The sequence below is a fragment of the Rhamphochromis sp. 'chilingali' genome, assembly GCF_963969265.1.
Source record: "Rhamphochromis sp. 'chilingali' genome assembly, chromosome: 2".
In the NCBI taxonomy this organism is placed as follows: Eukaryota; Metazoa; Chordata; class Actinopteri; order Cichliformes; family Cichlidae; genus Rhamphochromis; species Rhamphochromis sp. 'chilingali'.
The window spans coordinates 26,707,533-26,851,711 of NC_137930.1; the positions used below are offsets into that span (position 1 = coordinate 26,707,533).

Here is a 144,179-nt window from a genome sequence, read left to right on the forward strand (position 1 = left end):
TGCCTCAATTTTATCCCACAACTTAGACATTCACATTACTCACACTCTCATTACACATACATATAGGATCTTGGGGGTGGGCACGATACACGGAGTCCAAAGTACCATCAGGGTGTACACCCCACCCCTGGCATCGTTGCCCACCTCTCAATTTTAAATACACGTAGACATTGAGGGCTAGCAGGAGGGACCATGCGCTTACCTGCTGCTCTCTGTTAGGTATCTCCATGCCCTCCTGGGTTTTAAATGCACCTTAGAACACACATGCATCAACATTACAATGAGCGGGTGGAGGGAGGTTCGGAGTCTTCTCTCACCCCCGTTCTCTGCGACCTGCTGGAGCAGGGGGGCTAGGACTAGGAGGAGGAGTTGGCCGTCCGACTGCGGTCTGGAGTGTGGAGCCTTCCTGCTGCTGCGGAGTCGGGGCGGTCTGCCTCCCCACACCGCAGGGAAAAGGGAAACACCACCTGGGTCTGGGTGCAGTTCCCCCCTCCAGGGGCGGGGGCACCTAGACCCGGTTTGTAGAGTACGCTTGGGGAGTGTGATCGTGTGTACAACGTCTCTTTATGTCTGTCTCCACGTTGGTTGAGTTTGGAGTAAGTGCATATGAGAGCATGAGGGTGGGAATGGATGTTTGTATCTGTGTGTGCCTGTATGTCTGTGTCTATATGTCAGGTTGGGTGTCAGGCGCCACCTCTCTGGGGACATCTCAGGCCCTCCAAGGTTTGGAGGCCTATCTCCCCCTACCACCACTTCCCCTGCCAGTGGCGGACCCCCTCAGACATCGGTGCGTTGGTGGTTCTTTGTGTCCGGGGATGGGCGTCCAGGTACACACCGGCTCACTCCTTGGCGGCCGCTTATCGGGGCCTGGAGCCTGGGGCTCGCTCGGGCCACTTCGGAGGTGGGGTGCCCCCGGCCTCTCGGCCTGGGGCTCGGTCACTCAGGCGCGGCTGGCTGCCGGCGGAGCTCACGGGCGCGTCACTGCAACTCCCCCTGGCTTCTGCTCCGCGGCTGCTGAGTGACCCCTCATCTGGGACTCTCCTCAGCTCTTTCTGGGACAGTGGCGCGGCTGCCCCTCTGTTGGTCTTCCTTGGTCTCTTGTGTTCTGGGGGCCTCTGGATGTCTGGAGTTTTGATCTCCTCCACACCTGCTTCACGCCCTGGAGGACGGGGCTGTGGCCCCCCCACACCCTCTAGCAGATTATTACATGAAGGAACCTTTTAAAAAAACAAAAAACAAGCGCGTCCATGCTCACAGGTGTACACACGGGTGATCACACCCACAAACTACACCCTTTTTGGCTCCTACCTCAAAGCACACTGTGTTCTGTTGATCTTATGTGCTGCACAATAATGTTTAACATTTAGTATTTACTGTCATATTCCCATATATCATTGTGATGTTGTTTATTCTATTACTCTTGTTCTCTTCTGCTTGCTTTCTTTTTTCTTTCTCAGCAGGTGATCCAGGTGATTGATATATGCATTTTTTTTCTCTGCCCGTTCTGTTGGTTTTTGTCTTTTGCCCTTCTCCCCCGTCCCTCTTCTCAGCTGTTTCTCTTTCCCTCTTTCTTTCTCCCCTTCTTTCCCCCAGTCAAGTCTGTCCCGTATTCAGTAAGTGAAAATAAAATAAACAATAAAAGGTGAATCAAATGGACCATTACGGCAAGGCTGGGATGGTCAGTTTGGTAAAGTAAATCCGTTGGGCATCTTTCTTTGCCTTTAGACAACAATTCTGATGGCAAAAGAGCCAAACGGGACAGGCCAAAAAAAAAAAAAAAAAAAAAAAGGTGTCGCGGATAAATACAACAAAATAAAACTAGTACCGGTACCGAAAAAAAGAAGATTTATTCATAACACACGTGAAAAGACCCAGGAAAACCGAGTTAACGATAAAAACGATAAAAACGATAACAAAATAACGCTGAAAACCGATAAAAACCCTGAACACCATACATTTCACACCTGAGCCTCAACTCTCGTGGCCCGGTACCAAACGACTCACGGACCGGTACCGGTCCGAGGCCCGGGGGTGTATGTAGCCATTTGTTTTTGTTTTTTTGCAGTTACCTTCAGTGTCTATCTTAGCCACTCATGGGTAAAGCATAACAGGACCTAAACGTGTTTGGATAAAGAGGGATTAAGTAGGTTACCCCTCCACTGTACTTCACATGAAAAAAAAAGTGTATACACTGTATAATCATCTGCCCAGGAGCAAAGCTAAAGGGTGGCAGATACCATCGATGACACTCTGGCAAACCCCTCTGGTCAGCTCACAAAACAAGCAGTAAAATCCTTCAGGGCTACATGCATATTCCAGGACCATATTCCATCCATCCATCCATCCAATTCAGGGTAGCAGGTAGACAGGCAGACAATCACCCATACCCAAATTTACACCTATGGCCAACTAAGAAACAACCTAATGTGCACGTCTTTGGACTGTGGGAGGGAGATGGAGTACCCAGAGAGAACCCACACAGGTACAGGGAGAACATGCAAAACGTTCATGCTGTGAGGTGACAGTTCCAATCAGTGCACCACCGTGCCACCTCTAGCAAAACATTTTATGCTATTTCTCTGTGATTACTGTTCCCACTTGGATGTATTCTAACAGCTTAAACGCCCCAGAATTACTCTTATGAGCTTTTTAAAAATAATAACCATAAAAAATCCAACTACAAACAACTTTTGAGGATGACATCCATCCTTTTTCTTAACCAGTTGTTCCAACTTATAGGTCCCTATAGAGTCATATAATTAGAGGTTACATAAAAATGCTTATGACATGCTTATTACATGCCAAGATTGAGTGAGTACAATGTGCCGTGCAGTTTCTGTGGTGGCTAAGTGAAAGTAACCATCACACCCCAATAAAGCTGCCTGTCTCTGCCAGCAGACCTATATTGAAATGTGCAGCAGAGACCATTACAACACGCTTAAGAACATTAGCAAGATGGAGAGCAGATATCAGTTAGTGCATAACCTCCAAACCTGGGCGTCTTTTCAAGTGCCGCTCAATAATTGCACACTCCGCCCACATGATCGAGTAGCTGAAATAATTCACAGTCATCCAATAAAGTCATTCGGATTCTTTAATGTTTTTTCTACAAAAATATTTTACATTAGAAAACACAGCTTGAAATATACACAGTCCACTTGGATTGAAGTACCCATGGAACATCTCCATTGAAATATATCTGTGTCTATATTTAAACTGTAGGTAAATATACCAGCAACAATAAACCTGGTTGCTGTTTTGTGAGGTTTTTCAATGATGTCACCAGGAGGAACTTGGGATTGAAACCGTGAGCTGTAATCTGATCAAAGCAAATATGGACTCACAATCTATCCATATTAATTACAAAAAATACAACAAAGCAGAGGCAAATGCTGCCTCTGATAATGGCAGGGAATGCTTCTGGTGAAAATAACGACTTTGTGTAGATATATGAACATCATTTCCTCAAAGAGTGTGGGAGTTTAGGTAAAGGATCAAAGCAAGGATAATGGCACTAAGCAACCATGAGAGAGACTTTCTGCCATGAATAACATTCGTTTGTCTGTTTTCCAAATCCCAGAGTGCCCTTTCCTGCATGTAGCTGTAGCAGGTGGTATTCACCTGCCTGCCTGCCTGTTTACAACCTCAAATGCCACTCATCTACCTGTTGCCATCCAGCGTGCCATTTATGCCTGGCTGTCAGGATCCCACAGGGGCCATTCATCTACAAACTATCTACACCACATCCACAGGGCACTTTTTTTTTTTTGCCAGGCTGCCTCGATATGTGCCGGGGTGTCAGTCAACTGTCTAACTACAGTATTTATATCCCAGGATGTCATTCTTTACCCTGGCTTGAGCCGTTCTGTGGGGTTTTTATATCAGGTTGCGTAAAAATACTATTTTTCTCCGGGATAGGTGAATCAGAACCCTAAACTTCGCCATCATGTTAACTGCAGTCAGGCTGAAACGAAAGATAAAAAAATAGATTTGACGGACAGGGTTTTGAAAGGCATATAGTAGCCTGGTAGGAAGTTTTACTTTCCAGGCACAATTTTTTTCTTTGGCAAATATGCTTCTTTACTCTCTTGCTGATAGTTAGATGAGAAGATAGGTGTTTAAATATTTATGGCTATGCTGGAAGGTAAAAAAAAAATGTCTTGAAGCAAGTAAATGACTTGTAAATGACAAAAACAATGCTAGTTCAATGAGCTTGAGGTCAGCTAGCTATTCCCCTCTTTTCCTGGTCTTTCTAAAGCAAATGTTCTCATCAAACTCTCAGCAAGGAAGCATATTTCTCAAAAATGTCTGTCATTACCAGATTCCATGGTGTCACTTATTAAAATGTTTCTATTTTTTTTTAACCACTTCACATCAAACAAATGCCATTCATTATTGCTGTAAACTTGGTGCACATGAAAAAAACAATCTCTACTCATTTAGTCTTCTCAGCGTTAAGCCTTTTTAGCCATTCAAAAACAACAAAAACAAACCTAAAACAAAAAAGATATAACAATTTGTCAAGTACGGCACTAACATTATCATTGTGGATGCATTGATACCTGTCAGGGGTACCTTAGTTTGATAGTATGATACTGGTATGTACATCCCAAACTGCAAGGCGCTTTAGATGACCATCAAATGGCATGTGAAATAAATAACAACAAAATAATGGTAAAAACATACCAATCAATACTTATATGAGCAGAAATTTCCAGTTTGTACTTTAGTGTGTGTCCACTGGCCCTTCACTAATAATTAAACTCTTGCACCCAGCTTGAGAACTGTGTCCCATGCTTTAGCATCATAGCAGTTCGGAGCAGAGGGCCAGTGACAGCGTCCAGAGTGGCGGCAGCAGCCAGACGGGAGACGGGGATGGGCGGACGCCTAAAGGCGATGCGGTGTCCGAGGTGCAGGAGCACACCTCGTATCCGTTCTCCGCGTGATCTGGGTGATTTTGCACGTTGACTCTCGTCTCTGTGCTTTTGGGCTGTGTGTCCGGAGAGTCCGACTGCATCTCTGTGCACAGCAGCCAGTCCTTTGCGATGAGGCGGGGGTATCCTGCCTCCACCTCCATGTCACTGCCTGGCACTCGCCAGTACTCCTTCCCTTTGAAGAAATAGGACGAGCCTTAAGAGAGAGTGGGAGGGAGGGAGGGAGGGAGGGGGAGGACACAGGGTTGATACTGTTATATTTTTGGATGTGAATAAACAGAACAAGATCACATGGAGCAGAGAAACAATATAATACTAAATCGCACGTAAGGTGGAAAGTTGGCTGCAGTAACTGTATTAAAAACACAGCAAGTGAATATATGAGCAGGATTATAGAAGTTTCCGTGTGATGTCACTGGTGAAATCCAAAATGACCCACAATGACTTGGAATTTACGAGGAGACCAACAGGAAAAAAAAAACCCCGTTTTTGTGTTAAAGCCTGCACAAAAGTAATGACTGGAAAATGTTAATCATCCCAAGAAGGAAATGTGCCTGTTAGTTCATACATAATGGGCTATTAGTTCCAGTGATCTGGTCAGGGACGCGGATGTTATGAAGGCTGAGGTTCTGCACTAAAAGCTGCAGGAATTAAAAACTGGGAAGGGAGCAAACTGACTGTTTATTAAGTGCTTGCTTATAATTTTCCAGAAAAGTTAAAAAAAGATGTTCAGAGTTTTAAAAATGTGCATTTGATCAAACGTAAAGATTAAAACCAGCCTTGACAGTTTGTCAGGAGTGAAGCGCTGCCTGTGTGCACTGCTGCAATACATAATGAGTTTTAAGTTTAATGTACAAAATCAAGCATATATCAAATGTATTCTGAGCTAATGATACAAACATAGAAACCAGAATAAACTTAGGGTGGCACGGAGGTGTAGTGGTTAGCAGGCAGTGACCTCAATGCAAGAACATTAAGTTTTGATTTTGAATGTGCCCGTTGGGGAGGCCAATCCATGAGTGATACTGTTGGTATGTTTTTACCGCTCTCCCAGTACATCATTGTTATGCTGAAAAATGAAACTGGTGCCAACCAGACACTTTCCAAATGGTGGAGTACTGAGAGTACTTTTCTACATTCACAATTCCATCAATTTGACAATATTTCCAACACCAGTGGCTGAAATTCAGCCCCAAACCATGCTCTCTTGACCTCCTTCGACAACTTTTTGAGTCAGAAAGTTGGATTCGTCACTCCATAAAACCTGTTTCATCTAATTTTCAATCCACTTCTTCTGTAATTTGGCACACCTCAATTTTTCTTTCTTAAGACGGGCTTCTTGACAGCCACCAGTCCATTGAAAAGTAAACTTTTGAAGAGGTTCTGGCACTCACATACATACTGATAAACCAAAAAATTTGAACATTTGAAAATTGGAATCATCAGTTGTCACTGATTTTCAGTCCAGATGTTGTGGACTCTGCTTCACTTCCTTAAGAAGGACTTTTGGACAGCCATCCTTTCACTGAGACCATTTCTGATGAGGCCTGAGTGAACAGTAGATGGATCAAATGTCTCATATATCTCTTCCTGTTTCTTAAGGACACGACTTTGACATACTGTTCACATGCTGTAGACGGTTTTGTTCAGGACCATTTATCAGGTCACACTGTACACCACTTTAACCCCACCTGATACACACAAAAGCACAGCTTTACAGAAACCCATACTATACTTTTTGACACACTTGAGACATTTTTCTCAACCCGTGGAGCTAACGTTATGCACCGTTTAACATCTTCCCCACTAGCTGCTTCTCGCTGATATCTGTGTCATGTTAGGTGACCAGAATTACATCAAATGTGATGCACTATGCAAAAAAGAAGCACGCATTGTAAGGTGTGATGTAAGGTAACGATCAGCACAATAATTTGATAAGTTTGCCTCCCTCAGACATGCTTCTACAGTTGCTTGGGAGCATAAAATCTGAATCTACTGAGATAGACAAGCGTATAACTGATGTGGCTCCTCGTTTGCTGCTTTTGTCCCCTTCAGCATTGTTCACATCAAGTCTTTTCTCTTTTCTTCTTAGCTCTTAAAAGTGAATTCTTCCATGGCTTGTGTCTCTCCTCAACTCTATTCTCACTGCTGCTCACCATGAGTTATCTTCCCATCTTCTTCGTTTCTCTCTCCTTATCCTATTGGAAACAGCCTAAAGGCAGATAAAAAGCTTTGATGTAGCTTAAGTTTCAATGCCCAAAGGTGTATATAGAGTATACGTGACTGTCTGTGTTCTTGTTTATATAAATGCACACATTCCTATGTGCCCTAACATGAAGCTTTGATTTGCTGGGGCCTTACCTTTTGTGTGATTTGCCTATTGCTATGCACAGCACAGAGCTTGGTGTAGGACCTCTGAAGCTGGTAACAACTCAGATGCAACACAGACCTCTAAACACCTGACAGGGAAAAGAGCTTCCACACATTCAGCTGGGAGTTGCTGCAGGGGAAATCAGTAATGTTGCTCACTCCTGCTGAGAGTGGCCTGAAAAACACAACCAAGTACCTCTGGCTAATTAGCTGTTTTTGTGCCAGTTTTAACTACAACAAGTGCTTAATCAAAGCCTAATATGGACAGCCAAATGGATGACACATTCTTCAGGGGGCTTTGCTTCACAAAGGCTTCCAAAACAATGCAACTAAAAGTAAACATTTTTTTTCTCTACCAGAAAATATTACTGTTTGCTTTTGACCTTTAATAACCATTTAGGAACTTCAAGCAACCCTTTTCCTGCATCTGAGGATCATCTGTAGCTCTGAAGCGTTTGCCTAGTCAAAGCAAATGTCAGGACCTTGTTAATATAATACTTTGGTGGTGTGATTCTGGAGAACTTTACCTAAAATATTATCTCTATGATCATGCATAGCTCTTTTAAGGTCCCAGCACAGGATTTTAGGTTAAGGTGTGGACTTTGGGCCATTGCAACACCTTGATTCTTTTCTTTACAGCTAAACTTGTTGTAGATTTGCTAATGTGCTTGGGCTCTTTGTCCTGCTGCTGGTGTTAGATGTTTGTGCTCTGACGCTCTGTTTAATTTTTGCCAAATGTGGTGCTTATGACCAAACATAAAAGAAACAAAGCAACCCTTCCAAACAAATCATGCTTCAGTCTTTTTCAAATTTTACTATCATGAACTTTAACATTTAACACGATTTGTGAGACCTGTAGAGGCTGAGATGTAGCTCTTGGATTTTTTCTGCAGTTTCTGACCTCGGAGTGAGTTTCCCGGGCATTTACTCCTGGGAATATTGGAAACTGTCTTGAATATATTCCACTTCTGAATAACGGACTTCAAGCTGTTTGGAAATGGCCCTATAACCATTGCAGATTGATGAGTAATAACAGTGTCTTCTCTGAGATCATTACTGATGTCTTTCCTCCTTGGCATTGTGTTAACAGCTGAATGCTCCAGACCAGCAAACTGCTAAAATGTCGGCTTTAATTGAGGTGCTCACACTCGCTGATGATCAATTAATCAAGTGCATCTGATTAGCAGCACCTGGCAGCTACTTACCCTTTTAATCCTATGGCAGTAGTAAGGGTGTACCTAGTGCCTGTAGACTTACATAGCATAGGCTTTGTTTCAGGTTATTATTATTTTTCCATTTAATTATCAAAGCATGGATGTGGTGTCAAAATCGGCTTATTGTTAATTGTCCAACTGACAGCTGCTTTTCTGATTTCATAGTCTTTTACTCATTAAGTCTAATATTATTGTCCACGCATGCTGTTCTGTGATTAAATTCTATCATAAAACGCTTTCTAATTGTGAAAGAAATTTTAAGAGTGGCAGACAAAAACTTTACAGTTTCAATGTGAAATCAAAAACTGCTACTTTTAGAATAAACTTGTCACACTATTCAGTCTACTAGTTAATTTATTCTGTGCATACTACAAACCCCAAAGCCAAAGAAAAGCGTGCATTTCTTTATACATACCCAACACTAAGCACCAGATTTTTGAAAATGAATTCTCTATTTATTAAGATTTTTTTTGTCAGTACAAACTAATAATGCCTCATCACAATGGGTAATGCCGCGCTAATGCCAACCATAATTCTGCTGGAAGAGCAGTGAGCTCGCACAAGCTTATATTTTCACGTGTGTGGTTCTTAAAGAAGGTACTCAACATTTTTACAGGAGGTAAAAGACCAGAATGTTTTACAGGCACAGATGCACACAGTCCATAAACATTACTGACATGGCACATTCAGGCGTGACATGCTCCAGAAATGATCACATTATCCCACCTCCTCGCGTAAAGCTCGCCACTTTCAGAGAAACTAACAGCAGGAGTGTGGGCTTGGGAGGGACACACACACACACACACACACACACACACACACACACACACACACACACACACACACACACACACACACACACACACACACACACACACACACACAGTATGTATTTGAGCTGTTTTATTTGGTTTAGCAGCCGTTCATTTAAATTTCTGTGTGTAAATATTAGATCAGGCTTTCTGCGATGATTTAAAATTTATAACGACCAAAAAAATGACAAAGCTAAAAAGACGCTCGACAGCTATCCTTGCAGACAGAGGGCATTAAAAATGAATATCTTAAATGCAAAGTAATCAAACGTTTTTCTTTTTATAAATGAGAGCAGAGACTCCCCATCATTTTGACGATGGTACTGACATTTCAGGAATACTCTGTGACTGATTCTTGTACCAGATTAACCAGCTTCTGGTTAAAACTCAAAGGCAGGCAACGCACGTGTCACAAAAACATCTGACACCTGATATTTATGTCTCTTTGTGTAATACACAGCGTAGTATGAAACACTTATTTCTCATAGTGTCTAGCAAATCCCAATAGTCGCTGAAGCTTGCACTTCTCTGCAAAAACAAGCACTTCTGACTTGGTTAAACATTAAGTGGAATGATGCTTTTTGGTAATATGCTGAGCTATGTCTGGGAAAAGGTCATCGGTAACTGTTGATGACTATTTCAAATAGCTGTCAAGTGACTCTGAAGGGTTAGTGGCTAACCATATGTCATAAACACTGGGAGCTAATTTGGGGCGGTTAGCAGAAAACAATACCTCTGTTGTCTATCCAGCATGGAAATAGAAAATGTCACAGACCATAATTGCATTTTGGAACTGGACTAATTATCTACAAACAGAAGGCAGTGCCCGTGCTGCTGCAATGAAACATTTGTCATGCTCAACAACTCGGTGACAACTGTTGAGCACTTACACTCTCCAAAGATTGGAGTACTGGCTGTGGCCAATGAGAAAGCCAGTAAGTAAAAAAGAAGTGCAGGCTGCTGTCTATGTGAGGACGGCACGCACACTCAGAACAGCGCTTAAGTGGTCACTCTCCTACAAACTCTTATGCTACATTCACACTAGTGAAAATAATAGCTGGAGACCAGGGTGTGACCAAAATCCCTGCGACTGTGTGCAATGACCTTGCAGTCTCGTCCCTTCAAAGACAAGGACCAGGTGTATGACCACTCAGACTCAGCTGCTGTCCTTCAAGCGACTTCGAGTGATGATATGACAATAAACTGTGTCCCTTAAACAGTCCGCAACGACCTTCCAATCTGTCCACATTCATAAATTAGATGGAAATAATTTCCAAACATTCACTAATTGAGAGTTAGTGCAGTCAGTCTGAGTCAGTCACCTGTGAGTCAAGAAACTCACAGGTGGTGTGTTCCCATCACAAGATGAACAGTAGTTAAGAGTATTTTATCGACTGTGAGTATGTGCATTCTGGCAAAATGATAAATCACACGAATTTACCAAATGCTAAAACTGCAATAATAAATTCCTATCATAAAGAAAATAATATAAATCTGAAAGAATTAATAACACAGATGTAAATAAGGGAAAGAAACTGAGCACTCTGTTTAAGTGATGAGTGGTTATTTATGATTCTTAAATGCCAAAGATGGCTGCTGCATGACACATAGTCATCTTCTAAATTACAGCTGAACTGGGAAACATAATCCAGCCAATCGTGTTGCTAATCACACACAAGTGTGGAATAAATCACTGCTGCGAAAATAGCAAAAAAAACAAAGCATCCTCTAGGATTTTTTTCCACCAGCATATGTTACAATCCAAAGTTCACTAAGCTAATTTTGTCTGTATGCAGTGACACAGCTAACAGATTTTACACAATTGCTTCTTAATTAAGACTTAAATAAAATGTGTAGGCATACACGAGATAAGTAAAATAAATTAAGATGTTCAAATCAAAAACTAACATCAAGTAAAAAACTAAACGTGCCGTAAAAAATGCAGGATGTTACTAGTCTGAGGAGATCAGTAGAGTGCCTATTTACATGATTCCCTTAGTGCACTTCTGTGTTTATGCTGTGTATACTGGTGTTTGCATGTGAGACAGAAAGAGACCTTGTTTCAGTGATAAGAGGGCTTACCAGGGCGGCCGATGGCTGTAGAATAATAACTGATGTTGAACCGAGAGCTGATGCAATGAGGGCAGTCTGTGAAATGCATGGCTGCCCAAACGAGGTAAAATCAACAGTGCTTCCCTTGCCTTCTTTCACACTCTACCTCCTTTCAAGTATTTTAAAGAAGACGAACAGAGTGACTGCTCCAAAGATAAACTCTACTTTCATCTTGGAGCAGCAGCAGCCAGAGCGGCATCAGAACACGGATCTGCAGAAGAGGATCGACAGCATGATGGTGATTTTGCTGCGGCTAATGCAGCACGAACATTCTCAGCTGGAGCTTCTTGATTAAACCGGAGATCCTGTCATCCCTTCTTAGCCTTTTTTCAGATGGTTTGTTCCCAGCGTATCTGACCATGTCCACCGAGCTCACAGTGGCAGCACTGATTACTTGAATCTTGTGGATTCATAACAGCCAACACAACTCTACGCTGTGTTTGCAGTGTAAAGGTCAAGGCTGTTTTCGGCAAGCCGGGATGCCTGCCTCGCGAGCCGTTTCTGGTAGCCTGGTTCAGTGTCTGTAATCTAAAAAGTTTGTTGTCTGGAAACTTCAGCAAGTAACATCCAAAAGGTCCGTAGGCAAGGTAAATATATGGGTTTACATTACATTTACTATAACCCCAGCTCACCTTTTATGGGGCTCTGGCTCCTTGTTGTGGTGTATCTGTAAGTCACATTTTCGTGTACAGTTTGTATGTGAATGTGAGATTTTGTGTAGATGAATGTGCGTGTCTGTTTACTTTAATCATTAAAAACAAAAGTCTGAACATGTGAGCATGGATTTATTTTTTGAAGGGCTGATCTGCTTTATAAAACATATCACTGTATGTATTTCTCCAAATCTCCCAAACTCCACGACTCCAGAACGATGCACAGAATAATGCAAATGTTCCCTGAGTTTCAGAGCCCCTCTGGAGCCTCTAAAAGCTCTTTAAGCCTCTCTTTTAAAAAACATCTGAAAAGTATTCACAGCACTTCACTTGTTCCACATTTTTCATGTTAAAGCAAAACGGATTTAATTTGTTTTTTCACCTCAAAATTCTGCACACAATACTCCATAGTGACAAAGTGAAAAAATGTTTGCTTGATATGTTAATAATAAAACTAAAAACCAAAGATTTAAAATAGAAAACAAAATGTATAGACAGATGTGTGCATTTCCAAATCTTCAGTCAAGTTGTCGAAACATCTGATCAGCAGAAACAAGCATGCACCTGAACTCAACTTTAAGTGTCATGGCAGGCAAAGAAATCGCTTAATACTTATATATATATATATATATTATTTTTAATAAATGTGCATGAATCTGAATTTTATTAGACCTTATTAAATTAAAGATAAATGAATTCATGTTTTTATACTTAGCAAACTGGACTTCTCTGAAAACTCTAATTAATTTAATTTATATGGCACCAAATTACAATAACAGTCACCTCAAGGTGCCACAATAAAAATGACCTACAATAAGAGGGGTAATCTGATTGTTGAGGAAACACAATCAGATTACATTAATAAGCAAGCTCTTGGCGACAGTGGGAAGGAAAAACTCCCTTTTAACAGGAAGAAACTTCAGGCTGAAGGCGGGGCGTCCATCTGCAGCGATGACTGGGGGATTTTCTATTCGAGAATACAAGTCAATAACTGTAATTTGACATCTTAATATAAAAAAGCTTTTTTTTTAAAGCTTTTTTATAAAACAATTTAGTCTTAAACCTTGTGCATACTGGTGGATTAACCACTACAGTAACAGTGAGATATATATGTATATATTTTGCTGTGTCATTCAGTGATTTGTTTTATTGAAGTACTGATTATACAGGCAGCAAGCCAACTTCTGTCAATTTGATGAAAAGTCATACAAATAAACATTGGTTTTTATGTCTACTCACCATCAGACCACCTCATGGCATCATCCAGGTGTGGAGGCAGCCCCTTCCATAGTGAGCTGTCTTTAGGGTAGCCCAGGTCCATACGTCGCAAGTGGTCATCGTAGCGCCAGTAGCGGTTGTCCTTAAAAAAGTAGGTTTTGTCGTTGTGCAGCCAAACAAAGACGGCGTCCACTCCTTCCAGTGGCAAGCCAAAGTCACTGATTGGACGAGGGTAACCCTCTTCTACATTATTGTCTTTAAAAACCCAGTATTTTAAACCTGAGTGATGAACATAGAGGTTAAAATCAAACCTTTTATATGATAGGATGTATCCACACAATTACAAACTAAACTAAATGAAACAAACAAGCAAAAAAACAACTTGTGAACACACAGACTGAGTAATCGAATAAAGTTACATAGATTTACCTTTGAAAAACACGATTTTGTGGTCCCCTGGTCTCTCGTACACAGCATCCACACTGTCCAGATTAGGAGGAAGGCCCCTCCAGAAACGATGAATCTGAGCAGGACGGAGAGATACTAGGTGCTTCTCTCGAGTTAGCCGCCAAAAATACTTCCCTATGATGGACAGAAATAGCAAGTAAAGATCAATAAGAACTTCTTAACAATACTCTGCAGGATTTATTTAGAAGGAAAGCCACAGAGTGTGCTGTATCTTCAGTAGTCACATCACAAAAGCTAGCTACTCCTTCAATTTGGCTAATTAACAAACTCAGCACTTTTTACCTTCTGTTGATTCTTCTGGAACTACTTTGATAAACCAGTTAGCAGCACTGGAAATTGAAACATTTGGCTTGAGTTTAGGAGGAAAACAATTTATTATCCAGTTGAGCGTAGCCAAAAAACATCATGTATGCTTATGAAAAATGAAAGAGAAAACAAAAATCAAAAATGCTGCTCCACTGATTTTTCAATATACCATACAGACTGGTTAATGCCCCAGAAACATCACTTTTTATGCTTAGTAGATTCAGTTCATCAACCAGTTTGGGCTTCATTTTCTTTGGACTGGAGAATTTGTGATAGTGTGTAAGCCTTTTATTCAACCTCATAGAAACACACATGACTTGGCTTCCTGTTGATTGCTGGCGCCACTGCTCGGCCCCACGCCCAGCCTCACTAACTTCACCATATGTTCTTAACTCATGTTTTTCGCCACATGTTCAATGTTGCACATTGAACTGCAACAACAATCAAAACCCAGTTCATCCAGGAAAACACTTTTTCTCCATATCTGACGTTGGACAATAAAGTACACTCTCCCTTTAGAAGAACGGCAAGGCATCCTTTGATCTTTAAGTGGAATCGCCGGTGGACCATTCACTAGTTCAATTTAGATTCATGGAGTTCAGTTAATGGCTTCAGACACTCAGGCAATGGCAGGGGAATTACTGTAAGAAAATGCAAGCGAGCGAGCGAATCAGTTTGAGACTCTAAGAAAGGACTCTCCAATCAAGATGTGCGGCTGCAAAACTACAAACAGACACAGTTTGATCTTGAAGAGACACCAAAGTGAACCCAAAGAGCCCTAAAATGACAGACCTACAAGATACTCTCAGAGAGAAAAATAAGGATGACAAAGAAACACAAAACAACCGCAAAGAAATGTAAAATAAATCCAGCAACAAAGCGACTCCTCGACTGTTGGAGTGCTCAAAATGAGAGTGTTAGATTTGTGTTCTCATGAGTAAATATATGAATTTATTTTATGTTGTGAAAGACGTTTTCTGATTGTCATTTTATTTTGAAAATGATTTTATTTTGGTGATTATAGATTACTTCACTTCCTGTTCCTGTTGTTCCGAAGCGCGAACTGCTGAAGTAATGTATGGTTTTCCCTCCTGTGTTGCTAACAATTAAAGAAACGGGGAAAGTAATCAACCACCAAGTGTGTGCATTATTAAGAGAACATGACCGAAGAAGAAGAAAACTCTTCGAGCTCAACAGAGACCTTTGGGGCTTCAGACTTGCCTTCATCTACTAGGCCATTTGTCATATACCATTTCCTTTATTTATTTTTTATTTAATTTGTTTGGTCAGTATGCAAATATGCATTCCTTATGCAGAGGACTCAGTTAACTTGCAGAAGACTTCTGCACAAGACCCTCACAAATGCAAACATAATGTCTTCTCGCAACTTCAACTTGATCTGAAAATATCTTCAAGGTTTTTGCTATGTACGAATTCTAAGAGGAAACCAGCAACAGCCCTTTGGGTACTGTTACAAACCAAGGAAAACTAAGAAAAGAGCATGTTTTAAAAGCTGCTCTGTGTCCATCTTTGATAAGTGTAACTTCAGATCTCCATATTTGGCCATTTTTAAGAATAATAACAAATTAGTTTTACTGTATTAAATTATTTAACCATTTGTTGGACTGGGAAGGTTGTATCCTGCAATCATAATTACACACACACTCTGACTTTCTCCTTTCAGATTTGAATACCTTTGAAAAAGAAGGCCTCCCCTCGTATTTGGGCCACGGCATCAAAGTGACTGGTGCATCTGTCTGGAGCATCCCGTGCCAGTCTGAGTGAAAAAATAAGAAGCAGAAAAAAAGAAATGAAGACAAAAGATGGAAAAGGTTGTAGTAAAGAAGTTACTACAATTACAATCATATTCGCTACTATGCCGCATACCCACTAGACATAAAACATAAAGGAACCCAAAACGATCCAACCGAGTTGCAGCTGTTTGCATATAGAAAAATGTCACGATCGTACTCATCTAATGAGAGATGTTCTGAATGTGTGCACAAATGTGCATGTTATGTGCTTTAATTAAATGGGCTGAATATGAGGTGAAATGCTGTCACACTGAAACGGTGCGGTCTTTCAGAACATTTATCCCACAAGCTAATAAGTGATTTAAAGCACTGACGTGGTCAGCCTGCCAATTATCAAGGCAATAGCACTACAGACCTGCCACTGTGAGTGGGAGGGCGAGAGCTCTCCTGTTATCAACAAAGATCTCTATTCAGAGCTCTTTTAATGAAACTCTGCTGCCTAGTGGTCAGCATTTGTGACCCTTGGCAAGCATGATATAGCTTTTCCACGCATCATGATAACATGGAGTGGGTGAAAAGTGAGTGATGAGGACAGTGAAAGGCCAATATTACTGATGGAAAATGGGCTTCTATTCTTCCTTGGTTTTAAAATGCTTTTAAATTGTGTGTATGCATGGAGGTCAGGAAGCAGCGGGTAGCAGGCGGCTTTCAATATAGCATGAAACATAAAATCTAGCTAAAAGGGCTAACAATTAAAACATTTATTCTTTATTATGGACTATAGCATTAGTTTAAATGGTTAAATAATGTGCAATTTATTATGCAATAAGAATAATATGCAATATAATGACCACATCTGGAACATGATATGTTGTGCTGTTGAAAGCACTAAATTGGCAGGGCTGTGAGAAACAGCTTTTGGAGGTAGCAAGCGGCTGTTTTTACTTAGTTTTGCTTTTCTGGGTGAATCTATTGGGGACGTTTATTACACTTTCCACTCCAACATCTTTAGTGCAGTGAACAGAAAGACCCAAGGGGGCTTGTAAAAAGAATAAACCACAATTTTGTGTTTGTGTGTGTGTTTGAGAAGGCCAGAAAAGCAGAAAGAGAGAAGATGAAAGGTTGAAGTGTATCATTTATGTGTTAGGCTACCAGAATCATTAAATTATTTGCACTGTGCTGAAAGCACACCAGGTGTCCTACTTACAGGAGTGTGGATCTGTTTTCGGGGAGGTCCAGTAGAACAGGAGGTTCAGCTGTCTGGGAGGGGTTTCCTGGTCGATTTGTATGGGAAACTGAGTCTCTGACACCTGAGAGGGATACGTGTGATTTCATTTGAAGAGGAAAAACAAAACGTGGCAAAAAATTACACTGTTTTATTCCTTCATGTAGGAAAAAAAAAGATTACTTATATTGTCACATAAAAATCATCAATTTCCAGAAAGAATTGAACATTTTGCACATTTTTAAAAATTGCTTGCTCAGTTGTTCATCGTTTGTACGTGTTTCTTTTATTACAACCAAAAATAGCAGTCTTGTCTTAGTGTCTGTCTATCTTTAATTTAGTTCAATTCATTCTCCTCCATTCTGTCCCGTCCTTTAACATTCTTTCCTGCACTTCATTCTCAGCTCATGATCATTAGTCTCCCCTCAGCTCACTGATACTCTGTATATCAGGGAATGGTGTGATAAGGTCATATGCCATAAAGAGGTCCAATTAACTCCAGCCACGTTTTCATTAATCAATAACAGTACTCTACACAACTTGTCAATCCTTTTCTGTTTCAGTCACACGCACACACACACACCGATATGCAGAGGGAATGGAAACCTCATACCGTAGAGCTGCCAGACTCTGACTTTGTCTTCATAGGGTAGATCATATTTCAGCGGGTCTCCCACGGGACCCTGGTAGTATGGTCTCATGATAGACTCTATGGCTGATGTGTGCACCAGGCCGATGGCATGACCGAACTCATGGACTGCAACTGCAAACAGATCCATCCCATGAGATTCTAAGGCAGACACAGAAAGAGGGGAACACTCATTAGCCTTACATGCATATCTGACCTTTTTTGGTCTCATACCTGCTCAAAGTGGACAAGACTGTGTGAGACTATTAAAAACCTGCATTAGTAATGATGCACATTAGAGGTCGGTACAGGAATAAAACATAAAGACGCACTTCTGGAAACTATTCTTAATTTATTTAAGAGAGAACTGACTTCAATCAAAGAAGTAGCTGCACACAAGTATTACTGCTGCTCTTCACCACGGTAGAAAGATTAAGCCACAAGCATGACAAGAAAAGTTACCTAAGAAACACCTTCTCGTTCCTTTCTTTAAACATTTCAAAACTAACCTGCGCTCTTTTTAGGGCAGTAAGAGAAAACAGCGGTGTTATCAATGTGAAACTGTGACATAGCAGAAAACTACTATATTCTTCTCTGCAGTTTAACCATAGCTTGCCTGTATCACCTCCAGCTTTGATTGAGATCACCTAGCTGCTTACAGATTTTTGTAAAACCCATATAGCCACTGTTTGCGTGTTTATCCCTTTTATGAGTGAACTCTATAGGTTGCAAGTTAAGAAGCGTGACAGACAGCTCCTGTGGCTGTGAGTGCTGTTAGGAATGTGGTGCAGTGAGATAACTATGGTAATACTGCCTGAGCCCCTGGGCTGCCAATCAAATCCTAAGTGTGGAAAGACACCCAAAGAGGCTGCAGGCTATTAAAACACATTTCCCTGGATGTTGAGCTAAGAGGAAACGGCAACGCTTCCAAAAACTCCTTGTTTGGCTCTGCTAAGCAAGACAAAACCTGGTTTTTGAGATTTAGATTCGCAAAAATGTGAGTGCGGGCGAGTCGAGCCAAGCTAGCTTAGAGTTCCTCGGTGACTAGGATCAAATCAGCATTCTGTTAACCTTATGTTGGCCTCGACTTGGGAACGTCTTAGCGCTGTGCTCTGTCAAAAGACAAAGGACAATTGGAGAAGTGCACTTGTGCTTGCTGCACCTGGGATTTCCAGAAGCCAAATGCCAACTCTAATCTACATGAGCACAAGGTGGAGAGAGGGAGTGTGGATAAATGAAAGGATCGAGGGAGAAAACAGGGATTCAGAACAAAGTAGGCACCATGTCATCGCATTTACAACCCATCTGAGGTTGACAGACAAAAAAAATGCTCGTGCCTGCGGACAAAGAGAGATTTACGTGGATGAATAAGACTTATTGAGTTAGACTCCCATGCCTGGAAAAAAAAAACAGACAAAAAAAGAAAAGAAAGTAAGCACAATAACATCACTGACAACAATTTGTGTAATTCCAGGTTATTATAAGATAAAATATTTTTAAAAAAAAGTGCTACTACTTTAATGCACAGTAAATACAATGCAATAAGGTACAATACTCTCTTGGATATGACATGATGAGTCCAGAATGCTGCAAACATGGCCTGCAGCATTTGGTTAAAAGTTTAATAAGAATGGTGTAACATAAGGTAGACGGAAAGAAACAAGTACACAACTAGCCAAGGGCTATCCTTTTCATCTGGCGCCAATCCATGCGCTATTATGACCTTGCATTACCTTGTGCCAATCTGGAATCGGTTTATACAGTGCTTAACAAATTTATTAGATCACCACCCAGTGTAAGGTTTACGTCACAGCTGCCAACTACCAAAATCTTTCTTTATGTTTCTGTAATGGTGAATCCACCGGTATGCACCAGCTCTTTAATCAAAAAAAATTATTATTGTTGCTATCTATGTTTTTTTTTTCTAATTTACTGTAAGAAAAAAAATAGTTTCAGTGGTTGAATTTTCAGTAATCCAGTACTTTTAGTTTTAAGCAAGTGTTTTAGAGGTTTTCTTTAACAGGGTGGTCACTGTATATATTTTTGAATACAAATGTTTAAATTACACATTTGTGTTTAAACTTGGTTCATGTGGTAAATTAACGAAGGGTGATGATTCAGAAGCTCCTGAGGCCTTTTTTTCTATCAATGATTTTTATAACTGATTTCTCAAACTAAACAAATGATAAACTACATGTTTTTTCAAACTTGTAACACTCAGAAACAAAACGTCTGTCTGTAAAAGCAGTTTATTACAACCTGTAATTGCAACACCATAAAAACAGTCTGTTTAAGGAAACACAAGGCAGTGCCCACGGTTGCAAGAACTTGGGCTTTCTCACAAAAGACTATTGTTTGTTTCCTTATCCACACTCGAAATTACACCATTTAATGTAATAAGTCTATTAATATAAGCTTGACTATGAAGGCAACTCTGGCGATTTCCTAACCTAACAAAACTCCTTGCAAATCACCAAACACAGCTTAAAAATAATTATAAAGTATTCACTGGCGTGGTGCTGAGGGACGGGCAGTTAAAGATGGTTTAAGGTGAAGGACTTCCTAACATCAAGGCATTCCTATTGTAAATGTTGGAATCTATGCAGAAGTACTTGTGTATTGGATCGGAGTTTTTATACTTCATCCAAAGTCTTCTGGTAACATTCAACCCACATATTTTGCTTCTGCATCTTTCCCCGACGGACTTTCTATCTAGAACACTGGAAAGTATACTAAAGGCCTAATTTTCTGCAGTACTCCAGTGCAACCTCTCGTTGCTAAAACCCAAATAGAAAGCTGATCAAACTTGACATCAATAAATAAACTTTACTTTTTAGAACTCTGTGAAAAAGTGTCCAGAGAAGCAAACTCACATTTTTAAGTATTAATCAAAGTTTCGTGAACCCCGCTGAGCTTCCAAAGAAGGAAAACTAGACAGAAGTAAGATTCTTGTACTGTAATTTAAAAAGCATGCCCAACTTTTCATTTGGAAATCAAAATCTGTTCCGAGTGAGACGTGTGACAAAAATAAACATGTAATGGTGACACGGTTTCGAAATGACCTCAATTATATCTTTGGATTACTCCAATTTCGTGCTACTAGCCTCCAAAGATAATCAGTGTAATAATAATATTGTTCTCAATGTATCGGGTCAGGCTCTATTAATAAATGTAACTCTGCCTATCCCATAATCAGCATTTGGAGACAATACTTCTTCTGAGCTGCAAAGTGTATGCAAAGAGCTATTATATGATGTCAAAATTAACTGTGAGAAATGGAGATCTGCATCAGCTCCTTTGTGAATATTTAGTGAGCTAAATTAGGCAAGCTGGCAGCTGCGCAAAAATGATCCTTTATATTAAGCAGGCCGAAGAGCTGCTATACAAAACTGTTTAATCAATACATTTTCAGATTGTAACAAAACCCAGAAGCAGAAACATCTGGCTCGCAGACATGAGTGACTAAACACAGAGTAGAAGAACTGGAACAACATGCTGGTACCTTAAATATTCTTTTAAGGTAGTAAAATAATGACAGATTTTGAAATGAATTCCATCCATCCATCTATTTTCTTCTGCTTATCCAATTCAGGGTTGCATGTGGGCTGGAGCCTATTCCAGCTGTCTTAGTGCGAGATGATTGGTGGCAAAAAGGGATCACCCGCTACTCTATGGACCAGGTTATACAGGTTATAGAGGTAATGCAAGTTAAGAGGGTTGCAGTGAAATTTCATATACGATACACTGAGAATTTTGAATTATATGTGGAAATATAAAAAGTAGGTAAACGTTCACAAAAAGTGATATGAGATTTAAAACTCAAATGGAGGTCAAGATTCTCAGAGGTGGTCTATTAAGAGGAAAATGTAGTGACTGGCCTTCTTAGTAAATGAGCTGTGGCCGATTACCACAATGTCAGGTTTGCCAGGATTGAGATGGTGGAAAGTTAAACAAATCCACTTTGTAAAAAAACCCAAATGCAAAAAAAAGAAGCCAAACAGTCATGAGAGAGAAGTAAAGCTTCTCACATAGCAGTGGAAAGAAAGTTAAGCAGATGGCCTGATATCACTTCAAATTAAAACTGAAAAGGTCCAATGATTGACCTTTAAAGGTATCCCACCTGGGAGAGAGATGAAGCAGAAGAAGGTATCGAATCATTATCATGAATACTAAAATGTCTGTCAGTGAAATATGATAAAACTGAGTGAAGTAGCAGAAATGCCAGGTCCAGTTAAACTTTCTCTAGGTTTAGAATCGCACGATCAGTGGTGTCAAAATCAGAAGTTAGAAATGTGCTAAAAGGGGGAGGGAAAGACTTAAATAATCATGTATGCACCCAGAGGAAACTGATTGATTAATTGATAAGCCAGCGAATGCAGAGGAAATAACAGGAAGGAGACCTATTTAACAAAGAAGTATTTAACAAATCTTGTTGAAATTGTGTCTTTGGGGAAAGATGATGGGTGCACTTAAGTAATTATATCTTTGAGATCTCGTGGGAATTGGATTAAACTCAGACAACAGGACAAGGCAGGTAACTCATTCAGAGGGATGAGCTCCAAGGTGGGAATCTGCAATAAGATCTTGCCAACAGCAAAACTGAGAAAGTTGTCCCAGGCATCGTAAAGCATGACTAGCACAAGGATTCAGGACCAGCTTAATAATACACTACAGTATATTCTGATGAAGAGAAAGGCTAAAGCCACGGTTAAGCGAAAAATACAAATTTTCTCCTGAGAAAAGGACGTTTTGTCAACTGTTCCTCGTGGTCCAGTATAAAAACAAATTCAATGCTCAAAATGTAAAACTCCAAGTGCCTAAGATGAGAGAATATTTTTTAATGTTAACGGCTCACATTCCTACTGTTCCTTATCCCCCGACTCTGTAGTCCTCTGTAGCTTATCTATGTTTTTATTTTACATTTTACCTACGATCTGTTTGACTGTAATGGATCAGACTGTGTTAGTCAGTCTAACTTTGCCCTTCCAGAAAACATGGATTTAATTATTTTCTAGGCACTTAAACAACTTAGCAAAGAACTTATTTTAAATTGTATTTTTTAGACACATTGTTATTAGCAGACTGCTGCCAAAACAAAATATGTTCCCATTTCTTTAGCAGATTCCATGAAAAATGGTAAAGATTACATTAAAGGCAATTTTGCAGACATAAAATAGTATTTTTGCATCAATGGGATTCCCGAAGCACTATTATCCAAAAACTTAGCATATCCTGGCATGGTGTGCTTTGGGTTCTTTAAGATTTTGAGGAAATTGGACTAGTGGGAGACAAAAGAAAAACTGCAGGCCTAAAAACCAAAAACCTACAGCAGATGAACACTACCTCAAAGTCCTGTCCTTAAGAAATCTTCCAAAGATCTGAGCATAAGAGAGACATCGGGCCCTTCAGTTTATCTTCAGAAAAGAAATGGTCTCAAAGGTAGGGGTGCTGCCAAGAAGCCATTATTAAGGAACCAGGGAGGGAGGGCTAAGGTGTGCCACATTACACAAAGAACAGGACTAAAAATGAGTGGCAACAGGTTTGGCAACAGATAAAAATTTTGACAAAAAGACTTTAGCACAGTCTTGTACGATGTCAACATTAACTTAATAATGACTAATTAATGAAGGGACAAAGAAGGGAGATCCACACAGAAACTACTTTACCAGGGTGCAAACTGACAGAAATGCACCAGCCTTCTGCGAAGAGGGAGACCGGCATCTTGGAAAGAGACCACCTTATACAGGCATCAAAACAGGTGAAGTCTCTTCTTTAATGGATAGCAGGAGGAGGTGTTAATGAGGACCTGAACAAGAAGAAACATCAAGGCTGTATAATCCATAACCAACACCCACCCCCCCTACAAACAGGGTCTTTGGAACATGATACTCGTGAAAGTACGTCAGCCATCACATTATCTCAATCTAATGTTACATTGGCTTACAGCTAATATAAAAGGCCGAAGGAACGACAACCAAGCTACCAGTTGCTGTTTCATATGCTGTTAATGGGTGATGATCTGTATGAACAGTTACTGGCAGTGATGATCTAACACACACTTCGATGCCCAAATAAGTGCCACTGTTTCCTTCTCGACCACTGAATAGTTAAGCTGCTGCTGGCTGAATCAGCGTGAAAAGAAGCAGACGCCAAGGCCGAGGCGTCACTCTCCTTAAATCAGCTTTATTTTACAATTGTTTTAGCTTCTTGACAGTAACTACCCAGCACCGCACAGTAAACAGGCTCAAAGTTAACAACCACCTGTTGAACATAGTGGAGCATTTAGCAGTTAATGAGACAGACATTTCCCCGAGGATGCAGGAAGAGAGAATATTGGGTTTATTGTTGTCAGCAGAGTATATGATAATGTTGCTGATTTTTGTCTGACAGAAGAGCAAACAGGCCAGCTGTTACCTAAAATGTTCATAGTGATATTTCATCAATATGTTTAACAGTTAATTTAGGTTTAAGAGAAAGTAAAAAAAAAAACCCCAAAGCATAACTCAGACTGAGAAGTCAAAGCGTCGGCGTATTCAGCACGTCACTTATTACCTATAAAATGGATTTTTATTGCTGTAAAATGAGCTGAGTGTCAGACTTTAGATTACTAAAGTTTTGCAGTTAATTTAAAATGCAACAGAAAGAACAAGCACATTTGAAATTCAATAATTTCTAATCATCTTGGTCTAGAAGTGCTAAAGTGCTTCAAGGAATTTAAGTAGACAGTAAAAAAAAATAAAATAAAAGCAGCATTTACACAAACCTGAATTCTGAGCTAACTTCATTAAAACATTGTAAGCTGCAGCGAACGGGATTTTCTTTGGCACTGGTTGGCCATAAGACACTTTCCCCCCTTTATGGAGTACAGGCGAAGAAGAAGAGGCAGATGCCTGATTACCAAATGAAAGAGTCTGATGTGATTTTTTTTTGATGTACATTTCACCCTTCATCACAGGCAGTGAAACACTAGCCTTGAAGGCTGGAACATCTAACAAGGTAAGATGATTCACTGCCAGCATCTTTTCTCTCCTGCTCACAGTAAGAATCTGTGTTTTTAACACTAGTGCGGTCTTCCATCAGGCCGTCACCACCGCTGAGCAATTCGTAGCTGGAAGCACGAGTCTTTGCACAGAGAATTTTATTTGCTTAAATTACCTCTTCTAAGTCAGCGTTTGTCTGTGTAAGACAATTGTGTGGCTTGAAGAGATCAATAGAGGTCATGAAGACAAGAGCGCTCCTCTGATCCCTCTTTTCTTTAGCAACCTGCTCTCATTAATCACGACCACATTGACCCAGACGATGCTCTGAACTCCTGGAGCATCACGTCATCATGCCGTGACACTGATGCAGGCTGTTGGGAGATGTAATTGAAGCAAATTGAGTTGCGGTAACATATGTTTCCTAGTTTTAGGGCAAAAGCAAACAAAGAAATTGAACTATCACCCTGCCTGCAGACTTGGACTACGTGTCTTTATCGATTGGGTTTTTGTCTAAATTAAGTATTCAATATACTTTTATTTGACAAGGAAATTGCATTATATAACAATCACAATGGATTGTTTCAAGGAGCTATCGCACTAATACCACATCTTCAGGTGTTTCTTTTTTCAAAAGAAAGGTTTAGTATTTTGGGAAATACGATTCTGTGAGCATTATCATTTCATCTAAGGCAAGAAGGCAAATAATACTCGCAAAATGTCAGACATTAGAGTTTAAAAATAAACCACATTCAAAATGCATATACGTGTTATTGACTGTGCATGCATAAATTAGATTTAGATTCTTTTTTTTTAGCCATTTTTAGTTCAAATTTAGCTATGCTTCTTATTTTGCAAGCACATCCTGCAGTTGACTAATAAATATAAATAGTTTACAAAAAGTAAAAGTAGAAGGTATTGCCTTTCCTTATGAAATAGAGTGGAATAGAAACCTCTCAGTAGAAGTTAAAGACTATAAAAATGCACTTCCACGCAAAAGAGCATGCCCACAACCCTAGAAATCTCATCTCTGCTTCATTGCGTCGCAATTACTCTTTCATCGATTGTCATTGGTGCAGCTGTTAGCTGACATCACAAATTATAGTGGTGCTTTGTGGTCTGGTGGAGACATTTATTTCAGCTTCTGATCGGCACAAATCAAAAGGAAACATTTTGCTGTCGGCTAAAATACTTTAATCACCCTAAATATGGTGCTATTTCCCTCTGGTCTTTTAAATTTAAAGACTCAATTCTTGTAAAAAAAAAAAAAAAAAGAAGCCCCATGGCATAGTAAAATTAGATCAATAAATGTCAACAGTGAACAATAAACAGCTTGTGCTAATTGCTGAAAAAAAAACTGATTTCCTCGGTTTGGGTAGGACGTTGGAGTGGATTCTTTGTTTGTGGCGGTTGGAAGAGATGAAAGGTCTTTTATGCTTCCTAACAAGCTTGTGAAAACAGTCAATGCTGCTGTAGTCACCACACTGAAGCCACAGCATGTTATATTCATAGTTCGAACAGATAAAATATTGATAATACAATCTGGAACATGAATAAAAGGTAGGAGGCGCAGCTTGGTTCCAAAGTACAAGTACAAAGTACAGCAATCTTGTTTTGAATACAAAAACCTTGGTGAGTATGGAAGTTCAAAACTGTTCTCAAGCACTTTTCATTTTGTTAAAGTTTTGTTGACGCAGACCGTTTCAGGCTCTTTATTTCATAGTACTCTGGAAGTGTCTCACAGAAACAGATCATCCTTCAGTTTTTTATGTTCTTTTCATTCAGGCACACTCTTTAAGTAATACAACTCACCGGCCATGTTGTTGGCTTCAAGTGCTCATCAGCGTTTTATTGCAAATATCTAATCAGCCAGTCACATGGTCGAAACTCAGTGCATTTAGTCGTGTAGACATGGTCAAAAGGTTTAAATTAAGTTTCAGAATAGGGTTGAAAGGTGATATAAGAGAGTTTGAACGTAGCACGGTTGTGCTTGTAGGGTTTACAGAGAATGGTTTGAAAAAGGAGAAAATATCCAGTGAGCACCGTTCCTGTGGGTGAAAATGCCTTGTTGATGCCAGTTGTCAGAGTAGAGTGGTCAGTCTGCTTCGTGCTGTTGGGAAAGCAACAGAAACTAAAATAACTACTCCTTATGACCAAGGTATGCAGAAGAGCATCATGTTAAACACTGAAGCAGGTTGGGTACAGCAGCAGAAGGCCGCACTGGGTGCAACAGCTTGCACGGGCTCACCAAAATGGGACAACAGAAAATCTGCTGTTATCTCTGGGTGGTAGGTTCAGAATTTGGCTTAAACAACATAAAGGCTGATCATGCCTATCCCATATCTCTGAAACTGGTCATGCAACATGTAGCACCTGTATAAAAAAGGCCAAAGCAGACTGTGCTTCCTCAGGAGGCTGAGGTCTTTCAACATCTGCGGGAAGCTCCTGAGGATGTTTTACCAGTCGGTGGTTGCTGGAGTACTGTTCTATGCTGGGGGAGCAGCACGGCAAAGAAGGACTCATCCAGGCTGGAAAAACTAATCAGGAAGGCTGGCTCTATGGTCGGCATGAAGCTGGACACTCTGGTGACAGCGGCAGAGAAAAGGACACTAAAGAAACTGCTGGACATTATGGACAATGCTGGGCATCCTCTGCACACGGTCGTGAATAATCAGAGGAGCCTATTCAGTAATAGGTTGCTTCTCCCAAAGTCAAGAACCAACAGACTTAAAAACTCCTTTGTCCCACACGCCATCAAGCTGTTTAACTCCTTGTTGGAGGAGAGAGGGAGGGGAAACAGGGGGACAAAGGAGGGCGGGAACAACTGAGCTTTAGTGCTTTTTTTCACTGTGCAGTATTCGTAATATTCTTTCTTATATTCGACTGTGCAATAATCACTGTGCAATAGACTCACTCAAATGTGCAATCCACTGGTATTCCTATTTATCCCTATTATATATTCTGTATTTATATTATGTGGTATATTTATGCTTATATCCTTTCTCTCATTCCCCTTTATTGTATCTGTAACATGCAACTTCTGCTGTGCTACTGGAAACAGAATTTCCCGGAGGAACCCACCCGAGGGATTAATAACGTTTCATCTAATCTAACCTAATCTAATTAAGACTGCAGTGTGCCCATCTTCTGATGGCTACTTCCAGTAGGATAAGCCACCGTGTTACAAAGCTCAAATCATCTCAAACTGATTTCTTGAGCATGATACTGAGTTCACTGTAATTAAATGGACCCCATAGTCACCAGATCTCAATCCAAAAGAACACCTTCGGATGTGATGGAAAGAGCCAACAAACGCAGCCAACAAATCTGCAGCATCTGTGAAAGATGTAGCTAATAAAGTGTGTTCCTTACCTGGTGACCTGAAGGTCCAGGCCTCGTCATCATCAAAGTGTGTATCCCCAGCAGTAAACCTCTCTCCAGGGAAAAAGGCATGTGCCACTGTGCCACCCGGCCCATCAAAGGGGTATCCATCGTTGTGGTCAGCCTTAGTGAAGTCGATTTGAATATCTGCATCACTGCCAGCTACTTCATGAAAGTTAAGGGGCGCAATATCGCTCCAGACCTTCAGGGCGTAGTACATGAGGGCTCGAACAGTGTCCCTGCCCAGTAAAGCCGAATCCTTAGGAAAGGTCCTGACTCTGTGAGAGAAAACAGAGATCACATATATGCTGAGAAAGAATGTGAAATAGATGGATCGATCTATCCACAGTATAGATCGAGTTCTTCATTTCAAATGCCACCAAACCTTTCAAGACTTTTTTTTAGATTTCTTTTCTTTCCTCTTTTTCTTTTCTTTTCTTTTTTTTTTTTTTTACACATCATGAAGACGTTTTACAGAAATATCATTTATATCTGTCAAATACTGAAAAGTAATATAGTTTTTATGAACTCTGTTAATCAGACTAATCAGAATCTCCTTTTTGATCTTTCATGATTTACAGCAACATTTCATTACTTTTTCACTGTGGAGTCGCTGCTCTTTATAGTACTGTATAAGAAGTGCTGCATTAGAAATACTCAGTTTCTCTGCCAAGATAGGCGACTCTTTTCATCTGACTTCTGGTACAGCTTTAGTGTTATTGATTAGAACATTTTTATGGGAAAGTGAACTCTCTTCTTTGAAAGAAGAACATTTTATTCTTGTTTTTATGAAAGTATAGTACACTAAATCTAACTCGTGTGAGTGCCAAATGAAGCACTCTGCACTCCTTTTTTCCATCTTAAATTTAAGTTAATCCATATTTCATTTATTTATATACTTCAAAGGATATCGCACATTAATTTACATCAATAAAGTGAATGTATCAAATTCTGATGAAAGGATTTGGTCCTTGGCCTTTCCTGCTTCACAGAATAACAGCAGTGAAATCTCACTACATTTATTCCAGTATAGTGTTTTTTTAGCTATATTTTGGCTGCTTTCTCAGCTGATACCAACAAACATAAAGAAGCATCATGTATTAACGTAACAGTTTTTTTTCTTTTTTTATTACAAGGAGATGAAAAGATATGAGATGCTTCGACATTTTGAAAGAATAAACAGCCTCATGTGTGGGGTCTATATACAGGTAAGGTATAACGTTTCATGTTACGGTTGTGCTTAACAATTCTACGAATGGAAAAAAAGATAAATGAACAACAAAGTTATTTTTTTTTTGCTGCAGTGATTTTCAAACTTGTTTTTTTTAATGCCAGCCTTCCTCTTTTTCATTGTACTTTTGTTTTTCTGAGTTTTTTGCTAATATTCCCAGCAAAACAAAGTCATTCATGAGGCTCCATTAATATTTCTGGCAGTGCTTTTCCATTGGGTTAAACATTATTAACTCAAACATTAATGAGAATTTAGGGGCGAGTGCTTTTGCACTGGTTTAAATGAGCATATTTCTAACATAAAGTAGGCAAAATTATCCCCATCTATATTTCTCTATAGCAAGCAAACTATAAGCTAGTATTCAGTGCTTAACATGAATGCCGGATGGATGTACCGTTTCTACACACTATGGTGTGAAAGGTCTGTAGCTACCTTTACTCTTAGGAAAACAACTATGCCCTGTGACCCAGCAAGTACACTTTCAAAATGAATCAATATAGGAAACATATCCAACAAAGTTTGAAACTGTGACCTCATGAGAGCTTATTTTCACCCAACTTTAAAGCATTTGCTCTCCTCAGGACAGTGTTTTCTGATAACTTGAGTCACAAAACTTTTCAAGCTACATTCAGTCCTTTCATCCCCACATGAGCTGGAGAAGCAGCTGTTCAGACGATTCAGATCATAGCTCACGGTCACTGGACCTTTACAGTCAGGCAACCTCCTGAACACCTGCCAGAGGAGATCACAGCAATCAGAGCAGCGAGGTCTCTCTAATCCTTTAAATCACTTCTCAAGACACATGTGCAGGTTCTGTTTCAGTTTTGTTTTCATTTATCACCGCCTATCTTTTATCCAGTCTTTATTGGGACTGGTATTTTTTGTTTTGTACTATGATGGACAAGACAGTTTTAGTTCAATAAAACTATTTTGTAGCTGGCAACTCTACTGTTGAGTTTACACTCTGCTCTGATAGTGTTGTGTTTGGCCAAGGCTGTTTTCAGCAGCTGTTTTCAGCAAAGAAAGCTCTAAAAACCCACTACATAAACAGTAGCACTGAGATATTACAAACAGAGACTTCTTCTCAATAGCTGGTGGAGGACAAAACAGAGCTAAAAGTTGAGTATGTGGCTAGGAAGTGTAATAAACATGCCTCCTAATTAAGCACAATTTCAACCAAAAAATGGTAGCTGTATAAGTAACAAATGATTTCCTCATGAGGTTCTCAATCTTACAGTCATGACAGCTGCAGTATACACAGTACAAATCCACTACAGTCCTCTATAATTAGTTCTTTAACTTCTGGGAGCAGCGTGAAAAATAGCAGTCGTGCTGGTTAAGAGATGCACATGGAGACTAATCTGAAGGGGACAGCTGCCAAATTTAAGTAAAGTAAGGGAAGGGACAGTTAGGCTAAGGTATGGTAAGTTTTTTTGCATTTTAAAGTAAGCTTTCAGTACCCTGAGGTCTAAGTCATCACTGATGATGACCTCACTCCTAGCCCCCAAAACCTAACCCTATGTTTTCGAGACAAGGAAAAACTGACCTTTATGGGAAACAAAATTGATGCCTCTGCAAACCTCAAAACTATGTCTGAACATTTTGATTTCTAAAACAGTTTTAAATGCATAAATTGCAAATAAACAACACACAGTTTTGGCCCTGCGACAGGCTGGTGAATTGTCCAGGGTGTACTAAACCTCTCGCCCTGTGGTGGCTGGGATCAGCTGGCTGGCTGGATGGGAACGACCTGGCCAATCAGATAGCAGAAATTGCTCTTTGGCCTGTTGCCATAACGCTCTGCTAATTGTGACTGATTGACAGTTTCAATAATAAACCCAGTTTAATTGTATTCAAGTTTTTTATTGTACTATTGTGGATTAGTAGCACCATTTCTAACCCACAATACAGTCTAACATCATCAAGTTCAAAACTGATAGAAAATGAACTAAAAGATAAATAAATGAAAGCATTTGTGCTGTTACGCATGTTAATTTAGATGTATTTAAATTTTAGCTTAAACAAATCAAAGGTTTTGACTTTTTCCCCCATGTTGCATCACATGCTGTGATTGGGTCATCAATGACGAAGATTCGTGGTTTAAGCATGCTTTTTTGTTGGTCCCAAGTATGCATAGCGTAACACGCTGGTTTACGAACCTTCGTCTACCTTGTTGTAGCGATTCACAGCGACCAGCCGCGGAGAAGAAAGAAGTTATAAAATAGCTGAAATGAATACGAGTGATAAAAAACAATGAAAAGTGCCCAATGCAGGCAAGTCTGCGCTTCTCAAGCTGTTTAAAAAAAAATCTCAGTGAACCTTTCAACATCAGTATTTGACCTTGGTCCTCGGAGAACTGCACACAGGCACGTTTGCGTAGGCTGCATACAGTACCCATCCGCACAGCATCTGCGTAGGCAAATACCTACGCAAATGGACACAACTGCAGTACTATAAAATAGGCTTTAAGTCTCAGAGGGTTAATAGCACTGAATCTCTTTAATGATTTTTCTTTATACCCTTGTATAAACTAGACGGGCGCTCTGAAAGTGCATCCTCAGTCAACACCAATGTCTTGTCATTTAAAAAAAAAGTGATCCTGATTCATTTTCTCCCTGTTTCACATTCCCACCACGTTTCACGATATCCGGTTTTGTAGTGTTTTTGTGTGATCCTGATACTACACGCACAAAACATATGAAAACCTATATTCACCTTGGTTTGTAACTTGGCAGGGGAAAAAATATCCAGTGGAGTAATAATGAATATGGAGCATGTTTATCCCTTAAGTCTAAAACAGAAACTATCACCTATAACATCACACCTCTCTGATGAAATCCCTTCGAGGACTTGACAGCTAACATTAATAGTTTCAGCCCATATCAAGAGATATTTACTCCTGATCCTCACTGCAGCGAACACTTGAGCTGCCTGTTCTGCTGTTATCACAATGCCTTTAACACATCCAGTGATGCGAATGGGTTCATTAATTAGCAAATATGTCTATATCAACATGTTGTCGCAAAACACATGGTCGGCATTAACAATGTTTAAAGCAATAAGGAAATAGCAGCTTGAAAATGGGATTTTCCTTATTAATATGCAAATGTATGCAGCAAAGTCACCTCAAAATCTAATCGGATCATCTATTCTGTGGGGAAACTTGCAGTGTACAGTAGTGCAGAATTTTTCTTGCCTTGATTTATTTGGGAAAATGTGGCTGTGCAGTCCATTTGTTCATGCTGCCTGAGCATCTGAGCCTCACTGCTAACCACAGTTAGCCAAGGTCACTGCAAATGGCTCAGCCTCCACAGACAATTCACCTGCTTATTAGACCTAATTCAAACAGACGAGGGTGGGTGATTGTGTATGTCTGCGCGTTTGGGTGGATGTTTGTGAGAATGAAAGATGGGGAAGCGCGACGGTGTGTAAGTGTCCAAATATCCAAATGTGTGCGTAGCATCGAGCTGTAAGTGAGTGAGTGTGTATGGGTCTGTGTATATGTGCTAATTGCAGGTAAGTCCACCAAGGTCAGAGCATTCCTGCCCAGCATCTCAGATGAACTGAGGAGTCTCTGGGTGATGCTTGTGTTTACATACAGTATGGTGCAAAGGGGCATAAAAATGAGGCGGTTGTCATTTCTCTGTAGTGCATCTTGTCTGAGTAAACACCTTCATGATGTTTATTAAACACCTTGGCCTCAATAAATCCATGTCAGTGTAGGGGCTTTATGATACAGTTACAACACACCCAAGCTTAACTTTACTTTTTGGAAAATTTACCTCAAAGAGATTCACAGATTTTCCACCCAGGTAAAGTCATATCGGGTTAATGTATCACTCACTTCATTTAAATCAGAAGTGATTGGGTAGTTTGCTCAGTAGCTGTGTAAACTGACTGAGTATGTTTAGATTAACATTTGAGGGTAACTATTTTCCTTTCACAGTAGTATGCAAAATTCTTGAGCCACCCCTCATTTCTTTATATTTTGCTAGGGAAATGGGAAATATATGCAATGGTTTATTGACACATTTGCAGTATAGGTCTTGTAATTTTTTTTAAAGTAGTCTTCAAGAATACTTCTTTGTTCTCTGCCAGGATGATCCTACACTGCTTCAGTTGTTCTGTTGTGGGGAGCTGGGGAGGCCAGTCTTTGACTGATAGAGCTCCATGATGTGTTTTTCTATCCAGGTATGCTTTTCCTGCAATGACAGTGTGTTTGGGATCAATACCAATCAGATGCTTTCCAAATGGTACTGGATGGTGAATCAAAATCAGATGATACTTTTCTGTGTTCATAATTCCATCAATTTTGACAAAATCCCCAACACCACAGGATGAAATACAACCCTAAACACTGACAGCGCATCAGTCTTTTTATTTTATTTATTTATTCTTTTTACAAATATCTGCAGACCTTGCTCCTGACCTCCTCTGTACATGCTGACAATGATGAAAAAAAAAAATCAAACTGGGATTTCTCTGTTGCCACTGATTTTCAGTCCAAGTCCTCTGTAATTTAGCATACCCAAGTGTTTTCTCCATGTTTCCCTTTCTTAAGAATGGCTTCTTGAGAGACACCAATCTGCTGTAGATGGATGAAATGTTACACCAGATGCATCTCTCAGTTCCTGTGTCAGGTCTTTGCTGGATTTTGTCCTGTTTCTTAAGGATATGACTTTCAGCTACTGTTCATCTGCTACGAATTCTTTTGTCCTCCAGTTGTCTCAATATTTTTTACAGACACACTGCACACCGTGCTGAAATATGCAGACTAACATATCTTTGGGAATCACCTTGCTGGTGAAAAAATACTATTTTATGCCTGTTAAACCATCTTTGACACTTTTCATAGATTCAACTAAAAAACAAAAGGATCAACTCGTGTGTTTTTGAAACTGATAGTGACAGTACCGTAGACAAAGAGCCTGGGCATTATAGGGACCTTAGAAATGTGTAATGTATACACTTTTTAAAAGTATTTAATATATCTTCATACAAATTAAACACACATGCATGTCTCCAACACCAGATAAGCTGGGATAAAAACTCTTCATTCGCCCTCCTTTTTTCCCTTTTTTTAATTGCAGGGAGGATATTAAATTATAGAATCACACTTTGAGTCTGGCTGTTATTTGTAGCTGTGGGGTCTACAGACTTTTTTTGGCATCATATCTGCTGCCACATGGCCCCAAACACCACCTGAAAGCTATGCCAACACTCATTACTAATTCTGCCGCAGCTGCTCATTAAACCACACTTCAATTCTCACATCCACCTGTAAAGAGATCAGTCTCCCTTAGGGAGGACTTATTATCATCACTTTCCAATCCCTGCAGTGCTAAGATTAATGGCACCATCTGAGAAAAGAAAAGGTCGTAGCCTGGGTGCAATATATAGTGTTATCTATATTCACATATAACCACGATCCATTCCGCCCGAGTTGTTCAATGTGTAATGTGTTCAAAGCATCAGGTTGGGATTTTAAGGGCAGTAATGGAATCACACGTATCACTGAAGGATTTTTCAGGTCAGCATTGAAAAAATAAGCTTGTGGATGATCAAGATAACGGCCGTGTGATCGTGCCGTAAATGTCTGTTTTCTTGAAATCGTCAGACCGTGACTCACGAGCAGTTACAGAGTGATAAGCGCATGAGCCAGCAGTTTGTAAAAACAAAACAACAACAAAAAGTGCAGATGTAAGAGTTTTTGGCAGCAGCGTATAACAGTAGTCATCAGAGGCTTAGCGGCTGAAGGGCTGTTTAGCAGCAACAGAGCTCCTGAGTGTGCATCATCGACTCACAAATAAATACCTGAGAACGGAGTGTACTGTCAGACGTTTACACATCAATCAAACAGAACAGGTTTAGAAAGAACTGCTAACATCAAAGTGCACACTGAGCAGGCAGTGCTGGACAGGCTGTGGATCTTTTGCTGCGGAGCTTAAGTGGCGGGCAGAGGATAGAGTTGAAGGGAAAACAAAGAGAGGGGAGCGAATGATGGAGAAACGAGTGTAAGCAAGCGAAGAAATCATATATGCAAGTAGCCGAGCTTATCTTCAGGCATTCAGTCATTAGATTTATAGATGTGATCATGTTTAAATCATAAAAGCACACAGAATATTACTGCTTAAAAAACAGCTTTTCAAACACCAATCCGGCACTCAAGTATTCTCACTCGAGATTTATTTCCCCATCTAACAAGAACATTTTCAACTTACCAAGTTGTAAGAAAAGGAAAGTCATTATATATATATATATATATATATATATATATATATATATATATATATATATATTAGGGGTGCAACGATATTCGTATCGATATTGAACCGTTCGATACAGTGCTTTCGGTTCGGTACGCATATGTATCGAACAATACAACATTTGTAATTTATTTTATCAACTTTCCTTCTGACGATGCTGTCTGTGTGGAGCGCTCAGTGAATCTGCGTTCGACTACTCCGCCTAGGCTGCACTGTCGAGCGCAGATCCACTGAGTGCTCCACACAGACAGCATAGTCAGAAGGAAGAGCGCAGGGCAAGCTAGCAAGACAGAAGTTAAGCTCTCCTTACAACATGGACCTCCCCCACCCTCATTCAGATCTGGCGTTTGGAATTATTTTGGTTTTCATGTGACGTATGACCCTGAAGGTAAGCGAGTCATGGACTAAAGTAAAACAGTATGTTGGATGTGCCATGCAATGCTCAATTACATGGGTGGGAACTAGTGTGTTAGCGCAGTTAGCTCGTTAACGTGTTAGCCGTCTAGCCCCATGCACGGGGCGATCGGCGGTAGCTCGTTAACGGAGATTTGCCGTGTTGTGGTGTTAAGGTCATTTCAACGAGATTAACCTGAAAGCACTAGTGGGAACACAACGAATATGACTGCACATTTACGCCGACATCATCCTAGTGCAAAGACAAAAACAACAAGCATGCTACTAACTTTAGCCGAGTCATTTAGACAGCTGTTAGCACATGATTCTCCTTATGCTGCTGAGAATATAGCCCAGAAGAAGCGGATAGTATAGCTTTTATTTTGGAAAGAGACATTTCTCTGTAATAAACTCTCTTTTCCAAAGATGAGTGATTCCTCAATCAGATACAGGGCTTGCAATATCGCTAGCCTGACATCCTGGGGCTAGCGATTTTTTCAGTCGGGCTACCAAAATCTATCTCTTCCCTGCCCGTCGGGCTATTGTAGGAAGGAAAAATATATGTCAATGCTTTTGCATTCTTTCAGAAATGTAGCTGGGTAATTATGTCATTGGCATCGGTGAGCCACTGTCAATATGTGACATATTGAAATCGCGTTTGAATTTGCGCTTGTTTTTTTGCTTTCACTTTGCAATCGTGCGAACTGTGTATAGAGAGCGACAGCACTGATCTGTGAGTGATGATAATTTGTGCACCAATTCCTCTGACATCGTCTTATTAATCGTTAGCTTACTATGCAAACATGACAAGTGAAATCTCCCGCAGCAAGCTTAAACATGTGAGAGGTTGATCGCGCAGAGAATCGCTGAGCTTATGTGAGTGAGTGTGTAAAAGCATTTCAGTTCTGCTGAGCCAAACAAGACAGGTCAGGGTGAAGAAGTGACAGCCAAAGAAAAGCTTACCACAAAACGGAGAAGTTATGACAAATGAGACTATAAGGCAAAAAGAAAGTGCAGCTTTATGGTTTCATGGACAAAATAATTTCTGTGGCTGCAATATGACGAGCTAAATAACCAGGGCTGCACATAAGTGGTCCGCAGGTGCGCATTCGCTGTCAAAATAAAAAACACGCACAAGGGTTAGGGTTAAATTTAAAAACTGTACTTTTGAGTTAAAATATATATTTATAATTTTAATAAATGACAAATTAAAAATGCATGAACATTTTTTTTGTATCGAAAAAATATCGAACCGTGACACCAAAGTATCGAACCGAACCGAACCGTGAATTTTGTGTATCGTTGCACCCCTAATATATATGTATATATATATATATATATATATATATATATATATATATATATATATATATATATATAGCTCAGTTTGTAACACTTTATAGTATGGCCCGCACAAAGGGTGTAATTTCCCTGTAATTAAAAGTAATTTCAATGGATTAGATATAAAATTATAATAATTATTATTTTCATCTACAAATATGTAAATTTGGTAGCTATAATAATAGGAAACAAATAAAAAAGACACACTTTAAGTACTTTTAAGTAGCACATAACTTCATGTATTTTACAGGCAATAAAAAATAATTAAATTGTAAGTAAATTTAAGTAGTTTTTTAAGTACTGTGCAGTTTCTTGGTAATATTGGGGAAAAACAAACAATATTTCCGCATCTTAAGTACACTGCATTTTTCCGGGTCTGGGTTGTATTATGGATTGGATTAATCAGACGTTTTTATAGCTATTATCCTATAACTATTATCATCCATATCTATACCTAGCCCAAAAGTATAGCATATTTACCATGTGATTTATGAAAACACTGACTGATTTTCTGCAAAATCATTATGAAATTGTACAAATTGTTTCCTGTGAAATAAACTTAGTTGTTAGCCCCTTACTCTAGCTTACCTACCTGTAAGTATTTGTAAGTAAATTTAATTTCATTGTAATTTCAAAGACAATTTAATTACACCCTGAGTGTAATTCCCCTGTAGTGTTACACTTTTCCCCTGTAAATCAGTAACAAGACTGTTAAGTTCTGCATTAGTGGTAAACGCATTTAGTTGGGCTAATTTAAACCTGCCTAGTAAGACACAAGCAGCTCAAAAGTAGTTTAAGGAGGAAAAACAGCAAATAACTGACAGGTCTTTGCTTGGAGTCAAGCTTGGAGTTTAATATTTTATTTTTGTGCGTTATTATATTCCTTGTATGCTCTGTTCTATATATTGTTCTTCATATTCTAAGCTTATTTTCTATTTTCTTTGGTTGAGTTTCCTTATTGTTTTTTCCCCGAGGTTTTTTTCCCGCCCTTCCTTGTCAGATAATCTTCTGTGCATTGTGTTTGGATTTTCTTCTCCTTGTCTCATTCATTGACTCTCTTCACCTGTGTCTTCTTTTCGTAATTGCCTCATGCTAATTAACTAATTAACTAACTAATTACCTAATTATCCCTGCTATTAGTATTTGATTTGGGTTACTGCTGCTTGTTGGATCGTCCCAATTTCACTTAAATAAAGGGTTAATTTGGCTTCAGGTCTGCACCCTGGGTCCAAAGCATTCACCAACCATGACAGATATATTATACATACATTAACATCTTTAATTGGCTCCATGTGTATTGCAGTGAGATGAACTTCTCATAATTTAAGATAATGGACATAATGACAAGAAAATGGAAAAGTTACTCATTGCAGAGTAATGTGATCACCCTCCTGGATGCCATGTAAATAAAATGGTTGAGGGGATTTAAGATGTTTTCCCATTTTCAAGCTTTACATCTCATCTAGCAAACGGAAAACTTCATTCTTTGAAAAATGGCTGTGAAATAGCATTTCTTCAAAGTCTTTAGCGAATCTAAGTCATAAATATGTAATGAGGAAGGAAATTAGTTTTGCCATTACAAACTCCATTATGCAATATTGTCCCAGAGTAATACTGGACTGAGAAAAAAGGAAGTTCAATTACAATATATTGCCTTTTTCTATTGAGATTCTGCTTTAACAGTGTTTTAGAGTTTTTAATTGTCTAAGATCCCATCGAGGAACAAGTGACTGGGACAGTGACTCTTTGCTTCATTTATTGGCGATGAACCTAAATGTTCTTGAGTCAACAAAACGGTGACCTTGGTGCTAAACAGAGATGGCAAAAAATACCAGACTGTTTGAATTTGTGATTTTCCAAGTCGGATAATTATACGAAGCATAATATCACGGCAAAAAAGAAAAAGTTGGCACACAAATCAATACAGAAGCAAGCAGTGATCCGTGCATTTTTTACATTAAGCTAAATACCTGGATGAAAAATGTCTGTGGTAACTCCAATGCCTGAGGCAGTTGTTCTATATAGAATATTATATCAATTTACTGTGTAGCTTTATTGATAAACCATGCAATATGGAAGCCTCTTTAGATGTGAATGAATCTGAAATCAACAAATAATCCACAGGCATTTATAATAAAACCTGAATAATTGCCCCATCTGTTTCTCGGCAGAAGCCAGAGGCTGTTTCTTTTCTTTTTTCTTTTCCTCTTCTTTTTAAAAGACACCAAGTCTGTACATCTCAATTTTCAGTACATCTTGGCTGCGTTATGGTGCTACACAAATGTGAGAGCTGCGAGTAGAAAGGTGGCTTCACTGGACTGAAAAAGAAGCTGCCTTATTTCACAGAGCCAACTAGGGCCAGGCTGGAGGCAGCATAAAGCAGGTGATTGACAGCAGAAGGTTTGCAGCAGCAGGATGGAGAGAAGCAGAGTAAAAAGAGAGACTGAGTGATATGAAAAAAAGCAAAAATGTTCCAGTCATAAAACAGCAGGACCTCACAGCTATGTGCATGCCGGTCCCCAGAAGCAGATGTTGACTCCATGGTTTCAATGCGGTGTGCTGCTGGATTGCGGCCAACTGCTTTTTCCAGGTCATCTGAGACCTTATGCGGACCACCCCCACCCCACTTGTCCCCCTAAACCACCCACCCATGTGCAGTTACATCCTCACCCACCCCACCCCTGAAAAAAAGGCTGTATCTCTGACCGAAAGCCCCAAGTGAACTGAGGATTATTTCAACAAGGAGATGCCACAGGGACAAAGTCACCAGGTAATTTGTTATCAAAAAGCTGTAACCTTTCTGCCTCCGGTGACAAGTGATTCATCCACCTGAACTCATCCGTCTTGCAGTCTGAGCAGCTGCTTTTGCTGCCACAAACCTGCTGAAGAAGCTTACTTTCCTCAGCTGATTCTGGCTGGATAAACCTGACCTGTAATCCCTGGGAATAAAGTCTGGATGATTTTCCAACATCAACTTGAGTTAGTAATCTGTTATTAATGTAGCAAAGTGGAAAGCTCCTGGCACAATTTTCTTCCACGGAAATTACACTTTTCACTTTTTGGAAATGTAACACTACGTCACATTTGGCTCTCACACCTTTTAAAATGTGGGCTGGCTACGCAGCACTACTTCACTGGTGGAATCGAAATTAATGACTCACTAAATTTATCATAGTTCGTGTTCTAATCAAACAAACAAACAAAAAATTCTTTCCTAAACACAAATGTCAGCCTTGCTGTGGGCGTAGTCGAAAGGCCGATGGATCGACTGGTCTACATCTAGGGCCACACTACCACACGGTGAAAATAAAGCTTTCTTCATAAAGTTTAGATAAAAGCTAATCTTTGAAAAAAAAAATATTATATTGACGAGCTATCCACCCACCCATGACCTTGAACTGGATACACAGCTAAGAAAAAGGATGGATGACATTGGTTATAATCAAATACTTCACTGTGCAGCTCACAATTACCCAGACATCTTCATCTTGCTAACTCCGTTTTACACACTGCTTTACTTTCTGTTCTGCTATTAAGTATCACGGCTCACCCACAGTCCCTTTTGCGCGCTCAGCCCTCCCACCAGTGGAAAATTCCTGCTTATCGACCTGTTTCTTCAATCCTCAAGTGCCCTGATGTCCTGCTTTCCAACCACCTCTTGCTTCATTTTGCTTTCCTTCTGTCCTACCTTAGATCTATTACCCTGCCTGTTTCATCATCCTTCTGCAGGATGCTGTGGCCCATCTGTCCTGCATGCCACACTCTCCCTAAAGCAAAACTTATAACTACTGTATGCTAAGTGACATAAAAACACTTGGCCAACCAATAGTTGTTTACCCAACAGATCATACACAAAGAAACCTTTGTGTAAACCCTTGATTAACATTCACATATATTTTGCTACTTTATTCATATGCACATACTGATATTTATGTTGTATTTATCTAATTATTACAAATAATTAGAAATCAGCTGTCAAAAAACAGTTTGTACCTGCAAAATCCTATGAAAGTAGCACAAAGCAGTACCAGCCTCAACTGTTTTTGAGCCTGTTCTCAAGCTCTATAACGCAAACGTAAAATCATGTCTAAAATCAAGTGTAAAATCTGTACTTGTACTACATGCATAGACTGTATTTTAAGTTCACGCAGACACCTTGCTGCTGCTCATTGGTGTGTGAATCTTTTGAAAAGCCTTGATTTGAGCAGTTAGGCCATCAAGGGAAGGAAAAGCATGCTTAGTCACAAAGCATACCCTGCTTTCTCATCTGTTTTTACCTAAACCGGGCCACAATTTACAAACTGAATCTCATTCTGTGTCAATTAAGCTTTGTAACTCAGAGGACACGAATGCATTAATAATAGATTAAGAGAGCAGCGGAGTCATTTTCCCTCAGACCTTTATACAAACTGACTTAAGTGACAGAAGAGTCTCCCCCTGCAGGCTATTAGACAGAATGCAGTTTTAAGACATTTCTACTGATAAACTGTGACAAATTTTTATTTGTTATTCTCTTCCATTTTAAAATATTAATACTTAGACTAGCAACTCCACAACCTCCATTCCAACCCTATATAATAAAGTATAGCGTTGCCAATATGTCATATATAAAATAATAATTTGGCTGACTCCTTCCATCAGCAGCTTCACTGCAGGCCAATATCACAGCAATATCAGTGGGTGAGAATAAGCAGAGGGTGATTCGGGGATATTTATCAAAAGACCTCCCATCTCTAAAGGGAAAAAAATCCAGCCACACATGGGAGTGAAGAGCGTGGGTGTTACTCTTTATTTATGTGTGCATATGTAGTACCAAAATGTTTATTTATTCGTTTTCTCTTCCCCTGCACTGCTCTTTAGGTTGATGTCTATTGCTGCACAGCACACACAGATTAAAACAAACCGGCTGACACACCACCTACCTTAGATCATCTCCCGATGGCGTGTGCGAACCAGCTCAGGCCAACCATATGTTTCACAGCCTCCTCCTCTGCTGTTTAACACTAAGCTGGATCCCTGACAGATGGCCCAGCTGCTTTTAACATGCCCATATTATCTTATCATGTACTGTATAAACAGCAGACTGTGACCCTTCTCTTTAGGAATTATAAAAAAGGCATCGGTATTAAATCTGAAGACTTAAAAAAAATAAAAGCCCTGTCTCATTTATGAAAACTTTATGAATAATTTACACAAAGGTTTGTGTATGATCTAATAAGAAAGACACGTTTGCTGATTATATTAAGTTCGATGTATTCTTTTTATTTATTTATTTTTACAAAATACTCTCAGTCAATTAAAAACACCAAAGTTTTCCACTTTAATAAGGGACATCTAATCTGTTCTAATAAAGCATGCACAGATGGGAAATCGTTTTAAATAGACTGAGAGAGGATTTTTACTATATTATAGTTAAAACAGTCAAATATAAGTAGCAAATGTTTCCAGTGGCATGTTCCTTCCAGCCTCACGAGCTGGGTGCACTTCTAAGCTTTCAGTGGTTTGTAACCGTTTACAGCAGGGGTCCCCAATCCCAGTCCACGAGGGCCTGCAGGTTTTAGATGTGTCCTTGATCCATCACAGATGATTTAAATGGATAAATTACCTTCTCAACATGTCTTGAAGTTCTCCAGAGGCCTGGTAATGAACTAATCATGTGATTCCGGCGTGTTGACCCAGAGTGAGATCTAAAACCTGCAGGGACACCGGCCCTCGTGGACTGGGATTGGGGACCCCTGGTTTACAGAATAAGGTCTAGGTCCTAAAAAAAAGGATCATGCATCATTTGCAGGACTTGAAATTCATACAAACCTCTAAAAATCCCTTAAAGCTAATATTTATCTATATGGTTACAGACAGATAAAAGCATCACATCTGAAGAAAGAGGGAATTTATTTTGATCATTAGGATGATTCCTATTTAGGTTTCATATTTGTATTATACATTACTGCCTTAACATAGCTACTCTCACTGGGAATGAAAATAAGGATTCACCGTCTGTGGACTCGTTGGTTTTATTGTATCTGGGCGACGACGCTTGCGTGTGACCTTAAAGCGTCCTGTTAATTTTCCCTACCTCCAGGATAGATGTCTCTTGTTCCATTTGTTCTGAGGGTTCAAGCTTCGCTTCCTGCGTCCCACTGTCCCCTCTGTCTCGGACATGTCAGGCAGAGAACATCTGGGTGTTTTCATCAGCCCTAGTGTTTCTTGGTCTGCAGGACAGAAGAGATACATGCACATATATAAACTAATTCAAATACATGGCACAGTTACCATGTTATTTTTAGAGAAAACTAATTAGCTAGTGTATGAATGCATTTTATGCTTGCGCATGAATAAGGACATGTGATCCATCACTGTTCAACATCTGTTTGAAAATGAATGCTTCAGTAGTTGAGAGTCATGTTACACTGTATGAGCACATATACGTACACAGCTGACTGAACAAAAGGCTGCAAGAAGCCATTTGGGCCAAAACATATACATGCTCCCCAACTTCCCCTTCAGGCATTTACTGAGTAAAAGTCGTGATAGCAAACCTATTACGTCAGAACTAGTGATATTTATGGATACACATGTAGCGCAGTCATGATCTGCATTTCAGAAGTCAGCAGGCCTCCAAGAACTTGTATGGCCTTTTGGCCACTTTAAGAAAGAGAGGCTGCCCGGACTCAGAGCCAAGACGCTGGAGCGGCCCGTGGAGATTACTCGGATGGACATCCAGGAGAAGGCACCTGTCACAGACGTTTTGAACCCCATTTCTCTTTTTATTCCACCACAACCACAGCAGCATTTCTGCACAGTGACGAGACACTAAAATGGATTGTGCTGATACCTGAACCATCTGTTCAATCTTGCGAGTATAGGAAATGCTGTGCCTGCGCTGGAGCTATCTCTGATAAAGTAGAGGGTATGTCTGAATGAAACTGTGATGCTTTGTCTGAACAAAGTTACCGAACAGTATTATGTAACTTTATGTATTTTTCTAGGACACTGATTCTTTTCTTTATACATTTTTTTGGATCTTGAGTTTCTAATAAAGATTGATTGACTGTATCTCATCCCAGGAAGAAGTTTAACATCCTCCAAATCCACAGTTATTTCTGGCATTCCCCACTACAGAAGCACAAAAAAGGGTCATTTTACTGATAATTACCCCAAATAATTGAGTCTTACTTAAATAAATATTCATTAAATATGTTCAGCTTCACCCTAGCATCACATCATGTTCCTCAGATGGCTGTCCACGCCCCACAGTTTGAGAAGCAGCGCTTTAGGCTAGCAAATTATTCACATACAGTATCCTATTCTCTACCTTCTATATTTGTGTATGTGCGAGGGAGTAGCCTGTAAAGAGTTTTGTTTGTAGAGGAGAATTGCTGTCTGTGCGAGTGAGTGAGACTGCCAATATGCACCGCGGGAAACTATGAGGGCCTCACATGAGAGCGAACAGTAAAACCCACACTAATCAATATACTGCTCCGCTTCAGACATACCAGTGTTATCAATCACATACAGTACAGTAGGTACATAGCAGTACTGTAATTCTGCTTTGTGTGGTGCGGCAGCAAGAATGATTTATGCTTACAAGGTGTCTCATGACATGGAGACAGCTGTGCAATATAATGCTTTTCAGTACATAAGAACTGAAATAAAAGCTACCTTTTTATTGTTCGGTGGTTATTGTGTCAAAGCGTTATTGATTCGCCTCTGTTGCTTTTCTGTTGGTAGGAATGCGTTCTATTGTAAGGCATACCTTATATTTTCCTCCGCAGGCGTTTACTCTTACATACGCTGGTATCAGTGAACATATAAAACCAGCCATAGTGCTCCTTCCGTAGAGCAGAGCTTCGCAATCAACCTAGCCACATACCCAAGACTCCAGTCTCCTTAAGCCCTCCAAACTTCTGCATGGCTTTGATGGCCTTGGTCAGGGCCTCCTTGGTCTGAAGCTGGCCAGTCACAGGATCAGGCGGTGGGAGGTACCCAAACTTACTCAGCCAGTCCTGAAAGGGAAACAGAAGACACAGAGTTTAGTCGTCACTCCAGGCACCTGAAAATATTCAAGTGCCCTAAAGATGTTGAGACCGTCTTCAGTTTGATCTCTACTGAATCATATTTGTATATTTAGGATCAAAAAGAGCTTTGTGCTTCTGTGCAACTGTTTGTGCGTCCAACAAATGAAAAACCGTTTTCCTTCTCTTAACAGAAATTTAGACACTATTTGTCAGCATTTTTTTAATTGCAAGATGTTTGAATGGCAGAGAGCAAACTTTAATTCTTTTGCTAACATCTGACTAAACCAAGTCAGGTGTGAAATAATTAATTTAAATGTTATGTAATATATATAAATTAACCCCTTAAAGCCTGAAATATTAAATATTTGCAGGAAAAAAATTTTTTGGGGGGGGAGATTTTTGCAATTTCACTTTAATTTCCCTGTATTTGGTGGAAACAACAGTAGACGACAATGTGGGGAATCCCCGCCCCGCCTCATTGTTTTGTAATAAAACAAATATCATTAACAGCTGTTCGCTGACAATGAGCCAGTATGCACAATATTAGGATCTTGGATGTTTCTTATTTATATGCAATCATTTTTAAAAATATAAATGCTTTTATGACAGGTCGAAACATGCACTGCAAGAGTCCTGTACCACGATTAATTCAGATATGCTCTGTCAATTTTATTATGAAAACTTTCCGAAGGTTATTTTTTGATCTTGTGTATCATGAGTTTAAATTGCAGCTAAATCCATCCTCTTCCTTTTTCTCTCAGTGCGTCACACTCAGGTATCCATTTCAGCTCAAACCCTCAATTTCCGTGAACTGATGGCTGGTCTGACAAATCTGTTTTTTAACGGTTTTAATGGTTAGATCACTACTCATCAGAAAGGAGCAACAAGGAGCTATAGCAAGACAAGGTAAAACATAAAAACAGGATTTTTAAGACCCATTTGACTGATATTTGGTGATGTAAAAATCTGATATTCAGATGTATATTTTTAGACATGTAATATATAAAATGGTTTGCCTGACTCTGCTCGGATCAGCTGGCTGTCATATTTGTGCCATTCCAAAAACTTGTCCCTGTGATGGACAAACCATGCAACATTAATACTCATAATAATGTTGAAGGGTGTTTCCGCTGATTCTACAATCTCTTATTTCCACCAGTATTTCCACTCGGAAAGGAAGGTTTTGACTTGACTTGGTTTTTAGAGTTTTCTATAGTTATATATGGGAAATTGGCTGAAATTGTCCCCTCATTAGACTGCAATTCACTGATTGGTCAGGGAATGACGTTAGCCAATAGGTCTTGAGAGCAACTCCTTCACAGGAATCAAACCTGCCATTTTTGAAACCTGGCATTGAGGCAACGCTGTGGTCCAATGATGAGATGTAGACGTTTACCATTGGTTTAGCAGCAGGTATACCATCGCCATTATTGTGTTGTGTTTCTGTCAATGTTATATGACGACCCCACCCACATTGAGGCGGGGTCGTCAAGGGCTTGGGTTTCATAAAAGCCTTTTTTTCTATATTAGAGGAAACAAGCTGTTCATGTGTTTGCTTACAATATCTGAATGCTTCCCATATTTAGACCCTACCCTTATGTGGACATTATAATTTAAGGTTACGTATAAATGCTACCTTATATTTTTATGTCCTGGCAAATGTCGGGCAGACAGCCCTCTTTTCATTACCAATAAAACTGAAGCAACTGTGTTCGATTTTGTTGCTTTTAATACCCGTGTTCACGGCAGGTGGCTGCAACTGGATATAAAAGGATATTGGAGGGCAGATCTGCTATTGAGACATAATGTTCACTTTTGCTGTGGTACAAAGGTTAGAAAGATGAGAGGCAAAAATAAACATAAAAAAGAGCTGATTCAGAATACTGAATGGCATATGAGCTTTGGCTTGATACAGTTGACACATAATATGTGTGTCACCTGGGTGAAAGGAATTGAGATTCTGGGGCAGGTATTGCTGAGCAGGAGGTTCTAGATAAGCACTTTAAAGTTCAAAAGCAACCTGGCCCACCTTTCAGTGACTGAAGAAAATGTCAGCGTACTCAATGTTCTGGCAGGAAAATAATGATATAAGACTGTATTGTTGTTACGTTTCAGTCAGTGTGAGTCTCGCCAGCTAGAGCACAAGGTCAGGTATATAATAACACCTCTGCAGCTACTATAGATTCAGGAACTTGCTCGAGGTCCACCTTACTAATACTTAATCCTAGTAAATCTAGTAAAAGAATGACTTCACTGCATCACCCTACAGCTGCTACGTAGAGGCACTCACTGTAAATGTTTTGTGTGAGAAAAAAAACATGGCGGCAGAAGTACTTGGCCTTGTATGCATTAGTGGACCTTTTGGCTATACTTTCGCTGAAAGAGCATCAATCAAAAGTGTTAACTTTGCAGTTAAAGGCCAAGGCAATATGTGCCGCACATTTCACACTTAAGCAGTTCAGTGTGCATTAAGTAATCACAGAAATGCATTAGAGCGTTTATGGACCCACTGAAGAGGAAAATGAGCAGAAATCAAATCAAATAAAACAACACCAGGAAAAAAAAAATGACAATTTGGGTGAGCATAATTAGATTTTTTATAATGTTTACAAAAGACTCCTGAAATGCAGTTTCTGCCTTTCAGTTCATATATGGAATGTATTTGGAAGTATTACACATTACACATTGTGGCAGCCAAAAACTCACTAATGCTAATGTGAAGGTACGTAGGCAAATAAATGACACCAAAAGCCACATTTGATTACACTAGAACACACTAGAAGAGAGAAACCTTGCTGGGAAAGAAAATGTTATATATGATGAAAGGAATGAGACCAGCCATATGAGTTTATTCGCTCTAAATCTGTGATTGACTGTAGCACGAGGGGCTCATGCAGATGGAGGAGACTCTGCAGTTCTTTAATCGTGCATTATTAAAAAATGCAGATATAAAGAAGCAACGGCACAAAACAATGTCTGCATCCCCATATTCTTGGTCTCAAATGAGAAACACACACGCACAAAAAGCATAAAACACATTCTGCCAAGCCTGCTGCCATTTTATTGGGCTCTTTGTCTCAACAATCCGGTTTTTGTAGTCTCACAGTTTCTCCACTGCGGGTGGCATGAAAGTTTAGATTTCAGAAATTTCTTGTCTCTGTTGTATGAGAAGAAGAAAGAACAAGTTGAGGAACAAGTAAAGAACTGGTTTTAAGGTTGTTTGAATTATTTAAGGGCAACACGAGAGATGGAGATAGTACAAATGTACTTGAAACACACAGAAAGATAACTGCCCGTGTACTGCTGTATTGCTGTATTGCATTTCCAGCAACAGTAACAGAAACATGTATTTTCAATTTGTGTCCATCTCAGTTCTAACCTTTAAGATCATTTAATCTAACAAACCCTCCAATCCCTCAACTATTAACAATTCAGGAAGTTTTTAACCCTACATCAGACTAGCATGAGCATAAAAGTAAGTAATACTACTAATAATACTGTGAATGGATTTTAGCTTTGGTGCCTCACAGAGAAAACATGATTACAGCCATTTCCATGACTCTGCAGCTTTGCAAGCAAACTCAGCTACATGCTTACACCACGTCGACAGAGCCAAGGGCTGGGGGCACCCTATGCCCCCCTTCTGAACATGCCCCTGGACTCTGTTTCATTCATATGAATTTTTAAAGGCTTGGTAACCTAAATGTTCCCTAATTGTGCATTTAGACTATATATCTATAATAGGCTTTAGCTGCAATTTATAAACCCTTTGTTAATTAAAAAAAAATCTACTGCCAACTACCTATTGAAATAATTTTTTGTCCAACATTCCTGCCCACAAACATCCATTGCCAGTCTCGAATAGCAAGTAGAAACCAGTGTGACCTGTACTTAACAACAAAGGCGAATAAGTGTGTGGAGGTTTTGAATGAAGAGGATGAAATTCTGAAAATGAAAGAGGAAGAAAAAACCCAAACTTGAATATCCTGGTATTATTTGGCAGGGAACCTGTTTATTACAAAGTTGTACTTCATTTTTTGTGTGTGTGTTTGAGCACAGAGCAATATCATTGTCCTATCCTGTCAAGAACCCCCAAATCCATCATCCATCTCACTGTCAGGGCTGCTTACCAACTGTTCACAAAGGTTACTCTGAATGCATGTTTCCACATATAAGACCAGAACTGTGTGAAGGTCAAATAAAGTTTGAACTTAACAAAGCAAAAACACTTAATAGAAAAGCACAGTAGGAAAAAATGAAGACAAGACTGGAAAAAGAAATGTAAATGGTAAACTGGAGAAAGATAGCGACACAAAGGAGACCACTGATGAAAAGGACGTCTTAAGTCTTAAGATCTGCTAATGCTCTAGGGAACTTTCTGTTGTACAGCCTTGTAAACATCAAACCAAACCACTGACTATGATTTCACACACCACAAGAGAGACAGGGAGTGTGTAAATGCGAGTCATGCATGAGCCGCATGAATAAAATTGACCAAAAGCAAAGGCACTAAAACAGAGATGTGCACACACACACATAAAGGGCATCCTGTGTTACCTATTAGTCTTATTCTATCTGACCGTCCTAAAAATGGATGTTCTTTCAGAACGAGGTAGGAGAGCAGGTCAGGTAAGCACCGCATCTCCCGATGTGTGTTTTAATACCAACTGCATGTGTGAGTTGCATCCAAAAAAGAAAGAGCTTTTAAAGTTTTTAGCCAGATTGGTTTTATGAGTTCCTGTGACCATTTGACTGCTTTTTCCACCATTAAAACATGTTTCCTATTCAACAATGAGAAGTCAAATTGAACACAATAGCTTTTGCTTATAAAAATGAACAAAGTGGGAACTTTAAAAGCCAACAGTGGCAACGAATTGGCATTAAAAAGGCACATTTACAGTTATATGGTTTTACAGTTATAATATACCAGATTTTAGATAAAAATGGCCAAAGGAGGAGCTTATTATGGAGACATATAGCCACTTTTTGTGGGATTTGTAGCTGCTTCCTAATGAGACCCTTTGATCTCCCAGTTGTTTTAATCTAGAAACGAAGCAGTACAGAGGAACTTCTGCAACAACGCAGAAGAGATAAAAGAATAAATACATAACTGCACACAGACTCAATCTTTTAAACACATCATTCAGTAAACACAAAAAATATATATTTTTTCTTGTATCATCGTCAGTCTTTTTCATAATACAATCTACCAATTCCTCTTGCACAGTAGGTCTTCCCAATTTTCCCATTTACATGAACATGCTATGTTTTGTTATTTGTGTGCCAGATCAGGAAGCCAGTGAAGTCATACAGAATGCAAACTGTTAGTAAGAGCTACAGCAATATTTTTTATTATGCTTTTACCAAATCAGTTGTATAAATTCCTGTGACCCTTTCATTGCTTTTTCCATTGCTTTAAATCAGGTTTCTAATTCAACAGTGTGAACTGAAGCTGAACACAACTGCTTCTGCTTACAAAACTGAGCAGACAGGCCCTTTAAAAGGCAACAATGGTAAGGAATTGGCAGAAAAAGGATTTAAGTTTTATGGTTTCAATAAATTACTGCATCTATTTCCCATGTTTTGTGCAAAATGTAAAGAAAAGAGGGGTGACTCATGCACACATGTTCATATAATTAAATCCCTGTTACGTATTAATTCATTACTGGTTTGTTGGTTTGATTATACACACTGAGTGAGTCACTTTTCTATGGTATAGTGATCTCGCCTTCTGCCTGTTAGTATGTTTTTGTGTCTTTTATATTGTTGGAGGACTGTGCCATAGTACTCAAATATGCTAAGAGCTTCAGGACAGTCTATGCTTCTGGTTGCACCTTAGCCCTCAGTCTATTTAACGTTCACCTCCTTCCCTCATGCTCTCTCCCCGTCTCCCCTTCTAACACCGACTCAGCGTCGCCCCTGCATATCTTGACATGAGGTCAGCCAGTGAACATGATTTAAATCAGTTTCCTACAAAACAGAGGCGCATGGGATAGAAGAGCAACAGAGTGGGAAAAAAAGGGCACACTGATGAGAACACAGCAGCAAGTTAGCGAGAGCAGTTAACAGACAGTAACATGAAGCTGATCTTGTCAGCTTGTCCTTATCGCTCCCAGGTCAAGATGAGCAAAATAAAGATTAGATGTTGGACCAAAGCAGCATGGGTGTGGGAGACAGATGAGGTAGAGGTGAATGTAATGTTGCACGGTTTAAAGAAAACAAATGGCAGGAAATACTTCGTGTGCTCAGGGGAAGCATACATTCACGGTGATATTCACAATATGTGGAAATCGCTGCGTTTAGATTACTTTATGTTAAGAGCACTCAAGGGCTGTTACTTAAAAAAAATGTGATTTACTTGCAGGAAAGGGCAGTGCACATTGAGTAACTTGGAAAATCCTTCTGGACTCGTTGTGCAATTTGTTTCGAATGTGTGGCTTCCTGACATATAGCCATTTTTGTGGGATTTGTATCTGCCTCCTAATGAGAGTCTTTGATCCCCCAGAGTTGTTTTAATCTAGAAATGAAGCAGTACGGAGGAACTTCTGCAACAACACAGTAGAGATGAAAGAATAAATGCACAACAGCACAGACTCAACCTATTAAACAGAAAAGCTTGCAAACAGAAACAGATAGGTAAGTGCATCACCTTGTGTCATCGTCAATCCTTTTCATAATGCGATTTACCAATTCCGCCTGCACAGTAGACCTTCCCAATTTTCCCATTTACACAAAATGAAAACACTATGTTTTGTTATTTATGTGCCAGATCAAGAAGCCAGCGATGATACACAGAGTTCAAACTGATTAGTGAGAGCAGCAAATTAAGGGAAAAAACTAACTTCTGTTAACCCCCCCCCCCCCGCCCCCCCAATGTGTTCACTGATAATGATAGTGATTATGTAACATAATTATATGTCTCATCTATAAACAAACGGTTCACTGTTTCACTACGACGGTGCACTTTTAATCATGCTTTTCACAGCTCTCCTAGCAGACTGCGGGGCCCGAGTCTGTAGGTTTAGTACAGTACATTACACTTCGGTGAGCGTGCAGGAGGCATGCTGTGAAAATGGCAAAAGCCCTAACAGGTAACGTCAGGGCCATCCTGCATGGAGTTTCTCATTTATCCCACTCCGGGATGTGGCTGACTGCATTTTTAATATTATTGCTGTTGTACTTTGGGATAATGCTTCTTCCAATCTTCCATGAAAACAAGGCACACATGATAAAAATAAAACCAGCCTTGATTTATCAAACTGTGGAGGAACTGTGATTTTGAGATGCTTCTTCTTCTTCTTTTTTTTTTTAATGTGACCGGCTGTCACAAATACAATTTTTATCTGTAGTAATCAACAGTGAACATTCAAGGATTTTATAACTGCAAAGTTGTCTGACAAAATCACCACGCACAGAAGTTAAAGCTGAGGGCTGTGCTGTTATTTCAGCTGTAACTGCATCAGTGGGAGATACAGTGTTAGACAGTGGAACAAGAACACAGAGACAGAGAGAGAGGCAGGTGTGCCCGGGGGGTTGGAGAGCAAGATTTTAGTTCACTCAATCAAGTAACAACAGAGCTGCGTTCATTCAGTGGGGTGAACTGAAGGGTGATGATCAATGTGGGATAGGTAGGCAGGCAGCCAAGCTGAGACTGTATATTTTTCCACAATTAACAAATATTCGCATCCCCAAAATGAAAACCAACATCTAACCAGTGAAGTAATCTTAGTATTCCAAAATCACTGCCTCAACGTGATGCACTTAGGTTCATAATTTTGCCTGTAGACTGCCACGGTTAAAGGTAAATCAAAAATAATAACACCAAAGTACTGTTAGGATTGTCTGTCACTGTTTAGGACTTAGAGCCACTTTCATTCATGGTTTTTCATTTCCAGAGGCTCAAAAATAACTGGACTGACAAACAACGTTAAACATTAGGACTGTTTTCAAGCAGTATTAACTTTGACAGCATTTTTTATTTTATTTTAGTGTTTGGCTAAAATTTCATGTAGTTTTAATTATTACTTAGACGTCTAAATTCTTTTTGTTTTAGCTGACTACATAAGATTATAGTAGACTGAACCTAAGGTTGATGTTTTGGCACGTTTTCATGAGAAACAGGAAAGTCGCACTCTTTCCCCGCAGCCAGAGCTAATGTGTGCCTCTAACCTTACTGCACAAGGATATTACTTGATATTGGATCACTTCCAAACTTGTCATGCCTTTCTAAACAACTTAATTACTTTGCATTGGCTCGTGTAGCTGCAAAATATTTTATTTAGTGTCAATACATTTCAGCACAGTTTTTGTCCTCGTGCAGGAGTTTTTATTTATTTATTATCTTTTGTTAGCTTAGTATTTTTTTCAGAAATAAAATGGTTGTTGATGAAAACTATGACACAGATTTTAGGTCAATAAAATTAACTCTGTTTTTAATGCTCGGATGATCCTTTGCAGTCAAACTCATGAACCCATGGCATCACCGAAAGTCCCGATACATTTGGCCTCTTGTAGACGTTTTTTGGCAACGTCTAATCTAATCTTGCTCTTGAGTGTAACCTGTCATTTGCACCATGTTGTTAAACCTCATTCACAGCATCTCTTTTATTGTGCTCTTTGGTAAGCCCACCTCCTGAAGTTTTTTTGTTGACTTGTTAAGATGTTGTGAATGGTTTTTCTGTGGCCTTTCAAGCCTTTTAGTGTTGCTGAGCTGGTCACTGTCATTCCTTCTTTTTAAGATTTGTTCACCCCTAACATTTTGGCTGTCTCTTTGACAGGTTTGGTTTTTCAGCTTAAAAGCCTCCTTCACTGGCATCTGCACAATTCTCATGTTGGGAATTCATGTGAAAAGATACCAAATGCCATTTCAGCACTTGAAATCAACAGATCTTACATCAGCTTAATTTCTCATGGAATAACAAGAGAAAAAAACAGCGATGCCGTGTGTAAGAGGAGCTGCAATTCCCAATACCTTTGTGCAACACTTTGAAAGAAAAGAAAAGACATGTATCATTATGTAAAAACCTATGGACTTGACTGTAAATCTGGTAGTCACTTTTTACAGTGTAAATTGTTACAAACTTTATTAAAACTAATTAAAAACTTACACGTTCATGAGCTAAAGCCACGCTTCTAACTCACGTCAAAGCCTCCAAGAGACTGCAATAAAGGCCATTTAAGTGTTTTGTATCTTACACCCAGCAAAAGACTGAAAACAAAAAGAAATGTGTGCATGTCAGCAATGTAGTGCTATAGTCCTTTTTTCCTTTCAAATTTAGGACTCAAAGTACCTTGGATTGCAAGATTAAAGTCTGGTTGCAAGATAAAAATGAAAGGTCACAAGATGATTATCACCACAGAGTAAGAAATAAAAAAACGAATTCTCTGGTCATTGTGAAATACTGGATTGTTTGACCTTTGCTGGCTTCAAAAAGTATTAAAATAGCACAATGTGAGATGGGAACTATACTACATATTGCGCATGCTGTCACAGGGCGCTGTGAGGAGATCTTCGTTTGCTTTATAGTGGAAGGTCTAAAACTGTTAATCACTGTTGCATTACACATAATGCCACTTCTCACCCATGTAAACATCCCACAAAATGCAAAGCAGCAAGTAAGTCACTGGGGTGTATAACACCACTCTGCAGTATTTGACATGGCTCCAAAGCACTCTACTGTAGTTTTACTGAATCCACACTTGTTTATATTATACAGCGATGTCACTTTTGTGCCGCTGTAATTGAATCATTTAGGCATTCACACATTTCTGTGCTTCTCAGGCTCTCTTAGAGACAAATTATCATTAAGTACTAAAGTAAATATTAAATCCTCTGAGCTTATGTTTGTTCTCTTTCACACCTCCTTATCTTTGCAATAAAATTGGTTTGCTCTGTTCTGAACCCTGGTTACGGTAATCCTATCAGGAGTAAAAAAGAAACACAATGTAAATGTAAAAGTCATTTCTTGTTCAGTATCATGTGTCCCTCTATTGCTTTGCTCTATTTTTATACTTCTATATCTTTTTTTCCCCCGATTTTCACTTTTATTCTTTGCCTGTTTGGGCAATGCTTCGTATAGAGTGGCATGTTCTGAGGAAAATAAGAAGGATTTTCCCCACAGACACAAAACTATAGAAAGTGGACACTGAGACAAAAAGACAGAGGCATTCTGTATTTATCTCAGATAAATTCCCCCATCCTCCTGTAACAGATTAAAGTCATTCCAACACCATAGAATACGTCCTGTCAAATGGGAAGAATCCACTTCTTGATTCCACTAAAGGTCAATATCCATCCCCTTAGCCTCTATATAAAGCTCAGGCTGCTTCATCCTTCTGCTTCTGAGCTGCTCCATCTGACAAAACCTCCCTGTTTTCCCCTGATGAACAGCTTATTGACAAGAAATGAGTCATCGGGAGACGCTTAACCCCACAACCTCACTGTCTCTCAACGTTCAGTGAAGTAGCGGGGGCCACTTTAGAGTTTACATTTTTCTTTAATGCCTCGGGGACACAGGAAGACTTTTATTTTCCTCTCCGCTAAAAGATTCTATGAAGCGCTTGAAGAAAATGCTTAACTGTAAAGTTTTAGTAGAAAACTGCAGTCTTCTTACGTTTAGATAGCTTTACTAAACTAAGGTAGTTCAGAAATCCATCTTAGCACTAAAGAGTCCTTAGTTCCCAGCAAATCATCACACTTCTCAATCCTTTCAGCATCTAGTATGTTACCTACTACTGCCACATTGTCCTTCTTTTGTAAATCCTTTTGTGATTTTATACAGTATTAGGTCATTTCTGTCACGGTTTGCGGGGCAAGCCGTGTGGAGTTATGAATGAAGGACCCAAGATGAAGGCACTGACTTAGATGTGAGTGATCTTTATTTATGATAACAGAAATATAAACAAAAAACGAAGGTGGCAAAAATAGAACTAAGAAAGAGCCTAAACTGGAAAAACTAAGAACCAAACTAACAAACCTGAAGGAGATGGAGAGCAAGCAAACACCGGGTATGATAAGCAGGGAGAAACGTACGGAGGAAACACAGAGACTGACTGAACCGCAGGGCCAAAACCTAACAACTAGCAAATCTTAACAGAATACATAACCAGAATAAACAAGAACATAGGATAATATTAATAAATACAAAACCCTGAGTCAACAGACTTCAGACGATTTCTGACCACCACGCCACCATAGATAGACTGTACATAAAAGATGGTCGAGGCCAACGGTTAACCTTTTTTCCTGTTTCTTTTCTTTTTTTTAGTTTAAGGTCAGTTCTTCAAGGTCAGCATTTTGACTGTACAAAAGTCATGGTGTTTTTAAACAGTGATGCACCGCTAGGTTAATCTGATTAGGAGACCGAGGACACGGCCCCCTAATTTACAAGATAAAGATCAGAAGGTGTAAAAAAACAAAACAACCAAACAGACAAACAAACAAGAAAATAAAAAATAAATACCTAAAAAAAACAAAACAAAATGTGCTGGCAATTTTCTGCTAGTACATTATCCATATTTAAATGTAAATTTATAGGCATTTACACATAAATGGTTAATTGTAAACTTTAATACAAGGTACAAAACCAAACCAAAACAACCAAAAAAAACAGTGCAGTGAGGTAGCTCTGCGGCACACTGGTGTGCTGTCCAGAGCCTGCCTCTCTCCCTGTGACAGCTGGGGTGGGCTGCAGCACCTCTTTACCCTGAGTTGGATAAGCAAAAGAAAATTGATGGATCAATGTTGAAATTCAAAATTTCATATACCAATTTGATAATGGTGATAGTTCAAAGCTGAGCACAAAAAATATGTGGATTACCAAACAAATACCCACAGTTCTGCATATGAAAGGCAGTCGTCAAACATATCTCTTATTACACTAAAAGTCTATAAAGAAAATCCTGCCCCTTTTGTGGCACAACAATCGAAAGCTTTAAGCCAAGCACATTTCTCTAAACCATTTCTTTCAACGACGCCCCGGCAGTGTATGCCATAGCAACGGTGATGCTATCACTCTCCAAAGCAGTTGAGGCAGCTTTCCGTTTTATTTCTCAGGTTTATACTGAAATCATTTACTTAAAGCATTACATTTGGATGATATAACTGCCAGGCAATGACAGCATGTGTGTTAGACTAAGGAGCTCAAAAAAATCCACAACTAGTGGCAGACACTTTGAGCAAACAGTATTTCCTTTAGAAATGAAATATTTAGTCCTTGTGCAAACAGAGGAGGTGAAAGAAGCAGGATATAATAAATAGAAGCAGAGAGATATTGCAGGTGAGGTAGAAGGATAGTTGCACAGCCTTAGAAACACATTTGATAGCAAACAAAAACATTGCTGCTAGATTGCCTGGTAGCAAAAAGTGAGAATTAACTCGAACCTTGACATCATCCGTTTCCTGTGATGCATTTTGCTCATCTGTTTTCTCAGTTCTCACAAACAGGACTTCCTTGGAGAGCCAGATATATTTGGCACAGAACGAGGAACTAGACCAGCGCTAAGGAGCCAGACCACATCATTTTAAACCCAAAGGGGCTCCGTCTGTTGATCACTGGCTCGACCTTCTTACAAGCCAAAGTTGATGAACTCTTTGTGTGGTGTAAATATAAACGCTTGTTCACTGGTCCTCACTCACTGTAAGTAGAAAGTTGCTCATATTCCCATAAATGATCATATTATCACTCTCAGGTTAAAAAAAAAATTGGCTCAATGAAGAATTGTTTTGGAAAGAATTTAATTTTTAAGCAAAAGTTAAGCAACTTCAATTAGTGGCAAACTGAGGCATTTAGCATGATTTATTATCTTAAGGAGATTTCTTCACTTTCCATGTGAAATTTAATATGCACATGCTTTATTTTGAAAGGACTGGAGCTGAAAAAGACACATTGCCTGAACCCACACATGTTAGATGCAACAGAGGCCAAGGACGAAGGAATAATTACTAACAAGGTCAAGCATGTTTTAGAACACTGACGAACCAAAGCACCACATGGCAACCTGCCCGTGGAAACAAAACAGGGTATTTAAATGAGCAGCTGTAAACATTTTTATCATTTTTGATTAATAAATTCAAATGAATGAATATTTAAAAAATATTTGGAGCTCTGTAGTGATAATTATTTCCAATCTGTGCATAAAAAAGATTTATAAAAAAGTTAAAAATGCTAGTAAAAGCAGAAAATCAGAGCTAACTGGAAGTTGTTCGCATATTATAATACTGTGTATTGTTCTATGTTGTAAACAATGCACAGTCATTTTGTGAGTTTAACAGGTGGTTAGTTTTCTATGGCTACAGAACAGGGACATTTAGAGATGCTCACTGTTACAGGAAAAATGATTCTATGTTTCTTTACCTTCTTTTAAATGTGCAAGCATGCCCTTTTGTCTATGGTTAGATTAGTTTAGAATTATCTTTTTAGACTTTCTCAGCAAAGACATACTGTTTTGGGACATATTGTTTTAGATTGTTTTATCTCTCACAGCTCTCTGCTGACGAGACTAGCGCCACATATGGAGTTGTTTATTTTATCTGTTTTGTATTTTCTTATCCTGTTCTCACTGTCTTTCCTATAAAAAGTGCCCAGCCTCTGTACACGTTGTGAGTTGTTCTGAACAGCTTACCCGTGTGCACGTTAAAGCATAAAAAGTGATCTTGTCTCATTGTGTCTTTATTTCTCCTGGGTCTTTTACAGAGTTTTCCCCCAACATTTCTTGGTCCTTCGACAGCCGGAGCGCCTCCATCGTGTCCCATCTCCGTGACCAGTCCACGTTGTTCGTCTGTCGACAGCTCACACACCAGGTGTGTGATAAAAGTCCAAGAGCGTTTAAATTCGGGTCTTGGCCAACGTCTTAGAAAGCGACCCACGGTGGTGGGACCCGATCGAGGTGGACCAGACCCGGCGACACTGACCAGGTAGATACAGACACACTGACACAATCTTGCGTAAAAGCGCATTTTGAATTCAGGGAATTTAAAATAGCGGAAGTAGCTCGTCGACTGGTAGCTCTGGGAGCTCGTCGACTGGTAGCTTTGGAGCTCTGGGTAGCTCCCCCAGCTGGGTCTAGACTGGGTCTAGGGAGTAAGTAGCTCTGGGAGCTCCCCTTATCATAAGGGTTCTGGTCGCGCGCGCGTCGAAGCTGTGAATGTGAATGTGTGTATTGTTTTAATTAATGGAGCAAGCTGAATTTTCACGGTCCAATAAGAGACTGAGCTGCTCCTACTGTGTTTTTCTTTTACTGCTGTTCACTGACGTGCTGGTGAGTTGAGAGAACGGTCGAGTTCCGTCTCGTAAAGTTCACACCGCTTTTGGAAATAGTCCGAAAGTAGAAGGGCGTGTGAGCAACCACTCTCGTCTCTAATACCAGCGCAGGTGATAGCAGCTGTATTGTGTATATATTACTTAAAAATAAGTAAATACATAAATAAGATGGGTAATCAAGCAAGTGAAATTAAAACTCACTCCTGCTGACGAGCAGTGGTGAGAAAAGAAAAGTCCAGACGCCGGACAAAAACAGAGAGAGATTTAAGAAAACAAAATATAAACAGTCAGAAGAACAGAACTCAACTGCCAGTTTAGTAAAACCAGAAGACGAGACACTGTGCAGTTCCCACAATCCTTTTAGTAAACCATCACTCACTCCTGCAGCCGCATCTGCAGCAGCACCCATATCAGGAAGAACATAATAATCCCTTATTAAGTGAAAACTAGAGATCACAGTAGTTTTGTAGTAGTTTAAAAGGGTTGAAAACAGACCCCACTGAGTAGATATAAATATAAAAAGTACGAAATAAAGATGAAGGGAAAATTACAGTAGAAATTATCTTTAGAGTATTTGAAATTAATAATAGCAAGGATAACAACCTGTAAAGTGATATTAACAATGAAACACAGTTGGCATGATGACCATGCCCAGCATGTATAAAATGAATATAAAGCAAATAAGTCACACGAAAATATTTTAATAACATAAATAAGGTATATTAAGGCTGTGTCATTGTTCAGCCAAGGACAGTGTGTGAAAAGGTAACTGTCTCCACCCTGGGAAAAGGATGATTCTGCAGGTCATCTGAAGCCCTTGATGGATACAAAATAAAATATAAATAATATATTATAATAGAACTGCCTGGTCCGCCATGCAACAGAGAGAACAAATGTGACCACAGATTGGATGAATTCTAAATTATTTGTTTGCTGAATAAGATGATCCTAACTAACAAATTGGCTCAGGAGTAGTATAGTGGTACACACTGATAAAATATTATAATATGCTATTGCTGTTATATAAGACAAAGAGGATAATATTAACAATGACATAATATTAATATGAAGAGGCACCTTAATCGGTTATGATGTGAGGTGGATAATTGTTAAGCAGTAGTCTGCATCAAGCTTAAGGTTTGCTGAAACTCAGTGTAATGACATGTGAGATGAAGACAATACAGAGAATAACTAAACTAATGAAGTGCATAGAGGCACTTGACCAGCTTGAGACCTATCATCCTAGAATGACACATTGCTGAGATATAGAGCACACCTATAATAACAACCAATAAGCAAAACCCTGTAGACAACAGCTACAACTACAGGATTGAGAAGCTGAATTAAATATGTAGACACTGCTAAGCTGATGAGCATGTTACACATTTTCTTTTCTTTTTATTTATTTGTTTCTTTTAGAGCAGAAGCTGCTGTAACACACCCAAAGAAAGACTCTAGGTCTGACCAACCGTTTCAGTCATGGGCAAAAAGATGTCAGTCAATAAAATTCTAAAAGATAATTTATTGACAAAAAATATATCAAGAGATAAAAGATAAAACAGTCCAGTGTCCCACTTAAGAATTGTATAAAAACACACAGTCCCAAGGCCAGAGCCAGCTATGCCACACGGCCAAGTTGCACTCCACATGTTGCCTTTAACAGGGTTAGAAGTTGTCCTTGGAGACCCACCACCCTGCAAGCATATAGTCAGTGGTCACTCAAGCCTCTGCAACTCTGCTGCCTTTAGGCTGTGGCATATAATAGGCCCTGGACTGCACAGAGAGACAAAACAACACAGCAGTGTTTGTAGTGTGGGCTATAAGAAGACCAGTGTATCAGTGCAATCAAGTACACCTGCCTCTAATTAGTCCAACCCCATTCCAGCCATTGGCTCACCAAAAATGTGACACACACAAAACCACTCCCAACCCAGTGCAACTTCACACAATAATATGGAGCTGAATTAACACAGGCACATTAGTCTACCATGTTACAAGCTGCATGCTATTACAAGCCAACATATGCAGACTTCTGCCTTGTTCGGGTGGCAGCATTTTTCTTTTTTCTTTTGTGTCCTGACACGTTTATGTTTTTTGTTTTTGTTTGATTATTTTGTTGGTTTTGGAAACGAATTTAAACGAACTTGTGACCATACTTGAGAATCACAGTGACACATAGTGATTAGGCATATGATTGAAAAATGCCTAGGTTTAGAGCTGTGAGCTATGAGCTGTGAGCAATGCAAAGTTAAATATATATATATTTGTATAAATGGGAAACAACCCTAACTTGAAAGTTTGAAATGTGTGAGATCCATGAATTGTTTGAAGAACTAGAAATTATCTAAAAATGCCTTAAGTGAAAATGTAGAGTTGCATCTATTCTCCCAAACCAAAAAAAAAAAAAAAGGAGAAGAAGCATTCTGTAACTTAGAAATAAGGCTGACGTGTTGACAACAGACTAAAACACTAATTCGCAGGTGGCTATCAGGAACAGAGAGGCGAGCAAAGTCACAAACACCAAGGCTGCAGACAGCCACGCAGAAACAGCAGATAACATAGAGACAACGCCTGCTAGAACCGTGGAGAGGAAGGTCACTTCACAAGAGATTGTAGGAGTAGGCCACAGAGAAATAATGCAAAACAGTTTTGAGGCAGCCACTTAAACTGACAGTTTTCAAAGGACAAATTAGTTGTAAAGTCAGCTTCAGGCCACACAACTGTACAACAATTAACTGCCCCTTTAGAACTAGTACATACAGCAAGTGGCCGCAGGTGCTTTATTAAATGCATATGACCCGTCGTGTCCAGTAAATTTGCTAGGTAGAGACGCTCTGACAAAACTTAAGATAGCAGTCATGCCATTCTTTTCTGGTATTACACCTGAGTGCATGCTAAATGACACCCGCCACATCCACTTTCCAGAAACCGACCGAGTATCACAACATTCTGAGATTTAAACAAACTCCAGGCCCAGATCCACCTTATGATCAGCAAGTGTGGAAGCTAGGAGAACAGCATTTGACCTTACAGCACAGGCCGAAATTGTGTAGGTTACGCAGTAACCACAGATAGTAAAATAATAGAAGCAAAACCACTTTCTTCTTCATATTCTGCACAGAGCGCTGAGCTGTCAGCTGTGATTTGCGCATGTGAAATACACAAAGATAAACAAATAACCATTTATATAGACAGCCAGTATGTTTTCTCTGCTGTGCATCATTTTGCAAAAAATCTGGAAAACCAGAGGAATGATTACACCAACCGGAAAACCAGTTCAGCATGCCAACCTCTTACAACGCCTCTTTCATTGCTACAGGCAATAACTTTGCTGACAGAGCAGCAAAACAGGCGGCACAAAAGACAAACATCACATTGATGGCAGTAAACACACATCAGATTCCACTGGATGTGTTGAAAAATGAACATAAAGCAGCAAGCACAGCAGAGCAGGCAAAATGGCTAAAACACGGTGCAGTTCTGACAAACGACTTAATGATGTGTTATGGCAAGCCAGTGCTGCCAAAATCTCTCCACAAGATGGCGGCATTAGTGACTCATGGCTATACGCATTTGTCATCGGGGGGAATGACCTGTATTGTCAACTCTCATTTCTACACTGTAAATTTTGAAACTTCAGCAAAACAATTTGTCAGAACGTGCATGACGTGTCAAAAATATAATGCTCAGGGAAATCTGCGACCAAAAAGAGGCCGTTTTCCCACTCCACCTTATCCTTTTCACACAATTCATATGGATTTTATTGAACTAAGCGAATGTCAAGGGTCAAAATACGCCCTAGTGGTTATAGACGTGTTCTCAAAATGGCCGGAAATCTATCCAGTGAAAAAGGCAGATGCAATTTCAGTAGCAAAGTGCCTGTGCAATCACTTCATACCCACATATGGCATCCCAGCTTTGATACGATCAGACAACGGCACTCATTTTGTAAATGATGTCATCACTAAGGTCTCTGAAGCACTCGGTTTCAGCATAAAACACCACTGTGCTTATCACCCTCAGAGCGCAGGCCTTGTAGAGAGAACTAACGGCACTATAAAACAAAGGCTCAGGAAATGCATGGCAGAAACAGGAAGGCCGTGGCCTGAATGTTTGGGTTTAGTGAAAATGTGGATGCGCTTAACGCAAGGCTCCCATAAACTAACTCCATTTGAAATCATTCATGGCAGGCCGTTCCCACTGCCGATCACCAGTCAACCAATAGACAAAGCAATCAGAGAAAACACATTAGCAGAATGGATGTCTAAGCTATTGGAAAACAAAGAGATCATTGTACATAATCAACAACCTGATGATGTTTCTCCAGTGTCTTGCAGACTAAAGCCCGGTGACTGGGTTCTGATCAAGGTGCTCCAAAGGAAAAACTGGAGCACACCCAGGTGGGAGGGGCCATACCAAGTCCTCCTCACTACACCGACCGCTTGCAAAATTGCGGAACGACCATCCTGGATCCATCAGAGTCACTGCAGGCGAGTAAGTGAAGCCATCTAAACACAGCTGACAGCAGGCTTGCCCACTTGTTGTGATCTCGCCCGGTGGAGGGGTCAGCTTTCCTGGCCGGGGGGTCTACTCGCGACAGGAGGGTGTGTCCCGTCGTCATGAGGTGGTGGCTCTTAATAACTGCAGTGGCCCTGACCATGGCCGGGCTCCTCATCTTTGCTTCCGTGAGGGACAACAAGTCACGCAATATGAAGAAAAGGCAGACACTGTATGACAATGGACAGTACACCAAGTTTCCCCATGGCTACGCCACTAACTTTTGGTGGCAGTTTATGAACACTACTGCTCACTGGAATAATAAAACTGACTGCTATGCATGTACCCATATGCCCCTATCCTCGCAGACGTCTGGCCTGTGGCCGTACAGCATACCTGAAGATCGCAGTTGGTGTCTGTTGGGCCTGGCAACACATCCAGGCTACGGTACTCTTTGGTCCAAGGCCAACTACAGCATCCCAGCAAAAGCAACCTGGAGGTCATCATCACCCACAAATGTGAACTGTTCCGGACAGACCTACCTACTGACCTGGCCCCAAGTCTCAGACCCACTGCCTGATGTAATTCTACTGAACAAGCTGAACGCAGCGCAACTGCCAGTATGTGTGATGAACAATGGATCGCGGGCAGTGGGGGAGCTGCCTACTCACCTATCTACCGGATGCCACTACAAACAAAGACTCAGTACCAGACAGGATGTGCACGGACGGCACCAAGCAGTAAAGGAACCAGAGTTTCGCATCTGAGGAGGAGTGAAATTCTTACAGAGCTTGATCCCCGGCATTGGAGCTGCCGAGGTGCGGGATCATGTGGAGATCAACCGATATGCTCTGCTACGACGCATCAACTTTGACAAAGACCCTGGGACCGGCTTTAGCAGGAGAACAGAAGGCCATCAGAACGATGGTGCTGCAGAACAGACTGACTCTAGACCTGCTAACAGCATCACAAGGAGGAGTTTGTAAGCGGAGACATTTATGAAGCTTTGCAGAATTTGACCATTCTGCAGAAATATGTCACTGACCACACATCTGGAGCAGCTACACCGCCATGTCTAAGAGTAATGATTTCAAAGATGATAACAACTACAATGACTGCTTATGTTGCCATGCCTCAAGAAGAACAGCATCCCGTTGCAATTCTGTTAGAGGAGAACTTGTAATAACTGCTAATGAATGACGTGGTGATTAAAAATGACTTGTCAAGTGATCACGCACTGATTAAAACATTAGTAGGTTATGCAGGTACAATATAAGGTTTTCATCCTTTTATTTGTTGTAGTTTTCATTTTAAATATAAGGTTTTCATCCTTTTATTTTTTGAAGTTTTCATTTTACATATAAGGTTTTCATCCTTTTATTTGTTGTAGTTTTCATTTTAAATATAAGGTTTTCATCCTTTTAAACATAAGGTTTTCATCCTTTTATTTTTTGTAGTTTAGTTTTATTATTTTTTCTTGTTTATTCCACTTGTTATTTCATTTACTATGATTTTCATTTACTATGATTTTCTTTGTTCTTTTTATTATTTTATTTTGTTTTATTCTTTAGACCAAATGATTTCCATTTCTGCTATGCTGACATTTTGAAAATTAAAAAAATGCTTAAGATACTTAATAAATAACCTTCACAGACAATTGTTGTATACATTTAAAATAAGTTAAAACAGGAGGGAATGTTACAGGAAAAATGATTCTATGTTTCTTTACCTTCTTTTAAATGTGCAAGCATGCCCTTTTGTCTATGGTTAGATTAGTTTAGAATTATCTTTTTAGACTTTCTCAGCAAAGACATACTGTTTTGGGACATATTGTTTTAGATTGTTTTATCTCTCACAGCTCTCTGCTGACGAGACTAGCGCCACATATGGAGTTGTTTATTTTATCTGTTTTGTATTTTCTTATCCTGTTCTCACTGTCTTTCCTATAAAAAGTGCCCAGCCTCTGTACACGTTGTGAGTTGTTCTGAACAGCTTACCCGTGTGCACGTTAAAGCATAAAAAGTGATCTTGTCTCATTGTGTCTTTATTTCTCCTGGGTCTTTTACAGAGTTTTCCCCCAACACTCACAATACCACATTAGTCCACATTTCAAACAAAGATGGGAAGCTGAGCTCTGGCTAGCATTAGAAAATTCAATGAATTTCAATTTAATTCAGTTTTGTTTAAATAGCACCAATTGCCAGTCAGTCGCCTCAAAGCGCTTGATTTCGTAAGACTTCTAGGAAAGACCTTCCAATATTAGAAAAAACCCTAAAAATGAGTCGACTCCCTATGAGCACACACTTGGTGACAGTGGGGAAGAAAAACTTCTTTTTAACAGGAAGAAACCTCTTAGTTAAGAGTGTTCTTATGATTTCCGTATGTTCTTCTAATGATGTTTTTTGATTGTGTGTTTGAGTTTGTACCTTTTTTGTAGACTGTATTTTTGGGTCCTTGTGTTTTATTAATCCTGCCCTCCTGTCTTCTCTGTGTCAAGAGTACGTTTCTGTTCCTGTGTTCTTTTACTTCCTGTTTTATTTTGTTAGTCTTTCAACTTTAGTTCTTCTTCCCCTGCCTCGTTCTCAATAATTATCCCCAGCTGTGTTTCCTCCTGTTACCCATCCTCTCGTTATCTTGTGTTTGTATAAAATGGCTGTATCCCAATTCAGGGTCTGCAGCCTTAAAGTACGCAGCCTCAACGATCCTCAAGGGCCGCGTACTTAAAGACCGCTAAGGCCGGAAGTGCGAGGCTTGTGAAATGGGACGGTCTAGCCTCCGTTGCGCTGCCCAGGTTGCCTAGCAACCATGATACTGGAACAGCTGGAAACGTTTCATACAGCTTTGTTTGACAGAAATGAAGGAGAAAATCTTTTGTTCATTTGTTTGTTTCTACATGAGCTTTGATCATTCTCTGTAAGATTAAGCTCAGCTATTGAACGCCGTATATTTTAAAGTAAAGGCTTTAAAACCAAGTTAGTACAAACGTCACTAATGTCACATAACTTTGCCGACATGTGGCCAACAGTAATGTTTTAATGTTCTTCGTTATTAAACATTTGCACATAAAAAAGTGACATAATATTCAGTACTTACTTAAAGTTTACTCTTCGGGCGCCCCTCATCCGCCGTTTTTTTCCGGCAAAATTATCCACACCCACCACCGCGCTATGCATTCTGGGATATGTTGGGCCACGAAGTCTACACCGCCACATCCTTAAAATTCAGGGAAATGAAGGACGCATTTGAGGGCTGCATTTCGAGCAGCCTTCGAATTGGGACAGCCTTCGTCGCGTCGCTGTGACGTAATCGGCCTTAAGATGCGGCCTTTAAGGCTGCAGACCCTGAATTGGGATACAGCCAATGTCTCAGTCTCCTCATGTCCTCTACATTATTTGCCCAGGCTCTGCTGACGTCTTTGTTTTGTATTTTTTGTTGGCAAGAACTGAAAGAAAACTGCCCTTTAGTTTACATGTTTATGTTTTGTCTCCTGAGCCCTGCATTTGGGTCCACATCCTGTCCTGACAATGGTGACTATACTACTATTACTGTACTATAGTACACTATTGGACTTTATTCATGTATAAATTAGCCTGCATGTCAGCAAGTGGCATAAATAAAAGAGTTAAGAAACTGCATTCCTCTCTTACAATTGTAAAACCTCAGTACGTGCCTTCTGGGAAGGAAACACAGCTGTTAATGTCTGTATCAAACAAAATAAATCACATCTATAAACCTGCTGCTAGATCCGAAACGCGTAAAACAATCCATCCGCAGTATGGAATTAAGTGATTTATAGAAATCTGTGAAATAAATGAAATGATAAAATGATAAAGTAAAATAATAAAAAATTAAAACCATCATTAAATATATATATATATATATATATATATATATATATATACACACACACATACATATACATGTACACACACACACATATATGTACACACACACACACACACACACACATACATATACATGTACACACACACACATATATGTACACACACACACACACACACATATATATATATATATATATATATATATATATATATATATATAAAACACCCAGCACGCCCCTGCGGGCGGTTTATCCTTCAAGCTCGGGTCCTCTACCAGAGGCCTGGGAGCTTGAGGGTCCTGCGTAGTATCTTAGCTGTTCCCAGGACTGCGCTCTTCTGGACAGAGATCTCCGATGTTGTTCCCGGGATCTGCTGGAGCCACTCGCCTAGCTACCACGGGGACCACCGTTACCTTCGCCCTCCACATCCTCTCGAGCTCTTCTCTGAGCCCTTGGTATTTCTCCAGCTTCTCGTGTTCCTTCTTCCTGATATTGCTGTCATTCGGAACCGCTACATCGATCACTACGACCGTCTTCTTCTGTTTGTCTACCACCACTATGTCCGGTTGGTTAGCCACCACCATTTTGTCCGTCTGTATCTGGAAGTCCCACAGGATCTTAGCTTGGTCATTCTCCACCACCCTTGGGGGCATCTCCCATTTTGACCTCGGGACTTCCAGGTTATACTCGGCACAGATGTTCCTGTACACTATGCCGGCCACTTGGTTATGGCGTTCCATGTATGCCTTGCCTGCTAGCATCTTGCACCCTGATGTTATGTGCTGGATTGTCTCTGGGGCATCTTTACACAGCCTGCACCTGGGGTCTTGCCTGGTGTGATAGACCCCAGCCTCTATGGATCTTGTACTCAGAGTTTGTTCTTGTGCTGCCATGATTAGTGCCTCTGTGCTGTCTTTCAGTCCAGCTTTGTCCAGCCACTGGTAGGATTTCTGGATATCAGCCACCTCCTCTATCTGCCGGTGGTACATACCGTGCAGGGGCCTGTCCTTCCATGATGGTTCCTCGTTTCCCCCCTCTTTCTTGGGTTTCTGCTGCCTGAGGTATTCACTGAGCACTCGGTCAGTTGGGGCCATCTTCCCAATGTATTCTTGGATGTTCCTTGTCTCATCCTGGACTGTGGTGCTGACACTCACCAGTCCCCGGCCCCCTTCCTTCCGCTTAGCGTACAGCCTCAGGGTGCTGGACTTGGGGTGAAACCCTCCATGCATGGTAAGGAGCTTTCTTGTCTTTATGTCAGTGGCTTCTATCTCCTCCTTTGGCCAGCCTATTACCCCAGCAGGGTACCTGATCACGGGCAGGGCGTACGTGTTGATGGCCCGGATCTTGTTCTTACCATTCAGCTGACTCCTCAGGACTTGCCTGACCCTCTGCAGGTACTTGGTGGTTGCAGCTTTTCTAGCGGCCTCTTCATGGTTCCCATTCGCCTGCGGGATCCCCAAGTACTTGTAACTGTCCTCTATGTCTGCAATGTTGCCTTCTGGTAGTTCAATCCCCTCAGTTCTGACTACCTTCCCTCTCTTTGTTACCATCCGACTACACTTCTCCAGTCCGAACGACATTCCAATGTCATTGCTGTATAGCCTGGTAGTGTGGATCAGTGAATCGATGTCTCGTTCACTCTTGGCATACAGCTTGATGTCATCCATGTACAGGAGGTGGCTGACAACTGCTCCGTTCCGTAGTCGGTATCCGTAGTCGGTATCCGTAGCCAGTCTTGTTAATGATCTCACTGAGGGGGATCAGGCCTATGCAGAACAGCAGTGGGGACAGAGCATCTCCTTGGTAGATCCCGCACTTGATGGTGACTTGTGCTATGGGCTTGGAGTTGGCCTCTAGTGTTGTACGCCACATCCCCATTGAGTTCCTGATGAAGGCTCTTAGGGTCCCATTGATCTTGTACAATTCTAGGCATTCCAGTATCCAGCTGTGGGGCATTGAGTCATAGGCCTTCTTGTAATCAATCCAGGCAGTGCACAGGTTGGTCAGTCTGGTCTTGCAGTCTCGGCTGATTGTTCTGTCTACCAGTAGCTGGTGTTTTGCGCCTCTGGTATTCTTGCCAATTCCTTTCTGTGTCCCGCTCATGTATTGACCCATGTGCCTGTTCATCTTAGCCGATATGATGCCTGACAGGAGCTTCCATGTAGTACTGAGGCAGGTTATTGGTCAGTAGTTGGAGGGGACCGGTCCCTTCTTGGGGTCCTTGGGGATCAGGACCGTCCGGCCTTCAGTTAGCCATTCCGGGTGTCTCTCGTTAACTAGCAGCTGGTTCATTTGTGCTGCCAGACGCTCGTGGAGTGCAGTCAGCTTCTTCAGCCAGTAGGCGTGAACCATGTCGGGCCCTGGTGCTGTCCAACTCTTCATACTGGAGACCCTTTCTTGGATATCTGCCACTGTGATGGTTACTGGACCCTGTTCAGGGAGGTCGCTGTGGTCAGCCCTCAGATCCTCTAGCCACTGAGCATTGCCGTTATGGGTTGCATCCTTCTCCCATATGCTCTTCCAGCATTGCTCCGTCTCCAGCCAGAGAGTAGACTATAAATACCATTCCTCTCGATTGTAGCACGGCAGGGTCTGTGAAGGGCACTTCAAGTGTAAAGACTTTCAAGCTGCTGTTAGGGGACACATGCTCTCTGATGTTAAAGCCTCTGGCATGGCACTGTGCTATAGTCAAAACCTCAGAGGGGAAGGTGATGTTCATCAGCGCCACGTCAGGAGCAAAATGCCCAAGCACCAGCTTAAACACTTGCTGTTTCGGAACAGTCTCGTCAAAAACTTGAAGATATATATATATATATATATATATATATATATATATATATATATATATATATATATATATATATATATATATATATATATATATACATATATACATATATACATATATACATATACACATACATATATATATATATATATATATATACACATACATATATATATATATATATACACATACATATATATATATATATATATATATACACATACATATATATGTATATATATACACATATATACATATATATATATATATATATACACATACATATATATATATATATATATATATATATACATACATACATATATACATATACATATATATATATATATATATATATATATATACATACATACATACATACATACATATATATATATATATATATATATATATATACATACATACATACATACATACATACATACATATATACATATACATATATATATATATATATATATATATATATATATACATACATACATACATACATACATACATACATACATATATATATTATATATATATATATATATATATATAGGGATCAATTCTTTCATTCTCCAAGAACTACCTGGATACTCTCGCCACATGAAGCCAGAATTGTAGTGTACCAAGAGAAGCCCAGCCCACAGCACCAGTGTAGAGTCTGATAATGGACCCAAGGATTTCATCCCTATCTGTTGGCTGTGGGGGGGAATTACCTAGCCTGTAGAGATCTGTGTGTCACTCTGGATATGCCTCCCCAAACCATCACTGATCCACCAAAAACCCGGTCATGCCGAATGATGTTATAGGGCAGCATAATGTTCTCCATAGCTTCTCCAGACCTTTACACGTCTGTCACATGTGCTCAGGGTAAACCAGCTCTCATCTGTGAAGAGCATAGGGCACCAGTGGTGGCCAACTCCAGTCAAGCTCCACTGTGCCTGACAGTGAGAACAAGACCCACTAGAGGATGTTTTCTGCATTTCTAGATAGACAGATTGCTATGGTTTCAGTGCTTATGCGTGTGCTGTAACGTTTTTCTGTGGTGAGGGCAAGAGTGAAGCTGTCAATTTACCACATGATCTGCATTCCTACGCTCACATATGGCCTCAAGTTGTATTCCTTTACATTGAAGGACCCAGTTAGGGTGGTCCAGGCATCTGATTAGGATGCCTGCTGGGTGTGAGGTGTTTCAGACATGTCCTACTGAGAGGAGGCCCTGGGGCAGACCCAGGACACGTTGCAGAGATTATATCTCTCAGCTGGCCTTGGAGCAGCCTCCACCCTCCCACCCACTGGACCAGGTTAATTAGCAGAAAATAGATAGGTGGATGGAGGGATAGAAATGTTGCTTTATTTAAATAAAATCATATACTAATTTTCACTAGCCTCTCTCTTTCGCTTAATTACTTATTTTTCTTGAAAGCCTCTCAAATAGATTTTAAAGGGAAAACGGACGATTTGACCAATTCTGGTGTTTTTATTATCTCTTTGTGATGACGTGACTAGTTGAAACATTATTTATGATCTAAATGGTCTCCACTGTAGAGCAATGACGTGTTTGATTCGCTCTCATGCCCATGCCTCAGTGAAATCTGACACAGAGGAGAGAGCTTCTGCTGCCAGCACAGTCCTTCTCAACTGGCCTTGCTCTAAATGTCTTGTGGACTTTGCCCCATTAGATTTTGAACTTCAAATCCTGACCTTAAACCGAGCTTACGTTTCTCATCAAGGGGCTCATGAGCCCATCTGTGTCAGTGTCTGTTCATGGCCATTTGTGTCCAACTGTAACATGTTGAAATACCGATACCCATCTTTCTTTTAACACTTCAGTGTCACCCCCATGGGTTTGTGCACTCGACCACAAATGATTTGCAATGGATGGAATTTACTTTTACAAGCTTTCACAGTCCCTCCTCTTGCCTGCAGTGGCCATTTTTTTTATACTGTACTGGACACATCCAAGGGATCCAATTTGATCAGTAGGCGAGAGGATAACAATCTGCGGATGAATGTCAGCCAAGGTAGTTAAGGTCTTCTTCTATGGTTTTTAAGTACACCCTTAAAACTTAAAACTTACAGATTGATATTTGTGTGCAGTTTGGAGTCCAGCACCAAGAGCACATCAAAAAAAGTATATGTACAATATTTGGCTGAATGGCCTGGAAGTTTCTCTTCCCACAGAAAACACACAGTTGTGTGTATTCACATCTCATTTTAACATTTATATGACTACAGAAATGTTTAAATTTAAAGAGACTTTTCCAGAGTAGTCTCAGACATCCGTTTGTAACTCCAGCTGTTTATACATGTGAGTTCTAATGTCGACTGATTTTGTGGCTCCGTCATATCTTTTTGTATAGTTAAAAACCACAATACTAGAACAACTGGTTTTTTTTAACTATGCCTCAAAAACTAAGTATTTTGTGTTATGTTCCCTGGGGTTGGTCATGCTTTTGAATTTAGATTCTTTAGTTAATATGTTTGAGTTTGGCTCTTGTTTCAGGTTTTTCTGTTGCTTCTCTGTCTGAAGTTTTGTATTCCAGGTTTGATTTGACCTTTATTTGAATACTGAGCAAATTCTTATATTCTGTGGCTTCTTACTTTTATGTTTTTTCTTTTTTGTATTTTGTTCATGTCTATCATTAATATGTTTAATATTATATAACGGATATGGCTAAACCTTCTAGGCTTATTAGAATTTATACAACCCTTCAAAACACTGCGAAGCAGAAAGTAATTTCTGGTGATTGACGAATAGAAGGGCAGCATGGTGGCACGGTTGCTTGCCTCATTGCAAGAAGGTCCCGAGTTCAATTCCATCATCAGGCCGGGCTCTTTGTGTGGAATTTGCATGTTCTTTTTGTGGTTTCTGAATAGTAAGATTTTCCTATAATTAAAAAAAAAACCAAAAAAAAAAAACGGTACAGTTGTCTCGCTAAATAACATTGACTTGACTTTTGAACCTGTTTGTATGTAAAGGGTTTAGATACACACAAATAAACACATACAAGCACAATAACAGAACAAGAGACTGAGGAATGTAGCTGCAAAGAAAATGTTCGTGCAAAAATATACAGGACAATAACATGACCACTAAAAATGATGGTAATGTCTGCCTTGTGTTTTTCACAGGCAGCAGCTACAGATTCACCCACATTAGTCACCACTAGTTACCTCACTGGAGACCACAGTACTATTTTTATCTAGGGGGCCAACTACGTGTTGTGTATTTTTTTTAACACTACTTAAAGTATAATGTTACACTCACCACTAAGCTTGCAAATGGTTTGACTGTGATTAATGGCAAGATGAGCTAGCTATTTGTGCACACAATGCACCATATATGGTGATGCTATTTCCTGTAGTTGTCATATTGTCATCACTGTACGTTGATTTTGTTTCTTGGTCCTTGCTCAGGTTATTTGAATGTATTGAAATGTGCTGCTTTAACTCTAATGGAGATTTTCCTGGTATTTTGCTGCTCTGAATGAAGGTCGTTTTACTTCAAAGCCACATGAGGGGAAAAAAAAACTAAAGGTCAACAGCTTAAATGTTTAAATATATGGAGCTGATACAAGCTTGGCTTTTATTTATTAAAATACAAATATCCTTTGAACTTATGTCTTGGAAATCTTTCATTCCATAATGACCATCATTAGTTCCTGCTGTAACAGCAGCAGATGTCATTTTTCCTGTTGTCACCTTCTAAGTAATCCTTAGCATACAGCTCTATTTCCAAAAAGGTGAAAGGTTGTGAAAAACGTTAATTAAACAGAATACTGAGGTAATGTTAACCCTGTATGAAATTGAATACAAATGCACCGACTGGGCAGGGACCCGAATTGGCTGATTTCCAGCATACTTGGCCATGATCGATGACCGGGTGGTCTAATTATGAACCAACATGTAGACAGTGGTGCAGACAAATAGTCAGAGGCACACACATATGTTAGCTACATGCTAACATATAGTACGCTGTGAGTGAAGACACAAAGTTCACAAAAGTAAATCACACACCCAGCTGGACACAGACAGTTTAAAGAAGCTAAGAAAGGAAAATATGCTAAAGCTAATGCTATCCAGAGCTCAGGGCCAGCCACGAGCCAGCAGCCTCGGCATGAGCAAAAGATCAAAGCAGTTACTTGGAAAATTATGGAGATGAGTGAAAAAGAGAAAAGGGTCAATCTCCTGTTATTTGGTGAAGTTACAAAAATACTGGGAATGATATAAGGCATTTATTAAATATGTAAATATGTGTAAAAAAAAACCCAAAAACCTTCTGAATATTTCTTATGTTCTTATTGAGGGTGTGAGGAGCATATTGAGTGAGAAACTGAAACTGTGAAGCCCTGCATGTGCACTCATTAGCAGCATATGTTGACTAGCACGTCATCCTTAATCCAAGATGTTCCAGCAGTTTGAGTACATATGATGTCCAAAAGGATAAGGATCGCAGACTTATTAAGAGTAACATAATTTTTCTCATAATGAAACAGTATGTATATCCTAGAAGACCCTATGCAAAAAGAATAATTAAAATTGGTTTGAGGGCCTGTAGTGCCCAGACTTCTGCTTAATATTACTGATGTTCTTGTGTTCATTTGATTTTCTTTTTTGAGTTCCTTTTTTTACGAATGAAATTGACACCAGCACTAAATCAAACTGCTATGTGTAATGAGAGTTGGCTTAAAAAAAGGCGATAAACCCACTGCACCCATATGGAAACGGAAATAGTGAATATTTGATTTACATTCACCTCGTAGCCTGAAAAACAGCAGCGCTTGAATGCCAATGCAGGCCTTTGTCTGCTGGATGTGTAAATGGACAATGGCTTGACACCTTGATCACGTCTTTTTAAAGTGATGATATCGTGGGCATATGTTTGCTGCTCTGTGTTTTGCCTTTAAAAAAAAAATCAATTATTGCAACATTTCCCACTGCTTTAATCAATTTCCATTTCAGTTTCCAGCCAGTCCTGGTGCTGGCCTCTCCACAGGACAAAGACTGAAACTGAATGGGAGGCAAAATGGAACACAAAAGGTGTGAAGGTGAAAGAGATCAACAGGAGATTGAAGCCGACCTTCCATTCATTGTCTTGAGATATATACGCAAGCTCAAGAAAGACTGCGAGCAAGATGGAGAAGCACTCAGCCTTGGTCAAGACACAGTGGGTATATTGGCAAGGGAATTTTATGTGCATAAGAGAAATGGCTCCGGTTTAGCTGATGTGAACTGACAGGATATAATAATAGATATAAGATCCCAGTTTTATCAGCATTAGCAGTCTATTTTTTTTATTCTTCTATTTTTTAATCTAGTTGCTGCAATGATCACAGACTGTCTTTATTCTATCCTCAACATTATTATCTCTTCTTCACTGTGGATAACACGAAATTAGGGTAGTTTAAAAAAAACTGAGAGAAGAGGACATAATTAAATTTAATATTTAAAATCGGTTTAATCTGTGTTTAATACAGCTTTTAATACTGAAAGATATATTTCTAAAGAACTTCGTGTCTTGACAGTACTTGCAGCAACGCATTACGTGGAAATACTTTAATTTAACAACAGCAGAATATCATATAAAACTACAGACTCAGTCACACATGACCTACTGTCATTTTTCTTACCGGGCAACCTTCACAAGGACCCTGCCGAATATTTTCCATTTCTTTTTAGAAAAGATGGTTATATTATTTTTTTTAAGAAAGTGTAGTCAGTAAGGTTTAGATGTTGAAGGGCACCATGAATTGACAGAAATACACAGAAAACTGTCAGTTTCTAGCATCTGAAATGGTGATGTGGAAGCTGCCTTGGAGACATATTAAACTTCACATAAACTTGGAACAGCCAACAAAACTTGAGTGAGAACGTAATCTATCTTTCTGCACCTTTACATCACTTATTTGTTCAGAAATGGTGAGTCCCATGATGTCTTGCTGGCCCATTTTAGGAAGGTGTCGAGCTGTTGACTTAGATTAAAATCAAATAGCACTTTTGAAAGAACATTTTTGCAGCCGTTGAAAGTGGGGTGGGGTGCTATTCATCTATCCGTCTTTCCTAAGATGTGCACCCACTAATAGGGAGGTTCAAAATAGCCAGACGTTTTGTGTTGTTGGGTTTTTTGTGTTTGTTTTTTTTAGGTGTTAGCTGGTGGTTGTTAACTGTGTTAAACCAGGCTTCCTGCTTCAGGCTGTGTGTGTTCACACAAAGGAAGCACTTTGTGCGTCATTTGTTGTTTGTCGTTTTTCAGTCGTCAACGGGTGAAGAAATTTAAAGAACATAAAAAATCATTACGATAAAAAGCAGAACTGGTGCTACATGTAAGTAAGGAGAAAGGAATGCTGGCAGAAAATCGTTAAGTGAATATACATTTATTCAAGTATATAAATACATAAGTGATTATATTCATTTTAGCTTTCAGTGCTGCTGTTTTTATCAGCACAGATTAAAAGCTCTTAAACTTTAAATCTGATGCCTTTAAAGGTTTTACTTAAGAAGTGGACAGAGTGGGATTGTACTGAAGTGTGACACTGTCCCATAATGAAGGACATGATTTTTTTTGCCCAGATTACTTTATTATTATTTCCATAACACTATGTTGTCTGTAATACTCCAAAAGCCTAATAGTTTTTCTAATTTACACAACAGATTTGGCAGCTTGAGCCCAAACAAAATCCTATATATTAGCATTTTATATACATTTGTGAAAGAGAGTTTCCACAGGACTCTATGCAGCCCTGTGGAAAACACCCAGTAATTCAGTAGGCTGTTGAAACAGTTTTAGTAGCAATAACATAAAGTAATCCTTATCTCTATGACTCTTTTTTTTTTACAACATGACTTCAGTTCACTGAGGTTTGTGGCCATTTATGCACAGCTATTTCATGATCCTGCTACAGTTTGACTGTCTGGACTTTGACTGGGTCATTAGACCACGTTTAATTTTTTTGTTATTACCCATTCTGTTGCAGATTTGTTTCTGGATGACTCAGTTTTGGTCAAACTTCAGCTTCATTTGATCGGAATACTTTGATATACAGAGAGTTCATGGTAGACTCAAGGTGCCCAGGTGCTGTGGCTGCAAAGCAAGCCAAATTCACCACCTCTCCACCACCGTGCATGACGGTTAGTGCTGATATGCTGTCTTTTGTTTTTGCCAAGCAACAGTGACTTACAGCCAAACCTCCACTTTGGTCTTATATATCAAAAGGACATTGTTCCAAAACTCTTGTGGGTTTTTACAGACGCAGCTGTGCAAGCCTAAATCGTGCTGCCATGTTCTTTTTTTTTTAAGAGAGAAGAGGCTTTTTCTCCTGGCAACCCTTTCAAACAAGTCACCCTTGTTTAGTCTTTTTCTAACTGTACTGTCATGAACCTTGTGCTCTTTTCAGTTTCATTTACCTAAAAGCTCCAAAACGCCAATCTGCCAAAATTTCTTCTTTTATAAAAATGGTCACACTTGCAGATGATCAAGTAATCAAGTGCATTTGACGGGCAGCGCCTGATAGTTAACCTCTTAACTCCTTTGGAGGCAGTCGAGGGTATTATTAGTTTTTCACAGGTCTGCATCACATATTTAAAACAAGTAAATCTTCGTGACAATGCAACATCCAGTTTTCACTACTGTGCCATTCCAGTTTATATTAGAAACATCACTAACAACAATCTCAGCAAGTGTCAGATGTAAAACACATGCCCTCAACTGAAAATCTATTTTGCACTTGGAACATGTCCAAAAAATCTTCTTCCACTTATCCTTTTTAGGGTCACGGGGGTGCTGGAGCCTATTCCAGCTGCCAGCGGCAGGGTATACCCTGGATAGATGCAGAGCTAATACAGAGAGACAAACAACCATCCGCACTCACATTGACACCTATGGGCAATTTTGAATCACAAATTAATCTAACCCTACTAATTGCATGTCTTTGGACTGTGGGAGGAAGTTGGAGTACCAGGAGACAACCCCCGCACGAGCGAGAACATGCAAACTCCATGCATTGTGATCTCGCCAGGTTAAAGAAAAACAGAAAACAGGTCATTCAAAACTCTGGTTTTTAGGCTGCACATACCTCACTAATCTTGTTTAGTAGTCCACCATTGTAGTGCAGCAAATAAATAATAACAACAGTCAAGTTCAAAATCTCTTTAACCTGACATCCAAAACTTTAACAGAACTTACTGAAGCTACCTCTCAGAAAATCCTTTTGATTTTTTTCTAAACGTTTCCCACGAGTAAAAGGTTTCATGGTGAGGAACCTGGTGAGGAATGCAGTGTGTGAAAGGTTTTGTGTTGTAGATAAAGTAACATTAAAAATCCATTTGGTGTGAAATGCGGGGGAAATGGAATAAAAGAAGTAACACAGCCTGTGGGCAACAGATTGAGGGGAAAGCATTTCTGGCACTGAAAAAGTCCAAACACAATGGAGGGGGGTTATGGACTGAGGGATTCATTTAGAAACAAATCTGGTGTGATTCTAACATAATCCCTTAAATACGGAGTTGATTAATAGGATGATAATCATCAGACTTAAAGACCAAAACATATTCAACTTGACTGTAAACATTTTGCCCTTTTTTAGGTTCAAAAACACTCGTTCTTACTAAAGATACCCGTCACATCCATGCAATACAAAATGATATTCAAACTTTTTTTACAAGTACTACAGCTGGACACACATTTAATAACTGACCATCTTTAGGTGATTTGTATCCCATGAACTAGTATTTCTGTTGTGATTTGGGGTTTTAATGCAGTAAGTCTGGAGAGCACAGTGCTGCAGTGGTTAACATGGTTGTAGTTCTCTCTCATGTGTAAGTATGCATTATTACCTGTAAGTTTTAGGTTAATATTTGCTTTTGTTGCTGCCTGCCAAGTGTCTGCATTCACTCTTTGCATTGAACTCGTAAAAAGTTTAGATCTTTTTCTTTATTATCTTTCTGTGCCAAACGCGAGCGATAGATCCTCATCTTTAACGCAAACATTTTCAAAAACAAAACTCATATTGTAGGGATGGTTAGTCCATTTTTTCCTCTTCCTCCCAAATTTTGTGTTTAGTTTGTTACTAACTCCATAATACCAACATCTGCAGCTTTTACTGAAGTTACTTGGGAATAATTTTGCACTTAATTAAAAATTTCAGATGACATGCATAGTTTTGCTCAATTGACTGAGCTGGCACATGCTTCAGGCTATTGTTTTCACTTCTTATGTAAATGCATGAGCACTTTCATACATAGAGATCCATCCATCAATTTCCGTCGGCTTATCCAATTCAGGGTTGCAGGTGGACTAGAACCTATCCCAGCTGTCACAGGATGAGTGGTATATGTAGTAACAGTGCATAAGGAAAACAAATAAAACATTGCCTCCTACTATACTATGAATTTACATAAAAACCATATGATTTCCATAGTAGGGTATTTTCTTCAAGTGTGCTTACCCACATTAACAGAAGAGTAGACTGGGGTGACTTTGTTTACAATCAGCCTTCTCTACAGAGGGCACATACACAGTGCTTATGGTTGTGGTGCTCTCACGGTCCGAATTTGATATATTGCAGTCATTATCTAATAAAATGCAGCCATCAGAGATGATACATAGGAGCTTTTATGTCCCTTTAAAAGTGGTCACCAGAGAGCAGATAATCACTAACAGTACAGCAGCCAGTACAACACTGTCGCTTCCTTCCAGTGAGTTAAATGGAAAACAGAGGTGGGAGGCAATTATCTGTGTGTGCTGTGCTAGCCACATTACGTTCAGACCAACTACTGCCCCACTGAAAAGACTTTGCTTAACATGGTTGCTAACATGTTTTAAAGGTCTATCCAACATTTACGCATTAAAATGAAAGCATATGGACCAGTGTTGTAATATACTGTTGACTTCTGCACTAACCTGACGTTTCCAAAATGGACTCAAATCCAAAAATTCATCACTGCATACTATTACATGGCCTTCACTCCCTCCCATGCATGCCCTCAGCTCAATGTCATTTTTATTTATTTAAATGTATACCATCAAACATTTCGTAGCGTCTTGAAAATGGCATCTACTAAGCTGAACTGGTGCCTTGCTGAAAGATTGTTTTTTAATTCGAAGAACAGAACAATGTAATTCACACCAGCTAATGCACTGAACAAATGATGGATCTCAGTCAATGTGAATAGAAGACAAATGCACGACACATTGCTGACTTTTCCTGATTGAATGCATTAACACATGCAAACACAACATTAAGCTTATCTGCTGAGATGAAATTCTCATTCAGACTAAAACAAATATGTGCATGCAACAAAAACCAATGTAATCAGTGTAAACTGTTAATTTTGTCACCGATCACTGTTGTCACATCTCCAGTTCTCATTTCAGCCTCCAATTATAAACGTACAGAAATGATATAATGTCACAACTTTCAGCATGCTTGCAAAGCTGGTTTTAATTTGACTCTTTCAATCAGGCATGATGGAGAAATTACATTTCTTGGCTGGCTTGGGAATGATGTTCCCTGCAAAAGAGCTAGAGGAAGTAGATAGGAAGTGGGAGGTCTGCTCTGCTTAGACTGCTGAGTTGATGGATGTTTAAATCATAGAACATCAGGTTACAGTCTCGGTATACAACATAGAAAGGAGCCAGTTAAGATGGTCCGAGCATATGTCAAAAATGCCTCCAGGGCATATCCTAGATTAGGTGTTTGGGCCACATACTATGAGAAGAAGCCCCAGGATAGGATAGATTATCTCTCTCAGCTGGCTTGGGAACACCTCAGTGCTCTGCCAGATGAGCCTGAAGAGGTGGCTGGGAGAGAGTGGTCTGGGCTTCTGTGCTTAAGCTGATGCCTCTGTGATAAGTAGAAGAAAAAAATAGATATTGTTGGCTGAGAAAGAACAGTATCATTCTTCTGAGGGGGTTTGAGAAACAGATGGCTTCCTGGGTGGAAAGGGTCAGCCAAGCACTTTCTTGTTGATTTCTTGGTTCTGCCCACAAGCATATTTTCAGTTAAGAGCAGCGACTGGATGGTTACCCTCTTTTTCTTGTGAACAACAATACATGCTGTAGTTTGTCCATAGCAAATGCATACTATAAGAAATCACGAATTAAACTAACTACATGGTGGCATGTCCACAAATCCTAGCATACAGGAATCAATGGAAGTATGCCACATTCACAGCTGTTCTGGTGATTTACAGAGAACAATGAGGTGAGAGGCCTTCTCAGAACTGAATTCTCAACTCAAGTGTTTCGAGTTAAGAGTTTTTCTTCTAAAGCACATCATAGCCAAACAGGCCTCACATCTGTGATCCCCACTGGGATGGGTCACCTGCAAAATTTGCCAGACATAAAGTACAATCGGTAGAATATAAGGGGCAAGCAAGGATAGACGGCCCCGTGGTGCAGCAGAGCTGGCTACTCTTAATGTGGCAGATGAACAGGAAGCTGTAAAGACCTCCAGATTTCCTCCAGCAGAGATGTCTTTACAGAGCTATCTTGCCTTCTTTTTCTTTCCACCTTATATTCCTCCACACCAAATGCTGGGTTTAGAAAGGTACTATCCTTGGGACATCACAGAAAATCAAGAACATTGCAAGATGGCATATTCAAAAGCTCATACTGAAGGAGTTAAAAAAAAAAAAAAGAAAAAAAGAAAAAAAGAGCACAGAGTTAAAACAAATATAGGAAGAAACGAAAAACAAACGAGGGCACCAGAAACACTGTGGTAGCCAGCACTGGCAGCAGCCTTGCAGCGAGTAGGTGTGTGATGTTTAGCTACTGTCTCAGCAAGAAAATATTTATTCAAAGTGCAATAGGGAAGAACTGTGATGATGTGATATGCTGCCTTCATGTACACATTGTCACAATATGTAATACAACATTACCGTTTTCACCCATGTTGCTTTAGGACTGCAGTTCATTGAGTTATTTGTGCTTTGTTGTACTTTTTAAAAGTCTTGCACTTCCTTATACACACACACACACAAAGCTTTAAATCCTCAAATTTAAGAAAATAAAACCATAAAATATTTGGCATTTTTCTTAAAATAAAAACACTGTTTCGGCACTACACTCACTGCAACTGACCGAAGTGGGAAAGACAAATGCACTAAAATTCATCTGTTGGATTTGAAGCAACTATGTAGCAAGCAGATGGCACACACCCCAGCTTGCTGAAGCACTCAATCACTTCATTAGACAAGTACTTCCATCTAATGTGCTTGTAATGGAACACATGGCTGACATGTTGTAAGAATATGTTCTGATGGATGGGCTTACTTTAACACCATGTATCTGTTCACAGATGAATGTCAGTGTTTAATTACATATATCTAACTTTGAGATAGAATTCAAATATAATTCAATTTAATGGACCCACGTGAAGCAACAAAGTGTGTGTGTGTGAAAGAGAGAGCAAGAGTGTGACAGCAGGGATTAAAATGCGGCTGGTAAGTGATTCATTTAATCCGTGGCTTAAAGACAGCTGGTTCGACAGAGAGCTGAGACACAAGCCTCATCTGCTGGCCGAAGCTGTGCAGGAGAGAAAAGAAGTGACAGTGAAAGAGACAGAGGGGTAAAAGGAGGTAGGTTTAAAAAAAATGGTACACCTCTCTCCTAGATCTTCAACGCTAAATGACTTAGACATGCCTGGTTAATGGAGGGTGCCATTTGTTCAATCTTGTTAAATATGGAGCGGTGAAAGAGGGAAGAATGGTGAGATTGAAGGAGACTCGGTAATAGAGGGAATTGATCTGAAGGGCAGCAGCGCTGAGGTAACCGTCAGAGACACTGATATAATGTAATTTAATGACTCCCGAGCCGTACACACAGGGCGGAGTGACCTATTGGTTACCAAGACCATCTTGTAAGTAACAGTAAACGATTAGCGCTGTTGAACATTTTACCCATATTAAACTACTTCCTTCTGCACAAACCGGATCGAACTGAGACATGCTTGATTTGAAAAGATTTGGAAAGAGTATTTATAAAATAACTAATTCACGTTCTTCACATCTACATGCAGGAAATAACTTCCAACATGGAGTGCATAGGCCGTGCACTATCAAGAATCTAGTGAACTAGATGCTTGATTTAAAAAAAAAAAAAAAAACCTTTAACATAGCACTGTATAAAACACCAAACCAGTCACTTCCTCTGCTCTTCTTAATGTGGATATGACGTTTTGAGATGCTGCATGCATGGATAAAGCTTAAAAAAAAAAAGAAAAAAAAAAAGGACTTAGCATGCACTCCGGTAAAGCTTGTCCTGGGTATTTGTTTTGTTGATTCTCCAAATGTCAGGGCTCTGTGTGCGGGCAGGTGGAGATGTGGATCCAAGTGCAGGACTCAAACACGGAATTGTAGCTCAAAACCTCAGCTTCATTGCTGGAGAATACAAAACATGAACTGAACAAAGACTACTGGCAACAGAGACCTGCAACACACAGGCATAATTCTGAGGGTACGACACGACACTGAGCACAGGGAAACACAGGGCTAATATACACAGGGTGGTAATCAGGGAAACAGGAGGGAGACACAGCTGGGAGAAATTGGACTAACGAGACAGGGGAGCAGTAGAACTGAACACACTCACATGAGTCATAGACCTTCACAATAAAACAGGAAATAAGAAACCACTAAACAAAGAGGCAGACAGAGAGGCAGACAGAATATAACACATGCAACTCAAACAATACATGCAACAACAAATCCTTAAACATGGATAAACAGAAACATGAAACTAATAATCATCATCATCATCACCACAAGCCCTACAAGAGAATAAAAAAAACAATCCATAATGCAAAAACACACCAAAATAACTGAAACACAGATTTGTCATAAAACCCAACAAAGCACCAGAGAAACATAAAGAACAATCTATCATTCAAAAATAAACCAAGACATAAAAAACTCAAAATGCTGGGTCAATCCGACCCAGGACCGTGACACCAAAAACTGCCACAAGATGCCTGGAATATGAAACATGTACTTTTTCCTGAATGAATTTCATTTTTGTACAACACAAGCGCGTGTATCACTTTTGATATCAGGGACAGCAGACTGGGTTTGCCTGGTATTGGATTGGAAAGGAAATGTAAGGTATCACCCATCTGTACCTGTGGATCAAGTTTGGTTTTCTCTACCTGCTTCTGATTAGGCATCGCTCACCTGCCTGCAACAACCTGTAATGACCACAGACAACCACCAAAAGGTAGAGTTTTTATAGGCTAGTTTAAAAAATTTATCCCCTTATAGGTTTCTGAAACTTACTTTCATCTGTAACCACATATGAGTAAATAGCAAACATCTTTAAAGTTGCTGTGGAAAAACACTTTAAAATGCACAGCAACTATGCAAGGCGGTAGCTTCCTCTTAGGGAGCAATTTGAGCTCCATCCTCCTGCTCATGGACACTTCAACACACCACACACCAGCTTACAGCCACCTGCTTGCTAGCTGTAGGATTTTTCTATTGATGTTTGCCGTGTTAGTGGAAAGGGAAGAACCACACGCAGTGCAACTGTTCTTTTTTTTTGTCTTTATTCCATATTGTGGGCAACAACAAAAAAAGAAAATCAATAAATAATGAATTAAAAGAGAAAGAATCCCCTGAACAAATGAAAGTAAAGACGATGAAAAGCTGGGTCATTCTCGCTATAAGCAGTAAAAATCCATCTTTTGGACTTATGTAAGATGTCACAGAGCAACTATCATAAAACTTTTCACAATCAAGTAATTTTGTTTCAAACAGCACCTGGGGCTAGAACTTTACCCTCTCTTTATTGTCTGTATGCTGAATTAAACAAACATTTTGCTATACGAGCGCTGTAGCTGTGGTTTTAATGTAACATTTCAATAAATCTTTTGTTTGCAGAAAAGGTGAAGTTCATGTTTGCCTTCTTTAATATCATTCTGCGTTTGTTTTGAAGACCAGAGGGAACAAAAAAACCTCCCCTTTTGAGAGGATATGCATTTCATTAAATGTAAAAAGTGCAGCAGAAAAGATTAAACCATGAAATGTCTTGTGTGTCCAGACGTCTGTTTATGTCTGTATGATTTGTTCTTGCGTGGAGAACAGCTCTACAACAAGACACCGCATTACAAAGGTATCAGTCTTTCCACAGCTGTCATAGTCCTGTAGACTTCTTATGAACGCTGGACAAAATGATCCACCGAATGGCATATTTTATGTGAGCCCTGGAGGGGGATTCACACAGAGTGCATGCAGTAAAAATAATCAGCAGGCTAGGTTTTAAGATAAACAACTGATGGCTTTTGGAGCCAATTAGGACATGGCCCTGTAACTGGAGCTTTATTTTAACAGGCATAAGATTCAGTGGCTCCACTCAGGGAAAAAGCCCGCAATCCTTCTTTAAAGTTTCTCCCTCCGTGGGCGGTAATGTGGCATGGCACCCAGCCAAAGCCCACAGACAGAGGGATTGAATAACGCCGGCCCAGTGCCCCTGCTGTGGCATTCATCCAGTATGCCACAATAGGAAAGAAATATGTGCAGTCACACATATAGATATGCATATAAACAAGCGCACACACACTTGATTGCGTGACAGACCTCCCCAACTGTCAACATGTGAAGCTCTCAGCCAGAAATAATCTCAAACTTTTAAGTGTGGGTCTCAGAGTGTGTGAGTGGATTTCAGTCAGTCAAATTTTAATGTGTGACAGTTAAGATGACTTCTTTGTGCCTTTTCTTTTTAGTCCCGTTTATAGGTTTTATAGGCTCGTACAGCATACGGGAGACGGCATCTCTGTCGGCTCCAAGTTCAAATAAGCTGTAGGAATACATGTGAGTGTATTTATGGCTCTTGTATGTAATTTATAGGGCTGAGGGTTTAGCTACATGAGAACACATGCAGAGAGCTTGTGCCAACTGGTATTCATCACGCAGGCATCGACAGTAAATGAAATGTAGGTTCCTGTCGGCAAGGGAAATGATGGATTTTCCTTGCTCTTTAAACTCAAAATATTCAACATAAAAGCACCATGTGGGAAAAAAAGGGTTTTGGGATATGTTGCTAGAGGGAACCTTAAAAAATTAAATACCAGTTCAACCAATGCCAAGACAAAGAAGGTTCATGCTTGTTCCACACCAAATGTTCAACAGTGTTTCAGTCAAGACCACCATTGTCCAATGAAGATTGTCATTGTCTACGGTATTTATATTTGGCAGTAGGGCTGCATGATTAATCGTTAGAGAATCGCGATCTCGATTCATACTTATGTGCGATCTCATTTCCAAATGACAACGATTAAAAAAAAAAAAAAAAAAAAAAGACGACGACGATTGTACCGCATTTTGATCCGGGACGTAATCTGCATGAAAACAAGCGCTCACTCTTCCTGCTCAACAAATGACAAGGGCGGAGCCTTATACCACGTGATACAGAAGCTGTGCCGTGTGATGCTAAAATTAGCAGGGAAAAAACAACGGAGAGCACGTCAGGGATGACGAGAAAGTGACAGGAGAAAATCCGTCCCGGTCAACCACCCAAACACTAATAACGGGAACCTTATACAGCGCTTCCCTATACCCATCGAACTCCCGCAGGCACAAAGAAATTACGGAGGCTATCACTTATCACCTGACCAAAGATATGGCTCCCATCAACACTGTGCAAAACGAGGGATTTAGGAAAATGATCAACACCCTAGACAAACGCTACACAGCGCCGTCCCGCAACTATTTTTCTATTGTTGCACTACCTGCTCTATACACGCAGCGTCGAGCAACGGTGGAGACGGAATTTCAAGCAGTACAACATTTTGCGGCAACAACAAAACGTGAGACATTTGTTGTTTTTATATTTATTTATTGTTTTTATGTTCAGTCTCAACTGTTACGAAGTTGATGTGCAGTTAATAAGTGCAATAAATATTTATACTGGAAAAGAAAATCGTGAGAGAATCGTGATCTCAATTCTAAGCCAAAAAATCGTGATTCTCATTTTATGCAAAATCGTGCAGCCCTATTTGGCAGTATGTCTTTGTTTTGAAATCTTATGTTGAGAATTAACCCTAAAGAAAAACTGACATCTGGAGTCCCAGAGGCTGTCAAACTATATCCGCCCTCGCCATTCCTTTACACTCATCAGCAGTGCGAAAAGAGGGAACCTGTTACTCGGGGTAGAACTGCTTCTCCATATGAGCTTGCCCTGGCTCACAGCCTGGAGAGGACACTCCAGCTTTGCCTCACAGCGTCAACCCAATAAGGGAAGCAGCAGTTAACCCGTGATAATCCACTGTGCTCCAGTGGTGTAGCGTGTGGCACCAGGGGCTAATTCTGGAGGGATTCTTGGATCCCACTGGAAAGCTACCATCAGTCTCACGTTAGTGTTTTCATGCCACAGTCTGCCTTTCTCGTTGGGTCCATGGGAATTAAGTTAATGCTGACAAGCAGACTGCAATCATCGCAACAGGCTAGAAAGTAAAAAAGTGTCAGGTCTTTGTACAGGATGTTCTTCTCACAATGCTGCTCAGACTACACAGACTGTGTTGGTTTGGCCAAGTACACTATATGGAAAATGGCTGTATACCAAACTATGTTCTCTGTGCAAATACCCTCCAGCTAAAGCCTTTTTGCCCGCCTCCAGCTGCACTACAAAGATGCTTGCAAGCATGATATGAAAGGTCTGCACATCAACACTAAAGCTACATACACACTGTAAACCATTTGCAGCAATGGGGTGACTAAATACCACAGAACTAGGTGGAACCTTACATAAACTTTTTTCAACTTCCTGGTAACTACCAATAAGAGCGAAGAGTATCGTTGATTGATATATGACCTGGTAGTAAATACTTTAGCAGCTCACCTCAGGACCTGAAGCTGGGAATGCCCACAAGTGACCAGTTGTCGGCTTCAAGGCGATATGTGATGAACACATTGCTTCCAATTACGATGCAGTTGAACAACTGGAAGCATGCAGCACTCAGCCATGGGACATAGCACAGTGTGCTCTAGAAACAATTCATGATGGGACAAGAGATGGTCCATAAACAATCGGGAGAAAAGAGAGACCACCCCAATAGCTGAGTTGCCTAAGGGTGACAAGGACATTACTCGATGGCTGATTTAAAGTAAGCAGCCCACCTCTGTGCCTGTTGTTGTTGAACACCACTGAGAGAAAAGTCTCATTGTAACTTGCATTTTGCTGATTTCGTTTGTGAATGCCTTAAGCAGGCACTACAAAAACAAGAACAGCACATTCCTGATCTGTTAGATATACCGGGAGCAGGGGTGTTGCTGCTTTGTTTGGTTTGTGCCGGCAGTTTTACTTTATATTTTCTTTTATGATTTCGAGAGCAAGCTGGAACTTTGTTAGACTGCATTTGGTTTTCTTTCTTTGAACTGGCAGCACCCACAGACTGTGTCACGCTGAAGCTTTTGCTTCTTTTGTTTATAAGTTGCTTTTTTTTCCAACAATCAATTACTTTAGGTTAAATATTGCTTCCTTTCTTCCTTGGCTAAGCTGTGATGCATATGGCAGCCACAGCTGTCTGGTAGTCATGATACATGGTACAAAGTAATCTGGAACCTGAAATGTACAACTGCATAATAAAAGCAAAACAGCTCCTTATCTGTCAAAACAAGTCGAGCATTAAAGGCTTCAGACTTTTGTTGGTTCATTTTCATGCACGAAACTACTTCACCTTCCAGCTTACAGAAACTTTGAGAGTTAGAGTGCAGCATTATCAAAAAAAAGGTCACTTAAGAACTAAGAATTCAGTTTTTTATTTAGAAACCCCCCACAGCTCACAGCTGTGAAAAATACAACCAGCACCTCGTGGTGATAAGCCGTTATTTTGACAACATTGAAAAGTTATCTGAGAAAACAGAAGTATAACAAGGAGGGAAGACAATGTGGGATATTGCTGTGTGCATGTATGCGTATGAGTGCAGCACCTGTGGAAAAACATGAACTTTCGGGATACGTGCTGTTTCATTAGAGAAGGAAAGGGGAGCTGCACTGTATTCATAGCAATAATACTGCGGAACAGAAATGACAGCCCCACTGTTAGTCAGCTGATACCTCCACCGCCAGACACTCAAACCCGCATAGCTGAGATCATATCAAAAGAAAGCCCGACTTCAGTCCTGAAGAATGGATAGATGAATTGGACAAAATGAGGAGCAGAGGGAGTTTTCTTGCTTTGCAATTTGACACGGCTGTAGCCTGGGAAATAGGGTCAAAGTTCACACTCCAGCAATACTTCTGGCATGGGAATAAAATGGGGTTCTGTGACACAGCCACACGTCCAGACTGACACCAGCAGCATTTCCATGCACGTCAGTGTTTGAACTAATTTATTTCATACCCCGGCTGTTACTGTTCTGTCTTCATTCCTAATGCATCTCTTTCTCCATGCTGGATGTCAAGGAGATGGCAGTTGTAGAATTTTTTTCAACTCACGTCCCCTGGATGAAACCAGCGTGCTAGAAGGTAATAAGATACTTGTCTGACAGAGCACAGCCCAGCTGCAAAGCTAAGCTTGAAACTGCGTAGGCAAGAAATACAAGTGGAGCTTGTGTTGTGCTCATGACAGTCTGGTGGTCAAGGAAAAACATTGTATTTTTGGCCATAGAAAATAAAAAAAAATGCTGTTATGACATATTTGTTTATTAACTTACCTGCTAGGGATATCACAATCCTGGGTATTTGACAGTGGGTACGCAATGAATTTCAGGTTCAGCACATAACTCAGTTTCATGTACTTTCAAATGAACTCTTATTTAAACACTGCAAGTGATATTAATGACAACCTACATGCATCATGATCACCTTATATGTGTTGCAAGATCTACTGTGCTGTGAAAAAGTATTTGGCCCATCTTCATTTCTTAGTTTTTTGTATATTTGCCACACTCATATGTTTTAGATCAACCCAATGTTCAAATCAGACAAATGGGTGGCACAACCAGTTATCAGGGTTAGAGGGCAATCTCTTATTCACACAGAGCCAGGATAGTTTGGATAACTATTTTTTTTTTCCACTTAAAATGAGGTCCTCAATTAAAAACTGGACTTTATATTTACTCGGGTTAATCTTTGTCTAATATTAAAATTAGCTTCATGTTCAGAAACATTTTAAATGCAATAAATGTGCTGAAAACTAAGAAATCAGGAAGAGGACAAATGCTTGTTCACAGCACTGTAGGTAGGTTGGTCTAAACAAGATGTTAGCCTTTCTGCAACAGATCCAAGTTCCAGTCATTACCCATACTGTAGTAATTATTGCATGTATGATATGTTTGGACTTTGCGTTACATTTGTTAGGTGGGTTCGAGTGTGTATGTGTGACAGAGTGTTTGTTGAGGTCAAAAAATAAGGGAGCAATATGGTCATTTCTCACTCAATTTCTAAATAATCAAAAGCCTTTAAGCAATCAAAGCAGGTCCACTTTGCGATCAGAAAGGATGGAGGTTTAAGGCATTTTCATATTGGCTTCATTTCTCAGGCCAAGAAACTAAGTCTATCTTTTACACACAGTCTATGACTGAGAACAGCATATAAATTAACTAACAACAGGCCACCATCACTGAGGCTCCCTGTGGTGATTAATGACATCTGCCCAGTGTTCGGGTTCAGTTGTATGTAAACGTTAAATAAACCAGCGATCATATACCTATGCTGAGCACGCCAGCCTTGATTAAAGACTGAAATCTTGGTCTTTCAGCTCCTTTTTTTTTTCCAGGGAAGCTCAACACATTATAAAAAGTGCAACACATGTCGTATTGGCACTTTAATAATCAGTCATCCCTGCTGCTTCCTCTTGCTAAAGCTCCTATAATGAGTAAATAACTTAACAAAAAAACAGCCAAAACTAACCCAAATAAACACCCGACCCACTGATAATGAACCAGAAGACATACTGTACATAATCGTGTACACTCACACTGTCATAACAGAACTGTCGGCTAAAAATCACCATCGGCAGAAATTCCTAATCTGCTTGATAAGTGCACAGAGGATAAAAAAGAAGCAACGATTTAGACAGAGTCTGTGTTCTTGGAACAAAGATAAAGGAAGTTAGATAAAGAGGAGAGAAACCCCTATAGTCCTGGAATATAATGACTTTTTTTTATCATGCTAACAGAATCTGATAACACGACGAAATATGACTGAGACAGAAATCTAAGTAGTGTAATTGTAGTTATGGAGCTAGAGGGTTTCTGTTTTCTGTGTCCAGCAGTACTTCAAAGAATAGACTGCCTATAAGCAAGCAAGGTAACAGAATATTTGGTAGGTTCATGCATTAATACGCAATAATGATTGCAATGCCCTACAGCACGCACTGTTTGGAAAAATAAGCATACACAGGAATCACAGAATGCATAAAAGATGACCTTAGACACGGGGACATCACCAGCTGGTTGAACAGTCGCCATTTTGAAGCCTTACTGAATCCTTAGCTATTGCCACAACACCAAAGGTAACAAACTACCGTAATTGTCGGGCTATAAGCCGCTACTTTTTGCACAAGCTTTGAACCCTGCGGCTTTTAGTCAGGTGCGGCTTTTCTATGGATTGTCCATGATTTTTGTCATATCGTAAGAGGATTTGTTTTGTTTGTTCCGCTGTTGTACGGCACTACGTTGCCTGGCGGAAGGATCGGGGTTCAAGAGTGGTATGTTGGTCACATGTCCGTCTGCCAGGCAACGTAGTGCCGTACGACGTAGCGGGAAAAACAAACTTCAAAGTAGCGCTATGTGTTCAGTTGGAGGCGTGGATGATGAGCGGCGGTAAACTTGCGAAAAGCAAGTTATGCTCAACTCCACCAGTGGATTCTGACAGCGTGGAAAAGTGTGAAAACATCCATGATCACCAACGGATTTCGAAGGGCTGGACTGCTGCATGATGGAGAGGAGGACACCGCCACGGCCCTTCTGAGGGTGTTCGACTCTGACACTGACAACGAGGATTTCTTTGGTTTTGAAAGTGACAACGAAGGAGAGAAGCGGAGAGTGGATGACGAAGCCATCCTGAGCCTGTTCGTATCCGACACTGGAGAAGAGGACTTTGGTGGTTTTAGTGCGCAGGAAGAAGAGAAAGATGGTGAATGACTGACTTTTCTTCTTGTTAAAGCCGTGTCACTGCACCTGAGCCTAAAAGGTAGTCTGAATCTATTTTTCTGGTGTGCTGTAGGTTATTATGTACTACATTTGTTACTCATTTATGAAGCACAGTACATGTTTCGTACTTGTAATTACCGCTACTTGTACATATACCTAAAAAGTTATGCAAATATGTACCCATAACTTGTTTTTCAAAATATTAATAAAAGGGGTGTGTCTCCAAACAGCCATCTCTTTCCTGACAATTCCCTTTGTGCATATTCTCTTACATATGATAAGTCAACATTGAAACACCTGCGGCTTTTAGTCAGGTGCGGCTAATGTATGTACAAAACAGGATTTTCCCCTGATTTTAGCTTGTGCGGCTAATATTCAGGTGCGCTCTGTAGTCCGGGAAATACGGTAGTTGTTTTTTGGGATGACCCAAATCTGTCCCAACACTCTTAATGTAAAATGAAATTGCCAGATGAGCTTAACAGCCAATGATTTTGCCCTTTAGTGCAACCGAATGCTGCAGAAAACAAGACAGCACCCATAAAACTCACAGATGTGTAATTTTAGGCCCTGATTTCCAATTTAAACTGGTCATTAATGACTAGGCAAGGCAAGGCAAGGCAAGTTTATTTGTATAGCACAATTCAGCAACAAGGTGATTCAAATATGTGCACTAGTCAGGCAAGTCACAAAGAGGCTAAAGACACTGAAAGTGTTGAATATGTTTTTATCTACTGTAAGGTTTTGCATTTTAACACTGGAGTCTAAGGGGACTCACTTCTTTTAGATATTTCATAAAAAGAAATTTTTGGCTTCTTCTTTTTTCCATGTTTAATGTTAGTCAGAGTCCCACAACCTCCCCAACCCCACCCCTCAACAAAAAAATTCCCTGTGAAAAAAAAAAGTGCTTAAACTAGAGAATAAATTAATAGTGAATTCAACTGCAGCATCTATTGTTTGATAAATTTGATTTAAAGTCAGTTTGATTCAATAACTTGCTATACTGGCCCTGCACTGACAGAGCTGCCTACAGTGGAAATCCATTTAAATCAACACATTTTGGCTAATATTGGCTAATATGTGCATGGGCCTTGAGGGTGATCGGCTTCTTCACAGACAATGCTCGTAAATATGCTAACATATGCTTACATCTGTAGTCTTGTCACTTCTATTGCCTGCTCAGTGCTTCTACTGTGAATTGCACTGAGTGTAGCTTCACTCTTGCTTCCATATATTGGCTCTGAGTGTCAAATCAGCCTTGGATTACAGACAGGCTGTCAGATGAGAGGATTTGTTTTGCATCTCCAAGTCTGCTAAATGTCAGCATCTAAAATAAAATCAATGCAGAGCTGTAGCAGTCATTGCATTCTCAGATTTCTTTTAAATTTGTATGAAAAGATGAAGAACTATGAGAGTTTTTGTGTTTTTGCATTTAAATCAGTACGAGATTGCACTGATTCATTAATGTATCTTAGGAATGAGAAATGTCCACAGTTGTTCTTTCTACCAACTCTTCATTTCCATTGTTATCCTAAAGCACACCAAAGAGTTTGTTTTCAAGGCCGCCTGTGTTAGAAAGTCAGCATTTTCAACAACAGTGTCAATATAAAACAACAAAACCATATGCTGCTTTGACAGTTGCTCAAGGGGTACCCTGCTTGGCATCAAAAAATATTCCAGCTCCACCTGGAAATGTGTGCTACGCTGTGACGTGAATGGGAAGCGACTGAGGAGAGCATCACTGCACTCATCTGCCCCAACATCAGAAGGTTAATCAAATCAGCTACCCAGTATCACAGAGAAGATGTCCTGAGGTATCCACCAGTTCTTAGCACTCATAGCGTCAAACACTGGTTAATCAAACATGAGCTTATATAAAATACAATCTGTCACCTCTCATCCACAGAGCTGATGGGGGGTACCAGATGTTTGACCTATAATTCAAGTCAACCGGTTCTTTTATGATGCTTTTCTACTCTTCTTGAGCGCACAAAGCTCTTGATACAACATGTCTTATTCACCCATTCATACAGGCTTTTTTTTTAAAATACGTAACTAACATTCACACACTCCAATGCATCAGTACAACCTGGGGTTTACTATCTTTCCCAAGAATACTTTGGCATTCAGACTGAAGGAGCCAGAAATCAAACCAAAAACCTTCCGATTAGTAGAAGACCCGCTCTATCTCAGGACCACTTTCATGGCGGGACTGTTACCCTGGAAGTGGTCCTGAGATTTGCTGACCCAACCTGTTGTCATGTGACTCGTTAGGGCCCCAGTGACCACCTTGGTTGCCATCTTGACTGATGTGACCATAACGTCTCTCATGGTGACAGCGTGGGTGAACGGCTCTCAGGATGAACTCCACTGTGATAACCTCTCTAGAGGTTCTGGTACTGCCCATCAGCATTCTGAGCTGAGGAAGGCTTTTGGATGAGAGATATAAACATCTTCATTAACATATAAAAAGTCCTGCTGGCTTGAGTTCAAGCACTTCAGACTGACTTGACCCTGATGACTGAGAACTTTGACAGAATATGTGTAACATCCGTAATCTTTGTACGCAAAGACAAAAATGACACATCTCAATGCTTCATGCACGTCAAGCTTAAATGTTTCAGTGTTCATCACATAATTTTCTCCATTTCTTAACAGGGCTTTTATTATGGAACCTTTGAAAGCATGCATTTTACTATTTGGTCAATATCTTCTGCAGAACTGCTTGTCAATAAAGTTATGCTATAAGTGTTCACTTAATTACCTGGCAAATATATTTTAGAGTGGCTGCCTTCCTTACAAAATCCATTTTCAAAGCTTGTAATGCTGTACCTTGCCTCGGTGCTCTCTATATCGTACGGCTCTGTAGGTCATTGAAATGATTGGTTGATGTTAGCCATGCTAGATGCTGGTTCATCAAAGCCGCCACCAGTATTCATTTAGAAAAAGGACCTGGCCTTTTCCGAACAGTTTCCAAGAAGGACTTCCTGTTTACTCTGGCCCTGTCTTGAGACTATTTGAATGGATCATTACTTTTCAATGGTCCCTTAAAATTTGTTGAGTTTTGCCATGTTCTTTATCTGAACAGATTTAATTGACAGATACTTCATTAAGATCAAGGAGTAATCCATTTATTTGCAGCTCTATCTTTCTCTTTTATTCTTTGCCCTTAAGCTGAATTTTGAGGAGTTCACAGATTTTAGGCCCAGTTCTTTTGTCGAGGATATGCAATTAGTTTTGTTGTGACTTAGGTAGAGGTTCACTGAGAAATAACACTTTCTATTTGTCTCTCATGGGGTGGAGAAATAAATAAACATGGCAAATATGCAATTAGCCAACGAATAATTACTGAGCTAACAGGCACCTCCAGATACAATCTTGAATATAAAAGAACCTCTCCAAATTAATGTGGCTGCGCAGTGTGTTATGGACCTAAGTGAGTCTACTCTCTGTAAAAGAAGTCTGATTTGTATGCCTTAATGCTTGTTTTCAATCAAGCTTTTATTCATCTTCCAAGAATCACATTGGACACTGGGCAAACACTTTGTCTATCTGGCTTTAGTTCTTTTATCCCATTTTACTCAGATGAACAGACAAGATGCGAACATGGAGTCTGAGAACATACAATACTGAAAGTTAATTACAAAGCACACATCAAATATTCCCTCAGAAACCTATTTTCTCCCATCTATTTTTTTTATATGTAGTAAACCATGAGACAGTGCTTCCAATCACTTCTTTGCCAATGCCAGAGATAAATATCAGCATGCTTTTTGATCCAGAAGCACTTTTTAAGCTTTTCCTTCCCCACACAAATAGGAATGCACATTTATTATAATTCTGCCAGTTTTGGACAGTGAACTCAGAATAGCTCTGTTGATGCTTTGAGGTTTCTTCCAGTTCAATTTGTGGGGAAAATGTGCCTGAAAATTAAACTTCAACTAGCAATCGGAGCAACACCAGATACCGCCATAATTACAAGGCCTTTGAATACCACTTGCAACCAAAAATTTGATCTGGTTCATGACTAAAAGGAGGCGGGATGCCTGCATTAAAATAGAAAAGCCACATGGACTTGATTTAGGGTTTTCTACAAGGAGAGCCTGAAAGGGAGCCAACTTTCCTCTAACCCACAGTTAAACTAAACCATGAAGCCAGTGAAAGGCTGAGGGAGACGGTAGGATCATATTTAACTGAGGAAAACAGCAATTCCTGCTAAATTACTGACACAGTAGGGCCCATTACTTCTGTAAAGTCGGATATTTGGTTGTGTCAAAGCCGACTAAGACCGATTTGATTATTTTGAGCAAACTGCTTACAGCAGATACCGTATTTTCGCAACTATAAGGCGCACATAAAAGCCTTAGATTTTCTTTAAAAAGTGCGGCGCGCCCTATAGTGCAGTGCGCCCTGTGTGTTGTAAGGAGGACGTAGTAGAGAACACCATGAGAACGCTAAAGGGTGAAGTGTGGGCGTTGATCGTATATACCGGACAATCGCACATACCTGTATAAAAGGTCAGGTATGTGCATTATGTGGAACATCGTTGTTTTAACAACCCTGAAAATGGCAAAGAGACACGCTTATGAAGCACAGTTTAAACTGAAGGCCATCAGCTACGCGGAGGAACATGGAAATCGAGCAGCCGCGAGAGAATTTAAGATTAATGAATTGATGGTTCGCAAGTGGAGGAAGCTGGAAAACAAGCTCTGACAGGTCAAGAAGACGCAGCTGAGTTTCCGCGGACATAAGGCGAGGTGGCCCGAGTTGGAGGAAAGACTCGAGCGGTGGATCATCGAGCAAAGAACGAGTGGGAGAAGCGTTTCGACGGTCACCATTCGACTAAAAGCGGTTTCGCTAGCAGAAGAAATTAAAATTGAACATTTCCGAGGAGGTCCGTCTTGGTGCTTTCGTTTCATGAAACGGTGCCATTTTTCCATCCGGACCAGGACTACGGTAGCGCAGCAACTTCCAGCGGATTATACCGGTAATGAAAAGCTGGCCATCTTCCGCTCCTACTGCAGCAAACACATCGCCGACAAAAACATCCAGCCCAGCCACATCACAAACATGGACGAGGTCCCGCTCACTTTGGACATCCCGGTGAGTCACACTGTGGAGAAGAAGGGGACCAGCACGCTAGCGATACGCACAACGGGGCACGAAAAGTCTTCTTTTACTGTTGTGCTTGGCTGCCATGCTAATGGACAGAAACTGCCGCCTATGGTGATTTTTAAGAGAAAGACTTTGCCTAAAGAGAAGTTTCCAGCAGGAATCATCATTAAGGCAAATGAAAAGGGCTGGATGGATGAGGAAATGATGAAAGACTGGCTGAGGGAGGTGTATGTAAGGAGACCAGGTGGTTTTTTCCACGCTGTTGATCTGTGACTCTATGCGTGCCCATCTCACAGCCAATGTGAAAAAGCTAGTGAAACAAATGAACTGTGAGCTTGCTGTCATTCCGGGAGGCCTGACAAAGGAACTCCAGCCGCTGGACATCGGTGTGAACCGCCCGTTCAAAGTAAGGCTGCGAGCGGCGTGGGAGCGATGGATGACCGATGGGGACCACAGTTTCACTAAGAGTGGAAGGCAGCGCCGGGCGATTTACGCCACAATTTGCGAATGGATTGTAGATGCTTGGGCTAACATGTCTGCTGGCACTGTTGTTCGAGCTTTCGCAAAAGCCGGCATCATTTCCGAGGAGCCGCACGGCACGGAAAGTGACTCTGACGGTGAAGAAAGTGAACCTGGAATGTTTGATGGAGATTTAGCACAGCTGTTCAATTCAGACACAGAGGATGAGGACTTCGATGGGTTTGATTGATGACAATTACCGGTAATAAAAATGTGAGTACCAAACTCAGTTTTGCTCCCGCTTCATTTTTAAACACGCATACTTGTATGTTTGTATGCTGATGATGATGACAATTACCGGTAATAAAAATGTGAGTACCAAACTCAGTTTTGCTCCCGCTTTATTTTTAAACACGCATACTTGTATGCGCCCTATAATCAGGTGCGCCTTATGTGTGTGTTAAATACAGTAATGGCACACATAACTGAGACTGCGCCTTTTAGTACGGTGAGTCTTATGGTCGTGAAAATACGGTACACAGAAATGATGGAAAGCTTAATGTGTAGCTAAACAACTTTAATCGAAAGATTTTTTTTTAACAAGTACTTGCGTTAAATCAAAAACAAACTGGGCCTATATTGCATTTCAAATAATGAGGTTAGCGTTTGTACAAATAACCACTACGAGCCAAAATCTCAGGCTTCAGACTTCACTAAATGCGTGTTTTCAGTTCTTTTTCTACTCTTGGGTCTAAAGAATTTTTTCTTTGCTTTTACTGAATAAGAAAACACTTTAGATCCACGGAAGATAGTTGGCATAGAATTTGTAGCCTTGATAACTTGTTTAAAGCTTCACTTAATCGTGCAAGCTGTTATTTTTTTATTATGAGTAAAAGCAGCTGTGGTTCTCTCCAAGTCATCACTTTTTTATTTAATTTGATTTGGTCATCACTCACTACCTGACAAACAGGATGAAGTATATGAGACTGGACGGTGCTCTGTCTGACTCCACGTTGGGACTGTGCTGTCTCTATCCCTGCTGACCTTGTGCCCCTCAGACTTTCAGTATAACTTCGGGTCATACCACTGACAGAAAAACAGAAATACTCTCTCGCCGAGTCTCTTGCTTAAATGCATTACAGCGATGGATGGTGGTCCGGGGGGAATCATCTGCTTCTGAATGTGAATAAGATGATCGAGGACGGCTACTTGACTTGATGACGTAGGGGAGGAGCACAAGTATTTGGAAAACCACTGGAATCTTTTGAAGCTGTGCTAAAGAGGAAGTCAGTAAACAAACTGAATAATAGTTTTGTTTAGGGACCCCCCAGAAGGGACCCCTTAATAGACAGCAAATTAATTAATGGGCCCGGAAAGGCCAGTATAGATGAGATGGGATTTTTCTTTCTTTTCTCTCTCTTTTTTTTTGCAAAGCTACTCCAGTGTGTAGCTCAGTCCAGAACAAAGATACCAAGGTGGAGCGGGCATAATACGTCTGCTAATGTGGTTGACATTTTGATTAATTTACAAGTTCCAGTTTCAAAAGATCTGTGACAAAGCACTGAAAGATTACACATAACTATTTGTTTTAATTCAATCTTGTGCAAAACACACATTCTTTTGCATCTCTCTATTCTGCTTGTTTAAGATAGTGGATTTGATGAGCTGTAGTTCATCATCTCGTACATTACTACTACATAACTTATTTATATGTTAATATCTACTATTATTATCAGTATTTTCAGCAATTTTAAAGTTTTGTTGCAGAGCATACAAGAACCAGAATATCAATCCTACTTGAAGAAAATCTTTTTGCCAAAGACCAAAAAATTCTGATTCAAATGAGCAACCAATGTTACTATATTAGAGAGACTGGGTTGACAGTTGCTGCAATAATTTTTATTTCAGTGCACCAATTGTTTGTTTTTTTCTTTTTCTATTGAGAATTCAAATTTGGATGGTTAAAATAAAAATAATCAATCATTTCGCTCATGAAGAAGTTACTGATTCAAATGAAAATTATCATTGGCATCAATGATGTTTTGCGTGACAATAAAAAGAAGTATGTTGCCATCACTACAGCGAGTCAGAATGTGGGCATAAACATTTTCTACATTTCATATCTGTTTAGGATGTCAAGTTAATTACTTACAACTTCACTAAGAGTAACAGTGTACGATTAGATGTACAAAGCTCAGAAAAATTAAAGGAGCACATTTTAATCAGAGTATAGCATCAAATCAATTAAACTTCCGGGATATTGATCTGGTCAGTTAAGCAGCAGAGGGGGTTTTATAATCAGTTACAACAGCTTTGGTGTTAATGAAATTAATAGCTGGTGCATTAGAGGGGCAACAATGAGACAAAATCTCCAAAATGGGTTTTACAGGTTGAGGCCATTGACATTTTTCCCTCCTCAGCTTTTCTGTTTTTTGTACTAGCTTTGGTTTTGTCTAGGGTCAGTGTCACTACTGGCACCATAAGGCAATACCTGGACCCTACAGAGCTTGCACAGGTAGTCCAACTCCTCCAGGACAACACATCAATATGTGCAATTGCCAGAAGCTTTGCTGTCTCTCACAGCACGCAGGAGATTCAAATGAGACAGGCAGTTACTCTAGGAGAGCTGGACAGGGCTGTAGAAGGTCCTTAACCCATCAGCAGGTCCGATATCTGCTTCTTTGTGCAAGAAGGAACAGGATGAGCACTGCCAGAGCTACAAAATGACCTCCAGCAGGACATTGGTGTAAATTCTCTAACCAAACAATCAGAAACAAACTTCGTGAGATTGGCCTGAGGGCCCGATCTGCTCTCGTGGGCCTTTTGCTCGCTGCCTGCTTCTGTGTACCCGATTGGCATTTGCAATAAAATACCAGACCTGACAAGTCCATCACTGGCACCCTGTGCTTTTCACAGATAACAGCAGCTTCACCCTGAACAGATGTGACAGACATGAAAGGGTCTGAAGAAACTGTGAAGAACATCATGCTCCCTGTTACATTGTTCAGCATGACCGGTTTGGTGATGGGTCAGTGATGGTCTGGGGAGAGATATCCGTGGAGGGAAGACCACCGATCTCTATAGGCTAGGCAATGACAAACTGACAAACTCTATTGTCAGACTCTACACAGGTGTAGTGAATTTTCAGTCAGTAATTTGAATGAATTAAAGATGGATTCATCCTACATGTCATCCAATTCTACCAGTCATGTAAAAATTTGACCTATAACAATGAAAGACAAACTGACAATTAATTCATTAAAACACAAAAGTATAAAGATAAGGAACAAAGAAGCACATTAGCTTTCAGCAAAAGCAAATAGCAGATACACATGGTTAACAAAAAGTTGTTGTTATAACTTCTCCAATCTAAGAACCCAGCAGCTTTTGTCTGCACACATGGGCTCTTGCAGTTTCCAGTGGAGAAAAGGGTGAAATAGATAAATTAAGAAAGAATAATGGAAGCTGCATTATAACCAATGCAAGCATGGTTTAATGTGATTGGTGTCTCGACATGCTGTGTGGAGGACAAATTATATGGACCCAAATGCAGGACTGTTGAGTCAGGAATGAACTTTAAAGAAGCTTTAACACATCTTGGACCAGAAAAATCACAAAGTCCAAAACCAGACAGCCCAACAGGGAACCATGCCCAGGAATCTGAACATCTAGAACACAATTAGGAAACTCAGGAAAAACAAAGCAAGGAGCACACATACAGGAACACAGCAAAGGACAAGACGCAATTTAGACAAAATATTAGGGCTGCACGATTTTGCATAAAATGAGAATCACGATTTTTTGGCTTAGAATTGAGATCACGATTCTCTCACGATTTTCTTTTCCAGTATAAATATTTATTGCACTTATTAACTGCACATCAACTTCGTAACAGTTGAGACTGAACATAAAAACAATAAATAAACATAAAAACAACAAATGTCTCATGTTTTGTGGTTGCTGCAACATGTTGTACTGCTTGTATAAGGTTCCCGTTATTGATGTTTGGGTGGTTGACCGGGACGGATTTTCTCCTGTCACTTTCTCGTCATCCCTGACATGCTCTCCGTTGTTTTTTCCCTGCTAATTTTAGCATCACACGGCACAGCTTCTGTATCACGTGGTATAAGGCTCCGCCCTTGTCATTTGTTGAGCAGGAAGAGTGAGCGCTTGTTTTCATGCAGATTACGTCCCGGATCAAAATCCGTTGGGCATCTTTCTTTGCCTTTAGACAACAATTCTGATGGCAAAAGAGCCAAACGGGACAGGCCAAAAAAAAAAAAAAAAAAATGCGGTACAATCGACGTCGTCTTTTTTTTTTTTTTTAAATCGTTGTCATTTGGAAATGAGATCGCACATAAGTATGAATCGAGATCACGATTTTCTAACGATTAATCGTGCAGCCCTACAAAATATACACAAAATACCATGCTCCCAGTCACATTGACGTGCATATAGCACCAACCAAAATGTTATGACACTCATGTAGACAGCTGGATTGATGAAAATAAACATGTCTATTATTTTAGACATGTGACATAAATACCCTCTGTATGAAACACATTCAGCTACTGATTAAAAACAAACAAAAACATCCTAATCAATCCTCAGGTCTAGAATTTCTTTACACTCAATAAACACAGACAATGGAATACGTGGTTGAAATTGCAAGCTTTATTTTACAACTCCAATACTTTAGTCTCCTCATAGATCAACATAAATATTGCCTGCAGTAAATCAAGTTGTGAACACATGCTGCCAAATCTTATCAGGAAATCAATGTTATCATTGTCTGAAACATGCCATGGAGAAGTCTTACAGCTGCCACACATCAGTCCCACACCACCATGCTACAGTGGCAGCCAATGAGGTGTCGGAGCTCTTGAGACCATTTCTGAATTGATTTCTGAGGAAATAATGAACTCCCCAATAATGCTGACAGTCTTCTCAGAAACTTGCATGTCTCCAGAGAACTTTTAATCTTATCATGGCTGAGGTGACAGATTGGATAGGAGTGGATTGAAGGACTGGTTTCCGTCTTACTGAGAAGCTTAAATTACAAGCTGACTGTCAATCTTTATGGAGAAATATGTTCTCTCCAACATTAAAATCTTCTCCCACGTCATTGCTCCTGAAATAATCTGCTGCCCTCAATATAAGCCCCATGATACCTTTCTACAGACGGCAGGTCACACTTGATGAAATGGGACAGCACTGCTAAAAGTATCCTAATGATTCAGGGTGAGAGACTAATAACAGGTTTACAGGGAAACTAGCATCCAGTTATTTTTGTGTGGGCTAACATTTCAGGACTCCTCATCACTCACTAAGGTAAATTTTTAGAAATACATATCAATACACTGTCCAGACAGTCACTACTTGTAAATTATGCTTGCTGATAAATCATATTCTGTGTGGGCAGAATGCTCATTTGGGATACGTCTTATTTTCTTGACCTGTCTCTATTAGTTAGTGCAGCAATCCTTGACTGTCACAGCTTCCCATTTTCTCTTTGAGCACCTTCTATCCCTGGACTTCTTGGAGTAATAAGACAAACCAAGATGTGCTGGCAAAAAGTGCAAAAGAAAGTGTTCTATTTGAAACGGGGTACACTCAAGGAGAAAGTGAAAGGTACTGAAGTGCAAGTACAGACAACTTGATGGTACTTTTTTCCCCCCAGCATCAAAATTTTGGGTTATTACCTCAAAATGTCTATGTGCTCACTCAAACTTCTGAGTAAGCTGAAATTTTTGGATAATAACCAAAAGTTTTGACTTATGGATGACAATTTTTTTTCAGTGACAGAAACAAATTTCAGCAGTTGGCAGCATGTGTACCGATTAGGGTCTTCAATAAATTATTACTCATATTCTAATTATTAGTAACTATTATTGGATTAGACACTCATTTGCAAAACCTGACACACAACTTCACAGCAAACAGCTCCTCCTGTCACTAGCACCTAAACATGCCACTAGCAGCTAAACAGTAATGCACAAACCTATCTTTATGAGACATTTTGCAGGTCAGTAAAGCTTCAGTTTAAAAATACTAAAGTTATCATAAATATTAACTTAGTCAGTGGACATGTTAATGTTAGCCATTTTATCAAGGTTAACATTTAGGACCCATTATACCTGTTGTCCGGTGCCTCATGAACGTCACCGTACAACAAAGCTGAATTGAAATTGATGTCACCACTTCTGTGCATTGGGCACCTCTTAATTTTTGTAACCTTGTGTGGTGTGCTCCTGCCACAGCAGCTGCAGTTTTTATTGCTTTTTTAATGCTATATCGGTACAGAAGCTCAGAGATTTGCAGATTATACTGCAGGAGCTGTTGGAACAGTTTGAAAAGATGGAATATTGTGGAAAAAAACTTTGGAAAAAAAAACTGCAGGTATTCTGCTTCTGGTTTTGAATTATTTCACCATTGCTGATATAGAAGCAAGAGTGCCAAGACCCATTTTTCAGGTGAATACTGAAGGGGATATCCACTCTGTAATGGTGAGCATAAATGTATGCGGCTGATGATGTCACCAGGAGGGTGTGGAGAAAACAATATGGAGACAGTAAAAAGTGTAATAGTCCTCCTAAAGTCCCTGATTGAAGCTGAGAAAACTGCCAGCAACCAGACAGAAATTGTGACATATTTGATCAGCGATGAAACCAAGTCACCAGAAAAACAGGAAATAGATATGGCTGCAGCTGAATGCTTTTGCACAGAACAGTATTGTTATAATTTTTATTTAAAAACAATTATGCCTCTTCATTTGATCACTTTCTTCACGTGGTATCAAAAATTGTATCAAATGGTATCCAGCATTTTCTTAAGTTCTAGTATTGTGACAAACCCAGACGTTAGTAAAGGTGGTGCTACAGGTGGTGGCCAGGCTGCTTGTTTGAGAAACCCAATTATACCCTATAGAACAAAAACTGAATTATTAAAAATACCATTTGCATCTTGAAGCTCTGCTGCTGGTCAGAGGATTAGCACCATTTGAAGAAAATTGGTTGGGATTCAACCAGCAGAGAATGAGTGGAGTGGATATTGTTGCATAAGTATTCTGGATGTTTCCTGAGTCATGCTTATAGGTCTCTTAAGAACACAAGCTGCAAATTGATCGCCTATTAACATACTATAATAGTGAGTCCCAGCTACATTTTCTTCCCAGAGACCATGTATTTGTTAACCATGGAAAAGGCCACAAAAAAAGGTTTTTAAGTCAATCAGAAATGTCACTAAAAATAGAAGAATAAGAATTTTTGGTTATATCAAAAATGTATTTTTGGTTATAATAACCCCCCCACCCCCCCACCCCCCCCCCCCACCCCCAAAAAAAATAAAAAATACGTAGCCTCACTTTTTAAAGCCCATCTTCTGTCTCGATCCTAAAAAACAATACATTTGTTTTTGCTTCTTGTCATTGCTCCTGGATGCAATTTCAAGACTTGATTAAATTATTTAGATTTTAGCAGGGAAGGATAGTAAGTGGTGGCAGTGTGGGAGCACAAGGGGAGCACCTACCGCTCCAGAGGAATTGATGCCAGATGGTGTTCTCATTTAAGAAATTACGTAGCAAAATGAAGGTGAGAAATGGACTAGCCGGAGTGTGGTTGTCCTTCTAGGCACATGGACACACACACACATACAAGTGCAGTCTCAAGGTTTTAGGATCATTATTCAAATGTGTAATGGTTGTGTTTTTTCATGAATAAAATTCCACAGGTGGCTGAATATACAGTAATTTAGTTAATTTATCAGCTGCTAATCTGGCCAGCTCAGGCTCGCTTATCCAAAGGGAAGAAATGTGCGTTCAGATGGATAGTTCCTTTGGGAAGCTTGCAGTTATGTTTCAGTGGAGAAAATACACCTCAGAAGGAAGATTATATGATGAGCAAGAAACATATACCATATTATATTTTACTTGTTATGACTACTTTCCCTCAAGTGCTGAAATAGCAAATAGGAGCTATTCAGTGATATATCAAGCTAGATTAAGCGTAGCTATAAAATGAACACTTCTCATCGCTGCTGTGTGGGGTGTTTCTAAAGGACTCAGTATTTGGTTGTTAGAGTCACTACTACAGGATTCAAAGGTTTATTTTGTGGTTAGGTGAGTGTTTCCTTAGAAATCTTGAGTGACTGAGTACTTTATATCAAACACATACACACTCATGGACCTCTTTATTAGGTATATGGTTGCGATTGTGGTTCAAGAGTTGGCAGTTCGTCTTGTAATCAGAAGGTTGCCGGTTCGAGCCCCGGCTCCGAAAGTCTCCATCGTTATGTCCTTGGGCAAAACACTTCACCCGTTGCCTACTGGTGGTGGTCAGAGGGCCCGGTGGCGGCAGTGTCCGACCGCCTCGCCTCTATCAGTGCGCCCCAGGGCAGCTGTGGCTACAATGTAGCTTACCATCACCAGTGTGTGAATGTGTGGGTGACTGAATGTAGTGTAAAGCGCTTTGGGGTCCATAGGGACTAAGTAAAGCGCTATACAAATACAGGCTATATATCCTATGAGTATCGTGTAGAACTGCCTTTTACCCTCAGACCTGCTTTTATCCTTTGTGTCATGGATTCAACAAGGTCCTGGAAACATGTTGGTCCACATTGACATGATGTGGAAATCTTTGATGGAAATCTGTCAGCTTCACATGCATGTTGTGAATCTCCCGGTCCATCAGATCACTCTCCGGTCCTCTAATGGATTGAGATCGGGTGACTGTGGAGGTCATATCAGTTTAACCTTATTTGAGCTTTGTGATATCCAAGCAGCCATCATAAGATGGATACATTGTGGTCATGGAGGGATGGACATCATCACCAATGATACTGTGGTGTTTAAATGATGCTCAGTTGGTATAAAAGGGGCCAAAGAGTGCCACGAAAATATCCCCCATACTGTTACACCACCACCATCTGAACTAAACTATTGATACGAGGCAGAATAGATCCATGTTTTCATGTTGTTTACAACAAATAATGGTGTGATTTGAAATCTCAGCATCCTGCTCTTAAAAGACAGGAGTGGAACCCCAGAGTTGTCTACTGTTTATTTTGGCATCAAAGAAGAGCACTTATTTTCTCTTCTTTGGACAATCAGCAGTTACTGAAATACTCATACCAGCCTTTCTGGCAACATCAACCATGCCAGTTCAATCACTTAAAATCACCTTTCTTCTCCATTCTACACCGGGTTTTAACAAGAGCAGGGTGCCTTGATCGTGTCTACATCCCTAAATGCACTGAGTTGCTGCCATGTGATTGGCTTATTAGACATATGAGTTAATGAGCACTTAAATAGTTGTGTCTAATAAAGTGGCGGGTGAGTGTACACAGTGGCAGGCTAAGCATGACCTCCCTCTGCAGGATAAGAACCTCAATGTGTATACCACTCAGGAAAAGCACCCACACCATTATTGATGGGATAGATGACTGAACACATATCAGGTGAGTCTGTCAGTAATTGTTCTTTGGGGACAGTTTTTGTGTTTGAGGTTGTTAGGCATTATTTTGGCGGTTTTGGTGGTTTTACTGCTTGGAAATTACATTGTTTGAATATTTAACTTAGAAGGTGCAAATTGTTAACAGTTCAGTTATACTTTCTATATCTGGAAGTTTATTGGAGTCAGTTCAAATGTCCCAGTGACTTAAATTTCCTCATACGATGGTGAGCACGAGGGACACTGGATGCCTGCATGCCTGCCTAATTTTTTGTGATCGTGCCAACTCGTCTGGAGAGAATTTACATTACAATCCACAAACTTTGGATGCTCCCTATACGGCTGACTTAAGGCAGATGTCAAAATAAAACAGGAATGACTATAACTGCTACTCAGCCGTCGTGTCTCCCCAACTCTCCTGTTTCTGCAATGGAGTATAATTTAGGCTTTAAAGCCGAAAGCTTTACACAGACCCTGATGAAAATTCTCATCAAGCAAAGCTAGCATATGTAGCACCATAAAGACCTGGAATTGTATGGTTCATAATGAGTACTGTTCACTTTTTCTATACATTTCTGACCTAACAAGTGCCACAAAGTACAGGTTGCACTGCGTATTTGGAACACCACACAATTATCAACAGTCGCCAGATGGAAAATATTTACATATGGCCCAACATGGCCCCATCTTATAACCTACAAGACCCCAAGGGCCCATTGCGAGGATCCTATTGTATGCCAAACACGACGTGGACCGCCCCCAGATGTCCTGTCCTGTAAGAACAGTTCTAGGCAGGTGGTTTTAATGTTGTGGCTCATTGGTTTGTATCCACTGTGGAAAGAGAATTATGTCTACAATCATCTGATAATATCTGTAGTTTACAGTCCTTCCAGTGAATAATGTCCTCTGTGTGTACTCTGGCTCCCCAGTGACAACAAATCAGTCACTGGGCAACTAATACTCATCTCAGCTGTCTGCACTGATAAGCACTCTCTGTCTTTCATGATGAACCTAGAAGATGAAGTAAGGTTATACTGTTTACATTTACTTTTTTGTGTGAGATCAAATGTGAGAATTCTCTCTTTTTTGACAATGAATAAAGCCGGAAACTTTAATCTTCCAAAAAGTCTAAATCACATTCTTCTACTTTATCAAGTATAAGGTGCTATAAAGTCGTAATTCACACATGCTTTTGCGTCTAACAGGGCTTTGCAGGATTAAAAATCATCTTCTGGCTTCCAGCTTCAGCTAGAAGCTTTCACATATGGTAATTTTCATAATGATATGATCACTTACTTTACTGGGAAAATTAAACTATGAACTTAAAATTTGCTATCTAGCTCAGATCCCTAGAGTAGGAGGGTGTCACATAAGGCCTCTGAAAAAAAGAACTGCAGGATGACACCTCTTCCCTGGAGCGTCAGGAGTTTCCCCAAAGACATCTTATTCATGTCGCCTCTCTGGAATACCGTATTTTCACGACCATAAGACGCACTGTGCTAAAAGGCGCAGTCTCAGTTATGTGTGCCATTACTGTATTTAACACACACATAAGGCGCACTGGATCATAGGGCGCATACAAGTACCGTATGCGTATTTAAAAATAAAGCGGGAGCAAACCTGAGTTCGGTACCTTACTCACATTTTTATTACCAGTAATCGTCATCATCAACAACACACAAGCATACAAGTGTGCGTATTTAAAAATAAAGCAGGAGCAAAACAAAGTTTGGTACTCACATTTTTATCATCAATCAAACCCATCGAAGTCCTCATCCTCTGTGTCTGAATTGAACAGCTGCGCTAAATCTCCATCAAACATGCCAGGTTCACTTTCTTCACTGTCAGAGTCACTTTCCGTGCCGTGCGGCTCCTCGGAAATGATGCCGGCTTTTGCGAAAGCTCGAACAACAGTGCCAGCAGACATGTTAGCCCAAGCATCTACAATCCATTGGCAAATTGTGGCGTAACTCGCCCGGCGCTGCCTTCCACTCTTGGTGAAACTGGTCTCCATCGGTCATCCATCGCTGGATGTGTTTGTCGCCGATGTGTTTGCTGCAGTAGGAGCGGAAGATGGCCAGCTTTTCCTTATAATCCGCTGGAAGTTGCTGCGCTACCGTAGTCCTGGTCCGGATGGAAAAATGGCACCGTTTCATAAAAAGTGAAAGTGAAACTGCTTTTAGCCGAATGGTGACCGTCGAAACGCTTCTCCCGCTTGTTCTTTGCTCGATGATCGCCTTATGTCCGCGGAAACTCAGCTGCGTCTTCTTGACCTGTCGGAGCTTGTTTTCCAGCTTCCTCCACTTGCGAACCATCGATTCATTAATCTTAAATTCTCTCGCCGCTGCTCGATTTCCATGTTCCTCCGCGTAGCTGATGGCCTTCAGTTTAAACTGTGCTTCGTAAGCGTGTCTCTTTGCCATTTTCAGGGTTGTTAAAACAACGATGTGCTGCATAACGCACATACCTGTTCTTTTATACACGTATGTGCAATAAAGTCAACGCACACACTTCACCCTTTAGCGTTCTCATGATGTTCTCTACTACGTCCTCCTTACAACACATAGGGCGCACTGCGCTATAGGGCGCGCCGTACTTTTTGAAGAAAATCTAAGACTTTTAAGTGCGCCTTATGGTTGTGAAAATACGGTACATATTTTTTCTTCTGTCCTCAAACTATTTCTTAGTACCAAAAAAAAAAAAAAGAAATATGTGATCTGTCCCAGACTTGCAGGCAAAGATCCTTGGTCAAGAGGGGTTCGGAAATATAAACTTGAAAGGCACTTTCATGTCTTTGTGGTTTTTTGAGCAGAGAGATTTTCTACATTTCGCTTTTTGCGGTTGGCCATAAGAGGACATCACATTCCTTTTCAGGTACTCCCGTTTTCAAAGTAAGAAATATGCTTTGGTCCGGGGGAATGCATGTTTTCCTTAAACTAGACAATTCACATCTCAATACAACTAATAGGCTACGCCATACCCTTAGAAAACCCCAACTGAAGTATGCATATTTTGAAGAAACAACACTTATTTTCAAAGATCACAATGCAAACATGTTGCAAAAGTTGTTTAAAGTGTCTATAGATGTTTTTTTCCACAATGAAGAGAAGAAACTACAAAGACGCTGCTCTCACCACTATAAAAACTGTCACTGTGATCAAACAAATTTTAGTACAGCCTACATGAAGAAGCCAAGAAATGACTTCAATCGACATCAGCATGTCTGCATATTTGATCAGAGTTAATTAAACAGACTAAATCGAAACAAACAAACAAAAACAAAGCAGAACTGCTTTGAAAATGGACTTAAATCGGTAGCAGTTGTCTTGTTTTTTTTTTTTTACCATCTGCGAGACTGGGTTTCTATTGCCAAAACACTGAGGACTACAAAGGTTGGACTATATATATAAACAAAATATTTCAATCCCAATCAAGACTTTAGCAGATGCTATAGGTATAAACTTCATCAGTCTATTTTCTCAACCACTATCTGGAGCCTATTCCAGATAAAATTTGGCAACAGTTAAGATACACCACTGGACTGCCAAGACATCACAAGACTAACACAGGGAGACAGGTATCTACTCCCACATCCACAAGAGTCATGTGAAAAAGAAGGTTTTCACAGAACTGTAAGTACACCCCTACTGTCTCCACAGGAATTAAGAGGGTAAATAGAGGCAAGTGCTGCTAATCAAAAGCACTTCATTAACTGATCATTAGCAAGTATGACCATCTCTATAAATACAGAAGTTTTGGCAGTTTGCTGGGCTGGAGCATTCAATTGTGTGCTAACACAATGCCAAGGAGGAAAGACATCAGCAATTATCTCAGTGAAGCAATTGTTGCTGCCCGTCAGTCGGGGAAGGGTTATAAGGCCAATTGCAAACAATCTGAAGTCCATCATTCGACAGTGAGAAAGAGATCACAGGGCGACCGTGGCTCAGGGGGTTGGGAATCGCATCTGTAACCGGAAGGTCGCCGGTTCGATCCCTGGGCTCTCTGTCCTGGTCATTGTGTCCTTGGGCAAGACACTTTACCCTACTTGCCTACTGGTGTTGGCCAGAGGGGCCGATGGCGCGATATGGCAGCCTCGCTTCTGTCAGTCTGCCCCAGGGCAGCTGTGGCTACAACCGTAGCTTGCCTCCACCAGTGAGTGAATGAATAGTGGTATTGTAAAGCGCTTTGGGTGCCTTGAAAAGCGCTATATAAATCCAATCCATCATTATTATTATTATTATAATTCACAAGGGGAAAACATTTAAGAGTGACTTTCCAGGAGTGGACATCCTAGCAAAAACATACTGCTACGCAATGTTCAGGAAAATTGCAAATAACTCAAAAGCTACATCTCTGACTCTATAGGCCTCACTTAGCATATTAAATGTTAAAGTTCATGACATTACAAATAGAAAAAGACAGAACAAACATGGCTCATTTGGGAGGGTTGCCAGGAGAAAAGCCTGCCCTGTTCTGGCAACACAGCTTAGGTTTGCAAATTTGTATCTGAACAAACCACAACACTTCTGGATCAATGTTCTTCGCACAGGTGAGATGTTTTGCAATAATGCACAGCGCCATGTCTGGAGAAAACCAAACACAGAATTTAAGGATGAACACCTCATACCAACTGTCAAGTAGAGACATGGAGGGGTGATGCTTTGGCCTTGTTTTGCAGGCACAGGACCTAGGCACCTTGCAGTCCTTGAGTGGGCAATGAAGTCTCTGTATACCAAAGTGTTCTAGAGTCAGTTTGGGGCAAGCTTTAACTGCCAGACAGATGGCCTCACATTTGAGTCAAGCAACAGGAATATGTTCCCCCCCACACACCACCAAATCAGGACCAAATGGCTGGAAAAGAAAATAATCAAGGTGTTGTAATGAAACAGTCAAAGTCAAGACCTCAACCTGACTGAAATGCCGTGGCAGGACCGAGAGAGGTCCTCTCTTGAGTTGTTGCCGTAAATGAATGCCAGAAAAACCTCACGAACTGAAGTAAAACTGTAACGAAGAGTGGGCCAAAGTTTCCCCTCGATGATGTGAATAATAAAGTCATATAGGAAAAGATTATTTCAAGTTATAGCTGCTAAAGGTGGCTGTTGACTATTGAATGATTGTCACAGGACTGCAGAACGTCCTATGAAAACTTTTTCACATGACTGCAATTAAAAGTCAAGACTTTACCTGACTGATAACCAAAACAAGGTTTCCTCAACACATCGAGCTGGAAACTATTCAAACATAAAAGAAACGGTCATTCCATTAAACTAATTGCTTCAGGTTTACCAAGCAGCATGTTTTTTGCAGTGTCACCCTTCTGTTAATGGCAGAGAAAGCTGGGCAAAGCATCCCAACTATTACATCAAAAAGCTAAGCCCTTCAGTCTACAGGCTGCACAGAGGCTGAGTGTTTCACACACAGCTCTATCTAGAAATGCAGGAAAAACTCCACCTTGAGCATTTCTTTCTGTGACACAGTAAATGGAGGAAAATTGCTGCTGTTACTACAGCTTTTCATCTGGTGACACTGGACTGTTTGTTGTGTCACAGTTCATGCAATTCTAAAGAAATGCCTGGGCGAGAGGTCCCGAAAAGCACATTGCTTTTATTTTTCCGATTCTTTAATGAATAACAATTAAAAAAGGAGGATAGCATTGTGCAAAAAAATAACAGAGGACAGAGAGATATTGGTATCAAGAGGAAAACATCTGATATGATGATTTTTGCTGTTATGTATCATTTCATTACTTTCATTACTCATAGGAATGCAGCAAGGAAAAAGTGTGTATATGTCCTACTTAAACACTCATATGTCATATGTGGGGACATTGAGCTTAAAAAAAGGCTCTGTGCTACAGATCTGTGCCTAGTTTTTAACCTACATATCTTGAATTTTCGTGTTCAGATTGTCTTTCTGTTGCTCATACGTGCCAACAATTACGGCCTGCATATCATCTCGATAAGATCGTCTGCCGTGCCAGATGTGTCAGAACAGAGTATCAAAAACTGAATGACGCAGCGCTCAGAAGGTAACACATGAATAAAAAAAAAAAATCTAAACTTATCTCTTCTCTTGTTCTTGTCTTTAAGCAAAAAAATAATCCCATGTGTAGGGATTTTTGTGTGTTTTTCTTTTTTCTTTTTAGATAGAGAGAGAAGAGTTTGAGGGCTGAAAGAAAGTGAGACAGGAAGACTGAAGTTGGGATGAGCCGCAAAACAAACAAAAAAAACAATAAAAAGGAAAGAAAGAATGAAAGAATGAAAGAAGTTGCCCTAAGGAGTGGAATATGGAGAAAAATGCATCTTCAGCGGGGACTACTTTAGGAAGATGATAATCAGCTTTTACAAACTTTTTTTTTTAAAGTAAATGGTGCATACTGTAATTTTATGCCTGCCGTCATTATAGTGGCTATAAACACACAGTATGATCTTGCAAACATAAGGTCTCTTTTCTTTCTTAACGGCAGTCTTAAGTAAATGCCATTCATGCTGTTGTTCTGTAGTAGTAGTGATGATGACATACAGCATTAGGCCAGTTACCACTTTACAGGCTGTGTATATTTCAAGATGCATCACCAATACCAAACACACACACCTAAATATAATGTAACAGAATCATTAATGATTAGTTTACTCTGCTCTAGCTCCAAACCCATGAAGGCTCACTGAAGCTTATTATTAAAGGTCTTAAATTTATTCTCATAAGCAGTCACAGCTCTGATCGATTTGTTTGTATCCTCCACCAATGGTGCTGCCTATTTAAGAGATTGCATTTAGTTCAAGTCTACTGAGCCACGCCAGACTACAGTATTGGATCATCTATTTTAAACACAGCAATCCTCTGGACTCTTTCAAAGGCGTTACTGGGAGGGGAGGGAAAAAAAGCATTAATAAATTATGCTTCGTGGATTGTCGTTCACTATAAGCTGGAAGAGGTCGATACAACATCGAAGCAACCCCCTGCACAGACATGTATTTATCACAACTTCATTCTTTTAATGGAGCGGTTCCTCCTCGGGAGAAAAAAAATCCTATACAGTCTTTTATTTTTTTTTATTTTTAATCAAGCAGTGTGCTATTGCCACTCTGCCTTGTGGAGTGGACTGCAGAGCGCAGTTAAAATTCAGAGCAAGTATTGCTCTTCGCTGGACGTTCAAGAGTAGCCCAAGTAAAAAAAAAAAAAAAAGGGGGGGGGGGGTGTTGGGGTCTTCCAGCTCTCTCACACACCAAAGCTAAAAAAAACACACAAAAAAGAACACACCACTTCATATTCCCTGCACCATCCAGAAAAACTTCCGAGCCCGGTTCTCTGTAAGTAGCTAGAAAAGGTTCAAAACTTACCACCCCCATGTCCAGCTGCTCGGTAGTCAGAGAGGGAGCCGCTCCTGACAGACGAAAGGAGCACAGTATCGGCACCAGGAGCAGCAACAGCATCTCTGGAGAAATAGTCCTCATCCACTTGTGAAGAACCTGATGCACCATGATGCCCTGTGACAGGCTGATCCTGCAGGGCTTACATGGATTCCGACAGCCGCATCCACGGGATAAATCACACGCTGACACTCTAAAATGTGCCCGGATAAAAGTCTACCTCACTGTTGAGCGCAAACACATAAAACACATTAAAATGGGCGCAGGAACAGTTGAGAGCATCAGAGCAGTTTGTGTCTTGCTGTGTTACTAACACCCGGGGCATCAAAAATGAGAGACGCTGACTGATCTCCTCTTATCTCAAGTCCATCAGAGGTGAAGCGAGAAGCGCGAGCTCCCCGTTCGATGGTTGGGTCTCGCGCACTGAAGCAGCTGCCAGCTGCGTGCGTCTGCCTCAAGGAGACTCGAGCGGTCTCAAGACGGACGCAACAACCAATTGAGCTTCCGTGAAAGTTTCAAAATAAAAGTCCCACGGCTTCGTAAAGCCCTGTAAAGTAAAAGTCAATGGAGGGAATTATAAATACAAGCGTAATTTTACTGCACGTTGCCCCGAATCTAAAAGTACAAAATATACGTAAAACACAAGCGACAAAAAAGGAGGTAGGATGCAAGGTAATATTATCTTTGGTTTGTTTACTTGTTTACAGTTACACAAAGTTCACAGACAGATTTAACATGTTGTTTTCATGACGTAATCGTACTATTAATTTATTCAATTACATTTATGAAAAGAATCACTTTAATTTAGTGTAATGCTAAATGTGATATATATGGCATCCAGTCTCCATTTTATTAGCATAACAACAAAATATTCTAATCAACTAAAACAAATTATATATATGTTTGATTCTAATAAGTGAACATAATTTTTAAAAAAAAGTAGATTGCCTAATTAACAAGGTGTCATTGCTAGTTTTACTTTTGTTCAGGATTGTCATAAAGGTCTATGCACATCTGTACAAAATACTCTATTTTATTAATGTATTTATTTGTTTACAAGCCCGACTTTCCGCCTCCATGGTAACAAAATTCCCACGTAGTCATCTCACATTTACAATGTCCTTTACGTAGTTTTCATGTGTGCTTTTATTTTGGAATTCTGTTCCCAAATTTCCTTTGGGCTGCTATATTTCTTCCCTGTGACTTTATTTAAACAGCTGTGAGAAAATTTGAATTGGCTTGAGACACCTTTCATTCAATCTCTTTTGACTGGAATCGTGATTCATCAGAAAGTGAAAGGTCAGTGCCCCGAAGAAAGCAATTAAAAGATCAGTTAAAATGTGATGCAACATGATGCCGAAAAACATCACTGAGTGAGCACTGCTGACTAAAATACTTCTGACTCCAGACCCAGGCTACTTTGCTCAGAAGTTTTAGTGAGGGGGGTTGGATATGATTTAAAGAGATTAATTGTGAATTATGAATAATTATGAATTATTAATTATGAATAAACATCAGAAATTTCTAAAATAAAAAAACATTAAAACACACGTGATATTTACCGTTTTATCTTCTGGTGTATAGATCCCAATATGAAAGCTGTTCACTCTCATGAATTGTCCTAAGGCTAGACATTGAATCCTTATTAGGTTTAGAGGTGTTGACCTGAAAATGACCCAACAAAACAGCACTGAAACCTTCCTGCATTTAAAAAACAACAACACCATTTTCTTGGAGCAGTTTTAAAAAGCACATGATTGTTTCTATTGTGCTATTGCTTAGAATAACTGCTCACTGTGGCTTCTTTATCGTCAGGGTGGATCGTGCATTTAAAACGTGAATCATAATGCAGATATACGTGCACACCTCGGTGGCCACCCACATCCAGGCGCCCATATTCAAGCGTCTTAATCATTCTGTGTCTACTTTGATAGACAGTCTCCTTAACCTAACCACAGTGTCACTAATGATTCACAGCTCTCCTTTATTGTACCACGGCCTCATGACTCGACTGCAAAGAAATGCACAATGATTGCCAGGCGCACACATTCACAAATTAAGCTTATTCAATTGATCTGCGCTTGTAACCACTTCAAACCATTTTTCTGTGTACATTTTCTAATAGATATATCATTATTTTTTCACTGGCAGACCTAGTCGACTGGTGCCATTAGAGTCCCAGAATGTGCAGGGAAACAAACAGGAAGGAACTGACATCCAATTAAGAACACATATCAGCACAAGCTTGTTCCTTGAAGTGGTGAATGTGCACGCCTGTGAGATGCAAAGATTTCGCTCCCTTCATTACACTAATGTTTTCGTTTGTTTTCAAAGCAAAACGGGGGAGCATAAAATGTGCTGAAATCAGGGAGATAATCTGCAAATATTACAATGTGGAAAACACTGACAGTAAATGCTCAATACAGCTCAGTTTGCCTGAGCTTTGCTTCATTTGACGAAAGACAAATGGATTGATTTATTAATAATATTATATTATGAACACCCACCGGCTAATCTGGAAACTTTTACTATCAACTGACCCATCAATTGGTCCAAATAAATGACCAGTGACAGAAGCGGTCAATATCTTCTTGGCAAGTTGCTTGTCTCATTCAGATCCATTCCAGCAGTCATTCATCACTGGTTCACAAAGAAAACTTTTTTTTCTATCAGCATTAAGTTCTGCTGTGTTAGTGCTAAATGCTCAAAACTTCTCAACAACAGAGTGATTTCAGTGCTAGTCACATACATCTCATTGCGACAACATTATGATAATTGTAGCGTCTGAATATTGTCTCACAGCATGTCTGTTGGCAAAAAGAAGCTTCAGTCATTCAGTTTGATATTAACAGAAGGTTAAAGTACCCATTTACTTGTCTCAGTCTGCTGTGGGCACTGGCTTTCACCTTCAAACTATTTTCCAGAGAGATTTAGCTAATTTTCTCTGGTCAGATCGTACAATTATAGAAAAATCTATTGCCCAGTGTGGACGTGGGAGGAATTGGCTGGTATTGTAATGCATGTATTTTAATATTCATTGAGGCATATTGTGCCAAGTTGGCGGCTGCGATGCCTTTTGCATTGATAAATGTCAACTTGAATTCTATGTCGTCAAGTAATGTCAGGCAAAGTCACGGAGAATTGATGAGCAGATTATTGTGGGACTTAGTGAGATGCTGTTTGAATATGATGACAGTGTTTGATTGTAAATGTTAATAACATAATTCACACCTAATGTGTTTTGTATTCACACCTTCAGCTCTACCTAATGGGCTTTACCATTAGTCAAGTTAACATTGCGGTATTAATACCCGTGAAGCTTTCATTAATGCCTCTGCTTCATCTACTTTCGGTGTTGTTTGAAATGAAGAGTCTTCACAGTACTTATGCAAACAGCTCGTCTTTGCACATGGATAACTTAGCTCAAGATACAAGAATACGCATACACAAAAAGGTTTATGATGTTTTATTGACTTGTGTTTAAGGTACTGGTGAAGATCTGCCCCAGGAATTGCAATGCACTAGGCTGTGCTAAAGCCTTATACATTGATAGGAAAGTTGGAAATTTGTGCAACAATTTATTGAAAAATGTGCAAACTCACATGGACATACAGTATATAATAATCATTAATCAGTATTTAATTGCTACTTCAAGGAGTGGGAGGAGCTGCTGGCTATTTAATCAGGGGTTGCAAAGCCTCTAGAGGACTAGTGTGTGCCAGAATAAAGAATAAAAATAAAAAGACTGGACTGTCAACCTTCTGAACAATTTATTTCTGCCTCCACCACTTGGTCAATCCTCACAGTCAATAACTGGTGTGACCGCCTTTATTCTTCAACACAGCCTGAACTCGCTTACGAAGCTTTCTTAAAATTTATTTAAGCAGTCTTCAGCAATAGTCCTCCTGACTTCTCATAGGACATTCAAAGTTTTTCCTTGGCTGCCTTTTGTTTTATTCTGTCAAGATGATCCCACACTGCGCCAATAATGGCTCCAGGGAGGCCAATCCATGACTGATAAGAGTTGCATTATGTGCTTCTCTGTACAAGTGGGCTTTTATTCTATTGGCACTGTGTTTGGGATCATTGTCATTGAAAAATGAAGCTGCTGTCAATCAAATCTGCCATTCCCAGGTGGATTAAAATTGCACGGTACTTTCCTCATTTATAATTGCATTTTTACAAGATCTCCAACACCTCTGGCTGAAACGCAGCCCCAAACCACGACAGGGCGTCCACCGTCATCTATAGATGACTGTAAAGACTCACTGTTGTACCTCACTGACCACCTCAATTTTTGAGCCAGAAATTTCAAATTCACTCCAGCTGTTGCATAATTTGCAGTAACTCATTTTCATTTCACTCAACATGAACTCATTTCACTCACTCCCCATTTTCATTTCTTAAGAGTGGCTTCTTGACAGCCACCTTTCCATTGAAAGGTAATTTTTCTGATGAGGCTTCATCGGACAGATCAGGAATTTTTTTAATCCTTTGTCCTCCACTTGTCCATTTTTCTCAAGAAAGGAAACACTGCACACCATGCCAAGATATGCCAGAATTTCAGCTAGTAGCTGTTGGCACAAAATAATATTTTATGCCTATTAAATAGTGTGTGTTTTTCTTACATTTTCTTTCATTTAGATACAACTAAAGAAATGCCCCAAAATATGTGTTTTGCGGGAGGCTGCTATCAACAAAGTGCCTAAAGATACAATTTAAAAGTGGTTCTTTGCCAAGTTATTTGTTGTTTTTAGACTCAACTCTGGTTCATATCTTGAATTAGGGCAGTGACAAGTGGTCAGGTACAACAACTGGACTGAAACTGAGTGAAAAATCAGTTAGTCTCCAAAGAAAAACTTTTGGAAAGCCTGGAGAACTTTAAAAATATAAAGAAAGCCTGGCTCTCTTGAAGAAAAATATAAAGAAATGAGGATTGGCTCAAGTGTAGATAAGTATGGCAATTTTGGTTTGTCCAAAAAATAATAATTTTAACGTATACCTGAGGATATGTGTAGGGAAGCTCATTTATAATTTAATGAGTGGAATATGTTAACTGCACAGCTGTGCTTCTTATCGTCATTTGCTCCCCCAAAGGTGTTCGGGCCAAAAGAGTCCCCAAGGCTTCCAGGTGACACCAAGTGTAATTGACGAGGGGATGAAATGGGTATATAATCCTTTATTTTAGATTACAGGTTGTAGGTCAGGGGCCAAAATATTTATTTAATGTTTATTGCTTTTTTCTGTAGTGGTGAAAAGCTGTTATTATTAGTTATATAACCCCATACAGTGGTATGATTGGTGGGTCAATTACAAGCAGTCTATTCGTGAGTGGTAAGTGAGATCATTCATAACAAACAGGTCAGTGCTCTCAATAACTTTATCATCAGAATGGCCCTTTGACATTGTTGACTGAGTGAAAACGCTGTTGACAAATCATGAAGTATTACTTGTTGAAATGATAAAAATCCACAATAGAATATGCAATACCAAAATACAGATTGAATCAGGAAAGGCATTTTAAAAAAGGAAGATTATGCAATGCTATAACAAGAATGAGCAAAGAGTCAGTGCAGATGTAAGGATTTAAATTATGAATACATTATCATCTTTTTTGGAAAATTTAGATTAAACATTATTGGCAGAATATTAATATTAAAATTTTAAAACTATTTCTGGATAGTAGCCACATAAAGAAGAGAGGCACACATATACTTATTGATTTAAGGGTGGAACAGCAGAGGCAAATTGTCTCTCTGGTTGCCTTGTATACAGTACACAAGAAATGTCTCCTGGGGCGCACTGAGATGCATCGTCAGTGATGTATCATGGGCTCGTTGGGTGTCTCAGGTCTTTCCCGCCACACCAGCTGTAAGACATCACTGTCATCAGTCCTTTGCTAACACAGAGAGACAAATAACAATGCCTATGGCCAATGTAAAACACCAAAATGTTGTTTTCAATATTTACAAATGATAAACAATGACATAATTTCCCATGGAGGCCCTCTCCCTCTCCCCTGAAGTTACCAATTCATTCACCTCCCTGTTGAGAATTAGCTATAGCTCACTTAAATGACTCCTTCCCCCGTGGCTGTCTGGAAGACTGACAGCGACTAAACGCAACAAGCCAGTTTTCTGAATAAAATATACCTGCACCTGCCTTTCAAAGACAAAGAGGTGTTTGTGAACAAGCATCTGGCCTTGGGCTTTATTCTCTCCTTAGTGTGTGTGTGCGTGGTGTGTGTGTCATTGGGCGTGCATCTGTTAGTGGCTGAGATGCCTCAAAAAGAATGTAATTAATTCATGAGAACACAACCATATCCTTAAATCCCATAGGAGTGTTAGTGAACCTATGGCCACTGAACTACTTTTCTCATTAATTCTCCCTCAAAGTTCATTAAAAAAAATCTCTTTAAACATAATTCTTACTTTGTCTATTCGGTCAACAACTGAATAAATGTATGAATGTATAAATGCTGGACAAATATCTTTGAACATAATCTTTTCTGAAAGGTGTCTAGGAAAAAAATTCACCCACCATCATTTCTAAGGTTTTAGGCATCAGGATAAGTTACCAAGTGTTAAAATTAGGCAGATGAATAAGAATCTCAGGTAAGCAAACTCGTATGAACCACAATATATAATATATTACATGGCGTTATTATTTATTTAACAGAAACCAAGACTAAGCCAAAATGAAGAAGTAGTGTGTGAAAGTACACCCTTATTGCTTCCACATGAATTAGGAGGGTAAGTGGCAGCCAGGTGCTAATAATAAGATACACTTCATTAACTGACTAGTGAGCAAGTGTGAGCACCTCTAAAAACAAAACAAAACCAAGGAGACATTTTGGCAGTTTGCTGGGCTGAAACATGGTGTGTCTCAGCATATTACCGAGGAGAAAAGACAGCGGTGATCTTAGAGAAGCAATTGTTGCTGTACATCAAAGGGTTAAAAGGCCATTTCCAAACTATTTCAAGTCCACTGGTCGGCAGTGAAAATTTTTTTCACAAGGGCAAAACATTCAAAACAGCTCCCAGTCTTCCCAGGAGGGGATATCCCAGCACATTATCCCCAAGGTAAGATTGTGTAATGGTCAGAGAAACAGCAAAAAACCCAAGAACTATATAACAGACTCTACAGGCCTCAGCTACCATGTAACATTTTAAAGTTTATCACAATATAATTATAAAAAGACTGATTAAGTATATAGTTTATTTGATATCACACCTGTATTACTGAAAATAATGTATCACAATACAAAGAATAAAACTATAACTAAACTTCTAAGGTTCTTACAATGTAGAAACAGTATACTGCATAATACAGTGTAATACACATGTATGCACTTAGAGATCCTTAAATAAAGTTTATCTTCATTATTCACCAAGTATCCGTCGCAAACTACAATCAACTAGGTATTCAGTTCAGATCCTTATAATAAAATACCTTGTCTGTTGAGTAAAAAGAGTAAAAAACAAACAATCAAAACAACATTAAAAATGGGAATAGCAGGAAAGTGCAGGAAAAAGGAAAAGAGTGCTTTTTCTGTCAGTCTACTGCTCTACTCACATTCAGTCTGGTGCAGCAGGAAAGAGGAAAAAATACATATTGTTCTTATACAAAAGAGTCCTCTTCAGTTGTTTAAAATGTCATTTTCCTCCTGTCTTCTACAAAAGAAGAACAGCTATATTTTGTTCCTGTGTGCAGAATGAAGAGAAACACCCCAGTGAGGTCACTCATCCATAGTAGGACCTGGGAAGTTAAATGCAAATCCAACATCCGTCACCCTGGGGAAGCCTGAATGTGGAAAACCTTACTTAATCTTCCATCCTTCAAAAGTGTATCTGGAAAAAGGGGTTGAAAATAAGTAATGAATGTTACATGGTGAAAGGCCATACAGTAAATCATTATCTACTAGGCAAGGATTGATGTTAATGCTGAGAATCTGACATGTATTTGTAAGACTTGGAGCAATCAGTCCTGCTAAATCTGCTCTATTCAGAAAGAAAAGATGAAATGATGCAGGGTTAGAAAGGTCCCACTTTAATATATGGAGCACAGTACTCCTCTTATCATAAGGGCCTCTTTTCAAAAGCCTCTCCAGAGCTGCGTTCCACCACAAATTTGTTTAACACGTGTAACATCAGGGAGAGTATTTATGTGTTATTTTTCCCCACCATCTGAGTGCATCATCCATTACCACAATGACGAAACTTTATACCTCTTCTTAACATCTGAATAAAGTATTCATCATATTCCTGTCCCCTGGAAACACCAAAGCATCCATTAGACCCCTTACCTTTAAAGTCTAGGTTATATTTTTAACGGAGGCAAAGCCCACCCTAAAACATGGATACTTTAATCTACTTCTGCTCCAAAATAAATATTAACAAACGGCTCAACATTTTGATATTTTGCAACTTTCAGCACATAAAGAACGTAAAAAAAATACAAATTCTAATTGCAAAAAATAATCCAGGTGAAATAATCCACCTGTCCAAAGAACACACTTCCTTGTTGTCTGTAAATGTCAGTGTTACAATGGTAGAAACTGCAAAGAGAAACCCAGTCCTGCTCCCACCTCGTCACAGTTACTGCCCTAATAGAAAATGTGCTCTGCGTTAAGAGCTTGTTTCACTGAACTTGTTTCATTGGTAGGACTTCAGCGTGAGCCATCACGGGAGCCATCAATGATTAAGCGCTCTCCTCACTCCTTAACAGGATCTGCAGGTGTGGGGCCGCAATCAATCATCTCTTTAATATTGTCAATTCTCATCCAGATTAAGCAAACACCCTTTTTCTCTCTTTCTGCTTCCCCTGCACCGTGTAAACGTCTCTCTCTATCGTTCATAAACACTGCTATAATTCACAGAAATCCTTCTGAAAATAACCCTATTGGTTAGATTTCTGTCATACTGGGCAACCTTTTGGCAGTTTGCTTGTATTTGGCTTCCATAGAGAGTAAGTATCTGACAACTGAGAACAGGAAAAGTGCACAGCCTTTCCACATGAGCATCCAGACAGATTTATTATGACTATTATGATTTTTTTGTAAGGTATTCAAGACCATTTGGATTTATTAACCCCTGAAGCCTAATGTCCATACAAAAATGAATGCTCAGACAAATGTTTGCAAAAACACCCCAACATGAACTCAACAGTAACCCCTCCAAGTCTCTCCTCTTACGACACCTCCTCTCTTCCACCCCAACTTCACAGATGCAAATCTTTCAGTCATCAAAACACAAGTTCAGTAAGAAGACCTCGCCTCACCCTAGAGTTACTGCCCCTACGTATTTAGGCGACGCTAACTCTTCTTCTCTCTCATGTTCTCATGTTGGTTTATTTGATCCCATCAAAGACCAGTACTATCTTAAAGAATGATCTGGTACTCACCAACCCTCAGACACCTAAATAGGTTTATCGATCCACATATCTCAGCAAAGACTCATCCTTCACACCGACTTCAGCACATACGGCAAAATACCACTTTAATAATCTTATCTGGGTAGATGCCACAGTCATCGCTGATATTCCTCATGAAAACACCATTACCTGTCCGTCATGCTGGAATTAATCTTGTGGTTAAAGGGAAGTTTTTCTTCTTTTTTTTAATGCCTATCCCGACCTCTGTGAGTCAGCTCTCTGAAAGTCACCTGAAGAACCATGCCGGTTCTTTTCTTTTCCATGCATAACCCACAAGCTCAACCCAGACATCCAGTTTATCTGAAACTCATCATACAGTTACAGTTACAATCTTTATTCTGCCCTTTATTAAAACTAAAACTAGATATGAAAAACATTTTTGTCAACTAAAACAAAAATTTAAAAAGCCCAAGCACACCCGCCCACCCCATCAGCTTATTATAGCAGACGGGTAAAAATGATTGTGAAACAAGAAAATCCACTTCAACTAACTGAGACTAAACAGGATTTTTTAAAAAGTCACAGTGAAATAAAAATAAAAACTAATTAGAAAATACAAACTATAATAACTCACATTCATATCTTGGTGTTATTTATATGTCACTATTTTCATGTACGCAGGCAGCTGTGAATACTGACAATATAAAAGTGTGAATGATGGACGTGTTTCGAGACTGCACAACCAGTACAGTACAGCCCTTTTCAAGAGGCAAGTTTTATTTTATTTTTTTTAAGGTCAATTTTAGCAATTCATTTTTTTGTGTGCAAAAGAAGAAAATTGGCTTCTAATTTCAATTCTAAATGGTGAACCTGAGGTACTCAATCCAGTATTAAACATGATCCCTGCACGGCTGCAAGAATAAACAGGATGTGTACAACTTTACCAAACCTAAACTGGCTGTAGGTGTGAGTGTGAACATAGTCTGTCACTCTGTGTTAGGCTTGGCAGCCTGTCAAGGGTGTACCCCTTTCATTGGCTGACGGCCCGGATGGACTCCAGCCCCCCTGGATGGACGGAGGGATCTCAGCGCAAATCTGAGTAAGAAAGGGACCAAAAGTTTGACCTCAGTGAGCAAGTGTCATTGCCCCCATTGCTAGGTATTAAGTAACTGGTGCCTGATAAAAGAAGAAACAATGCCAACTTAGTGACAATCAGCACAATGGACATGAAATTGACCTACCAAATCCCAAATCACAGGGGAGAATGTACTCTACTGAAACATGGTGAAGCTAGAAACTGATTCTGTGGATAGATCAAAAGCCAAAGCTACCACATAAAGTCTTTGAAAATGCAGACGTGCACAGGTTCCCATATTTAGAGTTGTATTTTTGCTCATTTTTAATTACCACACTGATGTCTTTAATCTCTTTGATATCAAAGACACTAGCATTGCTGCATGAGAGTGCCATTTTTTTAAAGATATGAAAAGGGACTCACAACATGAAACTGTGAAACACTGTAACTACACGTTTTCCAGTTTTACCACATCTTAGCGTCGTAATGATCATTTTCTCTCATTAAAGCGTTATAATCCCAGAGTGCCCCTGTGTACATACATGTACATGATCACCATCTAAACATGTCTTCATCAGCATACAGACTCCACAAAAGAAAATTTACTGTGTTGCTCAAAGGCTCAAAGTGGCAGCTACTGACAATTAACAAGATGGAATGGTTTCTTGCATGTTACTCATGTTACTCAGTGTGTGAGCTGATGCTGTGAATCAATTAACACTCTTTAAAAATTACTGGTTTGTTTTTATTGGCTCTCTTGCATGTCACAGTGGTGACTGATTTTCTTTTAATAAGCATACTGGTGCAGGCCTCCACAACAGTCTCAGTTTCTCACATGGCCCCTTAGGAAAATTAATCGCCCACACCTGATTTAGCGCTTAGAAAGAAGAATAAACAGGATTATGGAGACTGTGCACATTGTAGTTCCTCCCTTGGTGCTCCTGTAATGCCACACTTTGTTTTCTATTATTTTCTCATTCCTGTTAAAAACTTTTAAACCTTAGTTTCCCCTCCCCTCTCCTGACAGTCTTTCTTCGTATGATTGCAGTGAATAATTTATCGTTACCAGGATTTAGTCTTAACTTTAAGAGGAAGTTCTAGGAAAATGTCGTAATTCTGAGTATTTTCATAGAATTTGCACACCAGGGGCTGATCTTAGTAGGTGGTTGTGAGAAAGGAGCCTAGATCAGAGGGATGACCAGTGTTTGTGAGATCAGTTAAATAGCTCGATTTAGCTTAGTGGCAGCAGTTAATATTAATAGGATTTGTTGTACATCTGAGGTTAAAGACCTGTGGGGTCTACCTTGTTAAAACTAGACACTAGTTATGCAGTGACACTCTGTGAACACAGGTGTGCCCTCGAACCAAAATCACTGCTGTTTCACTTGTCAAGAGAAATTCATTAAGGCAAAGGGGGGTTAATCCCCACTGCTGAGAGCGTAGCCACAGAACAGATTTTACAGTGTGTGCCTACATTATTTTACTTTCATGACATGCATATTGATCAAAGAATGCATTTCCATTTGTTGTTAGTGGCAATAGTACGATTACACACTTGATTAAATTTGTGACTACAGCCCGGTCGCAGCACAGGGTAATGAAATCTGACATCGTGGCTGAAAAAGTGTGCAGAAACCGCCACCGTAAAACAGATGAATGTCCAAAATTTTAACATCTACCGTTCCCTCTACCGTAGCCTCTCTGTAACCGACAAGAACTGAATACTCAAATAGACAGGGTCAAGATGTAGATATGCATTTTTCACATTTCCATATTAATCAGACTTTAGTGTTGCTCCAGTGGGTCATCATGACCAGAGGATGGTAGTAGAATAGAGTTTTCTACTCTAGTCATTAAAAGCGGCCCCAGACGAGTCCTTAACTCCAGGCTCCCAGTCATCCATCTTGTGTGTTTATGCCGCCACCACACCTCCTGCATCTTAACGCACACTTTCTCTGCCCTTAAAAGTGGAAACACTTATGTTGTTTCAGGAATGCTTAAATAGGTGATAGAAGAACCAATGCGATTTGTTTAGGTGAAGGGTGTTTTTGAAAACCACAGCAACGTAGACCATCTATGTTTTTATTCTATTCTCTAAGTCTCACAACCACTTGATTTTGTTTTCTAAGTTTGGTAATGGAAAGTTGATGATTTGGGTTAAAATATACACATGCAGTATTGTGTAAAAGTGTTGAGAGTTTTGCTTGCAAAGAGCCAGACTTTTTAAAAGTGTTCTTCATCAATATTTCTCCAAGTCTTTCAAGGCTTTCCTTTGGACTTTGCCTGCTTTTTTAAAAATCATTTTCAGTCCAGACCTTGTGCATCAACATTTTCAGAGAAATATTGTTTTAATTGTTGAGCCACTTAATTCAGTTCAGGTCCGTTCAGTTCCATTTTATCTATATATTGCAAAATCACAACAATCACCTTAAGGCACTTTATGTTGTAAGGTAAAGACAATAATAATAGAAAGAAACTCCAACAAGCAAATGACCCTCATTAGCAAGCAGTTTGTGACAGCAGGAAGGACAAACTCCCTTTTAACAGGACGAAACCTCCAGCAGAACAAGGCTCAGGGAGAGGCAGCCAGCTGCTATGACTGTTGGAGGTGAGGAGAGCAAAACAAGACAAAAAGCAGCTGTGGAAGAGAGCCAGAGATTAATAATATTTAATGACTAAATACGGAGCTAAAAAGATATGGTAACTGACCTATGAATCAATCAGGCATGCAAAGGCACCTAACTCAGTGGGTTTAACTAGTGTTCTACACATAGCAAACCACTTAGCACAGAACCAATTTTTAATTGTATCTTTAGGTGTTTTGTTACCAGCAGCATGGCAAAAACACAAGGTTTGTTCCCACTGATGTGCAATATGTCTTGAAGCTCAACAATTGTAGGACAAAAGAAGAAGTAGCTGGCCTAACAATAGCTATAGCAGATGAACGACACCTGAAGTATCTGACAGTCATATCCTTAAGAAATAGAAGAAGAAAAAAAAAACAGACTCAGCACCTGAGAAATATATCTGGCCTTTTAGTTGATCCATTTCCTCTTCACTGAAGCCTCATCAGAAGTGCCATTCTTAAAGAAAGGAAACAGTGAGAAAAGGCTGAGGTATGCCACATTACACAAGAACTGGATGAAAAAAATAAATAAATCAGTGACAACAGGTCTTATAGACTGAAAAATTACAATTTTAGGTGTTTTGTTCAAGTTACAGGAGGTTAAGAGAGTGGTGCAACACTGAGTGTCTGCAGACATCTGTAAAACATCCGTAAAACATTTAGGCCAGTGGTGATCGTCATTGTTCAGCATGACAATGACCCCTAACACACTGCCGATGCACAAGTATGCTTGAACAGAAAAATGCACAATGGATGTTAGAGTTTGTATTTTTGATTGTCATTTATGCTTAGAAATATTTACTTATGCTTAGAGTTTATAATTAGTTGTAGATTGGTAGAGGTCTGATCATACTTAATAGTCTGCAAACTTTGTGTGTATTAGAGAGCACACTGAGGGCACGAGAGTTCGTGCCTTGTCTTATTGTTTTACGGTAGGATTAACGTAGTTGCGTCTGTTCTAGTCTAAGTGCTTTTGTTTATAAATGAACTGCTGGACTTCCTCACGGTGTTATCTAGGATGGGGGTCTACCCTCTTCCTGACCAGGGATGTTTGCTTGTGTGCTTTTATGACCCTTTGATCAGCAGTACCACACACACACACACACACACACATCCACCACACACACACACACACACACATCCACCACATACGCACACACACGCACCCACCCACCAACCACATACGCACACACACACACAGGCAAGGTACTCTTTGTTTGTATGTAGACGTCATATGTTAATGAACCTATGCATATTCATGTAACCTCAATAAAAGGGCAGTGGTACGGGAGAACGGACGAGAGCAACTGGGGTCAGGCGAGGGAACGGCGCCTGTCCGGTTCTCTCCCGTGCACGAGAAACATGAAGAAGCTTGCTTACTTGTGTCTTGCTTTGCAGTGTAATTATATTGCCTTCAACGTTCCAGCGAATAGGTTTATGCTACAAACCTATCAATGGACCTCTATCAGTTGTAGATTGGCCTCCAAAAGCCCCAACCTAAGATGTGGCTCAAGACTTTTGCACAGCGCTTTATAGATTGTCAGAAACATGTTAGAGTGCTGAGTTTAGTTTCCTGTGATGATATTTATAGGCATCTGCTGTAATGCCACAAAACATGTACAACCCCATCCCTAATAATGTAAAGCATAAAAGTTGATTCATAAATCTGAGTTAATTGAATAAAAATGTGTTTTGACTTTTATACCATCCACTACTATAGTTATTTGTTCACTCCTTGCTTTATTTGACCTGAATCTCAGCCTTTTTAGTTTCTGACTGGTATTTGGGTAACATGTCATTCAGAGCAATTAAGCTGATCATTTTCGATATACATGGTTCTAAGCTCCATTTATTTCTCCACCAGGAGAGATCCAAGCTGGAATTATGTGATCATTGCCATTCTTTGTTTGTGATAATCAAGGGGTAATCATCATCCCCATTACTGATTTTCTTCTGCCAAGTTGAGAAGCAACACTGTTTATTTGCAAGTCAGACAAACCAAAACTAGATGGAGAGGTACTGTAAAGCTTGGGTGATGGAAGAAGCCAATAAGTTCAGTTGGTGCTCCAGATCAATTTCTTAAAAAAAAAAAGAAAAAAAAGTAAATACTAAAACGGGCATTAGCCTTGGAGGAGAATGTGCTCTCCGAGTGCCTTTCCAGTTCAATGTTAATAAGTGTCAATGCAGTGAGGATGAGTTTGCATCATTTGCACTCCCTCAGTTGCATGGTGCTGTGACTCTGACAGATAACAAACAGCTGCACCATAGGGGATGCGGCAAACCAATGCATCATGAAAGGAACCGTCACCCATCCCTTCTTCATCTTCTCTATATTCTCCTTTTATCTGCTCTTCACACATTCTGCTATTCCATGGCCCATGTCAATCCCGTAATTTGTATTTGTCGGTGTTCGCTGCTCGTCTTTGAAGGCCCGCTGTGTCTCGCCTGGAAAACAATGAAAAAACATTGGCAAGTAGTGTTTAGGAGGTAGAGCAGTTCAAAGACAGGATCAATCCTTCCTCATTTGCATAGTCGTTGTTTGCTAGGCACTGTCAGTGCTACAAGGTTGCACGTCATTCTACAAGTAAAGGAGCTCTGTCGCCTGAGTCCATATACGAAGAAGAATAAGAGGAATTTTTCTAGGTGACATTGTTATAGAAGTAGCCACTCAAACCGTGAATATACAGAAAAATACATAGAGAGTAAAACAAGACAACACAAAGCACTTGTTTTGTTATCAGCAGAGAACTAAACTCGAGTCTCCTAAAGAGGCTTTATGATAGTAGCTTGCTACACCAAAGTGCTGTCTTACTTTCCATGGAAAAGACAGAATTAGGCCATGAAAACACCCAAAGGAGTCCAATTAAAGTCTATAATATTAGCAAGTAACAGTGAAAACAGTGGGGTTAATAGCTATTTAGCTATCCAGCTTAATTACCAGCCTGCAGCTTTCTGTGAGTCCTACAAATCCCAGGTTTGCAAAGTAGTGCATTGAAAGACCCGAGGCTCTGTCAGGTGCATTGTCTCTTATCCTGGTGCATGAGACATAGATTTAATGAAGTGTTACGATTTTACCAGATTCTATTATTATCATTGCGTGGAAGGAAGGTATTATACATTGAAAAAAATAACATTAAATGTAAAGAGAAAGGTAAAGACAACCTCAGAGATACTTTGAGGAGTTTAAAGTGGGCCATTAGGGCATTGCTCATTACTTGGATGAGTTTACAGGGCCAACGGTAGTGATGCTGACAGTTTTGCAAGCCATTTTAAAGGCTCGGCGCTCTGGAAGCTTAACAAATGCTGATAACAGAAAATACAGCAGGACGTTCAAACTGAACTGTGCCCTTTAGACCACAGTGAGAGTTGCAGGAGTGTCATTCTTGAACAATAACTTTTCAGTAATTAAAAAGGTATGTCCTGCATTAGGAGAGACTGGAATCCAGACGAACCCAAATGCATAAAAACAGCTGCAACACCTACAGTAGTTTAACTCTGTGGATAATTGTAGGAAATACACTTTATTAATTTTAAAAGATCAATAATAAGCATACACCCCTGCAGGTAGTTTGTGTATTCTGATTGTTTTTCCTAATAGGTGGGGTAAAAATAATGCTAATGCTATTATTTTTGCAGACATTAAAGCTATTCAGTGGAAATACAAACACGTTTCTGAAACTAGAACAACGTGAAGTGAAATCTTGGACAAAGTTCATACTCCTTAGATCTGCTGTAACCTGCTCCCACCTGAATAGTCGCAAATTATTAGATAAATAATTGATAATAATTTGTATAAATAATAAAAAAACAGCCAGTGACTCACGCTGTGGTAATCATACGTTAGAAATTTTGTGTCATAATGTAGAGAAGACCCAGATACAGACACTAGTAGATGGGTATTGTTACCAGTTTTAAAATATCTGAGAAAACACATTGTATGAAATAAGGCCTTAAAACTGGGACACTCATTGTACCTATAGCACAGCTGAGCTAAGATTAAATGTAAATCAGATGCAAATGACATGCAAGATAGTAAAGCTCCGATACATTAAACATATTTGGCTTAATGCCCAGTGACCTCCAAAACAAACTGCTTATAGGTACACCCATAGGACAGCAAACATGAGAAAAAGCCCTCCAGGGCAGCGGTCACCAACCTATTTTGCTCCACAGACTGGTTTATGTCCGACAATATTTTCGTGGACTGCCCTTTAAGGTGTCGCGGATAAATACAACAAAATAAAACCAGTACCGGTACCAAAAAACACAGAAGATTTATTCATAACACACGGGAAAAGACCCAGTGGCCCGGTACCAAATGACTCCGTGGCCCGTGTGTTGGGGACCGCTGCTCTAAGGTACCAACAAACAAGCAAAACAAGCCAAAGTTCTGCTGTAGCTTTCTCATTTAGTGGGAAATTAGGATAAAATCCCCTACAGAGTCCTTTTGCTGCATATGTGGGAATCTGGAATCTGGCAAAGCCCACACATAAAGAGAAACTGTGATAGTACTCTGAAATGATTAAACAGAATTAAATGAAGAGGACAGGTTTCTGCTGTTCTTAGAATCCATTAATCAGTTTGTCTGCTATTGGCTAAGAAATGGAAAATTATGCTCCAATTGATGGCATCATCTCATCATTTAGTCTGATAAGATTTCCAGATTTCATCCACAGTTCTTTAACACTGTTCTGTACAAGAGTGTGATGAACTTCCAGCTGTAGCACATCCAACAGAAACGACAATGTGCATACTGTGTAAAGTCCAGATTAAATTTTCTCCAGATTTATGTTTAATCTTTCCTGCTATCCAGCAGTGGTTATAGCTACATGCTACAGTTACCTCGGGGTGCACAGGACATTGGCAGGCAGTGGATGCAGAGGTCCACTCCGAAGCTGCCTCGCTTTATGATTTGGAACCACACAGCAGCACTGAGGATGTACTGATTTGACTTGATATTTTATTGACTAGTTTTCTTCTGGCCTTGCAGCATCCAAATAACTCTCTGGAAACTGTATGTGGGGACTAGATATTAAAACAGCTGTAATGCAATACCTGTTAAAGCCATTACATTAAAGCTACAAAAAGTTCTTATCCAAAAGCCACTTTAACTGTTTTTATTTTGTTTTTTTAGCTATAGCTGTCTGTCATCATTCCTGTCAGTACTCGTGGACAAAAGAAGACTAGATTAGACTGTTCTTTGATAGATTTGTGATTGTTTGGATAACAGCAATCAGTCCTGATGTGCACAACATCAAGCCAGCTGATTTTCTTTCATCGAACACCTGAACAAAACAAGAAGGGGAAATGAAGTGTAGTGTACACAGTAATATTACATTTAATATTAGTGAAGTACATCCTTTAGAACCTCCCAAAAAAGATATCACACATGAAATACATGAAGCAAACAGATTTAACGCGTGCCATCATTAGACCTGGCTGGTTGTGATAGAATCAGATGCTCATGATCTTTACGAAAAGATGGTCAAGCAAAGATGGAGCCGTAGAGTCTGCGTCTTTTGTCAGTATCCACGTTCATCCTCATATCTGCACCGGAGATGAAGATTCTGTTCCTACCTCCCAGAAGTATTCCCACCAGTAAGCACCAGCTCATTGTTTAGCCTCTTTAATCACTATAATGATATCTAAAAGCCTACGACAGCTGCAACAGGCTCCAGGCCCTCCGGTGACCCTGAAATGAATAAGCAGTTAGGAAAATGGATGGACATCCTTATGCTATTTTATGTTATCAATGCTCGCACTCTACTCAGTTTTCTTCAATTGCTATGTTGTTTTCCTGCTACTGTGTTACAAACAGGAGCTCCAGCATAGCGAATCACAGTCCCAAAGCCCCACATCATCAGTCAGCGGATCATAGGGTGGAAATGTAAGACTACAGGGAGTGCTATCCTGCACAGCCTGTGATATTTATGTCTGAGATTTAATGAGGGGGTCTCTATCATCATGGGCTACATTAAGCTTTGTATCACAGCACACATCCCTTAAGACGTTCCACACATGTGACGAATCCAAAACCTGTTAACTCCTGACATAAAGCACATTTCAAAGAAAAACAAAGAGGGCTTAAACTGAATGACGGAGCTTCACTTAAGATCCATAAGCTGCACAGTGAAGAGTGACATAATTTGGGTGACGCTCAAATACAAATACCACCAGTCGAGCGTTTCAAAACTTCCTGTTTGCTAAGCGCAGCCATTTAGAAGACTGAAGAGAGATGAAATGCCTTGTTTCAGACAGTATGTGAACTGAAGAGAGGCCCAGTATAAATTAGGATTATCGCAAAGGAACATAATATAACACCTGGGGCTCAACTCTAGCTATGAATTTAGTTTTTTTTTCAATTAAACATTTATATTGTTGCTTACTAATTAATAAAATGGAATTTGAAACTTTTGCTGCACAATTGCAAATTTTACGGATCTGGGTCCACAACAACAAATGCAAAATTCCTGCTTTAGTCTGTCACGCGAGGATTTTAGAGTCAAAGTCCTGTTTTGACCTTGTTCTTACTCACTGATATACATAAAAACAACTCAGTGGAAAAAGAAGGTGCTCTCCCAGTTCTTACCGATACAATAGCGGGCTCAGAAATCAGTCGCTTTGGTGTTAGAGATTCATCCCATGAGCATAAGAATGACACATCTTAACCTTTTCCCTGATTACTTATTCATATGAGAACAGTTCAGAGAAGTGTGCTCTGCTCTGGGCTTTTGAAAATATTCCATTTCCTCTTTTGATTCTCCTTTTAAATTAACATTAATGGAATCATCAGTTTGCAAGTAAACAGAGTGCAGTGCTGCTGAGCCGCTGGAGTGCACGCGGGTCTGGTCCCAGTCCTTCTGCGGCACTGTAGTATGTATCTATCATTTTTCTGTTTTTACGTGCTGAACAACTATCTTTATTTGTCTCTTTTTTTTCTTCCTTTTTTTGTTTTGTTTCGGGGAAACTAGAGTTATTGACTGACCATGCTCTCAGCATCTCATTTTGAAATTCCATCTGGCCTGATAAATAAGTAATGCTACTCTACACCCCAGTGTGTAAATTCTGCCCACGTGTTTCCTGATGTGTTTGTTCAGGGTAAATGCAATGAAGTGCAGAGATATTTTTAGATGTTTCAGTCAATAGTAGTAAGAGAGAAATCTATCCACAGCTGGAAAGAGTTAAGATTCTCGGACTTTTTCGCTGTATTTTCTTTGTGCTCACACAGTTGTTCCTCTTTCACTTTGTGAGAGGAGTTACAGGGGTTTATTTGCAAAAGAGGCACCTAAGAGGTGAACCAGTGTTGTGTCTACACATAATACACAACTTAGCAAAGAACTCTTTTTAAATGGCATCTTTATGCACTGTTCCTTCCAGCCTGTCACAGAAAGACACATTTTTTGCTTTTATTTCTTTAGCCGAATCGATCAAAAATACCACAGTTAACACTCTTTATCTCACCCTCTATCTCTGCATGGTGTGCAGGGCATCCTTAAAGAAATTAAAGGAAAATGGACAAGTGGAGGACAAAAGAAGAATCTACAGCATATGAAAGTCATGTTATTAAGAAATATGAAAAATCCAGCAACGACCTGAGTAATGTAGCTTCAGTTTAGCCAAAGCAAACCCAAAGTCTACCCAAAGGGCGGATTTTGCCTAATAAAGTTCAGGATGTGGTACAGAATGAAGGCAGCCTCCACATAATGACTCTCTGCTTTATGTTCTGTATTTTGCTTCCACATCTTTCAGTAAATTGCTGCATCTTTTTCTCATTTTGATAGGCTGAGAGGTAAAGGCCCTAACATCTGAACATATACTTACAGATTTTATTAAGCATGTTCTCTAGGCAGGTTTAAGTCATGTGTGCCTGGATTTCACAAACTGGACTGTGTAGTTTTTATTTTTATACTACAGGTCACTGATGAACAATCATTGGCATTCGACAAAAGTGCTTTTCAAATTCTGTTTTTCAGTCTCTTGTTTGCTGCAGCGCTTCAGAGGACCAGCATTATCACGCAAGTGTGACCATCAGGGTCTTGGTTTCCTCTCTATTCACCTTTATTATCCTGGTCTGAAAACAGACAGCCATCAACAGCTTTGGTGGACTGAAATGATTACATATGTTGGACTATTTATGTCTGCTGTGTGTTTGATAACATTTCAGGGGCAGAGTCAGAGATCTTCCGATCAGCAAATCATTCGGTCAGTCTGCCAACTTAACCTCTCTGGGAAATAGGCAATTTTAGGATGCTTTCAATGCAGCCAAGAAATCTGGACAGTGGACGTTCACTTCAAGACTTTCTGTTTTGTCCATCTGTCATTGTTTATCAATGCAGATGCATTTTAACAAGCTAATAAAAGCCTATGTCATCATCAGTCAGTATTCAGTGGTTCTGAGATTGCATTTTGGTAAATGTTATTCCACATTTGCTCACTAAACTGATTATACATACATTGTCTGCTCAAACATGACCAGTCAACAGCACTCAGACATGAGCAGAATAGAAACCAGAAAGCTTCCAGTGCTTAAAATGTTGCCTACAGATTCTACAAATCCATATGCATGTACATGTACAATATGCATAGATCTCGAACTTATTGCTTGTCTTTAAGGACTTGTTTTTACTGCACAGACAACAATGGCTTTTTAGCTGAGGCTGTGATAGACATGTGACCTGTCTGGGCGTGTGCTGCCTTTCCCAAAAATAACAGCTGGGATAAACTCCATCCTTCTATAACCCCGAATTAGATAAGCAGTTTAAAAAAATGGGTGGATGGATGGATGAACTTTTGAGTCTCAATACGTGCTCCTAAATCATATTTAATCAATTCAGTGTGCCATTTTTGGGACATGTCAAAGTGTATAGAACATCTGAACTGTAACCCAAATTGAATGGCCAATTCTTTGTTACAAAAAACAACAAAAGGGCATCTTTTTAAGAGGCTCCCACTGTGAGCTGATTCAAGATAGAAAGCGCCACAATAGCATGGTGCTTTTGGAAAGATAAATGTACCCTTCAGAAGGGTCAGACCTTCAAAATGTCACTTCTTAGATTTAGTAAGGCATATCCCACTCGCAATCTTTAAGCAGTGCCTGTAAGAAGTTGTTGTCCCTCATAAATCTAGAAAATGTCCACTGTGCTTTCTTTGAGACACAAATGAGAGGAGGAGGACTACATTAGGTAAGGTGAAGGTTTTTGTTGAGATACAATAAAACAAGTTAGAGGGGGCGAAGCCACTAAAGCACACCTACCGTGTTATCCATGTCATTAAAAGACATGTACGTTTTTAAAAACCTGAAATAGTATTTTCCTCTAACGACGACTATTCAGGTCACTCATGGAGAAACTACATGTGGAGAATATATAGTGATTTTATACACACAGCATCGGCTTCTGTGTTGAAAATCAGGTAGCGTGATCTCACTTATCAACCTGCATATCAATTTCTTCCAGCACCCGGCTCCCCAACATCACCTGTGGTCAGAGATGGGCAGTAACGCGTTACTTGTAACGCATTACTGTAATCTGATTACTTTTTTCGAGTAACGAGTAAAGTAAGGGATTACTATCGCAAAAACGGTAATTAGATTACCGTTACTTTCCCGTAGGAACACTGCGTTACTGCGTTACTAAAACCGCGATTTTTTGCGAGAATGTCTCACGACAGTGACGTAAGCGAGTGCGCCGTTCATGGCAACAACTGTGTGCAGATCAACAATGGATCATATATCGAGTGCGGGAGAGAGTATGAGCGTGCAGCGTTTAAAGTGTGGAAGTACTGACCTTTGAGTTTGATTCCATAAAAAGTGACAAAAACATTAGTGTCCGCTGATCACTGCGTGGGAAGAAAACTTCTTTTTACAGCGAAAAAAACCCCTAAACTTCCAAGCAAGCACCGAGTGCACTACGACATAATGGGAAACTCACAGAGAAACTCGCGGATTCTTCAACTGACCGCTGCGGCACACCTGCACCAGGGTAAACCTCCGCCTACCCCACTCCTGCTTTACAGGTGAAAATAGAGCAACAGGACCGCTGAGTCTTTGACTTTATTTATTTTCTGCTGTGTTTTACTTGCATCTATTTGAAAGAGTGAGTGTAAACACAAAAAATATTTTATTTTATGTGCTGGAATGTGCAGAAAATAGATTCAAATGTTAAACTAATTTATTCAAGTCAGAGACTGGTGCATATAATTAAATTTTTGCTTGATGCATAAAGTTAAAAGATTAAAACTAATAAAACAAGTTTTAAAAAGAGACTTTTCCATTTGATTACATTTTGTATGATGGATTATGCAGAAAAAGTAGAATTGGGCTGAAAGATCTATCGCTTTATCACCTATTCAGGTTGTAAATTGTGTTTTTAAAAAGTAACTAAGTAACTTAGTAACTAATTACTTTTGAAAATAAGTAATCAGTAAAGTAACGGGATTACTTTTTTGGGGAAGTAATCAGTAATTAGTTACTGATTACTTTTTTCAAGTAACTTGACCAACACTGCCTGTGGTAGTCGTTAACCCGGGCCCCGACCAATTTGGAATATAAGCCTAAATTTTGATGATCCGAATGTTTTGTTTTAACTGTCCTTCATGCAACCCCTCCCCATGTATCCAAGCTCGTGGTCCAACCATGGCTGGGTTAAATCAGTGCATGATCCTTCCCAGAACAGGCCCAGGATTCACTGGCGTGGAATACAAGAAGACTTGGATCGCTTTTCTGCTGTAGCTTTCATCCACCTTCCTAGTGATTTTCATGCACCCACAAAGTCAGCATCCTTCTTTTCCTTACTCCAGTGGGTGACATTACCAGGAGCATGAACTCTGGATGGCTCTGCTCTTGGGATCTCAGGACCACACGAGCTTCTTCACCACAAAAGATGACAATCCACAAAAAAGACCAGCTCACAGTATGTAAAGACTTTATGGTTAACGATCTAATGTATTCTTAATTTCTACTTAGCATCAAGTAACACAACATGCACAGCTCTGATTAATCTGTGATCTTTTAATACCAGCTTAACAGCTTTCTTATTTTCTCATTATGACCTGTTCCTTTGTGTATGTATGTGTGTGTGTGTGTGTGTGTGTGTGTGTGTGTGCATTAATGGTTGAAGGATGGCTTAGATATTCTTTCCCCACTTAAAACATGTTGTTGGCTCACCCCTGTGTGAATTTGAGTCTTTTCACATTTGCATAAATAGACATGCCCTCTCAAAAATGCAAAGATGTTAGAAAATTAACCCTACCATAGAACCAAGTCCGCCAGAGCTTATATTATATTTTTACATGCTGTAGTGCCATTTTTGGGCGCATTTCAAGTTGATATACATCAAGACAACCATTATAGCCCAAATTTTAATAAAATCTACGCATTAAGTGCATAGTACTTACATAAATTGCAAAACAGTGCAATAACCTACAAAAAAATTGAAAATCGTTTTTGTTTTTTAACATATATTTCTAGTTAGGGAAATTTAAGAGGCTTATCCCTCAAAACTGTAAATACAAAAATGTTGCACAAAATAGTTTCCCACCACAGGAAATTTAGTTTGTATTTAAGTGTCTTCATAGTTTTATTTTTTAAATACACCAATTTTCATATACTGCAGGAAAAACAAAAATGAATATTATAATGCAAATTTGCAAAATAACAGCATATGCATCAAAATAAACTATTTCCAGCAGTGCAATATGATTCCTAAGTATCCCAGAAACGACACAGAAAGTCAAACATAACTTTTAAAAACACCAGTATAGGCTCATAAGGCCCTGATGGTTAAAAAAAAACCTACATTTCCGCAATAGTTCGCGATAGTTTGCGCTGATGGACGTATGAAGTGTTACAAACAGCTGATCGGATCGGCAAAGCGTGTTTCTGGAATATTATGTTTTTGTTGCTACAAATGCTTTTTATGCAGTTTTGCAAAGCTATATGTGGAAGGAAACTGTGACCTAGGACAAGCTGATGGCATAAGATGTAAGTACAACTCCTCTGGTTTCATATGCAAAAAAAAAAAAAAATTATTGCGCTAGCTTACGTGGCTGCAGTGCTACCGGGATTTAAAAATAGTTAAGCAAAACGAAGCGTGTCCGCTCCGACCGGCTTTAAAGGGTTAAATACATCTTAGGCAATGTTCTTGAGAGAAAAATAATTCATTTAGATACACAAATGAATAAGCTGCTGGGCTAAATGTCATTTAGAAAAGAAAAAAAAGTGACACCATAATTTATTCTACAAACAGCTCCCACACTAACAAAACCAAGAATCCTACTGGGATTATTTAAAGGCTTTGAAAGGAATAACTCATTTTGCGTATTTCTCAACAAATATTTCACTTAATTTTTCCTTCTCTGCATTATAATGTTTGATCTAACCACAATAAGGAACATTATACTTGTATTTATACCAAATCAAAGTAATCTAGCCTTTTGGACATGTGCTTTTGCCTCCCAATGAAACTTTCTTTCATCACACACACAAACAGGGCGAGACCTCTGTACTTCCCCTCCCTGTCCTCATGACTCTGTCAGGAAGTGCTGTGTGGCAGGCAGGAGTTGGACCCAAGATGCAGGCACTCAGACTCAAGGGATGAACTCAAAAAACTCAGCTTTATTTGCTGACAGGGGAAAAGCATACAAAACTAAACTGGGAAAATATAAACTTACACTTTGCAGAGAGGCACACGAGGAAACACACAGCTTGAGGGACGAGGCAACACTGACTCAGAGAAACACAGGGTTTAAATACACTGGAAGGAATGAGGGGAATGAGACACAGAGGGAGGGCACAGCTGGGAGACATCAGAACGGAAGAGACAAGGAAGCAAAGTAGGATACACTCAGATGAGACACAGACCTTCAAAGTAAAACAGGAAGTAGCACAGACGCAGACTTGACTAGGGGAGACAGCGCAACTAAGAAACACAGAGACCAACAAAGAGACACAGAGGGCAGCTACTAAATACTCAGTGAACTAAACAGAATACAAGAAAGCCAAACTAAGACAACAAAGAGAACTAAGATCATAATACAAAAACTCTCAGACACAAGCAACTCAACACTGGGTCACCGACCCAGGACCGTGACAGACTCTCCATTTAACTGTTCCATTAAACACTAGAGGGCCCGCAAAAATGTGGTGATTTATTTATGACCAAGCATCACGAAGCACATTTTCAATCCTGCTATGTAAATTCAGGCCTGTTTCGCCGAACATAAAGCTCGAAATAAACGTTCTTTTGTATATCACAGGCCAGAGAGGAATTTCTCAGCAGGGCGACACTGAGGGTAAGTATTATCCTCAGTCAATCCTAATCACATAGACTATCTGGATGCATGAATGTAAGAAAGGATTAATTACAGGATGAAGGAGGATCCATCGTCATTCCCATTTTTCAATTTAACTGGATTATCATCATCTTCCTTAGCGCCATGAAATTGCCTAAGCTGCCCAGAGTCTGATACATATTTTCCCACAGATACTTCTGCCCTTCAGTGAGCAATAGAGGAGAGAGTAGAGGGGAGCCATTATCCTCCACAAGAAGATCACACATTCATATCCCCTTCCTTTCTGCTGTCTCAGTTTTTAATGTTCCTCTGCCGCCTACCTGCTTTCACTCACTTTCTCGCTCTCTTTTGCTCCCCAGAAGCCTCCTCCTATCTTTATTTTCCTCTCTTTCTCCATTTCTCTCTTCCACTCAGGTCTCTTTACTATCCCACACAGCTGTCCATCATTCTCCCTGCCGATCTCATCTTCTCGTTCCCTCTCTGCTGTCATGGCTTCTGTCCCCTCTCATTTCTTTCATTCTTCCCACGTTCATTTAATCTTTCAAATTAATCTGCTTAATGAGCCCAGCTTCTGTGCAACTGAGCAGCGCCACATAAATGTGTACGTACCAATCTGCAAACAAAAACACGCGCAAAGGTGTCTTTGCACGTCTGCGCGCATGCACAGTGATGCGCTGGCGCACGCCGGAGGCACCTTTGCAAATAGGAAGCATTCAGGTCACGAACAGGAACATTCAAACATAGGTAAATGACCCAGCACAATGTTTCAATAGTAGTCATCACTCTTTTCCTCTAATAATACTGACAGCAACCAAAAAGAAAGGAAGTCTTTGATTTATGTGTCCAGTGATTTGATTGGGTAACCCTTTCATGGCACTTCATTAATTAGCAGATGGATACAAGTAAATGGCAGGGTGGAGTATACCATAAAGGACTAGTCGGGAGGGGCTGAGCCTTTTCCCATAATTAACTCCTGCATCTGAGGAGACATGAGCTGGATCAAAGAGCATGTGTAATAACGTCCACAACCAAAAAGCAGCGAGCAGAGTTTTTCTATCATTTGTCTCTTTTCTGATGTCATCTCTCTGTAGTGGGCACTTGAACTTTCATTTAGTTTACAAGTGTTTTGAGAGAAAGACTTGCTGGCACTTATACAAGGCTACAGGCTACACGAAAATCTCTGTGCTCCTCCTGGGGAATTCAGAAGTGGGTTCAAGGAAGACATCCCTTGGGCGTATCTGTAAAACCCAAAGAATCATTTTCAGAACCGACTCCTTTCTGTGTCAAGGCTCGTCTCCGAGCTCCCTAAGCTGTGTCATCTACACAAGATAACAAAATACTTCATTTATCATAGTTATTTGAGAAATTCTTCAAGATATCAAGTCAAAGCTATTCAGTAGCTCTTATCTTTCGACTCTTTCACTGTTGTTGACTTTTGTGATTTTTTTTTAAAATCTATGCGGCTTGTCTTTACTAGTTCACCTAATCAGAACATACCTATGAGGTTAACAGTGAAATTCTAGCTCCAAAATCTAGCTTCAGTAGCACAAAAGTGTACAGCTTTAGGCTCCTCCCTGACACCGATGATTATGCCAGATACTATTCACACATTTATTAAGGATTGAAGCAGGGGTGGTACAGTATGTGACCCCTTGTGAGCCCTTTAAACTAAAATATTTACCTCAGTGAGGAGGTGTGGCTGACATGGGTATTGTAGGTGTGACACATTCTGTCAGAAAAACGGAAATAAAAATGTAATCTGAAATAATGTGCATTCAATGTAGAGTTAAATTTGTAGGATTTAACTGCACCGAGTTAAATCTCTGTTAAATCCTGGTATTATAAACAATGTATGTGCAATGTTCAGTAACTAGTAATAAACCATAATTAGTGGTACTTTAATCTACAACTGCTTTTATAGTCACATAGTGAAGACATATAATTTATAATGTCCGGAATCATTAAGGCTGTGTTAAAATCCCCTAAATACTCAGAAACATTCATTTATCTTCAGGCTGAGAAATAGCAGAGACAATTATATGATTCAGCTGATGGAAATGCAACAAAGATCAAGTTGGTTTACAACAATAAGCAGCTTAAGATGTATAAGGAACAGATTTCATGTAACTGTCTGCTATAGAACATAGATGATTTCTCACAGAAGACTATAACCACAGGCATGTTGTCACTGTGGTTTTCAGTGAAATGACTGAAAAAATGATAAAGTGGACAAATATTTTTCTAGTTTTCTGTATGATGGTGAGCAAATCTCACCTTGAGGAGAGTCCCTGGGATACTGGTGCTGCTCTAGCATCAACCTGATGGAGAAGAAATGTGGATGGATGGCCTCCAACAATAAAAAAAGAGTACAGGAGCAGTGTTACAGAGTTACATCAAGCCTCTAAATGCAAATAAACCAACACCTAGATATTATACATTTGTGTTTCTTTCTTTCAGAGTGGTTTCCGTTTACGCGTCACAAACCGTATGGTCAATCCAGGCAAAACTGGGCTTGTAATCAGAATCAGAATCAGAATCAGAATACTTTATTGATCCCTGGGGGAAATTATTTTTTGTTACAGTGCTCCATTTTAAACCAACATTAAGACAAGACAGACAATACGCTAACTAAGAATAGTA

At 39.8% G+C, this 144,179-nt stretch overlaps 1 protein-coding gene across 1 annotated transcript; it reads right to left on the minus strand.

Moving 5' to 3' along the window:
* Positions 1 to 3,090: 3,090 nt before the first annotated feature.
* On the minus strand, positions 3,091 to 115,586 carry mmp17a (matrix metallopeptidase 17a). Its single transcript, XM_080862091.1, has 10 exons — positions 115,147 to 115,586; positions 45,157 to 45,289; positions 43,360 to 43,495; positions 28,044 to 28,330; positions 17,680 to 17,856; positions 17,049 to 17,151; positions 15,782 to 15,864; positions 13,743 to 13,895; positions 13,335 to 13,592; positions 3,091 to 5,130 (listed from the first exon to the last, which is right to left on the minus strand). The coding sequence occupies exons 1-10, from the start codon at positions 115,285 to 115,287 to the stop codon at positions 4,805 to 4,807; spliced, it is 1,797 nt and encodes a 598-aa protein (XP_080718217.1). The 5' UTR covers positions 115,288 to 115,586; the 3' UTR covers positions 3,091 to 4,804.
* Between the last annotated feature and the right edge of the window lie 28,593 nt (positions 115,587 to 144,179).

Excerpts from the sequence above, each read along its gene's own strand:
- mmp17a (XM_080862091.1), bottom strand. The coding sequence starts at position 115,287 with ATGGTGCATCAGGTTCTTCACAAGTGGATGAGGACTATTTCTCCAGAG. Across the intron at positions 15,865-17,048 it reads GAAAACAGATCCACACTCCT|ACTGGCACGGGATGCTCCAG; the intron begins GTAAGTAGGACA and ends TTTTTCACTCAG. Across the intron at positions 5,131-13,334 it reads TGCCATGAGGTGGTCTGATG|GCTCGTCCTATTTCTTCAAA; the intron begins GTGAGTAGACAT and ends CTCTCTCTTAAG.